This window comes from Hyperolius riggenbachi, chromosome 11, assembly GCF_040937935.1.
Source record: "Hyperolius riggenbachi isolate aHypRig1 chromosome 11, aHypRig1.pri, whole genome shotgun sequence".
In the NCBI taxonomy this organism is placed as follows: Eukaryota; Metazoa; Chordata; class Amphibia; order Anura; family Hyperoliidae; genus Hyperolius; species Hyperolius riggenbachi.
Window position 1 is genome coordinate 87,095,266 of NC_090656.1, and position 118,609 is coordinate 87,213,874.

Consider the following 118,609-nt stretch of genomic DNA (forward strand, 5'->3'; position numbering starts at 1 on the left):
GCCAGCCCACTACCCGCTCAGCCAGGCCACTGGTGTTATGCTGCCCACTGTGTGATTTACTGCTGAAATGCTGCCCACGTTGTGATTATTTTCTGGTGAAATGTTGCCCACATTGCAATTATTCTCTGCTGAAATGTTGCCCACATTGCAATTATTCTTTGCTGAAATGTTGCCCACATTGCAATTATTATCTGCTGAAATGTTGCCCACATTGCGATTATTCTTTGCTGAATTGTTGCCCACATTGTGATTATTTTCTGGTGAAATGTTGCCCACATTGCGATTATTTTCTGGTGAAATGTTGCCCACATTGCGATTATTTTCTGGTGAAATGTTGCCCACATTGCGATTATTTTCTGGTGAAATGTTGCCCACATTGCGATTATTTTCTGGTGAAATGTTGCCCACATTGCGATTATTTTCTGGTGAAATGTTGCCCACATTGCGATTATTCTTTGCTTAAATGTTGCACTCATTGCGATTATTTTCTGGTGAAATGTTGCCCACATTGTGATTATTTTCTGGTGAAATGTTGTCCACATTGCAATTATTCTCTGCTAAAATGCTGCACACATTGCGATTATTTTATGGTGAAACACTGCCACATTATGATTATTTGGCACCTATGGGGGGGGGGGGGCCATCCAAATTCTCACAAGGGGGCCCAGTGATTTCTAGTTACGCCCCTGACTACTACCTAAACTGGGGATACCTATAGACCTGGATATCTATACTGGGGACACCTATAGTATGTCTACATTTGGACACCTATAGACCTGGCTACTGTACTTATACTAATTATTTATATAGCGCCAACATATTACGCAGCGCTGTACAGAGTATGTATTGTTTTGTCACATAACTGTCCCACAGAGGGGCTCACAATCTAATCCCTACCATAGTCATATGTCTATGTATGTATCGTAGTCTAGGGCCAATTTTTAGGGGAAGCCAATTAACATTATACTTATCTGTATCGTATGTTGTTAGGATGTGGGAGGAAACAAACCAGAGTGTCTTAAGGAAACCCACACAGACAAAGGGAGAACATACAAACTCCTTGCAGATGTTGACCTTGCTAGGATTCAAACCAGGAACCCAGCGCTGCAAGGCGAGAGTGCTAACCACTACGCCACCATGCTGCCATACTACTGTACTATATTGTACTTACATCTTCAGCAGTACTTCACGGAGTACGTAGTCATGTCACTGACTATCCTCTGAGGAGCTTACAATCTAATTCTCCCATAGTCTAATGTCCTACCATATTATTATGTATTTATATAGCACTGGCATCTTCTGCAGCACTTTGCAGAGAACAGTCATGTTACTGACTTTTCTCAGGGGAGCTCACACTCTAATACCTACCACTATTTTGTGCGAGAGAACACTGGCTAATGTGTGGGGTTTTTTTTTTTGGGGGGGGGGACATTTCCTACTTGCTTTTTTAAGGTCACTTTACTCATACCCGGGGAGAAACCATGGCCCCACTGACTTTGGGCTGCACTCTTACTAGGATATTTTAATTGGCCACACCCACTGTGTTATGGGCACGCCCACTGCATTCTGTGGCCACGCCCATTTTTCCAACGTTCTCCTAGGGGGCGCCGTAGGTTTGGTGTGCCTAGGGGAGCCCAAACCCTAAATACAGCCCTGGTGGTGGGCAAGTACCTTAACCGCTGTACCACAACAGTACTAACTGAAGCTGGCCTAGCATTTACCATGTATGCTCAATCCAATAGAAACATTAAGTTGCTTAAAGGGAACCTTAACTGAGAGTGATATGGATGTTTCCTGTTAAACAATACCAGTTGCCTGGCAGTCCAGCTGATCTCTGTGACTGCAATAGTGGCTGAATCACACCCTGAAACAAGCATGCAGCTAATCCAGTCTGACTTCAGTCAGAGCACCTGATCTAGATGCTTGTTCAGGGGCTGTGGCTAAAAGTATTAGAGACACAGGATCAGCAGGCGATTCAGGCAACTGGTATTATTTTAAAAGGAAAGATCCATATCCTTCTCAGTTTAGGTTCCGTTTAAGTATTTGTAGCATAAAAGCCAACTCACATTGGCTGGGAATTGAACCTGGGTCTCCCTGTGTGGTGGGCAAGTACCTTAACTGCTGTACCACAACAGTACTAACTGAAGCTGGCCTAGCATTTACCATTTATGCTTAACCCAAGAGAAACATTAGACAAGACAAATAACATTTATACCACGCTTTTCTCCTGGCAGACTCAAAGCACCAGAGCTGCAGCCACTAGGGCACGCTCTATAGGCAGTAGCAGTGTTAGGTAGACTTGCCTAAGGTCTCCTACTGAATAGGTGCTGGCTTACTGAACAGACAGAGCTGAGATTCGAACCGTGGTCTCCTGTGTCAGAGGCAGAGTCCTTAACCACTACACCATCCAGGCACTGCTTAAGGATCTAAGCCAGCAGTTAATGTACTTGCCCACCACACAGCGAGACCCGGGTTCAATCCCCAGACAATGTGATTTGGCTTTTATGCTACAAATCCTTAAGGGCTCTTTCACACTAGAGGCTGCGGTAGAAAAGGCTGAAAGTCAGCCTTTTGCTTAACGCCAATACATAGCGTTTTCAAAGCCTTTTGAAAGAGTTTTACAGCCCATATGAAAAGGTCCTTTTTTCTTCTATAAAAATAAGTGAACAAGATAGCTGTAAAACGCTTTGAAAACGCTGAAGTTGGCGTTTTCCATTGACTATCATTGAAACGCCAACAGCCAACTTCGGCTGTTAACAGCCCTGAAAAAGCTCCTGGGAGCGTTGAAACGCAACGCTCCAAAACGCCGAGTTAGATGTGAAAGGTAAAATGAAAGTCTATGGACTTTCTTTTACCTAGCAAAACGCCAACTTCGGCTGTGGCGTTAAAACGCCGAAAAATCCCTCTGGTGTGAAAGGGCCCTAAAGAGAACCTAAACTGAGAAGGATATGGATTTTTCTTTTTAAAATAATATCAGTTGCCTGAATCGCCTGCTGATCCTGTGTCTCTAATACTTTTAGCCACAGCCCCTGAACAAGCATGCAGATCAGGTGCTCTGACTGAAGTCTGACTGGATTAGCTGCATGCTTGTTTCAGGGTGTGATTCAGCCACTATTGCAGTCACAGAGATCAGCTGGACTGCCAGGCAACTGGTATTGTTCAACAGGAAACATCCATATCACTCTCAGTTAAGGTTCCCTTTAAGCAACCTAATGTTTCTATTGGATTGAGCATAAATGGTAAATGCTAGGCCAGCTTCAGTTAGTATTGTTGTGGTACAGCGGTTAAGGTACTTGCCCAGCACACAGTGAGAACTGGGTTCAATTCTCAGCCATGGTATGTAAACTGGCTTTTGAAATACTATAATTCTCTGGCAGATGAGATCCTCTTCCCTCCGGTAGGAGGGAATAGGTAGAAGGGTAGGAGGGTGGAGGTAGTGAGTAATATACAAGAGCCTAGTTAAACTCTCCCTAGCAGAGTGTGTAGCAACTGTCCCTTAACTAATTAGTGTAGGCAGACGAGTGAGTAAAAAGGCTCAAGGACCTTGCCTTTTATAAGGGGGGGTGGGGCTCCAGGCGTGAGTGCAGTCTGATTGGCAATAATGTGCCTGCTGACTGTGATGTAGAGTGTCAAAGTTCTGCTCCATAGAGCATTATGGGGCGAATCGAACTTCCGAGAAAGTTCGCCTTTGGTAGGCGAATGCGAACAACTGAAGTTCGCCAGGAACCGTTCGCCGGCGAACCGTTCGCGACATCTCTACCTACCATACACTGAGACCTAGGTTCAATTCCCAGCCACGGTATGTAAGCTGGCTTTTGAAATACTGTAGTTCCCTGGCAGATGAGACCCTTCAAGGAGGGAATAGGTAGAAGGGTGGAGGGAGGAGGCTAATTAAACTCTTCCTAGCAGAGTGTGTGTAGCAGCTGTCCCTTAACTAATTAGTGTAGGCAGACGAGTGAGTCAAATGGCACAAGGACCTTGCCTTGTATAATGTGGGGTGGGGCTGCAGCAGTGAGTGCAGTCTGATTGGCAACAATGTGCCTGCTGACTGTGATGTAGAGGGTCAAAGTTTTGCTCAATAGAGCATTATGGGGCGAATCGAACTTCCGGGAAAGTTCACCTTTAGCAGGCGAACACGAACCACCGAAGTTCGCCGGGAACCGTTCGCCGGCAAACCGTTCGGGAAATCTCTACTGGTGATGAAGAGGGGCGTGATGAAGGGGATGTTGGGGTAGAGGATTTGGTTGAGGCGGGCTCACAGAATATGTTTGGGGTTAATGATGATGACTTGCTGGATCCTTCCTATGTGCCACCAGTACCACCAGCACAGTTGGTTGAAGGCAGCTCGTCATCGGAGGAGGAGGTGTCTCTGGCGCAGAGGCGCGGCAGCAGCAAGGCGGCCAGCACAGGGCGTGGAAGGCAGGAGCCACAGCCTGCTGCTTCAGCCGCTACCACCACCCGCAGCAAACCTCCAACTACAACAAAAAAGGCACAATCCTCCAAGGGCACCAAAAAACCCCAGCCCTCAAGCTCAAAGAGCAGGTTGAAGTCCCCAGTCTGGCGGTACTTCACCAAGTGCCCAGTGGACGCGACACGTGCAATTTGCAACAGTTGCGGTGTCAGTCTCAGCAGAGGTCACGATCTGCTCAAGTTGGGTACCTCGTGCCTGCAGGCCCACTTACAGACCAAACATTTTGAGGAGTTTACTGAGTATCAGAAGCTGACGGAGAGTAGCGCAGGCAGTGGTCAAACCCAGACAGCCACTGCACAGATTTCAGCAGCAGCAGCAGCATCCGACCCTCCTGCCCATCCAGCAGCAGCAGTAGCAGCAGCAGCAGGAGCACAGCAGCAACTCACTGTCTTCCCCCCCCCCCTCCCCAGGCAGCCAGTCCTCAGTGGCCTCATCAGCTCCCTCCACAGTGGCCTCTTTATCCTCCCGTGCAGGCAAACGCCGCCAGACCCTGCTCAGTGAGTCATTCCCCGGTGTGACCAAGATGCTGTCTTCCGCCCACAGGCGCATCTGGGAGCTGAATGGGTTGCTTGCCAGGGCCATGTGCTCCCAGCTCCTGCCATATTCCTTTGTGCAGGAGGGGAGTGACATGAGAGCGCTGCTGCACGTTGGGATCCCGGAGTGGCAAGTCCCCAGCCGCCACTATTTTTCGCGTAAGGCGATTACAGCACTGCACCGCTTTGCCATGGCGAACATGGGCCGCGCACTCGATCACGCCGTGAGTGTGCGGCTCCACTTCACCATGGATTCCTGGAGCAGCCATTTTGGGACAGAGCGCTATCTGTCCTTTACGGCCCACTAGGTCAGCCTGGTGGAAAGCCCGAGTGAGGAAGCAGCAGGACCACCCTCGAGCGCAGCAGCAGCGGCACCAGTCGCCCAATATGTGGTTCCACCGCGCGGTGTCAGGGGAGAAGCAGCAGCTCCCGCCGCCAAGCGATCCCGTGTGAACAGCAGCGTGAAGGCCCGCCACTGCCAAGCGCTGCTGGAGATGAAAAGCCTGGGCAAAAACAGCTTGACAGCAGCCAATGTGCTCCGGTACCTGAGGGAGCTGGAGAGGACGAGGCTGACCCCTAGAGGCCTCACTGTTGGATTGGTGGTGTCCGACAATGCCGCCAACCTGCTGGCTGCCATCAGCAGGGGAGACTTGGTCCACGTCCCTTGCTTGGCCCACGTCTTCAACCTGGTGGTGCAAAAGTTCATGCGCACCTACCTGGGGATGGAGGAGCTTTTGGAAGCGGCGCGGAAAATTGTGCGCACTTTCCGCAAATCAGCAGCTGCCGCAGCAAAACTGGCAGACATCCAGCAGCTCCAGAGCCTGCCACAACACCGCCTCATCATAGATGTGCCAACTCGCTGGAACTCACCCCTGGCGATGTTGGAGCGGCTGGTTGAGCAGAAGAGGGCTGTCCAACGCTACATCTATGATGCCACTGTTGCCGGCACTGTCAGCACCACCAAACTCCAGCTACTCACCAACGCACAGTGGGGGCAGATGCAGCAGGTCTGCTTGGTGTTGGCTCCCTTCCTGCAGGGAACCAACCTGGTGAGCGAACAACGGGCATCCCTCTGCCAGTGGGTGCCCTTTGTTTGTCTGCTGGACAGGGCACTTGGCGATTTAGTGGATTTGGGAGAGGAGGCCCTGAAGCAGCTGGAACAGTAGCCGCCTGCGCAGTCCACTGCTGCGCAGGTATTTGAGTCCCTGGAGGAGGAGTTGGAGGTGCTGGACGTTGCTGCTGGGGGGGGAACATCGGAGCGCAGCAGCAGTGGTGCGAGGGTGGAGAGAGTAGGAAGAGGCTCAGGGGGCAGAGGAGGAGGACGCTGACCCTGATGTCTTTGTTGGACGGTCCACCCTGTTCCCCATGGCAGCGCACATGCTGCGCTGCCTGCGCACAGACCCCAGGGTCAAGCGGATGCGAGCGAGGGAGGACGCCTGCCTCAGCATGATCCTGGACCCACGGCTGAGGGGGAGGTGGGATCAGTTTCTGCCTGCTACAGACTGTGAGCAGCGAGCAAGGGAGTTGCAGGAGATCCTTGTTCGGCAACTGGAGGAAGCCTTCCCCCCGCCTTCCACCCCCTCTGTCCCTGTCCAGCAGCCAGCACAGCAGCCGGTGCCTGCGGCCAGCAGCAGCGCCAGGCGCCCTGGAGACCTGCTGTCATTGACGCCGGCATTCTACATGCCGGTACAGCAGCCGAGAGAGGAGGTGCATGCAGCAGCCACCTTCTCTGAGAGTCACAGCCAGTGCATGACCCGGATGGTGGCCGACTACATGGGGTCCTTCAGTGGGCTTGACACAGGCAGCGCGGAGTGTGGGGACCCCATGGAGTACTGGGTGGTGCGCTTGCACATCTGGAGGGAGCTGGCGCAGTACGCCCTGGAAGTATTGTCTTGCCCCTTTTCCAGCGTGCTGTCCAGGAGGTGCTTCAGTGTGGCCGGTGGGGTGGTCACCGAGAACCGCTCTTGTCTGTCCACAGAGTGCGTGGACAGACTGACATTTTTGAAGATTAACCAGGCCTGGATTGTAGGCACGTTCCTGGCACCTGTTGTCGGCGAGAGGAGGACATGAGGTGCCTGGGAATTACAATACATTGCCTGCTGCCATACGTGACTCCTCCTCCTCTTGCTGCTGCTGCTGTATTTATTTATTTATGAATTTACTGCTGTATTTATTTATTTATGAATTTATTTATGCATTTATTGTATTTATAAAGCGCCTACATATTACGCCGCGCTGAGTTTCATCCTCCTACTGTCTGTGGTCCCACCACCAGGGCCCACAATACAATACATTGCCTGCTGCCATACGTGACTCCTCCTCCTCTTGCTGCTGCTGTATTTACTTATGAATTTACTGCTGTATTTATTTATTTATGAATTTATTTATGTATTTTTGGTATTTATAAAGCGCCTACATATTATGCCGTGCTGAGTTTCATCCTCCTACTGTCTGTGGTCCCACCGCCAGGGCCCAAAACACAATACATTGCCTGCTGCCATACGTGACTCCTCCTCCTCTTGCTGCTGCTGTATTTATTTATTTATGAATTTACTGCTGTATTTATTTATTTATGTATTTATTGTATTTATAAAGTGCCTACATATTACGCCGCGCGGAGTTTCATCCTCCTACTGTCTGTGGTCCCACTGCCAGGGCCCACAACACAATACATTGCCTGCTGCTATACGTGACTCCTCCTCCTGCTGCTGTATTTATTTATGAATTTATTGTATTTATAAAGCATCAACATATTACGTCGCGCTGTTTTTCATCCTCCTGCTGTTTGTGGTCTCACTGCCAGGGTCCACACAATACATTGCCTGCTGCCAGTGCCACACGTCACTCCTCCTGCTGTCTGTGGTCCCACCGCCATGATCCACACAACAATACGTTGCCTGCTGCCAGTGCCACATGTCACTCCTCCTGCTGCTGCTGTATTTATCCTCCTGCTGTCTGTGGTCCCACCGCCATGGTCCACACAATACATTGCCTGCTGCCAGTGCCACACATCACTCCTCCTTCTGCTGTATTTATCCTCCTGCTGTCTGTGGTCCCACCGCCATGGTCCACACAACAATACGTTGCCTGCTGCCAGTGCCACACGTCACTCCTCCTCCTGCTGCTGTATTTATCCTCCTGCTGTCTGTGGTCCCACCGCCATGGTCCACACAACAATACGTTGCCTGCTGCCAGTGTCACACATCACTCCTCCTCCTCCTGCTGTATTTATCCTCCTGCTGTACATACACATGTCTATCTCATCATGTCACATCAGATGTCCTTTAAGAAACTACATATGTTAACAAAGTAAGTAAAGTTATACATGCAAATGCAAAACAGAGGCTGGGTCTCTCTATTCCAAGAGTGGTGAAGCTGAGGACCTGGGAAGTCATCTGCAGAAATGTAACCACCACCGATCCTCAAAGACATTACAGACTTCTACTCAATCTACCTCATCATTTGGCTGGAATGCCTTTTCATTAAAAGAAAACCCATAAATGTAATTTATCAATACATTTCTAACACTTTATTCTCAAGGAGGCGTTTGTGTTTTGATTTTTATGGTAATAATGTCATAACCAATATGAATAATATCTTGGTTAGCTTATTTCTTGTCTGTCTGAAAGATGTGAGAAACTTGGTAAATTAGCACCTCGTTAATCTTCGTTGGTTAAAATAGTCTGAAGTTTGAGAAGTAGGCTGTGCAAGGAAGATATAACGTTTGACTTAATAACCAAGTTAAGTGCCTCCCCTTCCACCTCCAAAGCCTCAGTATTGGTCCATTTATATGAAGCGAGGTATCAAAGAGCACTAGAGATGTGCAGGAGCTTGAATTGTTTTACTTTAAAGAGACTATAAAGCCTAAATTACACTTTCGATGGTTTCCCTTTGGATAAAAAGACTTGCCGTGTCTTTTTTCTTTCAAGTCTCCCCCGAGCTTCATATTCAATTTTTAGTAAACAATGTCGAAAGATCAGAGGGAATCTGCACCACCAGAAAAGTAAAAACTTGCGATTGCCACCTAAACAGAAAGGACACTTTCAGGGGCCTAAGCTCATGGTCTGGTTTAAAGGATGCATGAGGCAAATAGAAAAAATCAGATTTACTTACCTGGGGCTTTTTTCAGGCCCTTGAAGCCTATGTGTCCCTTGCCGCAGCTCCACTCTCAGCCAGGCTCCTGGGGTCCCCTCTGCGCAGAATGCTCCTGGCCAAGGGAGTGTTACTGTGAGCAGCGGGCCACGCATATGCACAGAAGCTGCCGACCTGGCCAGGTTAGCAGCCACTACGATCGGGACCCCAAGAGACTGGCCGAGGTGGAGCTGTGGCAACGGACACAGAGACTTATAGAGGCTTAAGCAAGCCCCAGGTAAGTAAATCTGATTTTATTTGTCTCCTGTATCCTTTAAGCAAGGGAACCCATAAAATCCACAAAATTCCCCTATAAATCCTTGTGTTTACCGGACATCGCTATGTGTCCACGTATGGTGTAAGAAAGTTCTCTTCTCGTTTCCCAGAATGCCAGGCTACATCAGGGCCTATGATACATTAGAGATGTGTATAGTGGTGAATAAACAATAGGCAAAGTTTGAATACATAGTACTTTAACATAAAGGTAGGTGTGTTCAGGGGGCTTGGCAATGGATCAGGGAAATTTTCACTGTATGTATTGTAATGCGTGCATAATGTGCAGTGTGGCTTTTTAGCTCCGTTGCTTTCCTGCTTTTACCGAGAATGCAACGCCCACTGTGAACGTAGCCTAAGAAGTTCAGACAATTATTCAATTCACCTGGGAGAAATGTTGTTATCTTCTGTTTAAAATAACGTTTAAGCACACTGGAATTGAAAAACTAGGTGAAAAAGTACTGTCAAAATTATTCTCAGCATTTTCTTGCTTGCTGTTGGTTTAAAAGACATTGTATTCATAAGGTGTAAAAATATCACGTGGGAGAAAAAGTGAATTGAATTAGGCCCTCAGAAATGATTATAGGAGGGTTTTGAGGATGTGGGTTGTACTGGTAGGTTACTTGGGTGAAAATTATTATTTGCAAGAAACAATATCCTAGAACTGGGCATTAATATCTAATTCTATGAAAATAATACATCATTTATTTCAGTTTGGGATATTATGAAAAGAAGATTGACTCTCCTTTGGAGCTTCATTGCAGTTCTGTTCCCCCAGCTTTTTTTTCCATCTCAAGAAGGGTAGAAAACGTTTCCAGAGTTACTCAAATCGCAGCAACTAAAACATTTATTACAGATAGGGAAAGGGTCAGAGTTTTTATTGCTACTTCCCTTTTGTCACCCACAGAACTTCAAGCTTTCATATTAAAGGGACAGATTTCTGTGGATAGAAGGTGACTGAAAATCTCTGCTGTGAGGACTCCAGTAGCAATAATAAAACAAAACAAGTTTCTAATACATTTGGACACTACTAGACACCAAGAATTACAAACAATTTTCTTTGGAGTAGGTTTTAATCCATGCAATGTACACAAATGATTTGTAACATATTTTTTTTCTCAAAAAGTAGAATTTCCTTTAAGTCCTCTACAAAGATTTCCTACAATAAATCAGAATTAACTGTTGTTTGCTGGACCCCTGTGCCAATAATGAGGGTCCCCTCTATCAAGTATCAAGGGGCCATTTTCTGTCTTCTTATCTGCACAGTAGACTGAAGCTTGATAGAGGAATAATGGTTCTTAAGGTGCCGATTAACAGTCCAATCACCCAAATGATCGGCTGTATGATTGGGTGCCTTTAATGGTGCCGATCGACGATTAACGATCGTTCTATCGATCATTCTATCAAACCCAATTTCAGAATGATTCTTTCGGTCTGCTCGGATTTCTTATCATTTTGAGTTGGTGGGCTCAAATAAATATTTATGATCAATCTAAATAATCGACTTGGACAGTCAATGGGGGAATTGGATTGTTAATGAGCACTTTTGAAGAGTGCTATTATTCGAGAGTAGACTGATGGAGCACAACAGTTAAAGGACCACTATTGCAAAAAAAAATAAATTGTAAAATAAATGCAAATACATACAATTACATTCCTTCCAAAGTAAAAATGAGCTATAAACTACTGTTCTCCTATATTGCTGTTGCTTATAGTAGGTATAGTTTATATGTGACATATCTGACAGGTTTTGGATTAGTCCATTTCCTCATCTAGGATTCTCAGTATTTGCCTTATTCTTTACAAACGCACTCCCTGGAAATAATCTACACAATGATGCCAGTTTCTACTATTATTACAACTATTGTGGAAGTTGGAGTGAGCAACTGCCACTCAGCAAGCTCTTTTGAAAGAGAAGATGGACGAGTCAAAAACATGTCAGATTTTTACTACTTGTTAATGCAACATAAGAAAAACTTAATTTACAGTGCATTTTACTCTGGGACATTTTATATGTATGTATTTTAAATTTTACATGTATTATATTCCTGAAATGGCTATTCTAAATAACAGTTCAAGGATTTAACAAGTAATAAATCATATATCAAACAAAAAAAACATAAGAAAATGTCAAAAAATCATTCATTTAGGGAATACTGGTTGTAAGCAAAAACACTTTCAGGGTAATTAAATAAGACAACACTTTCTAAAAACAGGTTGCTATAAAAGAGTGCATAATACAAAAGGTCTTACAATTTTTGGAACATATGATTGCAATACAATATGTTAACTGCAGATGCAGCAAAATTGAAAATTACAGCTCCAGGTTCCAGTGCTGTCAAGAGCAAATGTCTAGTTTTGTTGAATACAAACAAAATAACAAATGAATGAACAAGCTACAATTAATTACAAGGCTTTAAAATACATCCTAATAAAGCTAAATATAAAATGCAGAATATGTGGATGCTGGTACATTGTATAGTTAAGGTACCAGTAGCAAGGTACCATCTTTTAAGAAATCACAGTGAATTGCATAAAGCCGGTGGGAAGACTGAGGTTAAAAGGATGAGGGGGCTGTCGTGGGTATGAAATTACTCAAAATGTTGACCTGCATAATCTAATTTTGTGGTCTTCTGGTAATAACACCTATCAGTGCTGCACAAATATTTCGAGGTTATCAAAAATGACCTTTCCATTTCAATTTACAGCCAGCCATGGTTTTCTAAAACTGACAGTTAACCTAAACTGCCTATTTTCTAGCCTGACTCCTGTACGCTTGGTTTCAGTATAGACAGCCCAGGAATTTCATTTTCCTGCATGAGTAACCAAGGCATGAAGTCCTGTTGGTTATTTTCTATGCCTGCTCTAACGGTGTCACTGGCAGAAGTCAGGCTGCTCCCGCACTGACACCCTGATCACAGTGGAAGAAGGGATTGTGTGCTCACAACCAAAGTATATGGTTTATAATAATCCGAACATTTGTATAGCGCTTTTCTCCTGTCGGACTCAAAGCGCTCAAGAGCTGCAGCCACTGGGACGCGCTCAAGAGGCCACCCTGCAGTGTTAGGGAGTCTTGCCTTGAACTCCTTAGTGAATAGGTACTTGACCTAGCCAGGATTCGAACCCTGGTCTCCCATGTCAAAGGCAGAGCCCTTAACCAGTACTCTGCAAGGATTAATGGTATTTCAAACCTGGATAATGTGTAGAACTGACCTGAAGGGAATGGTTATATTTCTTAACAAATGCAAAGTTTTACTTCAAATTGGTTGACAGGTAGCCAAAAAAAAAATATTATATATATATATATATATATATATATATATATATATATATATATATATATATATATATATATATATACTTTACTTTTATTTTAGTGTTGAAGTTGATGTCCCGTTACTTTTGCTGCACTGAATTATGGATTGGGACATAGTTTTGTTTAGAGACATGCTGCTGCAGCCTAAGGATGAAAGTACTCACATATCACCTGAACGGGTCAGGGTGGAAGCTGTGCTGATCCTGGTTGGAGCCTGTCCATGTTCAAAATTCCCATCATGCATTAGGTGCTATGTATTGTTCTATAGGTCCCTATGTAACAGATTGTTTTTAAATCTCTGGAACGAATAGCCCCACACCATGAATATATTTTACATTATGAGCCAGTTTGCATGCATTAATAGCAAACAGAGCTGCATTATTGAGAGATTCCTTAGACAATCGGCTATATACTGTATGCTGTACATACAAGCTTCAGCACAAATGCATGGCATATAACAATATATGACAAGATGCAATTTTATTTTTTAGCCCCTATTCATAATAGTTTGTTTGCACCTCCAAATGGCTTGTGCCTCACAGGAGATACAGTCCTACCGTAGCTTTCACTGAATTCAAGCTTGTTCTGCCAGAGAATCAGAGGCTTGAATCATCTGTTAACACAGCATGCAAATAGAAATCTGTGCATTAATGAACAGCAGCCAATCACAGATTAGCTCTACTCTTGCTGCATTTTATACTGTTAGCTTATATTTGATACAATAGTGTAAGCCCTGTGGTAACTCCAGGTTTGTTGACAAGTCCCAAACACATTCTATCCAAACATTTACAAACATCCTTATAAAATCATACTTCATTGAAGACGTAACACTATGAAACTGACTGATCTTACAAAAATAATGTAGTAAGGACAAGTGTGCATGGGCATCAGAAGCAGAGGTAAGCGTGATTTCTAGAAAGGGGAGTTAGTGTTAGGACTGGGGCTCACTGGAAACCACTATCTCTGCTAGTGTTTTTTGTGTTTTTTGGAGTGCTCTAGTGCTTTTGAAGCAGCCCCAGGTACTTTGAACGTGCATGATAATACATTTACATTCATCAGTAATACAACATATTTTGTCCATTTCATGTCAGTACTTTTTGCTTCAAACATATGGGCACTAGGAGAGGCTACTACCAAAACCATCATCACTCAAACAGAAAGTAGTCAAAGATAACTGGGGGAAGGCAGCAGCTAGTCTTTCCCTCCCAGCACAGATCACTTGATCTTCACCCTCCTTCTCCCTCTGAGATTCACTCTTTGTGGCCAGCCCTGCAGCTAGTCTCATAATGATAAGAATAGCTGAGCTGCGGTGTTGGCCACAAAGAGTTAATATTTCAGCAGCATAATGAGGAGCCCCAATTCTTCTGCTAGATCTCTGCTTTCTAAAGGGATCTCTGGGTCACATGACTATTTTTTTGGAACAGTTTCATCAATAATGAAAGCTGTATGAATAATGGCATAGTCCACCTTTACTACCAGTGACGGATCAGAGAAGGTGAACTAGAGCTTTAACCAATCCATATACATATAGAACACGTGTGCAGCTTAAAGTGTACCCGAGGCAATATGGACATGATGAGATAAACATGTGTATGTATGGTACAAAACATTAATAACCGGGCTGTCTTACTTGTTTGATTATGCTGCCTGAAAGAGTTAATTTCTAGGCATGCAAGTGACAGCTTCTGTCTTGTCGTTACCTTGTCGGGAATATAGTAATCATCACTGATAAGCAAATTACAGCCAGAGTAGTTTTCCTGGTAGAATACAACTTCTGAGGGCAGGGATAGATAAAATCCATGAACTACTGACCTTTTTCTAACTCTTGGACACTTAATAGGCTGCCACTGATGAATGTCCATAAAACATTCAACTTACTTTGTAAATCATTTAAATATAAAAGAAAACCCTGGGATACTGATACTTAAGTCATTTTTAGGAGTAGAACGATGAATACAATTGTTTATCGCATCAGTTTATTTTCACCTTGGGTTCACCTTAATAAGACCATCTACATGGTGGCATTGTAATACAGTGTGCTGAAAGCAATATAAAGGCAGCCATCTGTTTTCCTCTTTGAAATGCAACTTGTCTTTGCTGCTATTGGGTTAATGATTCTCTGTTCTTATACTTAATGTATCATAGAAGAAGTGAGCAGATCAGGTCTTCAGACTCCACTGACTCCACATTGTTCCAGATGTGAAACAGACACTGAAGCCAAGAGATCAGCATCACAGCCAGGGGACTGCTATTATTTGGACAGGAAACATGCAACATCCCTCAGATGATGAAGCGCCTACTTCCAACTGGTATCTTTAAAAGGGAATATAGCTGACATCCTCCATATCACTATCACTGCCTGTTTCTATGAAGTGGTAGCGTACTTACGGTACTTAACAGAGCTTGAAATATCATAAAATGAGGCTCTTATCAATCATTGCACTTGCTTGTATTGTAAAATATTTCCTTATTTCCTGATATGTTTACATTACAATAAGTCAGCCCCGCCCCCCATATGCAGTGTTTGCAAATGTTATTATTTAAGACGTTCAACAGGGATATGATTTTAAAGGGTAAATGTAACCATCTATGAGCAGAAGCAGTGGGAACAGTTTCAAAGCTAGTTATTCAAGCGCCGATCAGCACAGACTATTATTAGTATAGGCACAGAAGAATAGCTTCTACTTTACACACTGGATGTGACATGCCTGAATCTTAAGAGTGAGTAAAATAAATAATGCTAATTTGTTTCATTATTAATCAAGACCTCATTTTAAAGAGGAACTGCAGTGAAAATAATAATGAATAAAATTGCTTATTTTTACAATATTCATTTATAGATTATTTAGTCAGTGTTTGCCCATTGTAAAATCTTTCCTCTCCCTGATTTACATTCTGAAATGTATCACTGTGGTCACATCTTTAGTTCTGCCAAGGGATCTGTACTGAAGGTTCAATGCACAGAGGCAGATACTGCTTGCTTGGCAGTTGGAAAAAGACGTTATTTCCGACAATGCAACGAGGTTCACAGACAGCAAACTGTCAGGACCATGGTCATGACATCACACTGTGGGAGGGGTTTCACCAAAATATCAGCCACAAAGACCCAACTGATGATCTTTGCAGGGAAAGGTAAAGATTTCTCGTGAGAAAGGGGGTATCAACTAATGAATGGGATGAAGTTTAATCCTGGGTTAAAATTCCTCTTCAACATGAACCTGAGACGAAAGCAGTCTCAGGTTTTATACTTACCTGGGGATTCCTCCAGCCACTCAAGTTCCAGTTTCATAATGACTTCATGGGTCTGTGTTCTCAGTAATGTTCAGCCTATTCAGATGCTTGTCATAATCTGAGATCTCTTATAAGTGTGCTTAAGCCATGCTGGTATTTAGACATCCCTATTCTAAGTAAACAATCACTATTGTGTAAGCTGCTATATGTGCGTTGCCTATTTTTTTATCATGATCACTTGCGTCTTGTACCGTTTGTGAGAATAGTGATGTCCCCACACAGAGCAGGTGTAACCTCACAGTCTGATGATTCCCACAGGCACTCATAGGCTTGTGCTCGAACATATCACTGAACCCCGTAGCAGCTGGATAAAGGCTCCATATCTGTCAGTCGAATGATCCCTCCACCGACATCGCTAGGACTCATTGATGTAGAAGCCAAGTTTGGCCACTGACATTTCACGGCGAAGTCTCATGATTTCCCAGAATATTAGTTCCGCTGTGGGGTGACAGAGAAGGAAACTTACTGTTAATAAAAGCACATTCAGTACAAACTGTCACTTCACATTGAGTATGATAAAGAAGACCCCAGGCAAATACAATGGGTTTGATTCACTAATGCTGGGATTACACCATACAATTTTCTTTTACGCTGGGTGTAGACGGGTCGACACCTCCTTATCAATTGAGCCGCTGATGGCTCGATTGATAATATCCGACAGGTCCGATGACCCGCCGGATAGATTCCACGCTCGATCCCCGCGGGCTGACAATAGCGGGGAATCGAGCGGAAGATAAGGAGCGCCTGCGGGGACGAGCGGGAATCGATCCGGCCGCCCGCGGGGACGCGGCGGGAGTCGATCCAGTGGCTAATCGAGCCACTGGGTCAACTCGTGTATGCCCAGCATTAGAGTCTTCTGTTATGCTGGGCATACATGGGTCGACCCGGCGGCTCAATTAGCCAAAGGATCGACTCCTGCCGTGTCCCCGCCACCTTCTGGATCGATTCCCGCTCATCCCCGCGGGGATCGAGCGGGGAATCGATCCGGCGGGTCATTGGACCTGTCGGAAATTATCAATCGAGCCATCAGTGGCTCGATTGATAAGGGGAAACGTACCGTGTATCCCCAGCATTAGATTTTTCTGTTAGATTTTCTGTTAGAATGCATAATTAGATTATTTTCTGTAGAGAATAGTCATTATCTCTGGTGCATTGTCTTCTGGTTATCTCCTGCTGAGTAGAACAATGCCTAATTGCTCGGCAGATAGATGGTAAGATAGATACATTTCCAACATGTTGAATTTAGAGAATCTAACAGAAAAATCTAACAGAAAATTGTATTGTGTAATCCCAGCATAAGACATATACCATGCCTTATCAGAGATAACACGCCTTATCAAAGTTAACACGCCTTATCCGAGTAGCACAGCAAACTTATGCCTGCTAATTGGCAATGATGAGAGCTCCACTCGTCCTGCCCTGAGCCCCTGCGGGTTCGTAGTGCTTGCTATGCTACTCTGATAAGGAGTGCTAACTTTGATAAGACATGCTATTTGTCTTAGTCAATGAAGCCCAATGAACGCAAACCTTAAGCGGAAAAAAAGTATGATATAATGAATTGTATGTGTAGTACAAATAATGAATAGAACATTGGTAGCAAAGAAAAGAGCTTCATATTTTTATTTTCAGTTATATAGCTTTTCGTCTGTTTTTTTTTTATAACATTACATCATTCTGTCATATTTGCAGTTTAGAAACCACACTCTGTCTTTTAAGCTCTAAAACAAAAGCAGAAATAATGACCCTTTGAACTTTACTGCACTAAAACCTTATCTAAATCTGTCTCTCACTGTTTCTTGGCTGTTTAAGTGCTTCAGAAAACAGGACTGTAGTCAACTGTATTCAAACCTTTGGGTCAAATAGCTCAGAGAACCTCTTTTGCATAGATAACAACTGAAGTTTTTTAACTCTTCCTGTACTAAAAAACAACATGCAACTTTTTTTTTTGCTACTAATGTTTTATTTATTTGCTGTACTGCACATACAATTCATTATCTCATACGTTTATTTTCGCTTCAGGTATGCTTTAATCTGGTAATTTGTTTAATATAAAATGACTAAATATGTAGATTTTTAAATGGCCACTTTAGAGAAAATTCTGCTACCCCTACAGTAGTCATTCATCTAATAGCAGCATTATAAAATGTTCAATGAGCTTAGTGTGCACTGCTGCTCAGAAATGTCACTTTTCTGATAGGAGGGCATCCAAATTTACTGCTTCCCCCATCAGCGTTATGGCCCAGTAGACAGGAGCTTGAGATAGAAGAGGCTAGAACATGGAAGACAGTCAGTGGCGTCTCTATCATAGGGCGCAGGGGGGCGTGGCGCACCGGGTGTCAGACACCCAGGGGGGTGTCGCCACGACCCCCCACAGCAGCACAGCAGGAGGGGGAAGCAGGGCTAGAAGGAGGGGCTGTGGAGGCAGCAGTAGGGAGGGGGGACATATCCCCCCCTCCCTCACCTGGGACTCCTCCTTCTGCCTCTCTCTCCCCCTCCAGAAATTAGCGGCGACAAGTGCGGGGCAGCCGGAGGCGTATGGACAATTACTCACCTGATTTCCGCGTTCCAAGCGTGGAGCGCAGCGTCATGACGTTACAGGTCTCCGTCTTCAATGCCGCCCACTGTGCTTCCTGATTAGCGGAAGCACAGTGGGCGGCATTGAAGACGGAGACCTGTAACGACATGACGCTGCGCTCCACGCTTGGAACGCGGAAAACAGGTGAGTAATTGTCCATACACCTCCGGCCGCCCCGCACTTGTCGCCGCTATTCTGGAGAGGGGAGAGAGAGGCAGAAGGAGGGGTCCAAGGTGAGGGAGGGGGGGATATGTCCCCCTTCCCTACCGCTGCCTCCACAGCCCCTCCTTCTAGCCCTGCTTCCCCCTCCTGCTGTGCTGCTGTGGGGGGTCGTGGCGACACCCCCCTGGGTGTCTGACACCCGGTGCGCCACGCCCCCCTGCGCCCTATGATAGAGACGCCACTGACTGTCTTCCATGTTCTAGCCTCTTCTATCTCAAGATCCTGTCTACTGGGCCATAACTAGCCATACTGGGGGCAACTATACTAGCTTACTGGGGGCAACTATACTAGCCATACTCGGGGAAACTATACTAGCTTACTGGGGGCAACTATACTGGCCATACTGGGGGCAACTATACTAGCTATACTGGTGACAACTATACTAGCTATACTGGGGACAACTATACTTACTGGGGGCAACTATATTAGCTATACTGGGGGCAACTAAACTATACTAGCTATACTGGGGGCAACTAAACTATACTAGCTATACTGGCTGGGGCAACTGTACTAGCTATACTGGGGGCAACTATACTAGCTATACTGGGGGAAACTAAACTAACTATACTGGGGGCAACTAAACTAGCTATACTGGGGACAACTAGTTTCACTGGGGGCAACTATACTAGCTTCACTGGGAGCAGCTATACTGGGGGAAACTGTACTAGCTATACTGGGGGCAACTATACTAGCTATACTGGGGCAACTATACTAGCTAATACTTTAAATTACAGTTAGCTCCACCCTCATCTGGTCGTGACCAGGCCCATTTTTTTTGCCGCGAAGCACGCCGCAGGTTGTGGCCACGCCCATTTTTTTAGGGGGGGATGTCTTTTAATACCCAGCACCGGGTGCCAAATGCCCTAGGTACGCCACTGAGACTGATGTTGAGCTTTGTTCTGAAGGTGTCATATAAGAATGCTCAGGAGTCTAGGCAGTTTGGACAGGACACAGAGATACTCACTGTCTTGGCGCACCAGACCCTGCTGTATATAACGAATGTAAGTGAAGAAATTGCACACAGCTGTTATCTGAGGAAGGAAAAAAGGGGATTAATAATGGCAGCTAGCTAAAAGGCCTTATTTTGAAAGATGAAATGTCACCAGCAACCAATTACTTTTATTCTCTTGTCTATAATTGTGTTCATAACTAAAATATAAAAACATTTTACAAACATGTTTAATGGTACACATAAATATTGAAGGTGTATGGCCGGTAGAGGTGGTGAGTGAGATCCCCAGACTGCAGGTAGCTTGCAATTATGCTAATCAAATGCACTTCCCAGTGATTTTGATTGGCTTAATCTCATAATTGACATGCAAATTGGATGTATCAGAATCTTGTTGACGTTCTCTAGGCACATCCACCTGTTAGGCCCATATGCAATTAACTTTTTCACCTGAGTTATCTCCTAGGAGATAATTTTCATCTTCTCTTTAAACTAACTTCTGACCATTTTACAATTGAAAAACGACCCAAAAGTGGTTGAAAAAGTACTATAAAATGTATTTTTAGTATTTGTTTGTTTGCTGGTGGCTTAAAAGGCATTTAATGACAAGTTGTGAAAATATCACCTATGAGAAAACCCAGGAGAAAAAGTGAATTGCATATGGCTCTTAGTGTTTTGTGAGTGGAACAGAGTGATGCTTTACTGGTACATTAAGCAAGTCTTTAAAGGGGAACTTCAGCCTAAACAAACATACTGTCATTAAGTTACATTAGTTATGTTAATTAGAATAGATAGGTAATATAATCTCTTACCGACCCCATTTTTAAAAGAACAGGCAAATGTTTGTGATTCATGGGGGCTGCCATCTTTGTCATGGGGGCAGCCATCTTTTTGGTTGAAAGGAGGTGACAGGGAGCAGGAGACACAGTTCCAACAGTCCTGTGTCCTGATAACCCCTCCCAGCTGCGCACACTAGGCTTCAAATGTCAAATTCAAAGTGTAAAAAAAAAAAAATTGCACCAAAACAACAGAACAAGAACAACAACATCAGAAATCATGCTTTGCACAGCATTAGGGGGTAAATGCCCGGGCAGTTTTTTTCTGTGCAGCTAAAAATGAGGCTTGTATAAGAGAAAAAAAGTTCTGATGCTGTGAAACATTTAAAGAAACACCAGGCCTTTCCAGTGCTGCTGAGTCAATTTTCAGTCTGGAGGTTCATTTTAACATTAAGTGCCTTAGGGTCACTACCTCCCTATCTGTTAATAATCTTTCAAGTGTCTGGTATTTAATAAAATAATTCTTATTTTAATTGGGCTTGCCTGTTCCTCTGTGAGGTAAGCCTCTTATTTATATTTTTATGTATGGCTATTCTAGATAATATTATTACCATATACTTTGGGGTGCATCCTCCCTCCATGTTTTCTGTTAATAAGGCTGCCATAGTGACTGAGCAGCACTGGCTATCACTAACAAAGCTCTACTAAGCATTGGGAGTTTAGCTGGACCTCCAGCAGTATGTACTGGTAATAGAAGAAGGGATGATAGAGTAAATACAATATACTCACAAGTCAGGGTTACCTCACAGGCAACCACTGATAATGCAGGTGTAGAGATTAGACCTGACCCCACTCAGGATTAAGAAGTCACTCTCTGTAGATAGGAGAAAATGGGGAAAAAACACCCCTCCACCAAGGGTGGACTTGTATAATGTTATAGGAATACAGAGGCGCCAAAAGAATAAAAGTATCTAAAAAGTTTAAAAATAGAGGAGGCAGTGGTGGACTTACCTCCTCCGAGCAGACACAAGATAATATTGATGTCATATCAATAAAGCAGTTTATTTATACATTCCACAAGATCAACGCGTTTCGCCTCGGTTGTTGCCTCAGTGAAGAATCTAACGTGAGTACAGCAGTCCCCCCGTCCCCCTTTATGTGTCGGCGAGGATCCGCCTAGTGCATCATCTCAGCTCAGGGCAAGTAAAGGTTTTCCTAATCACCCCACCTGTTCTGTGATGCACCACACCATCAGCCCTCATCTATAGCAGCAGGATGCATTGCTAGCTAGGAGGCTAATGACACATCTGTGAAGCATCGGGCCATGAACTATGAGTCCTAATCTCTGCGGGGGGCAGAAATTGAGGGTGTGTACACATGTTAAGGCTTGTACACACTTGAAAAATAGTGTACAATAGTTTTGGGCACATTTGGTAGAAGTTAAAAGTGGTCCCCCCGTGACCACCATCATATTGTTAGCGATTGAGCGTGCTATGAATCCATGCCCAATTGTTACTGTTATTTCCTCCACAGGTGCTGGCAGCTCGCTTCTGCTGATCCTAACCATAACCATTTTCCAAAAAAGTATTGTTTTGGAAAACCATTATGTAAAGTCTGTACCTCCCTTTACTGTACTGCAGCAAACTGAGTCATTTGTTTGTCCTGTACTTACACAATTAGCCATTCAAACCAGTGGTGGCAAAAGGCAGGGGCAAAATTGTTCTTCACAGTCCTTGTTCAGGACTAAAATATATTGAAGTCTGGCTGCAGGTACAGTTTGTGGTATCTAGTTTCTAATGATTCAGTTGCTCTTGTTATTTGGCCTTGGCACTCTTGTGCTTGATTGGGGGCAAATCCTTGTAGCCATATTCCCAAACCTTCTAGAAAGCCTTCCTGGAGGAAAAGAGGTTGTTATAGCAGCAAAGAGAGGACCATCTCCATGTAAATGGATGTGAAATGAAAAGGGTAATCCTGTGTTCACTAAATTCTGTTTTGTACAGAATTTCATCTTAAAAAATTACATAGCAGACATAGGACCAATATAATTATTATTGATTATTAAAGCTTACCCTGGACCGGCAGGATGGTGAAATGAAATAATAATTCCCAGAATCCCCCAGCTTAATCCTATGGCGGCAAGAACGTGAAAGACCACTGAGTGCACATTTCCTGAAAACAGATATGAAGAAGCAGGATAAGTCTATACAAGTCATTCATACTCACACAATGACCAAAATCTCCACAAGGTTCATCTCTTTGTATAACGCTGGTTTGTTTATTAATATTTCTGTATATCTCTTATATTCTTCAAGGTGAAATTTCAGTGGAAACATCTCTTTGCACCAGATTCCTAGAAGCTTTTCAGAACCGTATTATCACTTTCATGAGGTAATCACATCCTACTTTTCTTCTCAGAAAGCGGGAGAAAGGCATGATCACATCATCTAGCCAACAAATCAGACTTTCAGATTGATCACCTGATTGATTTACCATGTAAGGAATTCTTAAGGAATTCTTGTTCATGGCAAATTCCCCTTTAGAAATGAATTGACTCAACAGAGGTTTATATTACTGTCTTTTTTTCTGAGGAGATTTCCCTTTAGTTTCCATTATTAGGATTAGGATTACTGCAACAGCAAGTGAGGGGAAATCATTCTTATAGAGCATACATGTCAGACTCTGGCCCTTGGGCCAAATATGACCTGCAGAGCCATCAAATTTGGTCTGCAAGTGGTTTCATTACTTTGCATTATGTTTGGCCCACTCTAGACCAAAAGGGAATCTATATTAGGAGGTGAAACCCTACATCACCACATAGGGGAGGGAGGGGGGAAGCACTAGACACCAGGGAACTGTCTAGGGTGGTGAGGGGGGACCACTATATATCAGGGAACTGTTTAGGGGTGGGGGGGGACCACTAGATACCAGTGAAATGTATGGGGGGGGGGGGGCACTAGACTCCAAGGAACTGTATGGGGGAAGGAAAAAGGGGAGGGCGCATTTCACACCAGGGAACTTTACAAGGGTAAAAAGTGCCCACTAGGCATTGAGATTGGCCCACAACTTGGTCCCAATGTTCAATTCTGATTCATCCAGTATATCAGCACACCGTTTTTCAAATAAGTCACGCTCTTTATTGAGCCATACAATCCACAAGATTAGCCGACAGTTGTTTCGGGGGTCTCGCAGGGTCCCCCTTTATCAAGACGTGTAGTTACAAATGCCTTGATAAAGGGGGACCCTGCGAGCGGAGCAGTGCTTTTCAGCGCTGCTAGATTTGGGCGCAGCCGGCGCCTCCATAGACTACAATAGGAATCATTCCTATTGCAGCGCTCAGTGAGTAACATCGGCTCTGTCAGAAGACGGAGCCGAGGTTGCTTAAAAACATAATAATTCGGCCTCTAGCAATCGCTTGAAGCCGAATTATTTCATTCCCCCCTATCCATGGCGGCTTGGAGGGGGAATAGTAATTAAATCGGCCCGGACTTGTGCAGAAGCAGGATCAGCCATATACCGCTGTATCCTGCGCCCAAGTCTACCTGCGCCGATTTCAAATGTACTCCCTGCGAGGCCCCCGAAACAATTGTCGGCTAATCTTGTGGATGTATAGCTCAATAAACTGCGTGACTTATTTGAAAAACGGTGTGCTGATATACTGGGTAAATTGGACTTTGAGGTGGCATAGTCTATTCCTCTATATCAAGCACCCGACTATACATATGGTGTGCCCACTCACACTCTCTTTACAGACTGCAATGTTCAATTCTGGCCCACTCTGTATTTGAGATAGACACCCCTGCCATAGAGGCACAGACAGCAGTATACACTCTTTTTGGTATGGAACCGTCACAGTTTTAATGCTCACAAACAAAACAATTTTTTCCTGTGCTAAAAAGCTGTGACCCAATCAAATGCCACTAAAATGTATATGCATATTGACTTTTCACAGACATCAATAAAAACCCTGTTAATGTCATTGCAAATTGGAAGTATTAGTTAAAAAAAAAGTAATTTGCTTATGTAGGTTAACTACATCAAAGTTCTCCCTGAATATTCCATACATGATTTTATTGCTGTCTCCCATAGAAAAGTTTTTGTCTCGCTTCCTATGCTGGTGGCTAACCTTGCTTGAATACAAGATGAGAGGAATCTTACCAATATGGACACAAACAGCAGAAAAAAAAATAAGTATTCAATCCTCCCCCTCACTCTATTGAAAATAAAAATAAGAGTTCCAGTTTAATGGCCATTAAAGTGTACCAGAAATAAACGATATTAAACGATAAAGATTTATACGTATCTGGGGCTTCCTCCAGCCCCATCCGCACAGATCGCTCCCACGCCGCCATCCTCAGTCTCCTCTGTCTTCTGTACCGGGTCCCGTAACTTCGGCCAGTCGAGGCCAGTCTGGGCAAGTGCAGTGCACTCTCTCCGTCGGAGAATAGTACTGCACCTGTGCAGTACTATTCTCCGCCGGAGAGAAACGAAAAGAGCGCACTGCACCGTTCTGCAGACTGGCCGCGGCTGCCCAAAGTTACGGGATAGCTTTTCATATCATTTATCTCTGGTTTCCTTTTCCTTCCGGTTCCCACGGACGTTTTCACAGCATTAAACAACGGCCACGATGCACACCATTTAAGTGCTGTCCATTCACGAGAATGGACATTCCCCGGTACAAAGGTTTACCATCATTTGCGCAAATGCCGAGCTCGATTGCGTCATTTCCCGTCATATGGTTTTTCCCTAGACACTGCAAAATGCAATGCAAAATCAAATCATGGAATCGCCGCCGGAAGTTGCCAAATCCTATTATCCCAGTACAAACACTACAAATAAAGGGGGACAAACAATGATATCAGCATTGTTGATCTTAATTAACAATTTATCACACAGAAAACTAAGTAATGTCATGCACTTATCATCACATAACATTCATTCTCAGCAAGGACTGTTTTAGTAAAGAAGCATGCATGTCTTGTCATGCAGTTCCTCTTTGACAAATGCATTTCAAAGCAAATATTGTCACATGAGATGCATGGTTGTAGTGCAGTGGAAGATGCTGAAGAAACTGCTTCTATACCTGAATTCGAGTTATCTTGTAACTTTTTACGTAAGTCCTAAACACTGAAGTTTCAACTTGGTTTCTGTGAGAATCTGCTCAGCTGCCTGTGCAGACAGGCAGCGTTTTGACCACTGTTCACGCCAGCATTCTGCAGGTCTCTTTAAGAGAGACTTTCTGTCAGTTCTGCAGCTTGTGTTGCTGAGAAATTTGCATACATTAGTCATGCAAATCTGTTACCTGCCTTCTTTTGATGACTAGCACTATAAAAGCATTCTGCTCCCAGAATGCTTTGCTGGACATTTCCCTTCCATGGTCTGTTCCTGATGGACACTGCTGGAGTGTCAGCCATTGCTATCTAGTATAGTTAATTCCTGGGGGTTGCTTTAGGCTCCCCTTCTAGTCCAGTCAGGTTGTATTATCTGTTTTGCCTGTTCCGTCTGTCTTGTGTTTGGATCGTACAAGCCCTAGCGTTAGCGGCTGTGGATCCTTCTGATTGAGTCTGGAGTGTAGGTTGAAACAGCGGTTGTTTCTGCCTACCTCATCTGTTCTGTGTGCCGTGTGTTTGGATCGCACTCGCCCTAGCGCTAGTGCTGGGGATCCTTCTGTTCTGTCTCCTGGGATCGCGCTAGCCACTTTTCGCTAGCGCTGGGGATCCTTCTGTTCTGTCTTCTGGGATCGCGCTAGCCACTTTTCGCTAGCGCTGGGGATCCTTCTGTTCTGCTACTCTGTCTCCTGGGATCGCGCTAGCTACTTTTCGCTAGCGCTGGGGATCCTTCTGTTCTGTCTTCTGGGATCGCGCTAGCCACTTTTCGCTAGCGCTGGGGATCCTTCTGTTCTGCTACTCTGTACTTGGATCGCGCTAGCCACTTTTCGCTAGTGCTGTGGATCCTATCTCTCGCTTGTCCCTGTTTTCGTGTGTCTGTCTTGTCTGATTCGAAACGCTTGCTGTAGGCTTGGTGAGGTAACCGTTAAGCAAGCGCTCGCGTTCTCTGTTTCGTGTTTGTCTGTCTTTGGTTAGTTAGGCGTGCTTGTCTCTGTTGTGCGTAACACGCGGAGACCGCGCACGAACGCATGCACTGTTGCGAATGAGTGCGGTGTTCGCGTTCAGCTAGCATTTGTTATTTTCTTTATCTTTCTCTTTGTATGATTTGCTGTGCCTTTGCTACCCTTGTGCTCTGTCCTGCTCAGTCTTGTGTCGCTATTGGCAATCGCCATTCTTGCGATTGCGTTTCCTACTTCGTTTCCGCCGTTGTGTGTTCGCCGTCGCTGGGTGGCGACTAATTTGGTGGGCACACATTGGTTCTGTCCTTTTGCTCTGTTCCCTGTGGGCTATCCAGCCCTGCCTGATTGTACCTTGTCCCGGATCTGTACAATTCCCATTTGGCATCTGTGGCTGTGCAGCGGCTGTGTTCGCCTGCACTCCACAGCGCCATCTGCCGGTGGGAATTGCCCTCTGCGGGTGCATAGCACCTAGCCTGGGTGTCCGCAATAATACGCTTGTGGAGGAAATCCGCCGCGTCAGCGCACGTCTGGTGCGCTGACCACGGAGACGATTCCGCAATCGTTACAGAATGTCCAGCCCAACCAAAATCCCCAGGGCAGAGGGAACCTTCGATTTTGTTCAGATGTCATTGCCTGAGGCAAAGGCATATGTGGATCCTATTATAGGTAGGATCGCACACTACATTAAAGCAGTTAAAAAGTCTGTCCTCGTTCCTGACCCCAACCCATATGGAGATTACCTAGATACTGGGTTGTTTGAACCGCCATTTGCCTCATGGGAGATTGGGGCCTTGTTGGAAGAGTTTGATTTCGATTGGAAAGCCTTTTGCGATTTTTATATCGCAAAGAGCGCGGATGACCTGAATGATTGTCTCGACTCTATGTACCTTTTGATCGATTCTGATGAATGTGATGAGTGTGATGTGGAACTGGTGATTTATGTGTGGCAGACTATTTTGGACGAATTGCACACACACCAACCAATTATTTCCAATAAAGAGACACCATTGTCACATGATTATTCCTGTCTTTCTGGGGTAAAGCAAGTGAGTTTGGACACTGTGCGACCTGAAATGAATGGGTGTGCCTTGACTGTGGACACCTGCGTGAATTCTGATGGAGTTTCTCCCGTTTGTTTAGAGGTTAAATCTGTGCGATCTGATGCCGGTTTCTCAGATGTTCCTGTCGATTGTGATCGGCGTGAGTGTGTCAGCTTTGTCAATGATTTGTGGGATCCCTTGTCATGTAAAAACAGATCTTCTCTCAGTACTACTTTAAGATCCTCCATCTATGATCTCGCTATGGGGAAAATTCCCAAACGATGCAGTTTCAAGAGTAAAATTAATATGATTCCTCATGTTGTTGTCACAACTTCCCCTAACATTGTTCAGTATGAATGCTCAGACCTAGTCAGGTGTGAATGGGAGCCCCCGTTCCAGAAAAAACAGCTCGAAGCGTTGGTGTATGAATTGGAGAACGATTCAGAGTCGTTTTGTGAGTACTACATTGCCAGAAGTGAATCTGTCTTGAGAGCATGTATAAGTTATGCTTCCGCCTTAAGAGAAAAAAAGGGGTGTGAATTTGACTTTGTGAGTCCGCTGATTTGTATGTGGAAAATGATTCTGAATGAATTACGTGTACGTCATTCAGGTGACGTTTGTAAAGATACATTGTCAGCTGGCGTTTCTGAGATCCAGCAATCCAGCCTGGAGACCTCAGAATCCCTGTCTTTGGAGTGTTCGGTTTCGCAACCTAAAGCGATTGTGGATTCGCAAATTTTGCGTTCTGTCTCCTCGGATTCGACATCGTTAGCCGAGTCTAAGAGTGAGACAGCACTTTGGTTTTGTAAACCTGATACTGAAGCACCTTTGTTCTGTCCAGAGAAGGTGTCTCTGAGCCTGCCCTGTATCATGAATAAAGACATTATGTCCACTCGCATTGACATTTGCGAGTCTGATTCTGAAGTAAGTACTGACTCTCCACCCAGTAATCTGGATGAGTCAATATTACCTTGTTTAAAATGTCCTGCAGTGTCCCTAGAGGCTCGTCTAGGTATTGCAACCATTGTTACCTGTTTCTCTGCTATTTTGGAATTGCAGTCTGGTTTGACTGCTATGGAGGAATTTCCCTGCAGTGAAACGAAACTCAGAAAGCCAGAGTTAGTTTCACTAGATATTTCTGTGTATCCCTGTCCTGATGATGAAATTCAGTCTCAGTTTATGGTGGAACCTTCCCTGGGACATCTGCCCGGTTCACAAAATAAAGTTCAAGCCTTGCCCTGTAACATGGATAGTTTAGAATCCTTCTTAGGAAACTTGAAAAAGGATGTTCCTGAGGTCCTGTCTGACCTCCTGGAGATCTCCGAGTTCCTCCCAAAGGGTGCAGAACTTGTAGGAGACGTCTCCTGCCCCCCAAGTCCTTCTGAGGTGTTGCCCACTTCAGTAGGCATTGCTGCCTTGCTGGCTACCTTTTCAGCTCTGATGGAGCTTCACGCCTGTGTAGTCAATGATGATATTATTGTCACAGAAATTTCTGAATTTGTATCCGAGTCTTCTTTTGAAAGTCCAGTGCCTGTGACCTCCACTCATGATGATTCTCTGCCCGGTACTGGTTTTGGTCTTGACGTGCCGGACTCTGAGGTTGGCAGTTCCCCGACATGTCCTGAGGTTTCTCCTGTGCTGGTGTACCCCAGTGTGCTCTGTGACCCAGAAAGCCCAAGTGTGCCTCGGTTACCAGCGTACTCAGATGCTTCCTCGGTGGAGACATGCTCTGATATGGCCTGCCTGCTTGCATGCCCAGAAGTGGTCCCTGAAAGTCTTGATCTTGATGGGTGTCCTCGTAATTCTGAATCCGGAATTGTCATTGGTTCCATGGGGGTTCTTGGTAATTCTCCATGTGAGCCTGGTGATTGTTCTACCCTCTTGGGATCTCTGTGGAGCTTCAAAAGGTTCTGGGAGATTCCGGGAGAGATTTTGCTTGGTACCCTGGATAAGATCAACGGTGGCTTTTGTGTTGTAAGGGACACTTCGAACAGGTATTGTGGCAGGTTTGGTATTTTCGGACGCTCCTTGGAAGGTGGTGGGTATTGTCTGGAGGGTGTCGATGGCTTCTTCTCTGGCGTTCACAGTCCTGATGGGTGTTATACTGAGACTGGTAGTACTGATGGGCATGTTTCGGTGGCTTCTGTTTCCGATGAGGTCGGTTTCGGGTGGACTGACTCTGGAATTGGACCTTGTCGGGCTGCCCCGACCTTCATGAGTCTTCTGTTAGAATGGTTTGGAGATATCGGTTTTGAGGGTCGTCTGGAATTCGACCCTAGAAGGGGGGGTACTGTGAGAATCTGCTCAGCTGCCTGTGCAGACAGGCAGCGTTTTGACCACTGTTCACGCCAGCATTCTGCAGGTCTCTTTAAGAGAGACTTTCTGTCAGTTCTGCAGCTTGTGTTGCTGAGAAATTTGCATACATTAGTCATGCAAATCTGTTACCTGCCTTCTTTTGATGACTAGCACTATAAAAGCATTCTGCTCCCAGAATGCTTTGCTGGACATTTCCCTTCCATGGTCTGTTCCTGATGGACACTGCTGGAGTGTCAGCCATTGCTATCTAGTATAGTTAATTCCTGGGGGTTGCTTTAGGCTCCCCTTCTAGTCCAGTCAGGTTGTATTATCTGTTTTGCCTGTTCCGTCTGTCTTGTGTTTGGATCGTACAAGCCCTAGCGTTAGCGGCTGTGGATCCTTCTGATTGAGTCTGGAGTGTAGGTTGAAACAGCGGTTGTTTCTGCCTACCTCATCTGTTCTGTGTGCCGTGTGTTTGGATCGCACTCGCCCTAGCGCTAGTGCTGGGGATCCTTCTGTTCTGTCTCCTGGGATCGCGCTAGCCACTTTTCGCTAGCGCTGGGGATCCTTCTGTTCTGTCTTCTGGGATCGCGCTAGCCACTTTTCGCTAGCGCTGGGGATCCTTCTGTTCTGCTACTCTGTCTCCTGGGATCGCGCTAGCTACTTTTCGCTAGCGCTGGGGATCCTTCTGTTCTGTCTTCTGGGATCGCGCTAGCCACTTTTCGCTAGCGCTGGGGATCCTTCTGTTCTGCTACTCTGTACTTGGATCGCGCTAGCCACTTTTCGCTAGTGCTGTGGATCCTATCTCTCGCTTGTCCCTGTTTTCGTGTGTCTGTCTTGTCTGATTCGAAACGCTTGCTGTAGGCTCGGTGAGGTAACCGTTAAGCAAGCGCTCGCGTTCTCTGTTTCGTGTTTGTCTGTCTTTGGTTAGTTAGGCGTGCTTGTCTCTGTTGTGCGTAACACGCGGAGACCGCGCACGAACGCATGCACTGTTGCGAATGAGTGCGGTGTTCGCGTTCAGCTAGCATTTGTTATTTTCTTTATCTTTCTCTTTGTATGATTTGCTGTGCCTTTGCTACCCTTGTGCTCTGTCCTGCTCAGTCTTGTGTCGCTATTGGCAATCGCCATTCTTGCGATTGCGTTTCCTACTTCGTTTCCGCCGTTGTGTGTTCGCCGTCGCTGGGTGGCGACTAATTTGGTGGGCACACATTGGTTCTGTCCTTTTGCTCTGTTCCCTGTGGGCTATCCAGCCCTGCCTGATTGTACCTTGTCCCGGATCTGTACAATTCCCATTTGGCATCTGTGGCTGTGCAGCGGCTGTGTTCGCCTGCACTCCACAGCGCCATCTGCCGGTGGGAATTGCCCTCTGCGGGTGCATAGCACCTAGCCTGGGTATCCGCAATAATACGCTTGTGGAGGAAATCCGCCGCGTCAGCGCACGTCTGGTGCGCTGACCACGGAGACGATTCCGCAATCGTTACAGTTTCACTTTTGCAGGGAGCACTGAAAGGGTTAAGTTTCAGTGTGTACTGTATGGGGAGAGCTGTCTCAGAGCTATCCTGCAGCCTATTCACAGTTGCTGATAAGAACTTATTAGACTGTTTGATATGGCTAAACAAAACAAGAACAAAGAGAATTGAATTTCTTCAGCAACTATATATGGAATTAAGACTTTTCATTGCGTGCTGTACAAGAGTTTGCTGGTAAAAATGTTAACAATCTCAATAGCTGTTAAAGTACTTGGAATTTTCTTGCTTTTACTGTGTCACACAGGCCCTATTCAGCAACACAGTGTTTTTGATGGTTCCAGAGATGGAAAGAAACAGTAAATATTCGAGATCTGCATGACTGTTTTATTGAGTCTTTATCCACATTCAGAAATTTGGATGCAGAAAAACTGATGCAAAACTAGTGGAAATAGGCCGTCAAAAGCAAATGACTAGCTGGGTTCTGAGCTTTCCAATCTTAGCTGACCACAAAAAATTAGGCAAACAAGTGGAAAAATTCTTTCAAAGCCAAATCTGAGCACAGTTATATTGATAACTAGTGGCCATCTATTGACTTAAGGTCCAAAGTCCAGCCCAGGGTCCAAATGTGGCCTACTGAGCCTTTTCTGGTGGCCCCCATAGCTCTCTACAGTTGTTCATTTCATGCGGCCCGCAGGCCGTAGCTGCGGTACCACATGCATGGGCCACGTTGCGTTGCTGCTCTGCCTCACCCTTTGCTCGCCTGTAGGTTATCAGCTACCACTGATTAGCAGCCACTATTATGCCAACAGCAGTAATAGCCACAGATTAGCAGCCGCCACTGTGCCAGCAGCAGTAACCACCACTGATTAGCAGGTGCCACTGTGCCAGCAGCAGTAACAGCCACTGATTAGCAGGTGCCACTGTGCCAGCAGCAGTAACAGCCACTGATTAGCAGGTGCCACTGTGCCAGCAGCAGTAACAGCCACTGATTAGCAGGTGCCACTGTGCCAGCAGCAGTAACAGCCACTGATTAGCAGATGCCACTATGCCATCCGCAGTAACAGCCACTGATTAGCAGCTGCAACTGTGCTAACTGCACACGGTATATGGGTTATTTCCCCTGGAAATGTTTTACTTAAAAATGTCACTGGCATAGTGTACCTAGTGTACTGGCAAAAATCAGAAAAAAATTGTGTGTGGTTTCTCTATTTCACCCCCTCCCCCTTGCACTCTCAAGAACAGCGATATGGTCCTTGGCCTAAGTACTCACTACTACATGCTGTTACTGGGCAGATTGCTTGCTCTTGTGTACATGGTCTGGAATGTTCTATGAAGACAATGCCTCTGTGTTGAGGCTATTTTATGAGATGTAGGCCCCTCTCTATTTAAAGTACCCTTGAATTGGGGGGGGGGGGGAATGTAATCAAGCCCACGGAGGGCTACTAGACTACCTCATCCTGAGAAGCTTGATTCTGCTCATTGTCTTCAGGGTCCCTTCTGTTTCCCCTCCCTGGTCCTCCTCTTTGGCTCTCTCAGTCGTAGAGCCTCTTGGATGTTCCAAATCCAAATCCAAAAAAGCTTTATTGGCAGGACCAAATACATTTAGCATTGCCAAAGCAAAATAGAACATTAACGTGGGGGGGGGGGAATTGTGGGAATAAGGGAAGGACATGGGTATACAGTCCATAGGAGGATGTACGGGATGGTATGGGGGGGATGGGGTATATAGTCCATAGGGGAGGGGGGTATAGGCATACAGTCCATAGGGGAGGGGAGTATGGGGTTATACAGTCCATGTGTTATCATGTTCCTCTCAGTTGGTGGCAGGCCGTGACATATCGGGCAGCTATTTGCACAGTTTCTTCCTCTTCCCCCAGTATGATATAGAGTTTCCTCTCCTCATGTGGAGGTGAAATCTGCAATGTGGGCGGAGAGTCTTTGGAAATGGGCGGTCCTCAACGGTGTATATTTGCTGCAGTGTAGCAGGAAGTGGGCCTCATCCTCCAGGACCCCCTGGTCACATTGCCTGCACAGTCTCTCCTCCCGGGGCTTCCATGTCTGTCTGTGTCGTCCTGTCTCTATCTCCAGGTTGTGGGCGCTCAGACGGTACAGGCTCAAGGCCTGTCTATCTTTGTGGTGGTGTAGCCTCTCCAGATATGGGGCCATTGTGTACTCCCTCTGTAGTGATTGGTAGATAGTGAGTTTCTGGGAGTTCTTTATGTCACTTCTCCATTCCTCTATGTATTGGTCCTTGCAGCTTTCTATCATTCCTTTTATTTGGGCTTTTGTCAGCCTGTGTTGGTGGTCTTGGCTGGGCTGGCTCTTGACGTTTTGTTTCAGAGGGCGTGGTATGGCCTCCCCACCCTGGCTCAGTGAGGCTTTATGGTGGTAAGTGCTGGGGTTGCTGCTCTGTATATGCGCCCAATATGAGAGCGCCCTCTGCTGGATAGTCAGCCATAGTGGGAATCTGCCTAGCTCTGCCCGGCAAGCTGAGTTCGAAGTGCTGCGATGGACTTGGAGAAGATACTTGCAGAACTCTAGATGGAAGATTTCTGTTGGGCTGGAGTCCCATTTTGATTGGTCAGGGTAGGTGACCGGGTAGGTTACCCTCAGTGGTGATGTGCGATTCCAAACTGTGTATATGCGAGTTCTGAACTCCGAGTGATTATCAAAAAAGGAGGCACTCGTCCACAAGTGCTACCTTCCACTGGGAATATGCAGTTCATAACTTGCACATGCTCAGTTCAGAATCATCTGTTACTGCTCGGGAAAACTTCTGGGAAACTGGGGAGAGAAGAGGACCGGTAACAATGAGCACGATCAGGCTTCTTAGGATCACCATGGGTTTAATTCAATTTATTCAGGGGTGCTTTAAGGAAGAAAGTGTTATATTTATGCCCTGTGTCTCTGCAGAAGCAATTTAGGCAGGCAGAAGGATTTCAATTTACTTGGTCAAATTTTAGTGTGGTTGTATTTGTTAGGTTTGTTCAATCATTTGTTAAAGGAACCCGAGGTGAGAGGTATATGGAGGCTGCCATATTTATTTCCTTGTAAACAGTACCCTGCCTGCCCTGTTGATTCTCTGGCATAAGTAGTGTCTTAAACCCTGAAACAAGCATATGGCTAATCCAGTAAAAACGAAATAAGATGAGTCAGAGTACCTGATCTGCTGCATGCTTGTTCGGGGTCTATGGCTAAATGTAATAGAAAGAAGAGAAGGACTGCCAGGCAAATGGTATTGATTAAAAGGAAATAACTATGGCAGCCTCCATATCCTTCTCACCGCGAGTTCCCTTTAAGCAATTAAATAGCCACAACCAACTGCTTGTTTGGTGTAGTATTTATTAGTATTTAATAAGTTGGTTCAGGTCGGGTGCTGCAAGCACTTCTATGGGAAGAATGGTGCAAATAATCAAGCCAGTAGGGAGCTTATGTATACACAATCTGGATCATAAAAAGTATATTGCACATAATGCAGAATGGACCATAAAAAGTATATTGCACATAATGCAGAATGGACCATAAAAAGTATATTGCTTCTAACAACTAACCAACCAATTAGATGTTTGTTTTTACTTGCCCTAGCACAGGGCACACATGGCAGCTAGAAACAATTCAAGTACTATAGATAAAGTACTTTACACTATACAAAATGCAGATAAAGGATACTAAATTAACTTATTGACTAAAAGTTAAAACATAAGAGATCACTAACAAAAAAAATTAATAATCTACCTGCAAACAATTTCCAACTCTGAAATATAATAGCTCGGACCTGGTTGGTCACCCTGACATCGTCTTGACATCCCCTCCCCTTGTCTTTCTTCAGTTTTTTTTACAAATGAGGCCCATACCAGTGACACTAATATCATCCCTGCACGTTACTCTTTATCACAGAGCCATCTTGTGGTGTAAACAAAAACTACAGGCAGTCATCAACATAGGTTCTTCTGCCCATGAGCAACTTTGTGTGCCAGCCCAAAGTGTTGGTGTAGCATTTCTCCATAAAATGTGGTCCTCAGCAGAACCCTTAGTGTAAAATTACAAACACCCATTCCAAGCAAAGAAGCCATGGGTTAGTCGAGAAGTTTCTGGATTAGAGAAAGAGCCGGAAGCCATTCTCTGATTAATACAGCTTAGCTCAGTAGGTTAATGCTTGTGTACGTTTCACTTACGTTAACAACTCCCGACACCCACTGGAAAGAAGAAAAAAAAGACAGTAGCAGTCAGATGGGCCGTGTAACTGGCGTGTGAGGACCCCAGAAACTCAGTATCCTGGATTTTGTTTGCAATATTTTAGTTGACAAACATGCTGTTACCTGGGCCCTCCACGTTCTACGGCTGAAGCTTTCACCACAGGAAGGGCTGGCTGAACGACCGGTTCCACGGATAGAGTGTTGTCTTCTACTGCAGCCAAAACCTGGTCTGCCAACTGCAAGGGCAGCACATACATACATATCAACTGACTATGCAGAAGAGTGAATGAGATCTCACAAATCTACTGGCAACTCAAATGCATTCACACATTTTGTATTAGCCTTGGATAGTGTAGAAGAGAATATAAGAGGTAGCAAATGACTTCCTGCTGACCTGATGAAGTGTTGTTAGTGGGGCAAAATCTGTGGTGTCAATGTTGCCTTTGATGTTTTTTTAGCTTGCCCATTTTTTAGTTGATTATCATCTCAAAGGTAAGTCCTTTCATATGAAGAGTCAAACATGTTCAATTTTTTCTATCACATCCAGGTGTTTACAATTGGCAAGAATTATATCCTCTTTTCTTGGCTACATTCCCTTTTTTAAAGGACCACTATCATGAGTTTCTTAACATTTTAAGTCCTCATTAAAATCACATTTCAATATACCATATTTGCTTTTTCATTAGGAATACTAATTTATTTAAAATTCCCCATTGATCAATCCTTTACTATCGTAAATATGCATCCTAGGAATTCAGGAACAGCCCATAAGAAGCAACAGGGGGTGAACAGGAGCTGCAGGAGGAATAGAATTGTTGGATTCAATAAACAGATATTTCAGTGCTGTTGTAATTGACCTTTGTCTGTGTGTGTGTGTCTAAGCGGGCAAATGATTTTACCTTTCTGAGTAGTATGCTCCTTAGTAGTCAAAGCAGGGTGCTAAATAATACCTCTCACTTTTCTGTGTGCTGTAATCTATGCTAAGACCTGTTGCTCAGCTATCTGAAGGCAGTAAAACAATTTGCTGATAAAAGAAACATAGCCAGTGTAAAACATCAGGCAATGTATGGGCAGATCGACCATGAGACAGACCTTTCTTTGATCAAATCTGATCAGAGAGAGGTCTGTTGCCTGCCCATACACCACAGATTGATTTCCCTTTCAGCATGAAATCGGCCTGGCAAGGACACCTCCGCTGACTGCCCGGCCACCCCCTAAGGCTTGGACCAAGTTGGTCACGTACCTCAGAGAAGCTCTTTTGCTTAGATAATGATTCAAGTGTTTTAACTCTTCCTGTACTGGAAAACAACATGACACTTTTTTTTGCTACTAATGTTCTGTTTCTTTGATGTACTACACATACAATTCATTTTCTCATAAGTTTATTTTTGCTTCAGATTTGATTTAACACTGTACTCACTTCCCGTTTTGCAAAGTCCAAGCAGGGTGCGATGTCCTCTTGGTAGATACGTGATAAGAAGGGGCTGGACTTTTCAAGTGTTGGGTTCTCCTTCCACTTGATATACTCAGAGTATAGAATAGAATCCACCTGTGGATGCAGCACTGTGTATATTAGTGGCATTTCCTATCAGGCTGTACTATCTACAGTATATGTAACATACAAACATGATCACTACGTTACATGTATCATTGAGGTAAAGCTTTAAAGGTCCACTGTTGCGAAAATCTTACAATTTAAAATATATGTAAACATTTTATACAGATAAGTAAGTTTCTTCTAGAATAAATTGAGCCTCAAATTACTTTTGTCCTATGTTGTCCTATGTTGCTGCCACTTACAGCATGTAGTAGGTTTTGGACTAGCCCATCTCCTCATAGGGAATTCTCAGGGGTTTCTTTATTTTCATAAGCACTTAGTGAATGGCAGTTACTCCGTCCAACAGCCAAAAAAAAAAAAGTGTTTAGCGAGCACTGAGGCTAGCCAACATCTTTGTTTAAATCTTTTCAAGGAGTGTCTTTATAAAAGCTAAAGGCCATGCTGAGAATCCCCTATAGAGAGATGGACTAGCCCAAAACCTGTCGTTAATGTCAGATTTCTACTACCTACTGTAAGTGACAGCAGCATAGGAGAAAAGTAATTTATGGCTCATTTAACTCTGCAAGAAATATGCTTCCTAGCTGTATGTGTTTACATGTATTTTAAATTTTAAGATTTTCGCGACAGTGGTCCTTTAATAGGGGTGTGTCTATAGGTATATATTGCCACAATGTAGCTTAACCTCCCTGGCGGTATATTAAAAACCGCCCGCCAGGGGGCAGCGCTGCCATTTTTTTGTGTTTTTTTTTTTTTTTTTAAATCATGTAGCGAGCCTAGGGCTCGCTACATGATAGCCTCCGGCGATAGGCGATCAGGAAATCCCGTTCAAGGAACGGGATTTCCTGGGCTTCCCCCGTCGCCATGGCAATGGGGCGGGATGACGCCACCGACGCCATGGACGTCGTGACGTCTAAGGGAGTCCCGATCCACCCCTTGGCGCTGCCTGGCGCTGATAGGCCAGGCAGCGCAGGGGTCTAGGGGGGGGGCTCTACGGCAGCGCGGATAGCGGCGATCGAGCGCGGGGATAGCGGCGATCGAGCGCGGGGATAGCGGCGATCGAGCGCGGGGCGGCGGCAATCGGTGTGCTGGCGCAGCTAGCAAAGTGCTAGCTGCGTCCAGCAAAAGAAAATTACGGAAATCGGCCCAGCAGGGCCTGAGAAAACCTCCTGCGCGGCTTACCCCGAACTACGTTCGGGGTTACCGCCAAGGAGGTTAATAGCAACACACTTTAGCTACTATACAAATTTGTTTTGAACACATTGAGTAAAAAATCCTGAGTAGCACTTGTTGGTTCTGTGACTTTGCTCTGTGTGTTCTGACACCTTTCTTATGGCCAGCTTTTTTTCAGCAATCGGATCTATAGTAGCTGTTCTGTGGGATTAGACTAGACAGGCTTGCTTTCCACACACATTCAAGAGCCTTGGGCACCTGCAGTTCTTTGGACCACTTTAGGTAGGTACTAACCACTATATAATGGGAAAACTCCACACAGCATGCTGTTTTCAAGATGCATTGACTCAGTTATCTAGCTATCACAATTTAGACCTTGTCATAGTTACACTTGTTAATTTTTCCTGATTCCAGCACACCTTCAATCAAGACCTGTCAGTCAACTCGCAGCCTAATAAATCCCTTCCTTAAAGCGGAACTGAAAGCTTAAAAAAAAAGTGTTTCACTTATCTTGGGCTTCTGCCAGCCCCTTGCAGCCGTCCTGTCCTGCGCCGGTCCTCCCCAATCCTCAGTCCTCCCGCCACCAGCTACTTTTGGTTCAGTTATATCGTCGACTTGGAAGTCCACGGCAACTGCGCCTACGTGACCCGAGCCGCGCAAAACTTTTTTTGCATTCCAGCCTGCAATAGCATCCTGTGCTAATAGCGCAGGGTGCTATAGTGGGCGGGAACACGAGGAAAGCTACGCGTGGGAGGGGGCGTGCAGGCACAGTTGCCGCCTCAACCAAGCCGAAAGTAGATGCGGCGGGAGAACGCAGGATTGTGGAGAACCGGCGCGGGACAGGAAGGCTGCAGGGGGCTGGGAGAAGCCCCAGGTAAATGAAATACTTTTTTTAACTTTCAGTTCCTTTTTAAAGTGGAATAAAACTCATGACGTAACATTCAATAAAAATGTATTTTCCTTCTTATTATTATCCATACAGTTATCATATTTGCTTTTGTGCACAAGAAATATTGCCTGTCTACAAATTCTCAAAGTGCAGTTTATCTGCTCTAAAAGCTGCCATTGCATTTTACTGCATAGATTTATATATTAAAATCTATCTAGTGATCACTTCTCAGCTGCAAACATACTAGAAGCAGAGAGAGCTCCCGTTTCAGCACTTTGCGAATGTTTACTAAATGTATCTGATAAAGGAATGTAAACAAAAGATAATGTGATCACCTCTTCAGATGTGGCCAGAAGCTGCCCACTGAAGCAAGGAGCTTTGCACTGAAGAACATAGTGCTGTGTTTAACAATTTGATTGCTGTTCTGCTTAAAAAATTTTTGTGGTAGTAGATTTTATGCTGTAAACAATCTTTTAGAGCAAAGAGGAAATGCAGAGTTTCATAACACTTTAAGCAGTTGGTTTGCCTGGCCTGCTGCACTATAGCTCTCCCTGGATGAGAAACAAATTTCCTGAGCAACTTGGTTTTGTTTCCTGTTTTCTCGTTCAAGCTTACCCATTTCTCATTCAATTCATATAAAGCTCTAAAGCAGTCCATTCTATGGAAGACTGTATCAGTTATTGATAGCCAACAAGTCAGTGTTGAAAGTGAACATGCAAGAAGGAAAAACTGCTCTATTGTCGTTCATACATGATCCAGAAATTGAGCTGAAGATTTAAAAGCCAAATCGCTGAGAACAAGCCATGTCAGGATCAGGTCTATTCAACATTTTTCAAACATCAGCCAATATGAATTGGAGGACCTATTCCCCTATTTGAATTATTTTACGTCTAAGGGTGTGATTTTCTTAACATTAAAATCATTGAACAGCCATGATGAATATTCCCAGTTAATTATTATAGGTGCCTGTAAGCCTGTAAGCCCTTTTTTAGGGGAAAAAGGGCTTACTGGCAAAGCCGGGACAAGGTCCTCCAGCACCCAAGGCTGAGACACCAAAGTGCGTCCCTCCATCCCTCCCACCCCAGCCGTCACACACTGATTGCTATTAGATTAAGAGGCACCCCAGGGCCCTCAACACCTTAATCTCTAGTTATCTGGCTTGCAGTCACTGACATGTATCCCCTTTTCTAAGTTCTCTCCGCTTCACACACAATAAGGGAATGATAGCTGAGTGAGTTGTGCGCCCCTCCTACGCTGCGCCCTGAGGCTGGAGCCTCTCTCGCCTCTGCCTCAGCCGAGCCCTGCTTGCAGGAGGCCTCAGTTCTATGTGTAAGGACAATACAATTCGTAATTCACACATTAGTTTACTTGGCGGTCAGTTTTAACAAGCATGATCTGAGTGCAATCTTGTGATTATAGCGATCCACATGGACAATACCTGGCGAGAGGAAGAGGAAGATTCATCAGAGACAGGCCATCCTGGCTCGTAGGTTAAATGGACAACCTTCCCCGGTACAATACAGAGAAGCAATGAAAGAAGAGATGGAACTGCAGAGAACTGAGAGACAAGAGGAAGAGAAGAAAGAAGATAGGAGAGGGGGTAAGAAACACAATGACACACCAAGAGAGACAAGACAAGAGAAACATACAGAGAAAGAGAATATGGCGACAGTGAGTGACAGCATGAAAAATACAGGAACTGATCGCATATAAAAGATACTAAGAAGATGCATGGATGATGAAAGACAGAACTGAACATAAGAAAGATAACTTAACACCCATCAGTGTGAGTAAACAGAAGGGATAATTTGTAATTGGACACAGTAGCTAGATGTGCTAGAAACAAATATTTGAAAGCAACTAATGTCAAACTGGTAGGACTTGAGCTCAATGTAGCTGGAACACTGTAAAGGTCAGTTTTTCTCAGAACAGCATAACAGGAGACTTGAGGCCAGTAACCCACTAGAAGTGCTACTGCTTTCCAATCCCTAGTGATTTTTAAAGGGACTACGAGCAGTCCCCTAAAATGAAAAATTTCACTTACCTTGGACCTCCTCCGGCCCACCATAGGCCGCGAGATCCCCCGGCGTCATCCTGGCTTCTGCCCGTATCTCTCCGGCGGCTCCCGTTACCAGTGACACCCGGGCCGGCTCTTCCTGGTCCCGGCCTGGCTCATCCTGGTCTTGAAAGTCGCTCGTCATCACGCCGGCCGCTATGCGTCATCATGGTGGCCGGCGTGACAGTCCTGCGCATGTGCGATTTTACCAGCCAGGCCGGGACCAGGAAGAGCCCAAGGTAAGTGAAATCTTTGATTTTAGGGGACTGCTCAGAGTCCCTTTAAAAAGCTCATGCTATTGCAATGCTATGGGGGATTTTTATAAAATTCACATCGCTCAAGTGGGATCACACCCATAGCATTACATTAGCAAGAGCTTTTCAAATCGCAAAGCGCTCAGAAAATCACTCCTAGTGGGTTTCTGGCCTACTCATTTTGTTGAGGTGCCTCTTTACTTGACTATTGGCTTAGTCTGGTAGTTAGAATATTGGGTAAGTGTAGTTACCAATATTCTACTATTAGTTTTGGGACAGTGGTTTCATTGGGCTTTTCAACACTTCTCCTCCATCATTTGGTTATCCCTAACCAGTTTCCTTCCCCTTCCCTCACTCTGGGCCATATGCCATTCACTTTTTCTCCTGAATTTTCTCCTAGGAGATCATTTTTCATTTTCGATTTAAAATTACTTTTTAGCACATTGCAATGGAAAAAGTACCAAAAAGTAGGTGAAAAAATACTGTCAAAATTGTCTTGAGTAATTGTTTGCATGTCGGTGGTTTAAAAAACATTTATTTACAAGTTGTGAAAATATCACCTAGGAGTAAACTCAGGTTATAAAGTGAATTGCATATGGCCCTCTATCTTCTTCTCCCAATGGATATTGCCTTTGTAATAACTAACCCTAATCCTCCCAGTGTAAAGTCCTTCCTGATGCCTAACCATAACCTCATGCCCAGTGTATACCCCTTCCTGATACCTAACTGTAACCTCACCCTTACGTACAGCGCTTCCTAATTTGAACCTTCTAATCCTAAATGGTAAATGTAACCCATCCCTTACCTATGCCTAACACAAACATCATAAAAGAATGCTTAGCTAAGGTGGACAATTTAAGAATTGCAATCAAATTTTCTGACTAATTGTAATATTTCAAATATATGACCAATGTACCACACACCTATGTTAAATTTTTCCTCAATTATGATAAAAATGATTGGAAACTCTGAGAAAATTGCTAGGGTGTGTATATTAATAAACGTACAATCCAACACACACCATACAATCTTTAGTAGAAATTGAACAGAAATATCTGGCATTCCGGATCGATTTAAATTGAAAAAAACGGGAAATCTGATTGGATTTTTCAGTCGAATGAAAAAAAAGCTTTAGATTTTTGAGAGATACGATCGTTTTTATCGAATTGCTGTAAAATCGGATCATTTTACTGCATCGTGTGTGGCCACCTTAAGCATGTTCTTAAAACCCTGCACCGCTTATACCTATCCTGATCTAATCCCCATCAGTCTTTTTAGCTCTGTCATATATACTGTATGTACCAATACCAAGCTGTGACATAATTACTATTTCACACTATCAATTTGTTACACTGTTTATGAGGTCATTAGCCAGTTGTATCCATTTGTCTCTGGTTTGCAGTTAGATACACTGTTTTTTATTGCCTAATGAAGCAGGACTATACCTGTGAAACGCGTTGCAACACTTTTTTGGAGTATATCAATTTTTGAAAATTGACAGTTTCATGTCTGCTTCAGGGGGGTAAGTCCACCACTGCCTCCTTAGCAATTTTTACAATTTTAGTGTATTTTTTTCTGTTGGAGCCTCTGTTCCCTGCTTACGATACCTGTGTCTACCCCTGGTGGAGGGGTGCTATACACCCTTCTTCCGATCTACAGAGATCGACTTCTTAATCCTGAGCGGGGACAGGTCTAATCTCCCCACCTGCATTTACAGTGGTTGTCTAGAGGGTAACCCTGGTTTGTGAGTATTATTTTACTTACTTACACTATCCATCTTACTCCAGTACTTACTACACTATATAAGCCTCCCTGTGTCCCCACCGTTTGTGGCTACTATATAGCTGAGCACCTGCTACTGGGTACAATACAATACAATACAATACAATAACATTTCTATAGCGCTTTTCTCCCATAGGACTCAAAGCGCTTAGGCTCTCTCAGATTCAGTAATTAGTAGGATGAAGTATTCACACAACAAAAGTTATATTTCTGCAAATGCCAAACTGAACAGGTGGGTTTTCAGTCTGGATTTAAACACGTCCAGGGATGGAGCTGTCCTGATCTGTTGAGGTAAGGAGTTCCAGAACGTAGGGGCAGCATGACAGAAGGCTCTGGGACCAAACGTTTCCAAGTGGACTCTGGGTATGACTAGATTATTAGAACCTGTTGATCTGAGAATGCGGGGATTGCTACGTAGCTGCAACATATCTTTCATGTATCCAGGGCCTAGATTATTTAGGGATTTAAATGTCAGTAGGCCGATCTTGAATAGGACCCTCCATTCTATAGGTAGCCAGTGAAGGAAGTGCAGGACTGGCGTTATGTGGCAGTGACGGGGTTGGTTGGTTAGCAGTCTGGCAGCAGTATTCTGTATCAGCTGTAGACGGTACAAGGCCTTTTTTGGAAGACCAGTGTAGAGAGCATTGCAGTAGTCCAGTCGGGATGTGATGAAGGCGTGGACTAAGGTTGGCAGATCTTCTGGGGGGATGAGGTGCTTGATTTTTGCAATGTTCTTCAGGTGAAAATAGGATGATTTCACCACAGCAGAGATTTGAGTTCTGAAGTAAATCAGTCACGCTGTAATGATATTACCTGGTCCGCTCGCCTGCGATGATCTGGGCGCTTCCGGCTTGCGTCCCACGACGTCTCCCCCGGCGGCACTGAGCAGGCACGTGCGTTCCAAGGGTCGCACGAGACGGACGGGTCAGAGCACGCATCCTCCCTATGCGACCAGGCGGCAGGCGTACCGGAAGTGACGTGGCCGGTGTGTATTTAAACACTTCCGATACACAGCTGCACGCCTGCTATAGTGTGTATTTCGCGCTACTAGGCTGTTGCCTTTAGCAAACATATTTTACTATACTGTTACTGTAACTGTATATGACCTGGCTTGAACTAGACAATCCGTTTGCCTTATCCTACAAACCTGTTATTAATTACCTGTGTATAACCCAGCTTGATCTCTAGACTACCCGTATGCCTATCCCAGCAACCTTGTTATTGATTATCTGTGTATGACCTGGCCTGAACTTAGACTATCCGTTTGCCTTATCCCAGCAATCCTGTTATTGATTATCTGTGTATGACCTGGCCTGAACTTAGACTATCAGTTTGCCATATTCCAGCAATCCTGTTATTGATTATCTGTGTATGACCTGGCGTGAAATCTAACTATCCCCCTGTATTATCATCGTTACATATACGGTGTGAGTGCTCATGGCCTGACTCCCGTACTCTGCTGTATTCTCTCAGGGAACCTTAACTTTCTACTTCGCCTGCATCCTAGGGCAGTTAGTAGTGTCATTTGGGATGTCACGGTCACACGACCTTTACACACGCCTTCTGTACATGCACAGTTCATTCTTTTGAGAACTGCGCATGCACAGAACTTTCCTGGTGATAGGAGAGCATTGTGGAACATGAACGAACAGGACCGCGCATGCACAGAAGGCGCAACTGGAGCTTCAGTTGCAAATATTTTGGGCTGCCCAGCAGGAGAAAAGAGAGGAAGATGAGGGACCTGACACACTATGGGGACTAGAAGAAGCCTTGGGTAAGTAAAAGTCACGTTTTTCTGTCTAGTCTAGGTGTGTTTTAATGTCTGTGTGTTGAGTTGTTTTGATGAAACGTATACTGTTATACAAGCTGTACACTGATTACTTTACATTGTATTAAAGTGTCATATATTCAGTGCTGTCCCATTAAAAGATATATTAAAATATCTACAAAAATATGGGAGGTGTACTCACTTTTGTGAGATAGTGTATATCAAAAGCAGAAATGAATAGCAAGGTTAATCTGACCATACCCCAGCAAACATGCCACAGGATCTCAACAATCTGGAGAGGACTTCTTCACCAATTTTGATTATATGCACATAAGATCATATCTGGAAATATCCACAGTTTTTTTTTTTTTACAGAAATGGAGGTGTGGAATTTTACATTATTTTTCCTGCTCCTACAGATACTGTGACCGCATGCTAAATACTGCAGGGATAATCGTAAAAGGCATCACGTGTATGCTTCACACATTTCAGTGTGCAATGGCCACATGTCCAAACACCCTCCAATGCCTATAACCTTGTCTATTGCTACTTTGCTGATAAAGTATCTTCTATTCGGTCTCTCATTCAGTCCACAGCACCCAAGACTCATGCAACTAATGGAAATCGCTGCAAAAACAACCTAACACCCTGGACTGATTTTAAAAGTATTAGTGAGGAAGAGATCTCAGACATCCTCTGTCGTCTCCGCCAGACAACCTGCGACCTGGACCCTGGACCAACTAAACATATGCTGAAATGCCCTGACCTGCTTGGTCCAGCATTTCACAAAATAGTAAATTGCTCTCTGCAAGCAGGGAGGTTTCCTACCTCTCTAAAAGAAGGAATCATCAAGCCCCTTCTTAAAAAAACTTCCATGGATCCAGATGCTATGAGCAGCTACAGACCTGTCTCCAACCTCCCCTTCTTAGGTAAAGTTATTGAAAAGGCTGTCTATCTGCAACTTGAAACCAGGCTGTCAGTAAACAACATCCTGGACCCTCTACAATCTGGCTTTAAGAAACACCACAGCTGTGAAACAGCCCTCATCCAAGTCTGCAACGATCTGCTCATGACAAGGGACAGAGGGGAATGCTCCATCCTAATCCTGTTGGATCTCTCAGCTGCTTTTGATACAGTTGACCATGAAATCCTGCTTAACAGACTGCAGGAGTACTGTGGCATCAGTGGATCAGTCCTCCAGTGGTTCAGATCATTCCTGACTGACAGAACACAGAGAGTATCCCTAGGACCTATAATGTCCAAACCTGCACCTCTACAATTCGGAGTGCCACAAGGATCAATCCTATCCCCTCTGCTGTTTGCAATCTACATGTTGCCACTCGGTACACTTATCCAACGACATGGCCTGACGTACCACTGCTACGCCGATGACACACAGCTATACCTGTCCTTCAAACCTGGTGGAACAGACCCTACCCCAAAAATAAACTCTTGCTTAGCTGAGCTTCAGGCATGGATGAATGATAACTGGTCGAAACTGAATGCTGACAAAACTGAGGTCCTGTTTGTCCAAAGCCAGTGCTCGCCATCAAAACAGCTCTATCCTAAAGCAACACCAATCAGGATTGGGAATTCAGACATAAACAGCTCCAACCTTGTGCGCAGCCTTGGCGTACTAATCGATGGGGAATTGAGTTTCAGAAACCAAATTTCATCTGTAGTTAAATCTTCCTTCTTTCATCTGAAGAACATTGCAAAGGTTAAACATCTGATTCCCCCAGAGGATCTTCCAACCCTAGTTCACGCCTTCATCACATCACGGCTGGACTTCTGCAATGCCCTTTATGCTGGCCTCCCCAAAAAGGACCAGCGTCGCCTGCAATTAGTGCAGAATGCTGCTGCCAGATTGCTAACAAACCAGCCTCGCCACTGTCACATTACACCGATCCTTCGCTCACTGCACTGGCTACCAGTAGAATGGAGAATACTCTTCAAGATTGGACTGCTGACATTCAAATCCCTGCACAATCTGGGCCCTGGATACATGAAGGACTTGCTGAAGCTGCACCACACCTCTCACAACCTCAGATCAGCAAGTTCTATAAACTTGGTCACTCCCAGAGTGCACCTCAAAAAATCTGGAGACAGAGCGTTCTGTCATGCTGCCCCTACTCTTTGGAACTCCCTACCACACCCAGTAAAGACAGCACCATCCCTGGAGCTATTCAAATCCAGACTGAAAAGCCACCTGTTTAGCCTGGCATTTCCAGATTTATAAAATTCTTCCTCTGTACCACGATGGTCGGAGCCATGCTTATGCGCTTTGAGTCCCACGGGAGAAAAGCGCTTTACAAATGTTATTTGTTGTTGTTGTTGTTGTTGTATTTTAAAATAGGAAATCCCTTCAGGTGAAAGATAAAGGAGAGACACAGGAAGACAAGCATAGGAAACAAGCTAATGAGAACAGAAAGATAAATGATGTGTAGATTCAGTAATACCAGAACAGGAAAGTGTGATGGAAGACTGGAAGGCAGAATGAAGAGAAACAGAGAGAGTTAGAAAGCATTCAGAAGATTTCAGAGTTTCTGCTGTTAAACACAATCACTACTGTACATTTGGTTAGGCTATATAGAGTTTAGGAGTAAGCAGTAAGGTATTTTAGTATTTCGAAGGCATGCTATTACATGGACATACCTAGCAAGTTATCAGTTGGCTCTGGCTTACCAACTCAGACACTCCCTAGCTGCTGGGACCTGGGTTACTAAGGCTATCCAGAACAGCTTATAACATAAAGGGGAACCCCAACCCAGCACAACCTCACACACACATTTATGAACCTACAGGATCTTCTCAAAAAAATAGCATATTGTGATAAAGTTCATTATTTCTGTTATGTACTGATAAACATTAGACTTTCATATATTTTGCCTCCATCTACTGAAAAGCTTTATGGAGATGAAGATTTCATTTTTCAGCACAACCTGGCACCTGCTCACAGTGCCAAAACCACTGGTAAATGGTTTACTGACCATGGTATTACTGTGCTCAATTGGCCTGCCAACTCTCCTGACCTGAACGCCATAGAGAATCTGTGGGATATTGTGAAGAGAAAGTTGAGAGACGCAAGACCCAACACTCTGGATGAGCTTAAGGCCGCTATCGAAGCATCCTGGGCCTCCATAATACCTGAGCAGTGCCACAGGCTGATTGCCTCCATGCCACGCCGCATTGAAGCAGTAATTTCTGCAAAAGGATTCCCGACCAAGTATTGAGTGCATAACTGAACATAATTATTTGAAGGTTGACTTTTTTTGTTTTAAAAACACTTTTCTTTTATTGGTCGGGTGAAATATGCAAATTTTTAGAGATAGGAATTTGGGGTTTTCATGAGCTGTATGCCAAAATCTTCAATATTAAAACAATAAAAGGCTTGAACTACTTCAGTTGTGTGTAATGAATCTAAAATATATGAACGTCTAATGTTTATCAGTACATTACAGAAAGTAATGAACCTTATCACAATATGCAAATTTTTTGAGAAAATCCTGTATACTAAATAACCACAATAAAGATTGTAGGTATGTCAAAGCCCTGGTTAAACATCAATTTTTTAGGAGGGTAAACGAGGGCTTTAACAAGTTTTGATGTTTCTAATGACATAATTTTAACCACTTTGCAATATCATAGTAGCAGTGAAATTGGGCCCTATGCCAGCTGTCATTTGGAGTCAGAACTACACTTCCCATGATCCCTAGCAGTGACTCATAACTAGAGATGGGAAGTCCGGATCTTTTCAATGATTCGGATGATTCGATTCGGATCATTGAAAAGATCCAGATCTTTGATCCGAATCTCGAATCATTTTACTAGGGAAGCATTCGGTGGTGAAATGACTAGCAGGACAGGACTTTCCCTGCAGTGGACAGAGAAGAGGAGGGGGTTGGACAGACAAAGAAGGGGAGATGGTGGACAGAGAAGGGCAGGGAGTGGACAGGGAAGGGAGGAGGTGGACAAGGGGTGAGCAGAGAGCAGAAATGTTTTTGCATATATTACCCACATGTTGCAATCATATGCTTTAAATATATTTCACCTATATGTTGATCTGTATACTTTGAATGCAAACGTCTCACAGTGAAAGAAAGCAATCCCCAATGTGTCCTTTTCTCACCTCCAACACTCATCATAAGGATCATATTGCACTGCAATCACAGTGCCTGCCCTGTCATTCTAGCCCAGCACGCGGTCTGCAAAGTTACTGAGCTGTGCTTCTGATCCAAAACGTTCCCATTTGTTCACTGTGCACAACTACGGAACAGACAGCCTAAAATGAGCAGCATATTACAAGCCAGTATGTGTGCTCTACACATATCTGGCAGTGGCACCCATGTCCCCTCTCTCATTTACCTGTCCCTGCAAGGCTGGCTCCCCTCCAACTGAGCGATCCATCTCTGCTCTGCTTCCAGGACCCCCCTGCCCGCTGAGAGGGGGGGGAGGGGGGGCGTGCCACTCCTGGCTCCACCCCCTTTGTGAACCGAATCGTTCATTTTGATGATCCGGATGATTCGACTCACAAAAGAGATTCGGATCAAATCGTTCATGATCCGGACAACACTACTCATAACTGCCCATACCTCCCCACAGCCAACCACAGATGATGTCAGTGTGTAATTCTGCTGGCCACTAGGTGACAACTAAAGGAGCGATTTGTAGCGGGCCCCAGCCCTAAGGGATGGCTGACACAGCGAGGGGTTTCACACAAGCGCTTTGGAAAAAAGCTCTTGTACTGTGAACCAGCCCTAGCTGACTTCAGCTGTCCTATACAGAAAGGGCACTCATGTTAATTTTTCCTACTACTTCTGCAGGAAGATGTTAAAGATGGCAGATGAATAAAGCTTCAGCAATGTCTTGATTTAGCGATACAGCATAGCTTTTTTTTTTACATTTTGCCTGTACAGTATTTACATTTAAAGAGGAACAAAATAAATAAATAGCATACACATTGGAGTGTTCCACCCTGTAGGTTTTTTAATCTTGTTCCTCTTTAAGTAATTAAACAAGCATGGCTTGATTTTTTGATTTTTCTTTAACTCTGCTACTGGGTTGCAAAAGTGTACCACCCTCCCCCATCGCATGCAATTATATTCCAATGCCACTTTCACACTGGTGCATTTGCAGTCCAGTGTGATGTTTTTCATTGGAATAATGCATACAGGCCCATCCCACTGATGACGCCAAGTGAAGCATCTTCCTCAGGCGGCAGAAGTCTGGGGGCGGCGCCAGGCACGACCAGAAAGTGTGCCTTGCCGGGGGGCCGCCATGAACAGAGCAGAGGGGGAAGAAGAAAAAGGAAAGGGGTCAGTGAGCACAGGGGTCAGCGGGGTCGGCCCCCCCCCTCATCTGTGTCCCCCCCACCCCCCCCCCCCCCCCCCCCCGCTCCCCCTCCAGCTCTTAGCGCAGCATGAAAGTAATTGTGGCGGCAGCAGGTGGGGAGTAATCTACTCACCTCTCTTCCTTGCATTCCAGGCGTCAGAGCGAAGGGTGCGTGACGTCCCACAAGTCTCTTCTTTCTTCAATGCCACCCACAGTGGGCAGTATTGAAGAAAGAGGAGACTTGCGCACTGACGTCTGGAACTCAAGAAAGAGGTGGGTACTCCCACCCGCTGCCGCCGCAATTACTTTCACGCTGTGCTAATAGCTGGAGGAGGAGAGCAGACGGGAGGGAAACAGGTGTGTGGGAAGAGGGGGGGGGACCGACCCCCCCCCCCTCCCCACCGCTGTGCTCGCTAACCCCTTTCCTGGGTGCTAGGGGGCAACTATACTAACTATACTGGGGGCATTTATACTAAATACTCTATACTGGGGCCAACTATACAATCTATACTGGAGCAACTATACTAGATAACTATACTGGGGCAACTGTAATAGAAACTATACTACCTATACTGGGGGCAACTATACTACCCATACTGCAGCATCTATACTACCTATACTGGGGCAGCTATACTGGGGGCACCTATGCCTGGCTACCTACCTACCTATAATGTGGATGAAAATTTTCGGGTGCTGTGTGATCACTCCAAATCGGGGGGAGCATGGGGGGGGCACATCCTCACAAGTTTGCCTCAGGCAGCAAAAGGTCTAGAACTGGCCCTGAATGCATAGCATGCTGTGCGTTACTGGCCAATGCACAGTTATGGTGCATGCATCTGTAGAGGGAGGGTTCTGTGTTTGGTGTGTGTAGGGTTAGGTTTAGCCATAGGAAAATATTGGTAAATAATTTACTATCGGAATCCAGCAGTAGACTATGGCTAATTTTAGCAATATTCTACTAGCGGCAATCTTCTGCGCCCTTCTTTACTTCATGTATGCTTAATTATCAGTCTCCATGTCATGCGCATTTCCTACAGCAATAAAGCAAGTAAAACCAGGAGGTGGAACTCAAAACAAAAATCACATTTTCATTTATAATGTTTCATTCTGTATTTTCCTGATGGACAAAAAGACATCAGATTGAGAAACGTATTTTAAAAAAAAAAAATAAAGAAAGAAAAATTCCCTTTCCCTGCTGTAAAATATGACTACGCTTTGCAGCTCTAGGGCCATATGCAATTCAATGTGCACAACAAACCTTCTCGGGTGGCCAACGCTTCTGAATTAACACCACTCAATAAAGAGGAGAGGTTCAGGTAACACTATCCACAGTACCTCACTAACAAAAAAACCATGACCTCTTCATGTGCTTATACAAAATATAACGTTAATGTTAGCATACAAAAATCCCAACATGACGTCTTGCATCACCCACCCCTATAAAACCATTAACAACACATTGGTTTGCGTATGGAGCACTCATATCATATCCATTAAAGTATTTCCCACCGTGCAGGTGATGGTAATAATCCAACTATGATCGCCCAGCTCACGCCTATGCCAATCACGCTGGTCCACCAATCACGAACATCTCCAAATCCCTAGGACTCTTACTATTTCCGGGTCGCACTGACCCGGAGTAGTAAGCGTGCGCTGCCCGGCGGAGCGCGTCCTAGATGGCAATAAAGGTGCATTTTTTTCAGTTTTGCGTCCATCCCTAATTACAAGCCCATAGTTTATAAAGTAACAGTGTTATACCCTCTTGACATAAATATTTAAAAAGTTCAGTCCCTAAGGTAACTATTTATGTATTTTTTTTTATTGTACTTTTTTTTTTTTTTTATTACAAAAAAAAAAAAAATGGGGAGTGTGGGAGGTAATGAGTAGAGATGTGGCGAACTGTTCGCCCGGCGAACATCTCTGGAGCTCTTACTACTTCCGGGTCGCACTGACCCGGAGTAGTACGCCTGCGCTGCCCGGCTGAGCGCGTCCTAGATCTAGTTTTTTTTGCAATAAAAAAAAAATTAAAAATTTACAATTAAAAAAAATACATAAATAGTTACCTTAGGGCAGGGGTCTCAAACTCGCGGCCCGCAGGCCATTTGTGGCCCTCAATACAATATTTTGTGGCCCGTGCCGGCAAAAGCTTCCTTATAGTTCGCTTCAGTGCTCCCAAGTAATCCGTCCGAATCCCCGCCGCTAAACGAGGGCTGCAGAGCCCCCAAATCACCCGGGGGGCAATCCGACGGCATTTCCTGGAAGGGGCAGAGCTTTCAGCTTCAGCTCTGCCCCTCCTGACGTCAATCGTGGCGCATCGCCGCCTCTCCCCGCCCCTCTCACTCTTACTTCACAGAGAGGGGCTTGGAGAGGCGGCGATGCGCTGCAATTGACGTCAGGAGGGGCAGAGCTGAACTGAAAGCTCTGCCCCTTCCAGGAATTGCCGACGGATTGCCACCCCCCCCCCTGCCCCCCGGGCGATTTGGGGGCTCTGCAGCCCTCGTTTTGCGGTGGGGACGAGGCGGATTACTTGTAATGGGAGAACTGAAGCAAACTATAAAGTAAAATAGGCAAAATAGTTTGCTTCAGTGTGAATTTGATTTTGAAATAAAAATCAATGCAGGGGGGGGGGGGGGGAGGGGTTCAAGCGGGAGCTGCTGATTGACTTTTTTTGTGCAATCCCTTATGCGGCCCAGCCTCATCCTAACTTTGCCTCCTGCGGCCCCCAGGTAAATTGAGTTTGAGACCCCTGCCTTAGGGACTGAACTTTTTAAATATTTATGTCAAGAGGGTATAACACTGTTACTTTATAAACTATGGGCTTGTAATTAGGGATGGAAGCAAAACTGAAAAAAAATGCACCTTTATTTCCAAATAAAATGATGGCGCCAAAGATTGTGATAGGGACATAATTTAAACGGTTTTATAACCGGGACAAAAGGGCAAATACATTTCATGGGTTTTAATTACAGTAGCATGCATTATTTAAAAACTATAATGGCTGAAAACTGAAAAATAATGAATTTTTCCCACATTTTTCCTATTTTCCCATTAAAACATATTTAGAATAAAATAATTCTTGGCATAATGTCCCACCTAAAGAAAGCCTAATTGGTGGCGGAAAAAACAAGATATAGTTCATTTAATTGGGATAAGTAATGATAAAGTTATAGACGAATGAATGGAAGGAGCGCTGAAAGGCTGAAAGGTGAACATTGCTCTGGTGGTTAAGGGGTAAAACCCCTCAGTGGTGAAGTGGTTAATTATCAGTCTCCATGTCATGTGCATTTCCTACAGCAATAAAGCAAGCAAGTAAAACCAGGAGGTGGAACTCAAAACAAAAATCACATTTTCATTTATAATGTTTCATACTGTATTTCCCTGATGGACAAAAAGACATCAGATTGAAAAAACGTAATTTCAAAAAAAAGAAAAAGAAAGGAAGAAAAATTCCCTTTCCCTGCTGTAAAATATGACTATACTGTACTTTGCAGCTCTAGGGCCATATGCAATTCACTTTTTCTCAAGTTTTCTTCTTGGAGATCATTTTTCATCTTCTATTTAGAATAACGGTTCATCACTCTGCAATTGAAAACGTACCAAAATGTAGCTGGAAAACATTGGCGTAGCAATAGGGGATGCAGAGGTTGCGACCGCGTCAGGGTCCTTGGGCCAGAGGAGCCCACTGGAGGCCCTCCCTTAACCACAGTATTAGCTCTTTATTGGTCCTGTGCTGATAATAATCACTTCTATAGATGTTTTGAATAGTAGTGATCATTAATACACTGTTCCCCATCCCCTTCTTGCACCTCTGACACTGTGGTTGACCTAAATTGGTTTTGGTGCGCCGTGTCAATTGTTATGTATAGAGAGCTTGGGGGTTGGGGGGGAGGGACAATGTAAAACTTGTACTGGGGCCCACATCTTCTAAGCTATGCCACTGCTGGAACAGTAATATCAAAACTATTTTAAAGGGAACCTAAACTGAGAGGGACATGGATGTTTCCTTTTAAACAATATTATTTGCTTGTCAGGTCTTGCTGATCTCTTTGGCTGCAGTAGTGGCTGAATCACACACCTGAAACAAGCATTCAGCTAATCCAGTCTGACTTCAGTCAGAGCACCTGCTCTGCATGCTTGTTCATGGGCTGCGGCTAAAAGTATTAGAGACACAGGATCAGCAGGAGAGTCAGGCAACTGGTATTATTTTTAAAGGAAAAATCAATATCCTTCTCAATTTAGGTTCCCGTTAAAGGATACCCGAGGTGACATGTGACATGATGAGATAGACATGTGTATGTATAGTGTCTAGCACACAAATAACTATGCTGTGTTCCTTTTTTCCTTTCTCTGCCTGAAAGAGTTAAACATCAGGTATGTAAGTGGCAGTTCCTGAGTCAAGACTGGGTCAGACTACAGTGTCACCCTCACTGATAAGAATGTCCAACTATAAAACACTTTCCTAACAGAAAATGGCTTCTGAGAGCAGGAAAGAGATAAAGAGGGTCAATAGTTCATAGATTTTAGCTCTGGCATACTTCTATGAATGTGTCATTGAGCAAAGACAATAAAACAGTAAAAGCTTAAAAAGGAGATTTAAATATAAAATAAAACTGTGGAATATCTTAAAAAGTCATTTTTAGGAGAAGGAGGATAGATACAATTGTTTATTTTATTAGTTTATTTTCAACTCAGGCGTCCTTTAAAGGGATACTGTAGGGGGGTCGGGGGAAAATGAGTTGAACTTACCAGGGGCTTCTAATGGTCCCCCGCAGACATCCTGTGCCCGCGCAGCCACTCACCAATGCACCGGCCCCACCTCTGGTTCACCTCTGGAATTTCAGACTTTAAAGTCTGAAAACCACTGTGCCTGCGTTGCCGTGTCCTCGCTCCTGCTGATGTCACCAGGAGCGTACTGCGCAGGCACAGACCATACTGGGCCTGCCTATTACACTCCTGGTGACATCAGCGGGAGCGAGGACATGGCAACGCAGGCGCAGTGGTTTTCAGACTTTAAAGTCTGAAATTCCAGAAGTGAACCGGAGGTGGAGCCGGAGTATCGGTGAGTGGCTGCGCGGACACAGGATGTCTGCGGGGGACCATTAGAAGCCCCGGGCAAGTTCAACTCATTTTCCCCAGACACCCCCTACAGTATCCCTTTAAAGAGACACTGAAGCGAAAAAAAAATTATGATGTTATGATTTGTATGTGTAGTACAGCTAAGAAATAAAACATTAAGATCAGATAAATCAGTCTAATTGTTTCCAGTACAGGAAGAGTTAAGAAACTCCAGTTGTTATCTCTATGGAAAAAAGCCATTAATCTCTGCGACTTTCAAAGTCCTGGAGAGGGCTGTTATCTGACATTTATTATCTCAACAGTTACTAAACAAATTCCTTTTCCTCTGGCAGAGGAGAGGTCATTAGTTCACAGACTGCTCTGAAAGAATCATTTTGAATGCTGAGTGTTGTGTAATCTGCACATATTATAGAATGATGCAATGCTAGAAAAAACACTATATACCTGAAAATAAAAATATGAGAATATTTTCTTTGCTGCTAATCTTCTAGTAATTATTCATAGTACACAACCAATTCATTATATCATATATTCTTTTTCGCTTCAGTGTCTCTTTAAGTAGTTTACTGCTTGCTGGTGATTTAAAATGCATTTTATTGACAAGTTTGAAAATATCTCTTAGGAGAAAACTCAGGAGAAAAAGTTAATTGCATATGGGCCCTAGAGTCCTGGGTTTAAATGTCACCAGAGACACTGTGGCCCATATGCACTTAGCATTTTCTCCTAGGTTATATTATCACACTTTGTAAAAATAATTGCTGTCACACCACCAGCAAGCAAGAAAATCCTCAAAATAATTTTGATAGTACTTTTTCACCTACTTTTTCAGTTGTAAAATGTTGAAAAGGTATTGTAAAGAGAAGATGAAAAATGATCTCCTAGGAGAAAACTCAGGAGAAAAAGTGAATTGCATATGGGCCTGTATCTGCATGAAGTCTTTTTATAGTGCAGGTGCTCCAGCGTCCCACATCCCAATAACATGCATGTGGTTTAATTGGCTCCCCAAGACTGTTGTGGAGACAGAGGCTGTGAGCCTCATTGTGGACGAGACGATTGTGAGCCTGGTTCAATGTTCTCTGGTTCAATGTAGAAAATGTGCTACAATCACATACTGTGTAAAATAACAAAGCAATAAAACATGACACCCCATCATTATTTCTTATACACTTCTTTATAGGAGTATTTTATTGCTTTCAACTGGCCTGTAGAACAAACTAAGCTGAAATTGATTGGAAATCTGGCTGGGGAGGGGAACACATGCACACCGAGATATTCCAGCATGCCGGATTGTTCATTTTAATTGATTCAGTTGGAAATTGATTGAAACGATTGATCGTTTGAATATGTTGCTGCATCGTAATTTGTATAGTCTCATTTCTGCGACTGGATAAAGGCTTTAATCATTCAACTTTACAGTGGAAATAATAGTTAAAGGAAACCTGAGATTAGTTAATAGACTGTATTTATACTTATCTGGGGCTATCTCCAGCACCATAAGGTGCATGGGCCCCCTCGCCGTCCTCCTCAGCCCCTCCGTTCTGCCACTATCTCACCGGGTAATCGGGCCGGCTACGCTCTTCTGCGCATGCACGGCTCAGCTGCGCGCATGCCCCCGTCGTACTTCCATGGCCTGGGAGCATTGTGCACTGGAGTGTTCGGCATGCACTGAGGAGCATAACTAGCCATGACTGGCCAGATTACCGGGTGAGAAAGCGGCAGAACGGAGCGGATGAAAAAAGGACAACAAGGGACTACATGCACCTCACGGGGCTGGAGGAAGCCCCAGGTAAGTATAAATTAGTCTTATTAACTAATCTCTTATAAACTTTCTGCATCACAGAATATGTGTAAAAGAAAATGGCATTTGCTCCTCACCTCTTTGGCCTCATTGCTGACTGGCTGGACAGGAGGAGCAGCTTGTGCCACAGCAGCGCAGCCTGTGCTCTTGTGACGGGCGTGGCCTTTGCGCAGGGCGTTCCTAGAAGGGCTCTGTAACTGGGGGTGTAGCTCACGGTTTGGGGAAGATGGGGTGGAAGTGATGACCAGTGTCTTCAAAGCTGTGACTTCAGCCTGCAGCATGTCAATCTGATAACACAAATGAAGCACAAGTCACAAACACAATAGTAGATATGTACTAAGACTTCATAAGTCTGAAGATCATCGCTCTCCAATGCATGTTAAATTACCTTCCCATGGGCCTCGCTCAGCTGCTTCTCAGATGCGGCCTGCTTCATGTTAGCCTCCCGAACCATTTTATGAGCCTCCTGCAGTAGAGGTGACATGAAGACATGAGAGAGAGATGTTAACCCATTCAAAGACACTACAGTGGGATTACTTCTTGCAGGCACATTGTGGTTTCAGCTCCATTAGTCCTGACTTTTAATGTCCAAGCTGAGGAGATAAATGGATATTGCTACATATAGGCATGAGATCAGTCACCTGATCCATTCATATATAGGCAGACTGGAGAATAATATTTTTTACAAGTTGTCTCAATGTCCAAACCCTACTTGTGAAAATGGTGATCTGTCTTGTGTGATTTTGTTGAACGCTTTTGTACTTCCCACTGTAGGAAGTCTCCTCCCTTCTTGAACCTCCTTGTTACTATGGTGCTCTAGCCCATAAAGGACACATGGTTCACCAGGTGATTTAGACACCACCATAGCCCACAATGTAATTAGCACCTATATCAGTACCAAAAAGGTAACATTGGAGTGAACTGCATCTAGGGATTGCGACGGTGAAGCTGGAGTTCGGCTTTTGTGTAGCCAAACTCTGGCTACAATAGTAGCGATGTTAGTGATGGTGTTGCGGAAACGAGCTCTTGGCTACTATAGGCGAGAGCCAGGAGATTCATTTGGGTGTTGGGCGTGAAGGTGCATGCTCAGCTATTCATGCAAACATATCAGCAGAGAGAGATAGAGACACCCATGGTTTGGCTATTATGTAGCTGAACCCCACTTTTGGTGTAAGTTACTGTTAAGAGTAGGTGGGGGGAGGTTAGTGTTAGGAGTAAATGGGGGAAAGATTAGTGTGAGAATTAGGTAAGTTAAAGTGATAATAGAATATCTGTAAAATCACAGATATTCTACTATCAGCATTATCGGGCGTTTTTTTTTTTTTTAATTTAAGCGGGTCAGGGCCCAACTAAACTGACTTCTGATTGGTGCTCAGAACTCCGACATAATTAGACATGCGAGTGAGCACAGTAAGAGCCTGTGGGGCAGGTGTGGTTAAATCTAAACAGCCATAAACAATGTGTACATTCAACCATGTGTGTTCCCAAATCAGTTAAAGGTTACCCGAGGTGACATGTGACATGATGAAATAGACATGTGTATGTACAGTGCCAAGTGCACTAATAACTATGCTGTGTTCCTTTTTATTTCTCTGCCTGAAAGAGTTAAATATCCGGTATGTAAGTGACAGATTCTGTCTGGGTCGGAGGATAAAACACTTTCCTGGCAGAAAATGGCTTCTGAGAGCAGGAAAGAGATATAAGGGCTCAATAGCTCATAGATTTTAGCTCTGGAATACTTCAATGCATGTGTCATTGAGCAGAAACAATGAAACAGTAAACAATTAAAAAGTGGATTTAAAGAGACACTGAAGCGGAAAAAAAATGATATAATGAATTGGTTGTGTAGTACGGATAATTACTAGAAGATTAGTAGCAAAGAAAATATTCTCATATTTTTATTTTCAGTTATATACTGTAGTGTGTTTTATAACATTGCATCATTCTCTAATATGTGCAGTTTACACACTACTCAGCATTCTAAATGTTTTTTTCAGAGCAGTCTTATGTACTATTGACCTGTCCTCTGGCTGAGAAAAAGAAAATTCTTCACTAAGGGCTGGTTCACACCGAGCGGCTTGTTGAGCATTTCTGCACCCGCTTGCGGCTGCGGATACGCTTGGTCAATGTATCTCAATGGGGTGGGTCACACCAGAGCGGGAGGCGTTTTGCAGAAACGCATACTCCCGGGGTGAGGCATTTTTTGGATTGTGGATGCGTTTCTGCCTCAATGTTAAGTATAGGAAAACCGCAAATCGCTATGAAAAACGGCAGTTCAGAGCGGTTTTGCAGGCGTTTTTGTTACAGAAGCTGTTCAGTAACAGCTTTACAGTAACAATACAGGGAGTGCAGAATTATTAGGCAAGTTGTATTTTTGAGGAATAATTTTATTATTGAACAACAACCATGTTCTCAAGGAACCCAAAAAACTCATTAATATCAAAGCTGAATATTTTTGGAAGTAGTTTTTAGTTTGTTTTGAGTTTTAGCTATTTTAGGGGGATATCTGTGTGTGCAGGTGACTATTACTGTGCATAATTATTAGTCAACTTAACAAAAAAACAAATATATACCCATTTCAATTATTTATTTTTACCAGTGAAACCAATATAACATCTCAACATTCACAAATATACATTTCTGACATTCAAAAACAAAACAAAAACAAATCAGTGACCAATATAGCCACTTTTCTTTGCAAGGACACTCAAAAGCCTGCCATCCATGGATTCTGTCAGTGTTTTGATCTGTTCACCATCAACATTGCGTGCAGCAGCAACCACAGCCTCCCAGACACTGTTCAGAGAGGTGTACTGTTTTCCCTCCTTGTAAATCTCACATTTTATGATGGACCACAGGTTCTCAATGGGGTTCAGATCTGGTGAACAAGGAGGCCATGTCATTAGTTTTTCTTCTTTTATACCCTTTCTTGCCAGCCACACTGTGGAGTACTTGGACGCAGGTGATGGAGCATTGTACTGCATGAAAATCATGTTTTTCTTGAAGGATGCAGACTTCTTCCTGTACCATTGCTTGAAGAAGGTGTCTTCGAGAAACTGGCAGTAGGACTGGGGGTTGAGCTTGACTCCATCCTCAACCCGAAAAGGCCCCACAAGCTCATCTTTGATGATACCAGCCCAAACCAGTACTCCACCTCCACCTTGCTGGCATCTGAGTCGGACTGGAGCTCTCTGCCCTTTACCAATCCAGCCACGGGCCCATCCATCTGGCCCATCAAGACTCACTCTCATTTCATCAGTCCATAAAACCTTAGAAAAATCAGTCTTGAGATATTTCTTGGCCCAGTCTTGACATTTCAGCTTGTGTGTCTTGTTCAGTGGTGGTCGTCTTTCAGCCATTCTTACCTTGGCCATGTCTCTGAGTATTGCACACCTTGTGCTTTTGGGCACTCCAGTGATGTTGCAGCTCTGAAATATGGCCAAACTGGTGGCAAGTGGCATCTTGGCAGCTGCACACTTGACTTTTCTCAGTTCAAGGGCAGTTATTTTGCGTCTTGGTTTTTCCACACGCTTCTTGCGACCCTGTTGACTATTTTTAATGAAACGCTTGATTGTTCAATAATCACGCTTCAGAAGCTTTGCAATTTTAAGAGTGCTGCATCCCTCTGCAAGATATCTCACTATTTTTGACTTTTCTGAGCTTGTCAAGTCCTTCTTTTGACCCATTTTGCCAAAGGAAAGGAAGTTGCCTAATAATTATGCACACCTGATATAGGGTGTTGATGTCATGAGACCACACCCCTTCTCATTACGATGTACATCACCTAATATGCTTAATTGGTAGTAGGCTTTCGAGCCTATACAGCTTGGAGTAAGACAACATGCATAAAGAGGATGATGTGGTCAAAATACTCATTTGCCTAATAATTCTGCACTCCCTGTATATGAAATCTACTACACCAAAAACACTTCACAAAACCGCAAAATGCTAGGTGAAACGCTACAGAAAAATAAGAAAAAGCGTTTCAAAATCTGCTAGCATTTTGCGGATCTGCTAGCGGGTTTTGGTGTGCACCGGGCCTGACAGTTGAGATAATAAACTTCAGAAGACAGCCCTCTCCACAACTTTGAAAGTTGTAGAGCTTAATGGCTTTTTTGCATAGAGATAACAACTGGAGTTTCTTAACTCTTACTGTGCTGGAAACAATTACACTTTTGTCTCTGATCCTAATGTTTTATTTCTTAGCTGTACTACACATACAAATCATTGTACCATCATTTTTTTTTTTCGCTTCAGTGTCTCTTTAAATATAAAATAAACCTGTGGGATATCTATTAAAAAAAAGTCATTTTTAGGAGGAGGAGGATAGATACAACTGTTTATGTCATCAGTCTCATCAGTCTATTTTCAGGTGTCCTTTAATAAGACCTCTGTGGAGCTTTGTGGTTTCAATATGATATATGTAGATCTGGAACTAGGAAATAAGGAAAAGCAATAAAAACTAGTCTGGATTTTTAACTCTTCTCCACTTTATAAAGACATTTTACATTTTTGCTGCCACTGATTAGGCGAGAACTCCCAACTTTCTGTTTGGGCAGGAAGTGAAAGTTTTCACGGAAAAAGGACACATTTCCCAGCCTGTCTGGAAAGGAAGTGATAGAAATGTTCACAAAAAGGGACACAGGACAGAACCAAAACATCCAAAAAAGGTTCTAAGCAAATTTGGACAGAGGCGCCAGGCAGGTTAAAATGATCTAAAAGCAACTAAAAAGGAGGAGTACAGGTGGACTTACCTCCTGAAATGATGGACAATCGAGGTTGTTCAAATCGCAAATAACAATTTATTTTGGCACTCCGCAACGCGTTTCGCAGGTATAACCCGCTTCATCAGGCAAGGAGTGCAAGCTCAAAAAGGTCCAATAGTGGCAATGCGCCTCTGACAGACTTACTGCACTATATTGGGCTCTCGGTTTTTCTTTTTGTTTCAAGTGCAAAAAAGGTTCTAAGTTCTAACCCCGTACCACACGATCCAAAACTAAAATCCACTGGGCTTTAATTAATAGTAGACATCTTTATAGCTGCTGCTGATGTAATGACATCACACAGCAGACGGGAGGAAATCAGATCATGTGGTTTCAAAGCAGAGCTCCAGATAAAATGTTCTTACTTCTATATTCATATGCTTAGTTTGCATTATGAGTTCTTGTAATAGAGTTTCCCACAAATGCAGAGGCTGATAATTTTGATCATGATTTCCAAGCTGCATATACTTTTCAATTCAAACTTATTAGCATCTCATTGACCATTTTTTCACTAAATGTGATCTTTGGATGTGATTAAAATGATCAAAACTAATCTGAAGGTAATTATCGATTGTTCACTGAACGATTCTTTCTCCAAATTCAATCATAAAAGCCAAATCTCAGATTGATTTTTTCCTATAAAGCAATTGACCAAAAAATCATCGATTGTCTTCATAAACGGCAAATTTTCTACACAATTCGATCATTCAAATCGCATCGAAACCTCGCATTTGGTGAAAAAATTGTACCATTAATGGACACCTTTAAACAGATTTAAAAAAAAACTTAGTGCAAAAGCAAACTGTTGTGTGGATAGATGTGCTGTACTGGTTCTGTACAAAACTAAAGGACAACAGTGAGAAGCACATGGTGGCTGCCATATTGATTTCTTTTTTAACAATACCAGTTCCTGGCAGTCCTGCTTACTTATTTGGCTGCAGCAGTGTTTGAATCACACCAAAAACAAGCATGCAACTGATCCAGTCAAATCTGACAATAATGTCAGAAACACCTGATCTGCTGCATGCTTGTTCAGGGTATAAGGCTAAAAGTATTAGAGGCAGAGGGTCAGCAGGATATCAAGGCAACTGGCATTGTTTAAAAGGAAATAAATATGGCAGCCTGGATATCCCTTTTGTTACAGTTGTCCTTTAAAGAGGCACTGTATTGGCATAAAGTAGAATGCAGTAAACTATTGAAGATACCCATTTTACAGTAATGTTGTTGGTTTCAGCTTCAGAAACACTTCCTACAGATATAAATTTCTATATATTGTTATGTAACCCCCCCCCCCCCCCCCCCGTCCCAATTGTGCTAGCCTAGGCTATTTATCTATGCAGAATTCTCTTCTCAGAGCATTCTGGGAGACCAGACATTATTTTCACTGGTTTTTGGAATGCTCAGAAACACACATTCCTGACGGGACTAAATATGTTGCACCTGTGATACATTTCAGAATGAAAATCAGGGTGAGGAAAGATTTTACAATGGTCAGACACTGACTAAATAATTTATAAATGAATATTGTAAAAATAAGCAGTTTTATTCATTATGTTATTTTTCACTTCAGGCACCCTTTAAAAGGTCAGTAAGGAGTGATGGTTTGGTCCAGTATTGCACAGTTTATCAATTATAGGCTGCTTGCACTCAGTACTCACTATGGCAGCCCAGAATACTCACGCTCACTCAGCTTTGTTGGCTCCAGTGGAATTGTGAAATAATGGGATGCATCTGCCAGGCAGGAAATAGATGAGGGCAGGTTTACTAGACATATGGTGAAGCTAACCCAGCAAGATGGAAATGTTTAAGCTTTTCCCATCAATGCTGAGAAGATATGGCTGCTTTGTTTACAGATGTGAGGACTCAACAGGGAGTCTTCACAGGATCATATGACTAGATTATTCACTGTAAAGACAGGAGCATACAGTGGCGTAGCTAAGGAGCTGTGGGCCCCGATGCAAGTTTTACAATGGGGCCCCCCCAAGCACTCTATACGTAACAATTAATACGGCGCACCAAAACCTGCCAATGGCAACTACAGTGTTAGAGGTGCAAGAAAAGGATGGGAAACAGTTTGTTAAGGATTACCACTATTCAAAGTATCTATAGAAGTGATTTTTATGAGCACAGGACCAATAGAGAGCTAATACTGTAGTTGAGGGAGGGCCCTTTCGGGGCCCCTCTGGCCCAAGGGCCCCGATGCGGTCGCTACCTCTGCAACCCCTATTGCTACGCCCCTGGGAGCATACTTCTCACAGCTCACACATGGTTGGGGCAGGATTATATCACTGCTCTGTGATGGTGAGAGCACTATTATACTGGACACTGGTCAGGCTATAGCAGGGCCGGGCTGAGGAAGAGGCGAGGGAGGCTCCAGCCTCAGGGTGCAGTGTAGGAGGGGGCGCACAACTCACTTAGCTATCATTTCCCTGTTGTGTTTGAAGCAGAGAGAAATAAGAACAGAGGATACATGGCAGTGACTGCAAGCAAAGTATTGCAAGAAAAGAGGAGTTATTGGGCAGTAGAGGAACTCTACTGAAAATAGCAATAAAGTTGCTTATTTTTTAGAATATTACTTTATCAATTATTTAGTAATTTTGCTAATTGGAAATCTTTTCTCTCCCTGATTTACATTCTGACATTTGTCACTGGTGGTGACATCTTTAGTGCATCTGATCTCTGTAGAATGTTTGTTTACTGGGAGTTCTGAAGCCATTGAAAATAACACCTAGTCTCCCAGAATGCTCTGGCAGAATTCCGCACAGCTAAACAGCCTAGGCTAAGCATCACTGGGAGGGTGGGGCTACATACAAATATACAGCGATATATAGATATAGGAAGTGTTTCTGAAGCTGAAACCAAAAAAATTACTGTAAAAGTGGGTCTCCTGAATAATTGAATGAATTCTACATTCATATGTCACTACAGGGCCTCTTTAAAGATCACACTAAATTACTATTGCTTACGAGGTTAAAGAACTCACAAGGCAAGAAAAAATGCAGGGTTATTTACCTGGGGCTTCTTCCAGCCCGTAGAAGTCATTTGGGTCCCTCGGCGCACCTCTGATTCTCTCCGGGGTCCCGCTGGCAGCCTGTATGGATCACAGATGCCAGACGGGTGGGCGTATTCTGCGCATGGACTAAGCTGGAAATCTACAATGTGTACAGGTGTCCTCTAACGTTGCTGGCTTCCTCTTCTGCTGTCCACTGTAATGAATCCCTTACCTGATGCCCATTTTAACTGTGGTAACTTCAAAGGCAGTTCTCATGGGTGATGCCTGTATGACTTCACCCGCCTTCTCCATAGAACAGGTCAACCAGTATGCCTGTACAGTGCTCATGCTCATGACTGTTCTGGGCTACAGTAATAGCATGTGTGTAGGCAGACTTAAAGAGCAACTCCAGTGAAAATAATGTAATAAAAAAGTGCTTCATTTCATAAATATCATTATGTATCCCTTGTTTGTTTTCTTACATTGTACAGCGCCACGGAATATGTTGGCGCTTTATAAATTAATAATAATAATAATAATAATAATAAATGATTTAGTCAGTGTTTGCCCATTGTAAAATCTTTCCTCTCCCTGATTTACATTCTGACATTATCACATGGCGACATCTTTACTGCTGGCAGGTGATGTCAGTGGAAGGAGATGATGCTTTTTTGGAAACAGCTGTTATTTCCCACAATGCAACAAGGCTCCCACAGTTTGATGTCAGAACCATGGTCCTGACATCACACTGTGGGAGGGATTTCACCACATGATCAGCCATACAGAGCTCCCTGATGATCTGATTTCTCATGGGGAAGGGGGTATCAGCTAATGACTGGGAGGAAGTTTAATTCTTGGTTACGGTTTCTCTTTAATTCTGGTACAAACATCCAAATTTGATTGGCCAATTTTACCACTTTCATGTAGTATGAGAGCTTTCTAATACAATCTGTTCATAGTATTTAAAATCTGTTGGCCTCATACTACATGAATGTGGTAGAATTGGTCAGTGATTGGCCAATCACAATTGGATGCATGTATGCACCCTAAAGCCTTGTACACACTTTCAATAATGATTGTCCAATCACTGACCAATTTTACCACCTCTATGTAGTATGAGGGTTAACAGATATTGAATACTATGACTAGATTGTATAGGTAAGCCCTCGTACTACATGGAGGTGGAACAATTTGTTTGGTCAATCACAATTGAAAATGTGTACCAGACTTAAACCTCCTTATCCAGTCCTCTCAACACTACCTCATCTTCCTATCCACTGATACTAGCAATATGTACCTATCAGAATGAAGAGTCCTAATAACATCTCCCAGGCAGCATAGTGCTCTATCCAACCATAGACAAAGCCAGTGCTTCAGGTGGAGCTTTGAACACATGAGCCACAAGAGAAAGGACTTGTGAACCCAGAAAAAGCACCGGAGAGGTCACATGACTGCAGCTTTGACTAAAGATCACTGGGAAAAAGTCTTCAGACAAAAACTCTGTTTTTATTGTTTTACACATGCAAAAGGTATGTTGCCAGTACATCAACTATACCTCAAAGAGACTTGCTGTTAGCTCTTCCAGCTCTTGTTCCAGCTGCTCTCTGACCTTCGATAGCCTCTCACACTCCTCATCTCTCAGCTTCAACTCCTACAGCAAGAGAAGGCAAAAGATAAACTTCACACTGTATAATAAATATCGTATCAGAGGAGTTCACAGTTACTAATCTGATTTCATATTTTAAATTATGAACAGTATTTTTCTTTTTTTTTGAATATGATGAATTTAGGATTTTAAGCAGGGAGCATGAGACAGAGCCAAATCATTTGATTTGGTTATTGTAATCTAAGCTTTAGAGGGAACCTGAGGTAAGAGGGTTATGAAGGCCGACATATTTATTTCCTTTTTAAAAATGCAAACTTCCTGACTGTCCTGCTGAGCCTCTGCCTCTTATAATGCATGCCGATCGGGTGCTCTGACTGAAGTCTGACTAGATAAGCCACATGCTTGTGATAGGTGTTTGTTTCAGACACTACAGCAGCCAAAGAGATCAGCAGGACTGCCAGGCAACTAGAACTGTTTAAAGGGGGGGAGGGAATATAGCAGCCTCCATATCCCGCTCACCTCAGGTTCCCTTTGATAGCTGTGCTCTAGATGCACACATTTGCTATATACAGTCAGCATGACCAGAATAAATGTACTGTACTCATGAGAAAATACGTCAATGAGAAATGAGCGCCTGAAGAGGACCTGTATTGATTTATAGCAATAGCTGTTATTTGTCCTGTAGTATCAGCCCCTAGAGATGCCCACACATGCATTAACTTTATATTCAAGTAGAAAAAGAACCCAGGAGGAACCCGCTATAAAACTTGTATAAAACTTTAAAAATCTTTAATTCATTCTTCATTAAAACGATCAACAGCATAAGGATGTAATAAACGTGTATATTTATCAGCACATGCAGTAAAAGCGGAGGTGCGGAGGAGGGTCGAAGATCGTTTCGCCTGCAATGAGGGCTTTATCAAGACCGTCGGTATGACATGTATCAAAATGAATGAAACAGGTCAAAAATGCCACCTAATAAAATATGGAGAATAAACCTGAGTTACACTTTAAGGCGTACTACCATAAATTGTGTTTGCAGAGCCAGGTCTGTTTTATAAAGTCCTTTCTGGTTTGTGATAAGAGGACCTATGAAATTATCTATAGCTGCACACCCCTGTTGCAGATCCACCCATTGCTTAACAGGGAGCCCTACACTGTGTGAAGACAGGAGACAGTTTATAGTGTGACCAGCCACACACCACAGTGACAGTACGTTTGTCTGTGGGCTCTGTAGATAGCAAACTAAAAACATAATTTTTCATCAAGAAACCAAATTTCATTTCCAGTAGTTATGGTAAATAAAGTAGAAATGTTACACAATGCACAGCAGTGTACATAGAAGTAACTAGATTGCTTACAGCATAGCACAAGTTTATGCTGCATCTACATTGTATATCCTGGCAAGTGCGATTTTTAAATTATCCAACTGCACAATATAACCTAGAGGGCTCTTTCGCACTGTCAGCTGACAGTAGTACAGTTAAATGCCTAATTGCCAGCACTGGTGGTTGGGGGAAGGGGGGCAGGGGAGGTTCTAGACTTTTTGCTGCCCAAAGCAAACATTGTGTAAATCTAACAGAATTTTTTTGGGTGTGTACCTAATATTAGGCCCTGTCTCTACTTATCAGTTTTTCTGTGCATTTTCTGCTCAGGAAAAATGTAACCAATGTTAATGAATGGGCTAGTTCACACTTGAATGCGTTTTCACATGCAGAAAAACAACAGCAATGCAAAACTGTCAGACAACTCATACAGTAAGGCTGCTTTCACAGTGGGACGTTACAGGTGCCTGTTGGAGCAGCCTGTAACGCAGCCCAACTCACAGTAATGAAAAATCAATGGGCTGTTCACAGTGCCCACATTGCGTTACAGTATAACGCTGGACGTTCTGTGAGGGTGCAGCATGCTGTGCGTTATATGCGGTTTAGCCACGTTAGACTGCTTGCACATGCTCAGTTATGTTGGAGGAGGAGGGGAGAGTCCGCTAGTGCCCCTAGCCACATGGCTAATTAATATTCACTGCACTGTGCGACGTGCAGTGTTTACTTCCTGGAGCGGCCGCTTTGTGCGGCGATTGGCTGGCGGGACCACTTGATGCGGAGTGTTCCGATCATGTGGTCTCCACCGACGCATTCGTCAAAAATTACGCATCACGGAAGCATCAAGAGCCGCATAACGCGGCTCTGGGTAGCGTCCTCCTTTACCACCGCCATACGTTGCCTTAGCGGACGTTATGCGACCTTAACGTACCCTCTAACGCAACGTCCAAGTGTAAAAGAGCACTAAAACTGACCCACAACAAAAGTGGAGACAGGCCCTAACTGCACCGCACGTTAACTGCTGAACCACACGTGGTTACAAATACTCTCATTCAATTGCATTATAGTGCCACCATCAGAAAGCACTCACTCCCGTTAAATTAGGTGGCTACATTTCGCCATCCATCTGGAAGTAACCGTAGTGACATATCACAATATGTATAAAGCGTTAGGACTATATAAGTGTGCAGTTAAAAGTTTCTCATGCAAATGGACAGAAATCATAAAAAGACTTTAAAGAGGAACTGTAGTCAAAAAAACATAATAAAATTGCTTATTTTTTTACAATATTAATTTATTAATTATTTAGATAGTGTTTGCCCCTTGTAAAATCTTTCCCCTCCCTGATTTACTTTCTGTAATGTATCACTGGTGGTGACATCTTAACTACCGGCAGGTGATCTGTTCAGAATCTTTGTTTAATGCCTCTAACATAGGCCAGCATTCAGTAAGGAGTTCTTGGACAAGACTCCCTAAGGGTTCGTATAGACGTACGATAAAGATCGTTCGTTACGAACGATTCGTGACGTTTACACGATATTCAAATTAGACCAAAAAGATTGTTCGTAATGAACGATTGTGTACACACGTGAACGATATAAGTATAAAGTGCTGAACGACGAACGATAAAAAAATACGTGCGCAAACGGGAGTGACGTTATGACAGGCGTTATGAGTAGAACATGCGTACTACTCCACAGATAATCATTATCGGACGATCTTTGTACACACTGCAACGATTGAACGATTATCTTTCGAAAAAATCCGCCGGGTGGGATCGGTCGGATTGAACGATAACGGTCGTTATCGTCCAAAAAAACTATCGTTGGAAAATTTGGAACACACGATTATCGGTCCGTTTGTCGTTATCGTTCGTTTTCGAACGATTGTTATCGTACGTGTGTACTGAGCTTTACTGCCTAGTGGCTGGCTTGCAAGCGCTTTGAGTCCGACAGGAGAAAAGCGCTGTACAAATACTGGAATTATTCTACTGGAATTATTTTTAAGAAATTCTGATCAAAATGCTGTGGGGGTGTGTGGGGGGGGATCCCGCAGAATAAACAGCCTAGGCTAAGCCTCAGTTGGAGTGCAGGTCTACATACCAATACACAGCGATATAAACAGTAGCAATAGGAAGTGTTTATGTTGAAAGCAGAAAAATTGCTGTAAAAATAGGTATTCTGAGTAATTTACTGTAGTCTACTCTATGTTGTGATGGTTCCTCATTAACCTACACGCTGGTTGCACACTATAAACCAGCGCCAGCGTTGCGTCGCGCCACTGCACAGCCAAAACCAGGCCTTCAGGGAACACTGCGTTAGTACACAGTGTTCCCTGTCTGGCCACCAGCCAAGCAGGAAGTGACACATGCTTGTGGTCACTTCCTGCTTTGGATGCGGAAGCGGATAGTAAAAATACACTTCCGGGCATGTGCACCAAATCGACGCAACGCCGTCATTTTTAAAAACCTGTGTTGCCATAGAGTAACGTGAATTCCTGTGGCGACGCAGATCACCGTGGGTCTCGCATGGTAACGTAGTTCGGCGCTAGTGTAAAGCCGCATCTACATGCGTAGATGCGGCTCCGATCCGGCGGCTCGATTAGCCGATGGATCACCTCTTCCGCGTCCCCGCCCGTGCCTGCCGTGTCCCCGCTCGCCTCGCGTGCGCCGGATTCGATTCCCCGCTCGTCCCCGCCGGCGCCGCTTATCTTCCGCTCGATTCCCTGCCATTGTCCCCTTGTGGGGAGCTAGCAGGGAATCGGCGGTGCGGAGATCCGTCCTGTCGGATCTTATCAATCGAGCCGCTGATAAGGAACATCGGAGCCGCATCTACGCGTGTAGATGCGGCTTTAGATTAGGAACTTCTGGTGCAGCATACCGCAAAGTAGGAAGTATGAACTTCCCCACAGGAAAACATTAGGCTGCGGTAGCAGTGTGAAAGCACCCGCAGGCTTTGGCTCATCAGGGACATCACTAGTATCACATAATACCCTTGACAATTGACCCACCACTCAGAAGAAGTAAACAGCCCAATGCTGACAGCTGGAAGGCAGGCGTCTTGTGTTGGAGATGCAGTGTAATGACCTCCTGCCTCAGGACAGAGCTTTCTGCTTGGGAATTGATGTAAATGAGAGACCACATGCTTAATGGAAATCATACTCATTGAAAGGCTTGTATGCTAGTTCCACCAGGATGGCCATCACTGTTTTTATTTGACTTCTTCATACAAACTGAGTAGATCAGGAGCAGATCCCAGACATCTGAGAGTTGGCAGCAGCTTCTCAGTTCTAGTCTATTAATAATGCTCAGTGATATGATTGTTATGCAGTTATATAATGGTGATACATCATCCGCAGCACTTTACAGTACATCACACAGTTCCCATCACTAAGGGTCTGATTTATGAAAGTGGAATAAGGCAATGGTGAATGGTGGTGATGTGTCGCTGGGCTCATGAAAACAGCTGGGCTGCAAGCATTGTGTGTGCAAACAGCTGGATATGCGACATGTGGATTTTTTTTTCAGAAAACTTCACTGCAAGCACTACTAATGTATATAAGTAATAATATTAACAACCGCAAAGCCCCCTCCTTTGATTTTTAAAGCAGACCTGATCTCTTGCACAGGAGACAAGCAAATGCAGAGAAATACACCCTGTGTGTGTTTATAGAGAACAACCTGTTTAAATCTCCCTTCTCAGCAAGTAATGAGCTAGTTCAATTTGAGCTTCCAGCTGTCTGCAGAATCTCATTAGGTATTCTATAAGCATAGCTCCCAATTGTCCCTTTTTCAGAGGGACAGTCCCTCTTTGGGAATCAAATCCCCCTGTCCCTCTTTCTCCCTCATGTGTCCCTCTTTCAAGACTGATACAGACCTCTGTAAATAGATGCATTTTTCTACTGAAAAAATGTGTTTAATTGGCAGGGGAGTGTCTTAAAGTGTCCCTCTTGCTTATCTCAAAAAGATGTGAAGTATATATAAGCTGTAACAAGGAAATGTTTTTCTGTAAAGGTTATTATGCTGGTACTTATCTTTTAGAGCATAGAGGAAGTTCTGAGCTCTGGTCCACTTTAACATTGGAGGGGCTACTTTGAAAGCAAGGTCAGAAACCCTGCAAAGCATCCTTGTTATGGGCAAGCGGCTTATTCCCACATCTGGTGCCCGTGAGAAGGTGAGGACAAAATAATAAAAGGGACTTATGGTGCTATATGGTCACCTGCTTAATAAAGGAGCAATCAAATAGCTACCCCAGATCAGGTACAGTACTCTTGTACCAAAGTATATTTGTATTTCCCACTGGGGCTTAAAGGAAACCTGGGGACGGGAGGATCGTTCAGGAACAGGGAGGCTGAAGGGGGCTGGCAGAAGCCCCCGATAAGTGAAACTTTTTTTTAATCCACATTACAGGTTCCCTTTAATTACATTTGCCACTGTGAATTATTCTGTACCAATAGGAAGCCTTGGCTGGTATAAAAACATTGCCTGTAATTACAGTGATTAGCCAATAGCAGTAATCATGAGGGTCACGTGATGGGAGACCACACTGATGGGTCTGTGATCACTCTCTGGATGCTGGGCTATAAGCTGCACGGCCCTGAAAACAGCTGCGTGCACGGGAGCAAACATTTTTGTAATATGTTGAGAGACATTCATTTACTGCAAAGAGGCGGAAAGGAGTTAACCAATTGCTGACTAGTTCAGCAGTGTCATCCATGCTTCCTCCTGCAGAGTTTTTCCTTTCCATATATTGGTAAATTCAGGTCAATTTTTCACTGCACTGGTCGTTACACCCTTCACAGCCAGCTCCTCAGCCCCTAAAGTGTGTCTGTTGCCTCTTGTTGTGTGTGCATCCTAATGTGCAAACTAATGCTAGCCTGAGGCACCCAGGACAGCCTGAAACTGCGCCACAAACTGAACAGGGGCTGTGGCTGGGTGGCAAAGAGGAGGATTCACCCTATGATCAACCTACTTACAGGAACAGCAGTGCAGGATGAGGCATGGCATATATGGCACATCAGAGCAGGGTGAGTCAAATGATGGCTTATCCTGCTGCCGCACACGTTCGGGGTGGTGCTACATACTATTTCCCCTCCAAGTTGTAGCAACTCGGAGGGAGAAGTAATTCAGGGTCCGGCACTCGCTGGTTCCCCACCAAATTACCCGTGCGAAGTACGTGGACTATAGCATTGTTGCTACAGCTGCGCCAAGCGTCAGTGCTACGCAGTGCGTGCCATAAAGATGTTTCATTTTTAGACTTTAAAGAGAACCTGAGGCAGTCGGGAAAACAGAAGAGTGAGACTTACATAGGAAAGGTTCCTCCAGAGCAGGGGTTGAGAGAGCCAAAAACGCCACATATTTTAAAATGTAATTCCATGAGAGCCATACAATATGTTTCGAACTGGGACAGTAGGGCTTACGTCCCTGTTGCCATGGTGATGTGTATACAGTTTATCTGCTGGGCAGTGGAATTGTCAGACTTGTCTTTGGCTTCTCTTGGGTTTCAGCAACATCAGCAATTTCTCCAAGAGCCAGATAGGAGAAATACAGACTAACAGCTTGTACAATTAGCTAGCTGACTTGGGGGTAGATTCACTTTGTAGGATGAGATCAAGTGACAGGCAGCCTATTGGGCCAATCAAAGTGCGGGGATCTGGTTGTACAAAGTTACTGGACCTGACAGGATCCAGGGTGGGACAATTGGAGCGGCCGTTAGTTTTGGGGGAAGTGCGAGTAAGTTAGTAGTGCATGCTACAGCAGTAGCGTGCACTACTTTGACATTTTTACTTGCACTGCCACACCAAGCTGCGCTGCTTCAGCAGTGTAGCTTAGTGAATCAACCCATACTGATTTGTCTGTGAGCCAGATGTAGCTATCAAAAGAGCCACATCTGGCTCCCGAGCCATAGGTTCCCTACCCCTGCTCCAGAGGCTTCCAGTGTCCTACTTGCCCCTACCGCCACTGCCTGAGACCTCCTAAAGATCGCCGCTTACGGCCACTATAGTACAGAGCCGCTTGAACATGAGCGGCTCCAGCTTATTGTGCAGGCGGCAGTATGGTTGCCTTGTGCATGAGGTGGAGCATGATTAGCAGTCCAACAAGCTCTTGTTGGATTTCTTTCAGAGGTCCACGTAGGGCTAGGAGGACCTAAAAAAAAGAAAGATACTTGCCTAAGAAAAGGGAAGCCTCTAGATCCTGCAGAGGCTTTCTTCTTCTTAGGTAAGTATCTCTCTTTTTTTCCCTAGTCCACATTGGCTACACTTGAAATGTCCTATGTGCCCCAATCATGACTTTACAGACTGACACTTGTATAACAACACACAGTTACCTTCTGAGCCTTCAGCAGCTCCTCTCTCAGGATCTCTGAGCCCTTCTCTCTAATCTCCACTGAAGAACTGCGCAGTCGAGACAAGTCGTAGGTCGGCTTCTCCATAGCTTGCTCAGAGGCTGGTCTTGAAGTCTCGGTTTTAGTGGTAGCCGACCAATCCTCAAAAGCGGGGGTGTGATGCAGCTGGGGACCCCCATCCACGACAGGAGCCTGCCTGTGGGAAAACACAAGGAAAAGGCCAAGTAGGAACAATATATCATGAAAGTGTTACTAAAAATGCTGCCTTTAAATGTAATCAGGACAAAATGAGCATGCAGAAAGAAAGCTAATATCAGTGCCGCCAGGAAGCTGTCTCCCAATGAGGTTTCCTGTCATTCACACACAAAGCTGAGCTGCACAATGACATCCTCAATCAGTGGGCTACTTACACTACGTCCATTACTAGAAAACCACAAAGAAAAACCCTCTATTTCCATCATTAGACAGTATCAACAGTCATTCCCACTTCGTAATAAACTCTATGGACCTCAAGGAGTGTGCATAATAGTCCTGAAGTACAGTAAGGCCTGAAGTACGGTAAGTCCTGAAGTATGGTAAGTGAAAGTAGAACATTTTTAATGGATGAACAGATTGCACCACAAATAATAAGAAGATATCAAAGTCCATAAAATAAAAAGTATCAGTTTAAAAGATGCTCCCATAAAAGGGATCCTTACTGGCCTGGAGAATCTACTAATGTATTAAAGTGAAGCTATTGTGAAGCAAAAGCTTCCATCTACTGAGAGGTCCATGCACAGAACCCTCTGGTACCAAATAAAATGAATCCAACACCATGTTTATTCAGCACAGGATGTGTTGGTGGCCATTCCATTATTCTGAATGGTAGAAAAACAAAATGGAACAGCACTCACTGGGCTTGATTCACTAAAGTGTGATAACTGCTATCACAGCAGTTATCACACGAACTGCCACGCGTAAAGGATAAGCGAAGGTTTGCAAGCGATCATGTGCACGTTTCATGTGAAAAGCGCACGTGATCACGCGCAAACAATTGCTTATCACGCGAAGTAACGCTGTTCGCGCACAAACCTTTGCGCGCAGCAGTTCGTGTGATAATTGCTGTGATAGCAGTTACCACACTTTAGTGAATCAAGCACACTGTGTGTACTAGAAGGAGCCTGATGAAGTGAGGGTGAACCCTCCTGAAATGCCTTGTAATTTGTTTATACAAACTTCAATATTAGCCCACAGGCTTGTGCATTCTTACACGCTGCACCAGCAATTACTTGCATGCATGCACACCATGTACAAGTGCACTTGTACATGGTAGGCAGGCACTAAGTTTGGTGAACTGGGATAATGTACTACAAGGGGAGGACACTGAAGGGAAATGGCAAGCTTTTAAACTTATTCTCAATCAATATTGTAGTATGTATATCTCATATGGAAACAAAATGTCTAGGAATAAAAAAAGGCCTCTATGGATGAATAGAAAGGTTAGGGATAAAATGAAGAGGAAAAGGAATGCCTATACGGTCCTAAAACAGGAGAGGCTGCACTAAGCAATTATAAGGAGTGCAATAAAAATTGTAAAAAAGAAATTAGGCTGGCAAAGATCGAAGCTTAAAATCAAATCGCTAGGGATATCAAATCTAACGCAAAAAGGTTTTACAAGTACATCAACTCTAAAAAAAGAAAGGTTGACTGTATAGGACTCCTAAAGGATGAGGGTGGGAACTCAATGGTGGATGACCAAGGTAAGGCAGAGTTATTAAATGCTTTCTTTGCTTCTGTCTTCACAAAGGAAACAGCACTGTTGCAAATTACAGAGGCAGAAGAGTCTCAATCTTCTAACTGTAATATTAAATACTTAACGCAGGAAGAAGTGAAGGCAAGACTAAATAAATTAAAAATAGACAAGGCACCTGGCCCGGATGGCATGCATCCTCGGGTCCTAAGGGAATTAAGTTCAGTTATAGCTAAACCCCTTCAACTTATCTTTTGTGACTCTCTTGCAACTGGCAGAGTCCCAGTGGACTTCATAGTAGAAAATAATTTTATTTCTCAGCATCAACATGGGTTTACTAAAGACAGGTCCTGTTTGACTAACATGCTCAGCTTTTATGAGGTAGTGAATGCTAATATGGATATTGGGAATGCTGTAGATGTGATATACTTGGACTTTGCAAAGGTCTTCGACACTGTTCCACACAAAAGTCTGGTGCAAAAGTTGAGGATGCAAGGACTGGGGGAGAGTCTGTGTGCATGGATAGGGAACTGGCTAATGGACAGAAAACAAAGAGTTGTGGTCAATGGATCGTACTCAAAATAGGAGACTGTTAGCAGTGGGGTCCCACAGGGGTCTGTGCTGGGTCCTGTGCTCTTCAATTTATTTATTAATGACCTAGTAGATGCAGTAGTGAGCAATGTTGCTATTTTTGCACATGATACAAAATTGTGCAGAATCATCAACTCTCAGGAAGATAGTGTCATATTGCAACAGGGTCTGGATAGGATGGCTATATGGGCACATACATGGCAGATGAAATTCAATGTTGAAAGATGTAAAGTCATGCATTTTGGTCGTACCAATGGTCTAGCACCATACAAAATAAATGGGATACAGTTGGGGACATCAAACTTGGAGAAGGACTTAGGAGTACTCATTGACAAGTTAAATAATCGTACTCAATGCCAAGCCGCTGCAGCTAAAGCTAACAAATTTTTGGGATGCATTAGAAGGGAAATAAAAACTTGAGATGCTAGCATAATATTGCCCCTGTTTAACTCTCTAGTAAGGCCACATCTGGAATATGGAATTCAGTTCTGGGCACCACATTACAAAAAAGATATTGCAGTTTTAGAGCAGGTGCAGAGACGAGCAACAAAATTGATACGTGGGATGGAAGGTCTCACTTACCAAGAAAGGTTAGATAAACTGGGTTTATTTAGTCTAGAGAAAAGACGCCTTAGAGAAGATCTAATTAACATGTATAAATACATCAGAGGGCAATATAATAGCTTGGCGGATGAGCTTTTTGTCCCTAGGCCTTCTCAAAGGACTAGAGGACATGATCTGCGCATGGAGGAAAAACGTTTTAGCCATTTATTTAGGAAAGGGTTCTTTACAGTAAGAGTGATTAAGATGTGGAATGCATTGCCACAGGAAGTCGTTATGGCAAACTCTATACTTGCATTTAAAGGGGGCTTAGATGCTTTCCTTGCGTTGAAAGACATCCATGGCTACAATTACTAGGTTATGCCTAATGATGTTGATCCAGGGATTTTATCTGATTGCCATCTGGAGGCGGGAAGGAATTTTTCCCTTTAGGGGCTAATTGGACCATGCCTTGTAAGGGTTTTTATGCCTTCCTCTGGATCAACAGGGATATGTGAGGGAGCAGGCTGGAGTTGTACTTTGTACTGGTTGAACTCGATGGACGTATGTCTTTTTTCAACCAAAATAACTATGTAACTATGTAACTTCACAACAAGCAAGATCCTGATTGCTACCCTAATCCATTTGGCCCACGGATCATCAAGTTCCAGGTCTCCAGCCACAAGAGGGAAGCACATGCTAAACGTCTGACTAACTGAACAGCCCACTAAAATAAGGAGAGACCAGTCCACGTGGCCTTTTTTTTTTAATCAGCCTTAATTAAAGATAGAAAGGCATGTAAAAGACATTACAAAAACATGAATTGTAAATTATGAACACAGCAGCAGCAAGTCATAAAAGAATGAATAGCAAATTAAACACAGCAGTGGCACATAGTTATCTTTTATTAGCCCTCCTAAAATTCTATCACAAATTAAAGAGTAGTCTGGTAACCCTGGAGTATCCAGCCACCCTGACAAAATTAAATCTAATTTGTGAGGGGCACCTCTATGCGCATATATTAGATTTTCCAACTTTAGATATATATTTATCTGTTTGACCCAGGTTTCTGCCGATGGGGGACACGGGTCCTTCCAAGCTCTTAGGATAAGCAATCTTGCTTGAAACAACAGTCTAAGTACCATTAGTTGGATATGCTCTGGCATCAACAGACCGGTAAACAGACCTAAAATACAAAATTGTATTGTTCTGGGAATCTTCTGTTTTACAACCGTATCAATATTATTTAACACTTTTCCCCAGTACCTATGTAGTTTCAGACAATGCCATAGCATATGCAAGAGATCGCCATGATCCCTACAACACCTAGTGCATATTGGATCCTCTTTATGGTGCATAGCATAGAGCCTTTTAGGTGTTAGCAGGTTCCTGTATAGGATATTAAGTTGCGACAATTTTTGAGTGGCGTTGGTTGATACCAAAGGAACAGACTACAGCCATTTCTAGTACACACAGTGAGCTCTGTTTCTTTTTTATCGTAAGAGAACAGAGGCGCCAGCAGGATAAAAGGTAATACAAATTGTAAAATTTGCTGGGAGGCAGTGGTGGACTTACCTCCGGAAAGCAGACTCAAAATACTGTCTGAATTAAACAAATAAATTTATTATTGGTACCCCAAAAGATGCAACGCGTTTCGCAGGCACAGCCCGCTTCATCAGGCAATAAGATAGGGGACAAACAGTAGCTCGTCAGTAGCACGAATAGCGCCTCTATTTCGTGCTACTGACGAGCTACTGTTTGTCCCCTATCTTATTGCCTGATGAAGCGGGCTGTGCCTGCGAAACGCGTTGCATCTTTTGGGGTACCAATAATAAATTTATTTGTTTAATTCAGACAGTATTTTGAGTCTGCTTTCCGGAGGTAAGTCCACCACTTTTTTAATTTTAATTTTAAAATTTTTATTACCTTTTATCCTGCTGGCGCCTCTGTTCTCTTACGATAATACTGTGTCCACCCCTGGTGGAGGGGTGACCTACCCCTACTTTCCTGATCTACAGAGAGTGACATCTTAATCCTGAGTGAGGACAGGTCTAATCTCCTCACCTGCATCTACAGTGGTTGCCTAAGAGGTAACCCATGTTTGTGAGTATATTCATCTCACACTTACATTTATCCACGGTTTCCAATACATACTACACTATATTGGGCTCTCAGTGTTTCTTATTTATCTGTTTCTTTTTGTCTGCCTTAATCAGGCTCATACAGCTGCACCTGTGTGCCAATAGTCACCTGATCACACAACACCAGAGGGAGAACCCGTCCTCACCAAGGGTTATTTTTTTGAATGGGTTGTCAAAAACCACTATGCCGTAACTACCTTGCTATAGCTGAGCAGTCTGTTCTATAGAGAGGGGAGGGGTGACCATTTGCATATGAACTGCTGCTAAACTGAGTGCTGCCCTGCAGTGTGAAGAACACAACAGAGCTTATTCATCATTTGTCGTTTAGTAATCTGTCATGACGGATTAGTAAATTATGTCTCGGGACAGCTGTACATACACTAGGTTTTGGCATCACGAATGACTGTCTCCGACATGCTGCTACTCCTATAACCACTCATGTAACAGCAGCATAAAGTCTTTAAAATACTTTGTGTGGAAAGAAACTGCTCTGAAATGTCACTTTTTAATATCTGACATTACCTCACCTGTCAGCTGGGCTTAGTAGGAGTCGGATCCCCCTTTTCACTTCACTTTAAACCTTCACATAACAGTGGCAGACATTACTTCCCTTCGGTAGCTAACAGGTCAGCAACTGTGTGCTCTATGCACACAGTTGCTGACCTGTCCTTTAATTCTATATTAAAGGACACCTGAAATGAGAGGAGTGTGGAGGCTGCCATATTTATAACCTTTTATACCACGCTGGTTGCCTGGTGTGCTGCTGATAATTCAGACATCTGTAGCATCTGAATCACCCACCTCAAACAAGCATACAGCAAACCTGAGTCAGACATCTGATCTGAATGCTTGTACAGGGGCTATGGCTAAATGTATTAGAGGCAGAGGATCAGCAGGACAGCCAAGCAAGTTGCAATGTTTAAAAGGAAATAAACATGGCAGCCTCCATATCTTTCTCACTCTAGGAGCCCTTTAACAGCAATTAGGAGTCTTGACAGATGAAAGAGACCAAGGGAAGAGGGGGATTCCTACTGCCACCAGCAGTCTCCAAGACCGATGAGAAGCTGTCATTTTTGTGACAGGAAACACACCAACAGCAATGTGAAGCGCCACAGACGGGTTTTGTAGCAGAAGTCAGTGGAAACCCATAAATAACATTTGTAGCAGCAATTCTGGAGATTCACAAAAGATATATAGCTGCTATTAATCTCTGCAAATGTGACATTCCCCTGACATAATTATAATCACGTCTATGCTTTAAATCATTCTACGTCATGTACTGTAGTTCCGCAGCATGTGATAGATCCCAGGTATGTTCAGCTTGTCAATTACCAAGTGCAGAATGACATGGTTATATCACATAACTGCCATTACGTCCTGACTAATCAGAGCTTGGCCATTTGCAAATGTCCTATAATTAATGTCCGAGAGGCTGGCAATGTTCCACTCTAGTCTGCGCCATTCTAAAGTCCGTGACTTGTTCACATCACTAAACTTATTAACTGAAGTGCTAGGACAGAGTGATGACTTATCAGCTATGCCAGCCATCTGCATTACTCCTAGGTCTACAATCTGCTGCCTGATCATGACTTGTACTACAATAGAGTGCACATCTGTCATTCACTGACCGAATACAAGAAATGAATCTTACCCTCCTGTCCACATCCCAGCAGCTGACCCTCTCTCCTCCAGGCTGCCTCAGGGAGGGGACATCCAGGGGAGGATGCAGGGCCGGAAAGACAGAAGTAGAAGGGAGAGCTGCAAGTCCCACCGGTGGGAATGAGAGGGAGTAATATGGAAGAGGCAGATAGCAGAGGGGATGCGGGCTACAGTTGTTGGGAGCCTCAGCCGGCTGATGTTGCACTGTGGTAGAGTTTCTGTGCATCCCACACAAGTATGTGTATGTCTCCTGCCTGTCACTTCCTCCCACCCCCCTTCTCTGCGGCACACAGAGGAAACACTTCCAGCTGCAGGGAGAGAGGGAGGACAGGGCTGGAGGAAGAGGGGGCTACGCACACAAATGGTAAAAGAAGGAAATGAACTGACAGCCACTGCAGACAAACCTGAAATGAAAAAAATATAGATACATAGGTTAGTTTCTCTGCTTATTTCATTATCTGTAACCATGGCCAGAGAGTGAGTAAATCTACATACCTATGCAGCACGGGGTGTATTCCCTTTAAGACAGCATCTGTTTGCAAGTAAATGTGCAGAGCCTTTCACTGCACTGGATGATCAATTAACTATATAGCGGCTCAGTCCTCACCCTCTACACATGGAAATGGTCACATGACCTCCATCTGTTTCACATTGTACCCCCCCACCCCTTACTACGTCATGTGACTATCATGTGACAAACCCAAGGGACATTTTTGGATACAAGTGAATGCAAATTGCCATTTCCTTTTTTTGTGAAAGCCAGCGAAGATCACTTTCACAGGAAGCCAAAAAGGAGGGACTGACAGAGCACAATCTCAGCCCAAAACATCTCACACTTGTTAGTGATTTTTTGTATTATTTTTTTGTGTTGGTGGTGGAGTTGTTTTTTTTTACTTAGTTTTTTTTAAGTATTCTGATAAACTACTGCTGGAACAGTGATGTTTTTCAGTCCCAACTCTCAAGCTAACTATACAAAAGCCAATGTATGTAACGGTAGAGAATCGATAGATGCTATTTCTTTATTATATAATGGCGTTATTTATGCTTTATTGTAGAATAATATTTAAAGTGAAACTGCAGTTTTATTAAAATCTATACAGGGGATACTTCACAACTACTGATACAACACGGTGGCATAGTGGTTAGCACTCTTGCCTTGCATCGCTGGGGTCCCTGATTCAAATCCCAGCCAGGTCAACATCTGCAAGGAGTTTGTATGTTCTCCCCGTGTCTGCATGGGTTTCCTCTGGGCACTCCGGTTTCCTCCCACATACCAAGAACATACAGATAAGTTAATTGGCTTCCCCCTAAAATTGGCCCTAGACTACAATACATACACTACACGATACATACAGTACATAGACATATGACTATGGTAGGGACTAGATTGTGAGCTCCTTCGAGGGACAGTTAATGACAAGTCTATATATACTATGTACAGCGCTGCGGAAGATTTTGGCGCTATATAAATACTAAATAATAATAAAATAATAATAATTTTGTAATTTAATGTTATTTCAAATGTATCTTTCCGTCTTCATGTTCATCCAAAGGAAATCACATGGATGGTTTAATGTTAAACATGGTTTCAGCCTGCTCACATTGTTTTTTTTAATGTGTACATAATACACAGGAATTGCACTTTATTTCTAAAAGAAACTGGCAGACAGCAGTCAGAGACAGAGTTTGATGCCAGGCAATGGATAAGTGTAGATGTTAAAAAGAAGTATCAATAGCTTCTGCTTTGTGCAGATATACCGTATATGTTTATTAATATTTATTTACAAAAAGACTAACCAATGCAAATTAATGCAATTCTCTAATGACAGTAGAATTTCCTTAAAATGTATTCCATTCGATGAAATTATTGTATTTGACTGAAAGTAATCAATCATTTTTCAGTTAATGGCCAGGAAAGTATCACTGACTGGCATAATCCATTGAGGCCCCTTTTACACTTGCCTTGCAAGTGTGCATTGTGTTACCCTGTTTTACAACAGGGTAACGCAACGACAATGCAAGGCAATGGTGCCTAGCACACATACCGCGTTGCCTTGCACGAGCCTGATCCGCCGCGCAAAGTCAACATCGTGTTACTGTTGGATTTCCGTGGCAACGTGGCGGCTGAATGCATGTTAGTCAGTGGCAGAAAATGTAAATACATTGGCGGTGCAGCGCGTGCACAGAACCACGTGATCAAGTAAGGGTAACCCAGGAATCCCAGTGACATACTTCCAGTCCAGCAGGGAGTATGTCACTGGCCAAGGGGCGGCGATCGACAACAAAGGGCATGCAGGGGGGCGGTGCTATGCATATTACCCTGTCGGCTGACTCTGCTGCAGGGTCATATCCATATAGTTTTTTGCGTTGCCATGCGATGGGGACAGAGCGGCCCCCATGGCATCGCAACCCAATGCTATGGCCAGGTGTGAAACTGACAGGCAAAGAATGAGCTTCTACTCTCTCTCTCTCTCTCTCTCTCTCAAGGCGAGTGCAACCTTCACTGTGCCCCTCTACCTTGCCCTGTATACAGTCGGTGAACATGCTCACTGGGGCCCTTGGTTGGTTGGTTGGGGGTGATTTGTTGGTTGTCGAGCAGGAGGGGCACAGTACAGAAAGCCATGGAGTCCAGTACTTGTGGCCTCATAATAGGAAAGGAGTGAAGAGATTACACAATACAGCTGCAGCCAAGAGCCACATCTGCCAGTGCAAAACCAATATTGTACCAGCCGAATCCTCACACACTGTCAAGGTGTTCATTAACAGTACAATATTTTCCTCAGATGCGATCATTCGATCAGATTTTTACGATCGAATTGCACAGAAAAACCAAGCAGTATGTGGAGGAAACTGATGTGAAACAATTTTATGGTCGATTAGCATACAGAATTTTGTTGATCGAAATGTTAGATTTCATGATTGTATCTGAAGAGGATGTTTCCTAATCTACCCATTTATGGGAACAATCGATAATTACCTTCCATTTACTTTTGATCCGGCAAATCTGATCGAATGATCGCATCTAAGGAAAATATTGCACCTTTAAATAGAACATATTTTCTTATTTTGCCATTCTGACACTCAGCATTAAAGGATGCATAAGGCAAATGTAATTTATTTCCCTGGGGCTGCGTACGTGTTATATCACCGCCCGTTAGCTGGGCGTAGGGTGAGCCGATTTACTGCTCACTCTGCTGCCTCTCAAATTCCTGGCGGTGTTAAATACTATTTGCCCTCTGAGTCATTACGATTGCCGGAACCCCGAATAACCCTTGTTCGGGCGCTTGGCACTGAGCGCCAAAACCACCTGCTTCGCTGGGGCGTCCTCCAGCCCCTGGAAGCCTATGTGTCCCTCGGCACAGCTCCACTCTCCACTCCCAGGGTCCCCTCTGTAGCGGCCAGCTGCGTATGCAGAAGGGAGCACGACCACGAGTGCTTTCGCATGTGTAGGGCAGCCGCTTAAGGGTGAGCCAAGGAGACTGCCTGAGAGCGGAGCTGCTGTGAGGGACACATAGGATTCCAGGGGCTGGAGGAAGCCCCAGGTAAGTAAATCAGATTTTTTTACATTTGCCTCATGTATCCTTTAAAGCAAATCTGTAGTGAGAAAAATAGAAAAAAGACAGATACTTACTTATGGAGAGGGAATGCTCTGTAACCTATTGAGGCTTCCCTGTCTCCTCTCACACAGCTCCTTCCATTGTTATCAGAAGAAGTGTTCCCGAAGACAGGCAGCTCCGCACTGTGCATGTTGGCACCTGTATAGCACGAAGGCGCCTGTCCTCTGGGGCACTCAGAGACACAAGTGCTCTATAAGCATTCTGAAGGACCCCAAAGGCGTATTCAATATATACAATGGAGGTGACAGCGCTGGAACAAGGTGACTGAGAGAGGATAGGGAAGGCTCCATAGGAGCCAGAGCCTTCCCTCTCCATAGGTGAGTATCAGACTTTTTTTTTTCACTTCAGTATCACTTTAAAATGAACACACAGCAATTGGGTTGTTACTGGACAGGTGGGAGCAATGTTCCATTAAATATGGATATTTACCTGCAGTAAAGGTGGGTACACACGTCAGATAAAAGTCTTTGGAAAATGAAAGAACACAGACCAATTTTACCCCCTTTCATGTAGTATGAGAGCCATACTCTACACAGTCTATTCTATGGAGCTGAACTCCACATCAGGTAAAAATCTTTGCAAGATGCTGCACACAAAGACCGCTGTACACATGCAACAGATCAGTATCTGCAAAAGATCTGTTCCTGCAAAAGATCCATTCCTGCAAAACGCATTCATAGTCTATGATATCTGCAGATCTCATACACACCTTGTTTAACGGACAATTATCTGTAGATCAGATCCACCAGGTTGGATCTTCAGATCGGCAGATAATTGCCTGATCTGCAGATGAATGTCCATTAAACAAGGTGTGTATGATGATCTGCAGATATCATAGACTATGAATGCATTTTGCAGGAATGGATCTTTTGCAGGAACAGATCTTTTGCAGATACTGATCTGTTGAATGTGTACAGCATCTTTGTGTGCAGCATCTTGCAAAGATTTTTATCTGATGGGGAGTTCAGCTCCATAGAATAGACTGTGTAGAGTATGGCTCTCATACTACATGAAAGGGGGTAAAATTGGTCTGTGATCTTTCATTTTCCAAAGACTTTTATCTGACGTGTGTATGCACCTTAACTCTTTTCTTGTAAGCTTTGCTCCCTTGTTTCCTGGAAGTGACTTTTCCTGACTGCAGCTCTGCCCCACTCCCCACACGACACATCATTGGACTCCCCTGCCCATAAAGGACATCTCTCTACCCTCTGCATTGGTGCAAAGAGGAAGGTACAAATGCCACAACACCCTGAAATAGTTGGCCATTCCCCAGAATGCTGTGAGTAAGGGCTTGTTCACACTATGAGCGCTTTGAGATTTTAAGCGTTAGCATTTTTAAAAAAGCGCTTTAAGGCCCCATTCACACTTGCAAAATGCTAGCGCTTTTGCTAGCGTTTTGCTTTGGCGATTTTTAGCGATTAACGTGAAAAAAATCGCCATTCACACTTGCCGATTTTTCGCGATTGCGATTAGCGCTTTTATAGCACTAAACATGATCGCCGGGAAATCGCCTGAAAATTGTGCAGGATACAAATTTGCATTTGCCGATTTGCGTTATAACGCAAATCATCCAAGTGAGAACGGGCCCATAGAGTATTATGGCACTAGCGCTTTAAAAAACGATAGCGATTGAGCGTTTTGTCAAAATCGCTGGCAAAACGCTCAGATGTGAACAGGGCAAGCGCTTATGCAATGAATTTTAATGTGAGTGTTCTCACATGAGCTTTCTTTCCAATCGCAAACACGGGTCCTGCACCATTTTCCGAGCGTTTGTGCTTCAATGGAAGGTATGGGAAAATCGCCTTAAGTGCTGTGAAAAACGCTTGGATAAGTGATTTTGTGAGCGCTTTTAATTACAAAGTACACTGAATGATATTTAGTTCCAGGTCAAAGAGTTCACTTCCTGAATTTTGAAAAAAAAAAGCAAATCGCCAAACAAAAGCTCTTTTAAAAGCGCTTGTAAAAATCGCAAATCGTTCAAAAAACGCCCAGAAAATCGCTTTCAAAAGCAATCAGAAAAGCGCTCAGCGCTTGCGATTTTTAATGTGAAGTACGGTAAGCCTAATGGCATTGCGCAAGCACCACAGGGAAGTGTGCTGGGAGTAGAGAGGGTAACGGACTGGCCCACAGATAGAGGAACAATGGGCAGCAGTTTTCATATATTAAGGATGCTCAGATGCAATTTTGCAGTTCTGTTAATGTTTATTTACAGAAAAGTTGGCAGTGGGAGGTCCACTTTAACAAACCTTTGCATTGTATTTTTCTTTTGTTGTTCTACAAACTGTCTGACCTGGGAGGAAAGAGCACGGATCCAGATAGATTCAAGCTGATGCCATTTCTGAAAGAGGCCTTGATGTTTCTCACTGCAAAAAAAAAAAAAAAAGAGAAAGAAGCAGTTTTGAATACAACTGTAATTGTATTGTTAATGCAAACAATAAATAAATGCTTGAAATGAGATCACTAGGTTTCTTAGCAGCCTATTTTTTATATGAGTGTTAAACATTTAGACTGTGAGATCGCAACTTACTACCACCAAGATGCCAAGAGGCAAATCATTAAAGCTGCATGGTATCTTCTTGCAAAAAAAGCCTCACCACCTTTTGCATGCAACTTATACTGATGCGTATTGGCTGCAGAACAGCATCACATTGCTTGTGCATGCAGGCACCTCCTTTTCACGGAACTGATGCTTAGTCTTAGGGCCCATTCACACCTGAGCGGGAATCGCGTGATTCCCACTCACGGCAAACTGCTAGCGGTTTTGCAAAAAACGCTACACATTGTAGCAAGTGGCAAGTGCATGCAGCGGTTTGGCGCCGATTTGCGATTCGCGATTGTGATTAGCGTGCAAAGCACACTAATCGCGATCGCTCCAAAACCACCGCAGTGTCCAGTGATTTTTCCGCATTAATCGCGGGAAAATTATTCCCGCAAAACACTAGCGGTAATAGCCGGTGTTTTGCGATTATAGGTGTGAACGGGGCCTTAGTCATGATCATTGCATTGTGGCCCTACAGGTCACATGGTATATCCATGTCCTAGCAATCCTCTCCCACATTTAGGCTACTTTCCCACCAAGACGTTGCGTTTTAGGGGACGTTATGGTCGCATAACGTGCCCCTAACGCAACGCATGGTGGTGTTGAAGTTGGACGGCAGATTGAGCTGCGTTATGCAGCTCTCAAAGCAGCCGCTCCAGGTTAGTAATAGGAAGTCCGGATCATTTTAAGGATTCGGATCATTTGAATCATATCATTGAAAAGATCCGGATCTTTGAACCAAATCATTTGAATCATTTTACTAGGGAAGCAGACTGGGTGAAATGACTAGCAGGACAGGACTTTCCCTGCACTGTACATTCTGTATGTTTCTGTTTCTTCAAGACAGACATCCACTGTGAACCGAATCTTTCATTGTGATGATCCGGATGATTCGACTCACAAAAAATATCCGGATCAAATGAACGATTCGTTCATGATCCGGACAACACTAAAGTCCTACCAAGAGTCTCTGCAGTGCAGTGAATATTAATTAGCCATGTGGCTGGCGCAGAGGAGGAGGGGAGACCTCCTTCTCCATCATTACTGAGCATGTGCAAGCAGTCTAACGTGGCTCAGCCCAGTATATCGTAGAGCATGCAGCACTTTGTTTAACCACTTGAGGACCCACCCTTTACCCCCCCTTAAGGACCAGCGTTGAATTCTGTGATCTGTGCTGGGTGGGCTCTACAGCCCCCAGCACAGATCAAACACCAGGCAGAGAGATCAGATCACCCCCCTTTTTTCCCCACTATGGGGATGATGTGCTGGGGGGGTCCGATCTCTCCTGCCTGCGTGTGGCTGGCGGGGGGGGGGGCACCTCAAAGCCCCCCTCCGCGGCGAAATTCCGCTTTCCCCTCTCCTACCTGGCCCCCTGGTGATCGGAGCTGCACAGGACGCTATCCGTCCTGTGCAGCCTGTGACAGGACGTCCCCTGTCACATGGCGGCGATCCCTGGCCGCTGATTGGCCGGGGATCGCCGATCTGCCTTACGGCGCTGCTGCGCAGCAGCGCCGTACAATGTAAACAAAGCGGATTATTTCCGCTTGTGTTTACATTTAGCCTGCGAGCCGCGATCGGCGGCCCGCAGGCTATTCACGGAGCCCCCCACCGTGAATTGACAGGAAGCAGCCGCTTGCGCGAGCGGCTGCTTCCTGATTAATTAGCCTGCAGCCGGCGACGCAGAACTGCGTCGCTGGTCCTGCAGCTGCCACTTTGCCGACGCGCGGTATGAGTGCGCGGTCGGCAAGTGGTTAAACGTGCTGCGTTACTATGTAAGGCAACGTGTGCACTGTGAACAGCACAATTGATTTTACAGTGCTGTGAGTTAGGCTGCGTTACTGGCTGCTGTAATGTGGGACTAACGCCTCACTGTGAAACCAGCCTAAAGGGATACTTAAGCCAATTTAAAACAAAGAGTTTCACTTACCTGGGGCTTCTACCAGCCCCCTGCAGCCTTCCTGTGCCCACGCCGGTCTTCAATGATTTTCCGTTCCCCCGCCGCAGTGCAGTTTCGGTTTCGCCGACTGGGAGTCAGTGGGCCACTGTGCCTGCACAGCTCGGGCCACACGTATCCTTGCCTGTGCAGTACGCTATTGCGGACGGGATTCATTCCTAAGGTATTTTCAGAATTGATCTTCTTTAAAAATTCACACTGTAGTAGCTTTTCTCAACAGCACAATATGATGTTATTTTTTTGCACACCTGATTCTTTTGAGGTTCAGGGGTTTCCTGGTACTTTACTATTGGGTTTTAGAAGATGGCTTCCCTGGTGCTACCAAGCTATGCAATAGGCAGTGTGTTTTACCCTCATCACGCAGAGCTACCACTCATTTTCCTGCAGATATAGCATCAAAATACTTTTCCAGTCTTTCTATAGTACTTTTTTTTCTAGAACTGCCAAATGCCTCTATTTTTTTCAATAGGTATCTTGCCATGTTTTCGATCCTCATTCATAGATTTACAGTTTTATTTTCCTATACAGTGTATACAGTCAATAGCTTTAATTTTCTGTCACCTGTAATATTCCATCCTTCAGTGCTGCCATCACATATGTTGGTTCACCACACTCTATTCTCCTGGCAGGGAGAAACAGAAGGAAGTGAAGAGATTATCATCATACACAAACATGTTGCACATTGAACAGTGGCCCCTAGTGGTTAAAGAGGAATTATTTTTACAATAATTATGTATAAATCATTTAGTCAGTGTGTACCCATTGTAAAATCTTTTAAATCCCTGATTTACATTCTGACATGTATTACATGGTGACATTGTTACTGCTGGCAAGTGATGTAGCTGCTGCTTGCTGTTTTGGCAGTTGGAAACAAATGTAAACAGCTATTTCCCACAATGCAGCAAGGTTCACAGACAGGAAACTGCCAAGAGTATGTACTCAGAATTTCTTGTGGGAGGGGTTTCACCACAATATCAGTCATACAGCGCCCCTTGATGGTCTGTTTGTAAAAAGGAATAGATTTCTCATGTAAAAGGGGGTATCAGCTACTGATTGGGATAAAGTTTAATTCTTGGTCGGAGTTTCTCTTTAACTCCAAAATAGCAGGCAACACACAACATGTAAATACTGTTATATATGTTATGTGCAGAACCCAAAGTCTGGCCACTTCGGGTTCTGGCCGGTCACAACTAGAAGTGGCCATATCGCTGCAGCCAATGTGCGAAATGAATTGAATCCTGGTGCTATTTTGTCGGCAGGACTGGTCCTCTAGCCTCTCCCCTCCTATTGTCTTCTGGCAGCCGGGGACACACGCAATGCAGTCGTTTGTCGCGGCAGTAAAGCAGGGATTCAGCGGTTCGTTCCTGCAGAGCAGGTGCTGGAAGAAGCAATGTCTGCAGCATTCCCACTCTGCTTCCCTGACGTGACGAACAACCCTAGCTGCATTGCGTGTGTCCCCGGCGGCTGCCAGAAGCCAATAGGAGGGGAGCAGGGGGAGGAGCCAGAGCCAGGGGAGAGGAACGGAGCCGCCATGATTCAGTTCATTTCGCACATTGGCCGCAGCAAGATGGCCGCTTCTAGTTTTGACCGGCCAGAACCCGAAGTGGCCAGACTTCGGGTTCTGGCCGTAACATATACACTAAATGTAATTTTATCTTTTTAAAACAGACAGTATTTGAGATAACTCAGCTGTAAGTGAGCAACATTTGTTTGCCATGATGCATCACTCACGATCATCTAAATCATCTCTTTATGCCCTTGAAAGCAAGGCTCACATCCCACGGGCTAGTAAAAAAGGGCGCACAGGGATAGTGGACAAAAAGGGCGCCGCCATAGTCTGCAAGGCAAAATATCGGCTATTCGGCGCCCGGCAGGAAAAAAGGGCGCCCGAGAAATAGTGGTTACAGGGACCGTGTTAACAAAAGTTTTCGTTTACAAAATAAGGTTTATAACAAATATCGTTTACAAGTTCGTTTTGAGTTTGTGTTATACTTATTTTTTCGTTTTTAAATTTCGCTTATATCAGTTTTAACTTGTTTTTTTAGTTTTAAAATTTCGCTTACAAAAGTATAACAACTAAATTTTCGTTTACACTTCTTTGATCATTTAAAAATTTGTTTTCATATGTATAATGCGTAAATACCGTTTTCAACCTTATTGTATTAGAAATACATCGCTTTTGGTATTAACTTTGTTTTCACTCTTATAATGCGTTGATTATAGTTACTAAAATATCGCTTTTAATATTACTGTTATTTTAAGTTTTCTAATGCGTACATGATTGTAAGGCTATCTATTGTTTTGTATATATTTATATATACTTTTTTCTATTTATAATATTAATGTATACGTGATTTTCAGGCTATTTTAAAGAGACTCCGTAACAAAAATTGCATCCTGTTTTTTATCATCCTACAAGTTCCAAAAGCTATTCTAATGTGTTCTGGCTTACTGCAGCACGTTCTACTATCACCATCTCTGTAATAAATCAACTTATCTCTCTCTTGTCAGACTTGTCAGGCCTGTGTCTGGAAGGCTGCCAAGTTCTTCAGTGTTGTGGTTCTGCTATGAACTCCCCCATCCAGGCCCCTCTCTGCACACTGCCTGTGTGATATTTAGATTAGTGCAGCTTCTCTCTGTTCTATTATCTTTTACAAGCTGGATAAATCCTCCTCTGAGCTGGCTGGGCTTTCACATACTGAGGAATTACATACAGGCAGAGCTGTCTGCACTCTGCAGGAAGAAATAGCCTGACACTTCAGTGGAAGATAGCTGCAGGGGGAAAGAAACACACAAATGATCTCTTGAGATTCAAAAGGATGGCTGCATACAGCCTGCTTGTGTATGGATGTATTTTCTATGTGTGGACATACTGTACATCAATCTACTTCCTGTTTTGGTGGCCATTTTGTTTGTTTATAAACAAACTTTTTAAAACTGTTTTTAACCACTTTTAATGCGGCGAGGAGCGGCGAGGGTAATAGGAGATGTCCCCTAACGCACTGGTATGTTTACTTTTGTGCGATTTTAACAATACAGATTCTCTTTAACCACTTTGTCCTCCTTGACGTATAAAAACGTCAAGGAGGACAGGCGCGCTCCCGCGCGCTCCCGCGGCCGCGTGCACGCGCACTCCCGGCCGCGGAGTCGGTAGCCACGGAATCAATTTATCGGGCTATGGAGCCCGATCATTGATTCCTCTCCCCCGCTGAAAAAGCGACAGCTTCTCTCGGAAGCTTCGCTCTTTCTGAAGCTGTGTCTCTCTAAGCGTACATTGTACGCTTAGAGTGACGTCATGTAAAAAAAATCGAGATTGCCATCTTGTGGCCAAAAAGTAAAACTACAAGAAAATCCTCAAAAACATTACAATACACCAATATTTCCCCAAATTAAACACTTTTATATCCCACCCTCCCAAAAATGCCCACATAAAATGTTTAATAAAAAAAAACAAAAAAAAACATTACTATAAAAAAAAAAAAAACATAAATATTTACCTAAGGGTCTAAACTTTTTAAATATCTATGTAAAGATGAAATATTTCTCTCTATTTTTTTTTTATAAGCTTGTAAATAGTGATGTATGCAAAACGGAAAAAATGCTCTTTTATTTCCAAATAAAATATTGTCGCGATACATTGTGATAGGGACATAATTTAAATGGTGAAATAACCGTGACAAATGGGCAATAACAATACGTGGGTTTTAATTATGGAGGCATGTATTATTTTAAAACTATAATGGTCGAAAACTGACAAATAATGAATTTTTTCATTTTTTTTCTTATTCTTCCTGTTAAAATGCATTTACAGTAAAGTGGCTCTTAGCAAAATGTACCCCCCAAAGAAAGCCGAATTGGTGGCGGAAAAAACAAGATATAGATCAGTTCATTGTGATAAGTAGTGATAAAGTTATAGGCTAATGAATGGGAGGTGAACATTGCTCGGATGCATAAGCTGAAAATGACTGAGATGTTAAGTGGTTAAGGCTATTTATTCTATTACAAATATATAAATTATTTTATTCAAGTTACTTGTAGAGAAGATAAATTATTTTGTTGATGTTATTTGTAGAGAAGTATTTTAAGGATTAAATATATTATTGTTTATATGTGTTTGTGTATAGAGTGTTTGTGCAGTGGGGATGGTTAGGTTTAGGCATTACCAGGGGGGTCTAGGGGTTAGGGATAGGTACAGGGAGGGTTAGGTATAGTTATACTATAATATACGCAACCAGGGGGTGGTTAGGGTTAGGCACCACTAGGGGGGTCTTAGGATTAGGCACCACCAGGGGGGGTCTTAGGGTTAGGCACCACCAGGGGGATCTTAGGGTTAGGCACCACCAGGGGGGTCTTAGGGTTAAGCACCACCAGGGGGGGTCTTAGGGTTAGGCACCACCAAGGGGGTCTTAGGGTTAGGCACCACCAAGGGGGTCTTAGGGTTAGGCACCACCAGGGGGGTCTTAGGGTTAGGCACCACCAGGAGGGTCTTAGGGTTAGGCACCACCAGGGGAGTCTTAGGGTTAGGCACCACCAGGGGGGTCTTAGGGTTAGGCACCACCAGGGGGGTCTTAGGGTTAGGCACCACCAGGGGGGTCTAGAGGTTAGGGATAGGTACAGGGAGGGCTCTGTGTGAGAGTAAGGTTAAGTATAGTTACAGCATAATATATGTACCACCAGGCTAATATATACAATTTATTAAATTATGTATATTTAAACAAAGAGGGGGTCTAGGGGTTAGGGATAGGGAGGGAGAGATCTGTGTGAGCCTACAGTTAGGTATAATTACAGTAAAATATCTGTAAAACCTACCATTGCATGCTATGCTTAATACAAGTGTAAATATCGTTTTTGTTATAGACGCAATTTGATGGTTTTTTCAGAATTCGTTTGTTGTTATAGACGGTATTTTGCCATTTCATTTCCGTTTATTTAACCTATTTAGCACTAAATTTTCGTTTACAACCTCTTAAACGATAAATATGGTTTTGCATTAAAACTTACAATTTCGGCTATACCCCGCGCCCTTTTTTCCAGGCGCCCTTTTTTGATACACGCCACATCCCAAGCTGCTGGTGTATAGTGATCTTGAAGCTAATACATTTTACAGAGCCACACCACTTCAACATACATACAGCTTGTTTAAAGGCTACATGATACAGATACATGATATCAGATTTGCTTACCTTGGGCTTCCTCCAGCCCCTGGAAACCTATGAGTCCCTCATTGCAGCCCTATTCTCGGGAAGTGTTAGTGGCTGCTACAGGGGGCTCCCCAGGAGACCCACAGAGGGTGAAGCTGTGGCGAAAGACACTTAAAAATTGGCAGATTGGCAGATGTATCCTTAAATGCTGGGAATACTTCATGAGTTTTTTTGGCAGATAGATGGCTTAATAAATAATTTCTGACAGGTCCGATCTGATTTTGCTTGTTTTCTGATCGATTTTCTCATAGAAGTGAATGGAAATCGATTGGAAAAACGATCGGAAAATCGATAGGCCAGTAAATCGGCTGAAAAAACGAATTGTGTATTCCCAGCATAAGACTATGTTGTCCTCTTCATTAGTGCATGCTATGGATTGATATGGCTCTATGGGATAGGGCTTGGACCAGTACTAAGGAATACACAGACAGCTCATATAAATGTTACTTGTCTTGTCCTGTCTTGTCATGGTGACCCAGAACGACCTGTAAGGTATAAAGGGCTTAAAGGACAGGTCCGACCTAAAAAACAAACAAACAATAAGATCTACTTACCTGGGGCTTCCTCCATCCCATGGCAGCCTATATGTCCCTCGCTGCAGCTCCAGGGTTCCTACTGTTGCAGGTGCCTCGCCAGGTCGGCATCTTGTCCACCTGTGCAAGCGTACGGCCACACGCGTTCACGTGGCCTACCCAGAACGCCCCACCACAGGAGTGTGGACCGCGAGCGGTGGAGGAGCAGAAGATGCCGACTTGGCCAGGTGGGCATCTGCAACGGAGGGGACCCTGGAGCGGTGGCGAGGGACAGATCGGCTGCCAGTGACTGGAGGAGGCCCCGGGTAAGTCTGTAACTTACAGGTACGGTCCGGACCAAAAAGCCCTCTATTAAAAAGCAATGCTAAATACATTTAGACATTAAAAAAAAATTATACCACTGCACTCTGCAAAGTCATGTCTGTATATCACAAGTAAAGCAGTTCCTTATTAGTTTCAGTGGTATCTAAATTTTTTTTTATACAGTTCCAGCCCAGTGCTGATCACAATTCTACAGTATGTAAGCAATGAATTTGCTGCTTTCTTGCTTAGGTTACTGTGGAATGGCATGGAGCTCGGAAGCGAGACTGTACAGAAGAGGGCGCCAGAAGCACATTTTTGACAGAAAGCTACTAAAAGCAAATATTCACTGCATCAAAAACAATGTAGTTTCTTCTGCCCTAACCCCAGTATAACTCCAAATGCCAGAATGAGAGAAGCCTGTGATCTTTGATGTTTGCACACATGATGAGATTATAAACTGTCCCTGTAAAGACATTGGTACCCTAATAACCCAAAATGAACCATTTCATCATATTTACATATTTGCTGTGCTAAGGTCATATTTGCTGTGCTGGCTGGTCTGGTAGTGATGTGTGTTGGTCTGGCTGACAGTGATGCTGGGCTGGCTGGCGCTGATGCTGGGCTGGCAGTGATGCTGGGCTGGCTGGCCTGGCTGGTGGTGATGCTGAGCTGGCTGGAGGTGATGCTGAGCTAGCTGTTCTGGCTGGTATTGAACCTGGGCTGACTTGATTGGTGGTGATACTGGGCTGGCTGACCTGGCTGATGCAGGTGGTGATTCTGGGCTGGCTAACGTGGCTGGTGGTGATGCTGGGCTGGCTAGCGGTGATGCTGGGTTGGCTTGGCTGGTGGTGATGCTGGGCTGGCTGGCATAGCTGGTGGTGATGCTGGGCTGGTTGGTGGTAATGCTAGGCTGGCTGCTGGCGCACAGTGTATAGAAGTTCTTACCCGGGTGCAAGGGGCGGAGGCATGCATGAGACGGAGGCGTGCAGGGGGCGAACTGCAGATGTATTACACTACATTACCCAGAAGCAGACGTTGCATGGGGCTGCGCAACCAATGAGGGAAAAGTGAGGTAGTGGCGGTGTCATAGCAATGGGGATGCAGCAGCGGAGTACAAGATCCAGAGCATCCCTGAGATAGATTTCTGGGAGTGCCCCTGATCTTTTGCGCTAACAATGTGCCTGGTGCATACCTAGTTTTGACGAGGAAAGGGAAAAAGGGGAGTTTGAATGGGGAGCATGAGGGCCTCTCTGCCAACAACAGGGTCTGCTGAGGAAGGGGGAGCGGCTGCAGACACTAGCAAGTTATCAAGGTTAGGGGGTTGAGGGTACTGGAGGCAGGGCCGGATTTCTGGAAAGGCCTGAAAGGCCACAGCCTAGGGTGATAAAATTAGATAAGATAAGAAGGGCGGCATGACTTGGAGAGAGAAGAGGTCATATGTCAAAGTAAATCATCTCTTCTGGTCCCGCAGCGCAGCCATCCAGCGCCCTGCTGAGTTCCCCAATCCCTGCATCTCTCTCTCACTTCCTGATGTGTTAAAACAATCAGGATCAATAATAACGGTCACCTGATAGACTTACAGATCGATGTGAGAAATACCAGAGATTTACATTACAAAGCAGATAGAACTAAGTTCTGCTGAGTTTTAATGCAGGCATTCCCAAACATCAGAGAGCTCTGCAGTTTCTTCACCGCTTTTACAGCTTTGACACTGACCCCAGCAGTTGTTAATTTAGCTAATCCTAATTTATGACTGTTTTAGCAGTGGTCGCTTCTCTTCCTTAGTTAACTCTTTCCTGACTCATTTTCTGTCTTCCAGCTCCTACCATCTATGAGACTGCAGGATAAAAAATGCTGTTTTCTTCCCTTTCATTGCTAAACTGTCATTTTAAATTCACCTGCTCATCCAATATTTGGGTATCCGAACTACCCAGATAATCTGAACTTTTTCCACTATCCGAACTTTGAATAGCAATTCGGATATTTTTTAAAATCTGAATGGCACTATCCGAGCAAACTCGGATTTCCCATCTGAGAGAGAGAGATTTTAAGTCTGGGGACTTAAAATCTCTCTCTCTCAGATGGGAAATCCGAGTTTGCTCGGATAGTGCCATTCAGATTTTAAAAAATATCCGAATTGCTATTCAAAGTTAAAAAAACATGATGCACATGCCTCATTTACCCTAAAAAACGTTTTAAAGGCAATTTAAATAAGCCTTCTTCAGACTTTGTTCCTGTATACTGTCAATATGTTAGAGCACACCACCATATGTACATTCAGCATTCAAAAGAGATGCATAGATTTTTCAGCAAATATAAATAAATGTCATTCAGATGCTTTAAAGTGGAGCTGAACTCTTGCACAGGACAGAAGGAAAACAGAGAACTGTACCCTGTATGTATTTAGAGAGCCTGTCTAATTCCATCTCCTCTGTGTCACAAGTTGTAATTTGATCTCTACACTGTGTCACCTGACTGCCACAACATCTAAGCTCATTTGAAAGCACAGGATGTTAAAAATATGTCTGCTTCCATAAAAGCAGGAAGTAGACACACTGCAGATTTATTGCAGGATTTGTATCAGCTGTAACAAAACTGTTTTTATTGAAAGGTTATATTGTTGCGTATCTTTTAGAGCAGGGAGGAAGTTCTGAGTTCAGGTCCACTATAATTACAACAGAACATACAAAGTGGGTCTTGACAGGATGTTTGCTACTTACCTGTTCTCTGTTTTGGATGGGCTTCTCTCCATTGCACTGCCCTGCCACCTGTTGGTGGCTCCGACTGCAGCCAGTCGCACAGAGGACAAAGAAGCAGCGCATGCTCTGGCTACTCGCGCTCCCTGTCACCTGTATGTGGCTCTGACTGCAGCCAGACGCACAGAGGACAAAGAAGCAGCGCATGCTCTGACCACTCGCGCTCCCTGTAATTTCTCGCTCCTGCCCAGATGTGCACAGCAACCGAGGCCGGTACAGTGTTATGCATTCTTGACAAGTACCGGTCATACATCAGCGTCATTTCTCAAGTATGCATGCCCAGAACACTATCGGCTGCTGTGCACATTCGGGCAGGAGCGCAAATTACAGGAATTATTTGTTGACTGGGGGGCAGAGCAGCACAACTGAGATGAGCCCATTCAAACCAATGATCGCTAGTCAGAGTGTTGGACAATTTTTTTGGGGGAGGGGGGGGGGCGCTTGGTGACAGCAGGCCTAGGGCACTGGAAAGTACAAATCCGGCCCTGACTGGAGGGCGATAACAGTCTTTGCCTGATCAAGCAAGCAGTGCGTGATGGCTGTAGTGGAAAGGGAGAGCAGTTTAACATCCCAGCTTTGAGTACTGGAAGACCTTGCCTGGCCCTGAAAGTTGATTTAAAAATAGGGATTCTTGGGATGTATGAGTAGGCATACCTACTGTTCTCCCTTTATTTTTGAATTCAAGATTCACCTGATTAGGATACCAGTGCCATTAGTATATTAAAAAATAAAATAAAAGAGCATGACGGTCTACTTTTCTGACAAAGTGTCCTCTATACGGTCTCTCATTCAGTCTACAGCACCTAATAATTCCACAACGTCAGTTAATAGATGTAAGAACTGGGCTGATTACATAAGAATTAGTGAACAAGAGATCTCAAACATCCTCCATCACCTTTGCCAGACTACTTACGACCTGGACCCTGAACCAATTACGTTCATGCTGAAATGCTATGACCTGTTTGGACCAGCAATTCATAAAATAGTCAATTGTTCTCTGCAAGAAGGGAGTGTGGTGAACATTACGGAAAGTCATGCGCAATCGCCAACGATTTTCGTATGGTCCTACACAATTACTGTCAGTGCTGTGTAAATGTACAAGAGATGTCTTTTTCCCTCTCTTCTCTTAAAAACAGAGCCCCTCACCCCCTCCACCTCCTCCAGCTTTTCACACGTAGCTGGTGACATAGGTGTTACAAGCTAGGACCAAATGGTGGCCATGGAATAGCTTCAGCAGCTCAGCAGATAACAATCAGCCCCTCTCCCCCAAGCCAGCTCAAACTGGCTGAGATAAGAGCTCCCTCCAAAATCATACAATCAAACAAAGAGAACTTTAATTTTGTAATTCAAAATAGTCTTGTCACAGAAAGACAAAAAACACATTTTCTGATACCTAGAAATCAGTTCTATCATTCACCTGAATTACAATTTTCTAACTGCCAGGAATCCGTAGGAAAACCACTTTATCCGGCCTGCGTAGAGTGAATGCGATAGAATAGGCATGTATAGCCTCGTTTCATACGGGGTCGCAGGCCGCTTATGAATATAGTCTCGGATTTGCGATGCACCAATCTGGAGCGGAGTCACACAGATATTTAATAATTGGTACATTTCTTGCTCTGAGTCTGGGGGTAGCAACCTTGCTGCCAGGAGATAACCCTCCCTTAAACACACCTACTTTCCAGGTAGTGACAGCCCAAAACTCAGGTCCTATAAAAGTGGGGTGGGACCAAACCCGCCCAGTTCTCCAAATTCCATCCACCAGGAACGTCCATGCAGGCGTTTAAGGAGAGCCGACGCCTGCTGTGTTCAAGGACCCTTAACATTAAAGAGACACTGAAGCGAGACTAAATCTCGCTTCAGGTCTTATATATAGCAGGGGCACGTGTGCCCCTGCTAAAACGCTGCTATCCCGCGGCTTAACGGGGGTCCCTTCACCCCCAACCCACCCCCTGCAAAAGTTGGTCGTAAAATGGTCGTAGGGAAAACTCTTCCTGGAGGCAGGGCTAACGGCTGCAGCCTCCCAGCGCGTCTATCAGACGCGCATCGCCGCCTCTCCCCCACCCCTCTCAGTGAAGGAAGACTGAGAGGGGCGGGGGAGAGGCGGAGATACGGCTGCGGCGGTTAGCCCTGCCCCAACCAGGAAGCGCTCCCCCGCTGCACGGAGGGGGTTTGGGGGGACAGGGACCCCCATTAAGCCGCGCTATAGCGGCGTTTTAGCAGGGGCACGCATGCCCCTGCTAGCTATGAGGTCTGAAGCGAGATCTATTCTCGCTTCAGACTCTCTTTAATGCCTACTTTTAAACTGGACTCTTTTTCTTCATTCTTCAAATGGACTGCTCAGCTAACTAAGTAAGAACTTTCTGATTTTATTCCCTTTTATTTTTAAGCTCTGTGTGTATATGTTAATTGGTGTATATAACTGTATGTAATGCATTTTTGTTATTAAACGTTTTAAAAATCGTTAAGCGGTTATGACCTGTTGCTGAACATACACAATCGTACCCATTCTCCTGAAAACGCTACCCTGTGTTTAATAGAAGTGTGCCTTTATATCCCGCATGCGAGAACCCGGCCCAGATATAACAATCTGACCCAGGTTCCTGCATACTGCTAAGGGTTAATAGAGCGTTCTCAAAGTCCTAGTATAATTACAGTAGCGGGCTATGTAACCAGCTTGGTGGCAGATCTTTGCATTGTATGTGTGTGGTGAATCCGTTGGAGTCTGAACGCTCCCTCCGCGAGTCAGTTCATCAAATTGCGAAGTCGGGTTACCCTTCGTGGTGAACAAAATGACCGTGTGAGAGGATTTCTGACGCTGATCGATTGACCCCATCTGCAGACCGGCCTTGCGGTCTGTGACAGGGAGGTTTTCCTCTCTAAAAGAAGGAATCATCAAGCCCCTTCTCAAAAAACCTTCCATGAATCCAGACGCAATGAGCAGCTACAGACTTGTCTTCAACCTCCCCTTTTTAGGGAAAGTTGTTGAAAAGGCTGTCTATTTGCAACTTGAAGCCAGGCTCTCAGCAAAAAAACATCTTGGACCCTCTACAAACTGGCTTCATGTAACACCACAGCTGTGAAACAGCCCACATCCAGGTCTGCAACAATTTGCTCATGGCAAGAGATGGAGGGGAATGCTCCATCCTAATCCTGTTGAATCTCTCAGCAGCTTTTGATACAGTTCACCATTAACAGATTGCAGGAGTACTGTGGCATCAGTGGCTTAGTCGTCCAGTGGTTCAGACCTTTCACAGAGAGTATCCCTAGGACCTGTCATGTTAAGCCTCCCTGTACCTCTAAAATTAGGAGTGACACACAGCTCAATCCTATCCCCTTCAACCACTTGGTACAAAATATCCAACAATATAGCTTGACGTACAACTGCTATGCCGATAATACTCATCTCTACTTGTCCTTCAAACCTGGTGGAACAGACCCTACTCCAAAAATAAATTCTAGCTTAGCTGAGCTACAGGAGTGGATGAATGACAACTGGTTGAAATTGAATGCTGACAAAACTGAGGTCCTTGTTATTCACGGCCAGCGCCTGACATCAAAACAGCTCCATTCTAAATCAACACCAATCAGGATAGGGAATTCAGACATAAATAGCTCCAACCTTGAGTGCAGCCTTGGTGTGCTAATCGATGGGTAATTGACACCGAATCTCGTCTGTAGTCAAATATTCCTACTTTCATCTGAGAAACATTGCAAAAATTAAACATCTCATTCCCCCAGAGGATGTTCCAACGCTAGTTCATGCCTTCAACACATCACGTCTGGACTACTGCAATGCCCTCAATACAAAACTTCCACACAAGGACCTGTACTGCATACAATTAGTACAGAACGCTGCTGCCAGATTGCTAAATAACCAGCCTCACCACTGTCATATTACACTGATTCTTCGCTCACAGCACTGGCTACCTGTAAAATGGAGAATACGCTACAAGATTTGACTGTTAAAGGACTTCCGAGGCCAACTCTAAAAAAAAGTTAAATACCTGCATCACATTTGAAGGCACGGAGGACGCCGCCCGCTCCCTCCGTGCCGTTCCATAGGGTCCCCGCCGCTCAATAGCCCCCCGGGCCGGTTCCCGACTGCACGGCCCGGGTCGGTCTCTCCTGCTTCCACTAACATGGCCAATTGAGCTGACCGCGGCTGCGCAGTCCGCATAGCCACGAGTGCGGCTGCGCAGCCCTAGGACCTACCCCCCCCCCCCACACACACACACACACGATCCACGCGACAGGCTGTTTCCTGTAGCGTGGATCAAGGAGGAGGCCCTAGAGCTGCGCAGCCGCACTTGCGGCTATGTGGACTGCGCAGCCGCGGCCAGCTCATGCGGCCATGTTAGAGGAGGCAGGAGAGCCCGACCCAGGGCGTGCGGTCAGGAGCCGGCCCGGGGGGCTATTGAGCTGGCAGAATGGCACGGAGGGCGCGGACGGCGTCCTCCGTGCCTTCAAATGTGATGCAGCCTATTTAACTTTTTTTTTTTTAGTTGGCCTCGGATGTCCTTTAACATTGAAGGGCTTGTGAAAACTACACCATACCTCTCACAACCTCAGATCAGCAGGATCTATAAACTTGGTCACTCCCAGAGTGCACTTCAAAACCTTTGGAACCAAAGCTTTCTGTCATGCTGCCTCTACCCTTTGGAGATCCCTACCACACCCAAGACAGCCCCATCCCTGAAGTTGTTTAAATCCAGACTGAAAAGCCACCTGTTTAGCATGGCATTTGCGGACTTGTATAATTCCTCCTATCACATTTTACCTATCTTTGTCCTGGCTAACGAATACATTACTGAAAAAATCATTTCCTTTGTGAACTCCTGTGACTGGTGATGTCACTTCCTCCAGAAGCGGATATGAGCTCTAGCCATAATTATGGAAAACAAAAGTTTGCTTTCTTAAAACAGAAAGAATTTGCGATAATTCAGGTTGGAGTGAGCTCCGAGATGTCTCCCAGTGCATCACTGCTGAATATTTGCAAATTAGCCATAATTAATCAGTGTATTCCAGGGACCTTTATCCCTTATAGGTAGGGCTAACTTGGTGAAGATGTGTGTCCTGCCTAAGCTTCTATATATTTTTTGGAATACTCTGGTTCTGATTCCGGCCTGCTTCTTCTCTGCCTTAAATAAACTCATGGGCTCCTTTTTATGGGGATCATCAACCCCTCATAATAGCCCTGGAAAACTTACAGCTTCCTGTGGACAGGGGGAGAATTGCCCTTCCAAACTTCAAATTATACTACTGGGCGGCAGTGCTCCATACAGTTTACTGGTGGTTCGTGCAATCGGACTACAATCCTGCTACAGCACTGGAAGCCTCTAATAGCTGCTATGGCTATAGTTATGTCCCTGAATATTGGCAATGTAACGTCAATAGTTACAATGGTATGATGTTTCATTAGTTTCACCCACCATCAATAAACTCCACTTTGCAGTTGTAGTTATACAAATTTCACATTTTAAGAAGTATCACAAACAAAATGAGCATAACAACGACTACAAAGAAAGAATTGCACAATCTTCCCGACATCTACAAATTACCGCTAAGTAATGTAAATGAAGGTCAGACGGATGAATAATAGACATCTGCTAATGGGCATGGATCTAAACAAAGACACACAAAGCAAAACAATTGTAGTAAGTGTGATGTCACAACAAGGAAAAAGATTTAAACAGATACATTATTTCTCTGGGTACACATCCTCAAATCCTTTGTGATGCTATAAATAAAGTAAATACTGACTGCATCATAAGTGGTAGAGTTGGGCCGAACGGTTCGCCGGCGAACGTGGTTCGCGCGAACTTACGTGGTTCGCGTGCGGGTGCCGCACGCGAACGTTTTGCGGAAGTTCGGTTCGCCCCATAATGCACCTGAGGGTCAACTTTGACCCTCTACATCACAGTCAGCAGGCCCAGTGTAGCCAATTAGGCTACACTAGCCCCTGGAGCCCCACCCCCCCTTATATAAGGCAGGCAGCGGCGGCCATTACGGCCACTCGTGTGCCTGCATTAGAGAGAGTAGGGCGAGCTGCTGTCTGTCTCTAGGGAAAGATTAGTTAGGCTTAGCTTTTCCTGGCTGCATACCTGTTCTGTTCAGTGAGCCCTCAGCCCACTGCATACCTGTACTGTGATCCTGCCACTGCATACCTGTTCAGTGATCCTGCCAGTGCATACCTGTTCAGTGATCCTGCCAGTGCATACCTGTTCAGTGATCCTGCCACTGCATACCTGTTCAGTGATCCTGCCAGTGCATACCTGTTCAGTGATCCTGCCACTGCATACCTGTTCAGTGATCCTGCCAGTGCATACCTGTTCAGTGATCCTGCCACTGTATACCTGTTCTGTGAACCCGCCACTGTATACCTGTTCTGTTCAGTGAACACGCCACTGTATACCTGTTTAGTGAACACGCCACTGCATACCTGTTGTGTTCAGTGAACCTGCCACTGCATACCTGTTCTGTGAACCCGCCACTGTATACCTGTTCTGTTCAGTGGACCCGCCACTGTATACCTGTTCTGTGAACCCGCCACTGTATACCTGTCCTGTTCAGTGGACCCGCCACTGTATACCTGTTTAGTGAACACGCCACTGCATACCTGTTGTGTTCAGTGAACCTGCCACTGCATACCTGTTGTGTTCAGTGAACCTGCCACTGCATACCTGTTCTGTGAACCCGCCACTGTATACCTGTTCTGTTCAGTGGACCCGCCACTGTATACCTGTTCAGTGAACCCGCCACTGTATACCTGTTCTGTTCAGTGGACCCGCCACTGTATACCTGTTTAGTGAACACGCCACTGCATACCTGTTGTGTTCAGTGAACCTGCCACTGCATACCTGTTGTGTTCAGTGAACCTGCCACTGCATACCTGTTCTGTGAACCCGCCACTGTATACCTGTTCTGTTCAGTGGATCCGCCACTGTATACCTGTTTAGTGAACACGCCACTGCATACCTGTTGTGTTCAGTGAACCTGCCACTGCATACCTGTTCTGTGAACCCGCCACTGTATACCTGTTCTGTTCAGTGAACCCGCCACTGTATACCTGTACTGTTCAGTGAACCCACCGCATCAGTGCGCATACCTGTGCAGTTAAGTGAACCCACCTACCTACGTGAGTGCACGCAGTGTGATATACCACTCCGTGCATACCCGATATGGACAAAACAGGTAGAGGAAGAGGTAGTGCCAGAGGCAGAGGAAGGCCACCCGGCAGGTCTGCGCGAGGTCGTGTAAATGTAATTTCGTGTGGACCTGGCCCACAGTACAGTGCTCGGAAGAAGGCACGTCCCATCACGTCCCAAGATTGTCAGGACGTGGTTGAGTATTTAGCGACACAGAACACCTCATCTTGCTCAGCCACCAGCGCTACTACTAGCACCACTTCCGCTGCATTTGACACTTCGCAAGAATTATTTAGTGGTGGTGAAATCACTGATGCACAGCCATTGTTGTTACAGCCAGATGAATTTTCACCAGCTCATATGTCTGCGTTACGCGGCAACACTATGGATGTAACGTGTAAGGAGGATGAAGGACCTACACGTTTGGATTTTTCTGAGGCAAGCGAAGCTGGGCAGGATGATTACGATGATGACGATGATAGGGATCCTCTGTATGTTCCCAATAGAGGAGATGAAGAGGGGGACAGTTCAGAGGGGGAGTCAGAGAGTAGTAGGAGGAGAGAAGTTGCTGAAAGAAGCTGGGGCAGCTCTTCATCAGAAACAGCTGGTGGCAGTGTCCGGCACCATGTATCGCCACCTATGTACAGCCAGCCAACTTGCCCTTCAGCATCAGCTGCTGAGGTCCCCATAGTGCCCACATCCCAGGGTGGCTCAGCGGTGTGGAAATTTTTTTATGTGTGTGCCTCAGATCGGACCAAAGCCATCTGTTCGCTCTGCCAACAAAAATTGAGCCGTGGAAAGGCCAACACTCACGTAGGGACAAGTGCCTTACGAAGGCACCTGCAGAAAAGGCACAAACAGCAATGGGATGGCCACCTGAGCAAAAGCAGCAGCAGCACACAAAAGAAAAGTCACCCTCCTTCTCCTCTTCCTCCTTCAGGTGCATCATCTGCTTATGCCGCTTTCTCCCTTGCACCTTCACAGGCACCCTCCTCCACTCCGCCTCTGCCCTTGAGCGGTTCCTGCTCCTCTGCCCACAGCAGCAGTCAGGTGTCCGTGAAGGAAATGTTTGAGCGGAAGAAGCCACTTTTGGCCAGTCACCCCCTTGCCCGGCGTCTGACAGCTGGCGTGGCGGAACTGTTAGCTCGCGAGCTGTTACCATACCGGCTGGTGGACTCTGAGGCCTTCTGTAAATTTGTGGCCATCGGAACACCGCAGTGGAAGATGCCAGGCCGCACTTATTTTTCGAGAAAGGCCATACCCCAACTGCACCGTGAAGTTGAGAGGCAAGTGGTGTCACCTCTTGCGAAGAGCGTTGGGTCAAGGGTACACCTGACCACGGATGCCTGGTCTGCCAAGCACGGGCAGGGCCGCTACATTACCTACACAGCCCATTGGGTGAACCTGGTGGTGAACCATGGCAAGCAGGGCGCAGCGGACCAAATTGTGACACCTCCACGGCTTGCAGGCAGGCCTCCTGCCACCTCCTCTCCTCCTGCTACATGCTCTTCGCTGTCCTCCTCCTCCTTGGCTGAGTGGCAGTTCTCCTCTCCAGCTACACAGCCCCAGCTCCGCAGGGCCTATGCTGCATGCCAGGTACGACGGTGTCACGCCATCTTAGACATGGCTTGTCTCAAAGCGGAGAGTCACACTGGAGCAGCTCTCCTGGCTGCTCTTAAGAAACAGGTGGATGAGTGGCTGACCCCGCACCACCTGGAGATAGGCAACGTGGTGTGCGACAACGGCAGCAATCTGCTTGCCGCTTTGCATATGGGGAAGCTGACACACATACCCTGCATGGCACATGTCATGAATCTAGTTGTTCAAAGATTTGTGGCAAAGTACCCTGGCTTAGCGGATGTCCTGAAGCAGGCCAGGAAGTTCTGTGGGCATTTGAGGCGGTCTTACACAGCCATGGCACGATTTGCAGAAATTCAGCGGAAAAACAACATGCCGGTGAGACGCCTCATTTGCGATAGCCCCACTCGCTGGAATTCGACCCTGCTCATGTTCTCCCGCCTGCTAGAACAGAAGAAAGCCGTCACCCAGTACCTCTACAACTGGAGTAGAACGAAACAGTCTGGGAAGATGGGGATGTTCTGGCCCGACAACTGGACACTGATGAAAAATGCATGCAGGCTCATGCGGCCGTTTGAGGAGGTGACCAACCTGGTGAGCCGCAGTGAGGGCACCATCAGCGACTTAATTCCCTACGCTTACTTCTTGGAGCGTGCTGTGCGTAGAGTGGCGGATGAAGCTGCGAATGAGCTTGACCAGGAACCGTTACGGCAGGAACAGGCATGGGACCAATTTTCATCAGACCCAGCTGTTTCCTCAACACCTGCGGCAGCACAGAGGGGGAGGAGGAGGAAGAAGAGAGGTCGTGTGCAGAAGACGAGTCAGACTCAGAGGATGATGAGCAAGGTGTTTCTTTGGGGGAGGAGGAGGAGGAGGGGACAGCGGCAGGAGAACCACCGCAGCAGGCGTCGCAGGGGGCTTGTGCTGCTCAACCTTCCCGTGGTATTGTTCGCGGCTGGGGGGAGGAGGTTGACTTACGTGACGTCACTGAGGAAGAGCAAGAGGAGATGGAGGGTACTGGATCTGACTTTGTGCAGATGTCGTCTTTTATGCTGTCCTGCCTGTTGAGGGACCCCCGTATAAAAAACCTCAAGGGGAATGAGCTGTACTGGGTGGCCACACTACTAGACCCTCGGTACAGGCACAAAGTGGCGGACCTGTTACCAACTCACCGGAAGGTGGAAAGGATGCAGCACATGCAGAACCAGCTGTCAACTATGCTTTACAATGCCTTTAAGGGTGATGTGACAGCAGAACGCCAGCAAGGTACCACTGCCACTAATCCTCCTCCCGTGTCCACGCAGTCAAAGACAGGATGCTCCAGCGATCTCATGGTGATGTCGGACATGCGGACGTTCTTTAGTCCAACGCCTCGCCGTAGCCCTTCCGGATCCACCCTCCACCAACGCCTCGACCGGCAGGTAGCCGACTACCTGGCCTTAAGTGTGGATGTAGACACTGCTGTGAACAGCGATGAGGAACCCTTGAACTACTGGGTGCGCAGGCTTGACCTGTGGCCAGAGCTGTCCCAATTTGCCATCCAACTTCTCTCCTGCCCTGCCGCAAGCGTCCTCTCAGAAAGGACCTTCAGCGCAGCTGGAGGCATTGTCACAGAGAAGAGAAGTCGCCTAAGTCACAAAAGTGTTAAGTACCTCACCTTTATCAAAATGAATGAGGCATGGATCCCGGAGGGCTGCTGCCCGCCCCAAGACTAAGTCAGTCCCCGCACACACAGCATCTCTGCCTGCACGCCGTGTGACTGGCTGCCTGGCCTGCCCCAAGAAGACTAAGTCGCTCCCAGTCCCTCCACACAGCATGTCTGCCTGCAGGCCGCTTCACTACCTTCTCCGCCACCACCAACAGGGTCCGGGACTCCAGGCGGATTGCTGAATTTTTTAGGCCGCTGCTAGCAGCGGCCGCTGTAATAATTTTTCGGGTGCGTGTACATGACTGCCTAATTTTTCTGGCTGCACTGCGGGCAGCTGCAACAACAAAAGAAAAGGCATGTACATGCGCCCATTCCCCTTCGTGATCATTACCTTGCCGTGGTGAAGGGGCTTGCATATCACAATCAAGCAATGACCGGCGCCTAGATGAGTGTCTCGGGGGGCACACAAAAGATAATAAGGTCGTTGCTTCATTGTGGTCAGACCAAATTTGATCAGCTGGACAGTCACTGTTCTGTCATTCAGCTACATCAGCCAGGCCGGCGACCATATGGGCTGTAAAGCCACCAAAACCTGCACTCTCGCCATGGTGCGCACCAGTCCAGCACGGCCGTCACTACACAAACAGCTGTTTGCGGTGCGTTACACGGTGAGTTTGGTGTGTCAGTGTGAAGCAGTACCTTAATTACACTACCTGATTGATGTATACACATGCAAGATGTTTTAAAGCACTTTAGGCCTGTCATTTAGCATTCAATGTGATTTCTGCCCTTAAAACGCTGCTTTGCGTCAAATCCAGATTTTTCCCGGGGACTTTTGGCATCTATCCCACTCCGCCATGCCCCCCTCCAGGTGTTAGACTCCTTGAAACATCTTTTCCATCACTTTTGTGGCCAGCATAATTTTTTTTTTTTCAAAGTTCGCATCCCCATTGAAGTCTATTGCGGTTCGCGAACTTTAACGCGAACCGAACGTTCCGCGAAAGTTCGCGAACCCGGTTCGCGAACCTAAAATCGGAGGTTCGGCCCAACTCTAATAAGTGGCAACAATAAGCCTTGGGATTGAGAAATTAGTGAATAGTTAGGTTGCAGCAGATGTTTTGTGATGTAACTTAGAAAATTAAATGTAATATTCAGAGGAGAAAAAAAAGAGCCTCAGCTCCTGTTGGGACTAAACTATGATGACAATTTCTATAATATTTTTCTGTATTTACTCAGGACCTCAGCATTACAAATGTGAACTGTATGGTGCATTTCTAATGCTAAAAATGTAAAATCAAAAAATCCCCAAAAGATGATGAATGTTGTCTTGGCGAGTACAGAGAAGCTAACCATCAACAGAAAAAAACACAAGCCCATTCTATTCAAGTGGCTGACCTGTGGTTAAAGTACACATAAAGTAAGAGGGATGTGGAAGCTGCCATATTTATTTCAATTTAAACAATATTAGTTGCCTGGCAGTCCTGCTGATCTCTTTAGCTGCAGTAATATCTTTATCACATACCTGAAACAGTGTCTAGTCAGACTTCAGTCAGAGCATCTGATCTGCAGGACAGCCAGGTAATTTGCACTGTTTAAAAGGAAATAAATATGTCAGCCTCCATATCCCTCCCAGTTCAGATTCCTATAAACCCCAGACCTTCAGTCTTAGTCATTTCTTTTAATGAGGTGGACAGGATATTATTTTGCTCTCTCGATTATAAGCCAGGTGACATAGCATTTCCAATGTAATGAGACTTTCCAGCATCATATGACAATTTGCAAAAATATATCGGCCTTAAATATGTCTGTTTTGTTTTGTTTGTTTTTTTGCAATCTGCTTTTTGCTGTTTATCCTGCAGAAAAGCAACAGGAAATGTATAATCAGGTGGACAGGTCCTTGGCTGTTCATCTGATTATATGCCAGCCCCTGGTCCAACGCAGAGGCTGATGTATGGTCAGGTGGACAGGAAGGGCATAGGTTCAATTTGCTACACAACATTCAACAGGTTCTACAACAACACACAACAGATGTAATGGTGTCATTAACAAAAATGAAGCCAAAACAAAATAAAAGCCATGTTTAAAAACTAAGTATACCCCATGATTCAATAGTTTGAGGAACCACCTTTAGCAGTAATAACTTAAAGAAATGTTCCTTTTCTGTATGACTTTATCAACCTCTTATTATCTTATCATTGTGGAAGAAATTTGGCCCACTCTTTACAAAACTTCACTGAAGTTTACAGGCATTCTTTAATGGACATCTCTACTAAAGCTCTACTAATCCAACAGCATTTCAACTGGGTTGAAGTGTGGACTTTGGCTGGCCAACTGCAACACTATTACCTTTTCTTTTTCAGCCATTTTATTGTAAACTTGCTGGTGTGTTTGGGATAATTTTCCTGTTGCATGGCCCAATTTTGTCTAAGCTTTAGCTGTTTTACTCTAGAATACAACCAGTATATAGAGGGAACAAGGCTGACTTCATGATTGTCAGGTTCCCAGGTTCTGCGTCTGCACAACAAGCCCACACCAACACCTCTCCACCACCAAGCTTTACAGTTGGTAAGCGGTGACTGTTCCGATGTAATATAGCCAAACCCACTTAGTTACAGCAGCCAGTTCTGGTGAGGTATACATAGTATGCAGCTTTACCATCTGGCATGAGACAATCACCTCTTTAAGCATATATTATTTGTAGATTCAGGAGCAAGCTAAAAGAAAAGCATGACTCCAGGAAAACATATACAGCTTTTATGATACACATATAATGCATATAGCAAATACTTCAAACACAGAATGTTAGGATGAGCTGCATTTATGAAAACATTCAAAACAAAGCTTGTTTAAAGTAACTGCAGCTGCAAGATGTTTCCATAAGATCCCCATTCTAACGTCACTGTGATCAAGATCCTTCCAAATGCATCATATACAAGTCACAAGCAAAACACAACCAGCTAGCCAGGTATTCGAAGCCTAAGGGACTTCCTGAAAAAATGTAAAAGAGTGTATTGTATTATATTTTACAATACATTTGGTAGATCTCTTCTGACTCCGTTAACAAAACGTGATGACGAGCAACAAATACCACGTCACCCCATACCTAGTCAGACCATGAGGCTGCTAATGCACACAAATGGTTACCTTATTATAAGAATTCTCCTCAGGATGGTTTGACAGCTTGAGGCACTGCTAGAAGACAGAGAAATTCCTGGATTAACTGATCACCAGACATCAGAAGTACATACCTCCCAACTTTTAGAGATGAGAAAGAGGGACACTTAAGCCACACCCCTGACCATGCCCCTGGCACACCCCTAGTCACGCATACCATAAAGATTTCATAAGAAAAATATGTTGTTTTATAATTTAAACCACACTGGTCCTTTCTATCCTGGTTAATTTTCCTTCATATTAACATTTTAAAATTAGTAATATATCAATTTACAAGATGGGAATAAAGTTTAGAGCCAATTAAACACATTTTTTAGTAGAAAAATATATATATTTACATAGAAAGAGGGACAAAGTCCTGAAAGAGGGACAAATGAGAAGGAAGGAGGGACAGAGGAACAGGGCTCCCAAAGAGGGACTGTCCCTCCAAAAGAAGGACAGTTGGGAGCTATGGAAGTAATATAGTGCAGGTTCTGGTACTGCAGTAAAATGGATATTTTGTTGGTGGCGTTTGTTTTGGTATATTTTGCCACTACAGTGATGACATGTTCTGAATAGGAGTGTCACTGAGCAGGCAGGATCTTATGGCTAGTATCCATACCCAGGGCCCGGATTTACATCGCAGGCGCCTATAGGCACAGATGTCCTGGCACCCTAGACTTTGCCCTCCATGAATCTATAAACATTGCCAAACCGCACCACAGGTGTGCTGGCTGGTCCAACTGTCACATCTGTCTTAGTTCCCTTGCCCGTCATAGGTAGCTACATGTGCCTCTTAGTATTAGGTAGCCAGAGCTATCCTTGGTATTAAGTAGCTAGATGTGCCCCCAGTATTAGGTAGCTAGCGGTGCCCCCAGTATTAGGTAGCTAGAGGTGCTCCCAAGTATTAAGTAGCTAGAGTAGCCCATAACTGAAGGGAGATCTGGTCAGTGGAATGCAGAGACCTGGTTGAGTAACCTCTCATTTACACTTCGTTCAGGACTTTGCATAGGGAAGGCAGGGGGGAGGCACTTGGGGAGGGGAGTCAGCTACCTTTCCATCATCATGCGCCTGCAGGCCCGTGCCTACAGTGCCTTATGGTAAATCTGTCCCTGTCTATACCCTTTACCACCTTCATTTTTCCTATGATGTTTAGGGGCTTTTGAGCCCTGAACTCATTAACACAAATGGTTTTTGAACAGTCGTCAGAGTGTGTGTGTGTGTGTGTGTGTGTTACACACATTACACACACACACACACACACACACAAACACACACACACACACACACACACACACACACACACACACACACACACACACACACACACACACACACACACACACACACCTCCCACCTGCCCCCTGTAGCCACCCTGTGCCTGTGCTGTCCTGGAACGATCCTGCGGTCCCCCACAGTGGCTAAGCTTAGATTTAAGCGACAGAGCCAGTCGCCGGCCACTGTGCTGTGCCTGCTCGGCCCTGGCTGCGGGCTTCCTCAATCACGCTCCTAGCGGTGGGAGTGTGATCGAGGAGTGCACAGGTGCAGTGGCCATCGACTGGCTCTGTCGCCAAAATCAAGGATCGCTCCAGGACAGCGCAGGCACAGGGTGGCTATAAGGGGCAGGTGGGAGCCACAGGTAAGTGAAACTCTTTTTTTTTGGTCGGTTAAGGTTCCCTTAAAAAGTAGAGTTCAGTTCAGTGTCCCTTTAACAATGGTCTTAAATCCAATGCTCTATTATATAACATAAAATACAACAGGACAATGTATTAACCCAGGGTCCAAATCCTAGTCGGAGAGCAGAAGTATAAGCCCTATGGGCCAGTGTTGTATCTAAGGAGCTGTGGGCCCCGATGCAAGTTTTACAATGGGGCCCCCAAGCACTCTATACATAACAATTGATACGGTGCAGCAAAACCCGCCAATGGAAACTACAGAGTCAGAGGTGCAAGAAGGGGATGGGGAACAGTGTGTTAATGATTACCACTATTCAAAGTATCTATAGAAGGGATTATTATGAGCACAGGACCAATAGAGAGCTAATACTGCAGGTGAGGGAGGGCCCTTCGGGGCCCATCTGGCCCAAGGGCCCCGATGCGGTCGCAACCTCTGCAACCCTTATTGCCACTCCCCTGCTAGGGGCCCTCCACGCTGCAGCAATCAGGGCTTAGGGCATTTTCACACTTAATGTGTTTTAATGCGTTGTGTTTTAATGCAATATATTGTGACAAAGCTTCAGTTTTTCAGCATATAGTGTGAAAGGGGCCATATTGAAACGTGGACCTGGACTGCACATCAGTTGTCATTTCAGTTGCAGCTGACAGTGGAATGGCAAACAAGCTGAAATAATATCTGCCATTAATCCTTGCAACATATAGACCCAAACTAAATATATTCTGAGAGTAGTATATAAATACTGAGGGTTTTGTTTAAATGAAAACATATGAAACTTCCAGCGAGGGGGATATGAAGGCTGCCATATTTATTTCCATTTAAGCAATACCAGTTGCCTGGCTATCCTGCTGATCCTCTTGGCCAGGTTTATCAAAGCATTACCGACAGTTTTTTCTTCCTAAACTGTTCTAACCAGCACGACAGAGGAACTGTTCTGCATGTTAATAAGAAGATTCTTACATCCTACATGATAGCAGCAGTTTAGTGTGGATTTCCGGAGCTGCATAACAGTTAAAGGACATCCGAGGTTAAAATTAACTAATGAGATAAACAATTGTATCTGTCTTCCTCCTGGCTCCTTCTAAAAATGGTGACTCTGGACGAGCTGCAGAGATCTACAGCTCAGGTGGGAGACTCTGTCCATAGGACAATTATTAGTCGTGCACTGCATAAAGTTGGCCTTTATGGAAGAGTGGCAAGAAGAAAGCCATTGTTAACAGAAAAGCATAAGAAGTCCCGTTTGCATTTTGCAGTTTGCCATGTGGGGGACACAGCAACCATGTGGAAGAAGGTGCTCTGGTCAGATGAGACCAAAATGGAACTTTTTGACCAAAATGCAAAATGCTATGTGTGGCGGAAAACTAACACTGCACATAACTCTGAACACACCATCCCCACTGTCGAATATGGTGGTGGCAGCATCATGCTCTGGGGTGCTTCTCTTCAGCAGGGACAGGGAAGCTGGTCAGAGTTTTATGGGAAGATGGATAGAGCCAAATACAGGGCAATCTTGGAAGAAAACCTCTTGGAGTCTGCAAAAGACTTGAGACTGGGGCGGAGGTTCACCTTCCAACAGGACAACGACCCTAAACATTAAGCCAGGGCAACAATGGAATGGTTTCAAACAAAACATATCCATGTGTTAGAATGGCCCAGTCAAAGTCCAGATCTATATCCAATCGAGAATCTGTGGCAAGATCTGAAAACTGCTGTTTACACACGCTGTCCATCTAATCTGACTGAGCTGGAGCTGTTTTGCAAAGAAGAATGGGCAAGGTTTTCAGTCTATAGATGTGCAAAGCTGGTAGAGACATACCCTAAAATACTGGCAGCTGTAATTGCAGCAAAAGGTGGTTCTACAAAGTATTGACTGAATAATTACGCACAACCCACTTTGCAGTTATTTTTTTTTTTTAATGTTTGGAATCATGTATGATTTTTGTTCCACTTTGTATTGGTTTTTCACGTGGAATTCCAATAAAATTGATTCATGTTTGTGGCAGTAATATGACAAAATGTGGAAAACTTCAAGGGGGCCGAATACTTTTGCAAACCACTGTATTTTAATTTCCATAACTAATGTAACTTAATGACAGTATGTTTGTCTAGGCTGAAGGTCCTCTTAAGTATTATCTAAACCCAGGAGGGTTTGACCACAGGAGATCTTTCCATTTGAGGAGGTGCATTTATGTAAGTGAATCATTAGGTAAAAGAAGAAACTAGACATAAAACATTAGATAAGCAAGTAACAATTTTTATTGTATCAACCTTTTTTTTTTCCTCAACATATTCTACACTGCGGAGATCGTCTGTGGACTGGAATACCTGGATCGGAAGGGCATCAACTATCGGTACTCACATTTCCTTCATTACAAAACTTAGTGCAGGGTTTCAGATAGTTGCAAGACTTGCAAAAAAGGAAATTAATACTGTTATAAATGATCAGCAGCAGTAGGACATTCCAACTCAATGGACTGCCCTTTTCCCTAGCAGGATTGCTTCCACAGTCTGGGAAGAGACTCGTATGCATGTGCAATCATCGCTCACCTTGGCTGTATATGGTGAAATTGGGATAATCAGATTGCTGATTGCAGTAGGAAAAGTATAGGTATACAGAGAGCCTCCTGCTCCAGACACCAGTTTTCTAGAAGCAGGAAGTAGACTGCAAGCAGCAATATTATCTTACTAACTTGTTAGCATTGACAGTCTGACAGGAATATAGCCATGGGCTGTGTGACTGGGGTCTTTAAAGAAAATCTGTAATGAAAAAACCTCCCCTAGGGGGTACTCAGCTCGGGTGGGGGAAGCCTTCGGATCCTATTGAGGCTTCCCCCTTCCTCCTCGGTCGCACGGTGGCGGCAAATATCCTCCCGGAGCGGCGGCAATGCAAATATTTACCTCTTGGCATCAGCGCAGGCGCAGTATCCGCTCCTTCCCACGGAGATAGGCAGAAATAGCCGATCTCCGTCGGGCCGCTCTACTGCTCAGGCGCAAGTCTCCTGCGCCTGCGCAGTACAGCAGACCCGACGGAGATCGGCTATTTCCGCCTATCTCTGTCAGAAGAGCCGAAACAGCGCCCCCGCTGGAGCCTGGAAAGGTAAATATTGAACAGGCTGTCGGATCTGTCGGGCCGGCTTTGAAGGGCTGCAGCGAGACCCCCGTGGGACAGAGGAGGGGGAAGCCTCATTAGGATCCGGAGGCCTCCCCTCCCGAGGTGAGTACCCCCCAGGGGACATTTTTCTGGTTACAGTGTCTCATTAACCTAAAACGAGAATTATTTTTTATATTTCAAATGCCTTTCTTCTTTTTTTGATATGTGGGTTGAAAGAAACAATGTTTCCTTTGTTAAAGCACACCTGAACTCCCCCCTTAAGAAAGCGATTTTTACTTACCTGGGGCTTCTTCCACACCTGCCACACGAAGGCAGAAAGAGTTCAATATTCAAATAAAAGTCGTCAGTTGTTTCAGTTGTAACAATGTAGCCCTCAATAAAAATATATATCTAAAAAAAAATTCTACAGTGACATATAGCCACAGAATGACCTGATTTGCGGAGGCGGACACCTAAAGATTGGAGATTTTGGAGTGACTAAAAAAGTTCTGTTTGTGAAGGGCCGTGCAGAAACTGCCCCTTACATGGCTCCTGAGGTAAGTGGCAATAGTATTGCTGGCTGTGTCACCATTATTACTTCTACTTGGATTGTTGGAAAAGTCCCAGCTTTAGGAAAAGCCTCTACAACTGATTAAAGCTGTGGACCAGAGAACATTCCCAGTGATAAAACTTAGGGCAGTCCCTGGAAATTAATGAGAATCCAGATGGGGTTGTAATAATGCTCTATTTACTTATCTTGTTCGATACGTTTTCACAGGTGCGCGAGGGTCGTCAGTATGATGCAAGTGCCGACTGGTATTCACTTGGAGTCATGCTCTTCCAAATGGCCACTGGAGGACACCCCGAAACATGCCGAAACAACCCTTTGGAAGCCTTTGACTTGACCCTGTGGCCAGTGTGTGCGCTGTAGTTGAGGTTGTACTGAGGCAGTGTGTATGTCGTAGCTGAGGTTGCACTGAGGCAGTGTGTACACTGTAGCTGAGGTTGCACTGAGGCCGTGTGTGCGCTGTAGCTGAGGTTGCACTGAGGCAGTGTGTACACTGTAGCTGAGGTTGCACTGAGGCAGTGTGTACACTGTAGCTGAGGTTGCACTGAGGCAGTGTGTACACTGTAGCTGAGGTTGCACTGAGGCAGTGTGTACACTGTAGCTGAGGTTGCACTGAGGCAGTGTGTACGCTGTAGCTGAGGTTGCACTGAGGCAGTGTGTACACTGTAGCTGAGGTTGCACTGAGGCAGTGTGTACACTGTAGCTGAGGTTGCACTGAGGTAGTGTGTGCGCTGTAGCTGAGGTTGCACTGAGGCAGTGTGTACGCTGTAGCTGAGGTTGAACTGAGGCCGTGTGTACGCTGTAGCTGAGGTTGCACTGAGGTAGTGTGTGCGCTGTAGCCAGGGCCGGCCCTAGACTTTTTGCCGCCTGAGGCAAATTTTGAAAAAATTATTGCTGCCCCCCCCCCCCCCCCCCCCCCCGCCGCCGAGCTGGAGGGGTAGCGGGCGGGACGGGGGTATTGGGCCTAGCGGCGGGGAGGGGGGTCGGACCCCCCCCTCCCTCGCCTGGGTCCCCCGTCCTCCGCTCCCCTCCAGCCTTAAATAGATCAGAAGCGCTACTCGTAAGAGGCAGTGGGCGGGGAGGACTCACCTCTTCCTCGCTCGATCCAGCGTGCGCTCCACTGATGTCACTTCCTGCAATGCCGTCCACTTACAATACAGTGGGCGGCGTTGCAGGAAGTGACGTCAGTGGAGCGCACGCTGGATCGAGGAAGAGGTGAGTTCTCCCCGCCCACTGCCTCTTACGAGTAGCGCTCCTCCTCGCCGCTAGGCCCAATACCCCCCTCCTCGCCGCTAGGCCCAATACCCCCGTCCTGCCTGCTACCCCTCCAGCTCGGCGGCCGGCTCCCCGCACCCACCGACGGGCGGATGCCGCCCCTAGAAATGTGCCGCCTGAGGCAAAAGTTTCACCCCGCCTCATGAGCTGGCCGGCCCTGGCTGTAGCTGAGGTTGCACTGAGGCAGTGTGTGCGTTGTAGCTGAAGTTGCACTGAGGCAGTGTGTACGCTGTAGCTGAGGTTGCAATGAGGCAGTGTGAACGCTGTAGCTGAGGTTGCACTGAGAAAGTGTGTGCGCTGTAGCTGAGGTTGCAATGAGGCAGTGTGTGGGCTGTAGCTGAGGTTGCAATGAGGCAGTGTGTGCGCTGTATTTAACTTTGCACTGAGAAAGTGTGTGCGCTGTAGCTGAGGTTGCAATGAGGCAGTGTGCGCGCTGTAGTTGAGGTTGCAATGAGGCAGTGTGCGCGCTGTAGTTGAGGTTGCAATGAGGCAGTGTGAACGCTGTAGCTGAAGCCAGCAGGTGGAGCACCATACTATGTGAAATTGAAATGAGTAGTATTTAATAGTTTCCCAAGAAAAAAATACTTAAAAATCTTATTTT

At 44.7% G+C, this 118,609-nt stretch overlaps 1 protein-coding gene across 6 annotated transcripts; it reads right to left on the reverse strand.

Annotated features, from left to right (window-relative positions):
* Positions 1–12,742: 12,742 nt before the first annotated feature.
* Positions 12,743–89,894, reverse strand: RAB3IL1 (RAB3A interacting protein like 1). Of its 6 annotated transcripts, XM_068261319.1 has the most exons (15): positions 89,840–89,894; positions 89,642–89,702; positions 86,878–86,950; positions 80,963–81,374; positions 74,293–74,506; positions 66,594–66,689; positions 57,672–57,749; positions 57,361–57,570; positions 40,657–40,776; positions 37,022–37,150; positions 35,725–35,837; positions 35,581–35,601; positions 22,607–22,706; positions 19,777–19,843; positions 12,743–16,453 (listed from the first exon to the last, which is right to left on the reverse strand). In XM_068261319.1, exons 4-15 carry the CDS (start codon positions 80,974–80,976, stop codon positions 16,371–16,373), a joined length of 1,245 nt encoding a protein of 414 aa, XP_068117420.1. In that variant the 5' UTR covers positions 80,977–81,374; positions 86,878–86,950; positions 89,642–89,702; positions 89,840–89,894; the 3' UTR covers positions 12,743–16,370. The 6 variants fall into 6 exon arrangements, 5 of the variants coding, with proteins under 5 accessions (XP_068117420.1, XP_068117419.1, XP_068117422.1 ...); XM_068261318.1 differs by lacking the exons at positions 86,878–86,950; positions 89,642–89,702; positions 89,840–89,894 and adding an exon at positions 81,466–81,601; XM_068261321.1 differs by lacking the exons at positions 40,657–40,776; positions 86,878–86,950; positions 89,642–89,702; positions 89,840–89,894 and adding an exon at positions 81,466–81,601.
* Positions 89,895–118,609: the final 28,715 nt, after the last annotated feature.

Excerpts from the sequence above, each read along its gene's own strand:
- RAB3IL1 (XM_068261319.1), bottom strand. Across the intron at positions 35,602-35,724 it reads GTAGAACGTGGAGGGCCCAG|TGGGTGTCGGGAGTTGTTAA; the intron begins GTAACAGCATGT and ends TCTTCTTTCCAG. Across the intron at positions 16,454-19,776 it reads GGGTCTGGTGCGCCAAGACA|CGGAACTAATATTCTGGGAA; the intron begins GTGAGTATCTCT and ends GTCACCCCACAG.